The following is a 144,179-nucleotide window of genomic DNA, read 5'->3' on the forward strand; positions in this document are numbered from 1 at the left end:
ATTCTGTGAATGGAACAGGCTTTTTGTTAGTGGAAAAGCAACTCTCTCTCTATGTATTTGTGTGTGTGTGTGCATAAATTTTTAGATATATACCCACACCAATATATCTAGCATACATTTTCAAAACAGTGGTGGCAGTCATTTGAAGTCACTGTAATTTTCTTTCTGCACATACAATTTTCATAAGTGTCCAGTTGGTTAGTAACAATAATGGCTGAATTGATTAACCAAACACTGAAGAAAGATACACTGAAAGCATAACCAAGAAATACTTTTAATTTCCTGGTGATTTCTCATATTCGGGGAGGAAACTATTAACAAGAAACAGACTAACTGTCAATGGTCTATCGTATTTGGTTTTACCAAAACAGTAAATGTACAATTCCCTCACAAAAAAATCAAGGATGGGAGGAAATATTTTAATTGCAAAATAGGAAAACTGATATCTAACATTAACTTACAATGTTTTACATTCTTAAATAGTCTGGATCCAGCCCATTAAGGAAAAGTTAGTTATACCTAGCTCCCATTGAAATCAATGGAGTTAAGTTAATAATGTCTTAACCTAAGTGCAACTAACTTAATCTGGATAAAACTCATTTTTTAAACAGTTCTCATAAGAATATCTGCAAATGAAATGTTGTGAAACAATCTAACAGGTATTTTCTAACAAAAATCTGAAAAATAAAACTGGCAAAATGTACAGGAGACCTATACAGCTACCTTATCTTTAATATATCCAATATTGTTCCAATGCTGGGTTCCTCTGCTGGAAACCTTTGGTAATGGCTGGTAAATTGCCCTTACAAACGTGTGCCGCAAAAGGATTCCATAAAAATAAAATGTCCGTATCTATTATATTTACAGTCCTCCTTTAGACAATGGCATATTGTTCATATAAAAGGCCTCTAATTTTATAGAAATCTTCACAGAGACAGCCCTCCAATCCAATGCGTCCAGTTTCAGTCTGCAAGAAAACATGTTACATCCAATTACTTAGAGACTGTACAGAGATTTGCAATGATTGGCACATAAAAGCAAGCAAACACACACACATAGAGAGAGCGCTTACCCTGCGAACAGCCACCAAGTTGTTACATACGAGAACCCCTCCCACAAATTCAGCTTGAATTCCTTCTCGCAAGAGAACTTGCTTAAAATCAGACAGTCTTGGCTCATTCATGAAGACAGACTGATGTCCAAGAACCTTTTGTGAAGATGCAAAACAGAAGTTAATTGACAGATTTAGAAGGGGGAGAAGAGTGAAAGATGAAAATACAAGCATCAAAATCATTTCATATTATAAGTGGTAAGATTCAACCACAAGTAAATGAGATCATGTGCAATCTACCCATTTAACAATTATGTCCTGTGTTGGATTCACAGGACAAAACCCACTAGGAATCTGTACCCCCCAAAGACCTCAGTGCAATGCATGGAACTCCCATAAGACCATAAGCACCACAGAAGTGCCCAGTGCTTTGTACGAACAGCATAGCTGTCTACTTTTCCCTTTTCTTGCAAGGAATCCTATTCAGAATAAGGGAATTTCCCTTAAAAAAAGGGAAAAGTTGACAGCTATGCAACAGTCCTTTCCACACTTCATGGCACAATTAGAAGACTAAAGTTCTGCTTTCAGACTTGCAACTGTGTGCAGGAGAAGATGATCATTATTATTCTCATCAGTTTATTAATCGCCTTCTTAAAAACTGTGTGATTTACACATAATATAATTAAAAACAGTCAAAAACACAAAAACAGCAAATGCATTTAAAACCAGACAGAACAAGCTGGCCATTCCTGGTTTTGATAAATAGCAAGGTAGCTTATACACAATCATGCTGTTTATCATATGTTCATGAAGTAAACTGATTCTGTACTGTTTTGTGTAATTTATTTGACTTTGCAATATGAGAATTTTTTAAAAAGTCACTTCATAGTCACAAAAGAATCAAAGCTGAGTGCAAAACAGAAATCAATATATAATACAATGTATTAATAAGCAAATAAAAGCCTATTAAATTAAATTAAAAACAAGAGCATTATTGTGTTCCAAAATCAACAGTAACCAGACAAGGATTATCCTTCTGGGAGGCCTGGTGGAATAAAAAATTATTGAAAAGCTGCTGAAATCCCAAAAGTGTCAGCTTCTGTCTGATGTCAAATAGAAGTGTGTTTCATAACACTGAGGCTGCTATGCTAAAAGTCCTGCTGCACCATGTCGCCAGAGCAGAACTCAGGGCTATATAAGAATACAAGTGCCTCTCCCAATTACTGTAGTGATTGCACTGATATATAAGGGCAAGGCCATTTATCAAGACCCAGCATAAGAGCTCAATAAATAAATAAATAAATCCCTGAATTCTAACACTGAAGAACATGAGTCACTTGGTAAAGGTAAAGGGACCCCTGACAATTGCGAACGACTCTGGGGTTGCGGCGCTCATCTTGCTTTACAGGCCGAAGGAGCTGGTGTTTGTCCGCTTCCGCACACAGTTTTTCCGGGTCATGTGGCCAGCATGACTAAGCCGCTTCTGGCAAAACCAGAGAAGCACACAAAAACACCGTTTACCTTCCTGCTGGAGCGGTACCTATTTATCTACTTGAACTTTGACGTGCTTTCGAACTCCTAGGTTGGCAGGAGCTGGGACCAAACAACGGGAGCTCACCCTGTCACAGGATTTGAACCGCCGACCTTCTGATCGGCAAGTCCTAGGCTCAGTGGTTTAACCCACAGCGCCACCCACGTCCCTTAACCATACTTGGTAGTCCCACTGAAATAGATATATCTCAGTTGGTTAACTCTTAAGTGTATCTTATTTGGATATCAAGAATCTCCTCTGCATACAAGGTAACAATGCAAAGCAATATTTATGTGGGCTGTTTATATCCCACCCAACTTGCAGAGAAGTAAATAAAAGCTTTGCTTTTAGAATGGGAGGTGAAAGATGAGGAGGTGAAAGAAGTAATGATTAAGTGAGCAAAATATCTGGGTAAAATTATCCAACTATCAGCATGGGAAAGATTATGGAATAAGGAATGAAAATTTATGGCCTATTATACATTAAAGGAAAATCTTTTGAAGACATTCTACAGGTGGTATATAACTCCCAGCAAACTATCCAAAATGTACAAAACGAGATCTAATACTGGCTGGAGATGTAAACAGGCAGAAGGGACACTTCCACATGTGGTGGGGTTGCAAAAAAAAAAAAGAGAGACCTTTTGGGATATGAGGAATTGAAAAAAAAGTTTATGCAAACCTTCATAAAGAAACCAGAAGCTTTCCTTTTGGGTATTGTAGATTCAGATATCCCAAACGAAATATTCTTATGAATATTCTTATATGCTACAACTGCAGCAATAATATTAATAGCTAGAAATTGGAAAAGTGAATTAATACCAACAAAAAAAGGAATGGCAGGATAAATAATTTGAATATCTCAAATTGGCAAAAATGACAGAGAAAATTAGGAGACAGCCTAACCAAAAGTTCCAAAAGGAATTGGAAATTCATAGAGATTACTTAAAAAAACTATAAGTATAGTATGTTGAAAACAGTAGAAATGATGAAATGATAAAAGAAGCAGCTTAACAAACACACAAAACGGACCTGCTTTGAGGAAGACAGAAGTCTGTCAGAGAAGAAAAGGAATTGGGAATAAAGAATATGGTGACATAAGACAGTGTAAGAACTTATGGATTTATGGTTGTATGTATGCTTCTTGTTGTTGTTTTTTGTCATTTTATTATTTTGGTTACTTTATTGTATGTGTTCATCAAGTAAGAAAACTAATAAAAAGCATTAAAAAAAAAAAGCTTAGCTGAGGAACTAGTTTTTCTACCTCATTCGGTGGCAGGGGTTCCAAAGTAGGAATGATCTCACTTTCCTCGCATATTTCTTTGTCATCATCTCCAAAAAGACTCTTGATGGCCTTCTGCTGTGCAACAGCACTAGAATCCGACGAGGGTGCATCCACTTGCATCTCTGTATCTTCTCCATCATCTCTCAGTTCCCCTTCTTCCAAAATCACCCCTGTGTCCACTTTTGATACCCGCATGTCCAGGACTCCATCTACCCATGCCAGTTCAGCGTCTTTGGCTTTACAAAACTGAAGGGAACTGACCAGCGAGTCCTTTAACCTGACCTAATCACAAATAAATATATAAAATATATACTGAAACAGATGAACCACAGAGTCTGTTTTATATACATTAAATTCAGTATCATTACATGCTTGGAGTCAACAGGAAGCCACGCTCTTAAGAAGAGAACTTTATGGTCAGCGTATCATAGCACTTTTATAATCATGGTACTAGTGTGGGGGACAAAACAGCTCAGGGAGGAAATAAGTAAGACTTTCCAAGAACGTGGAAATAAATGGTGAAATTTGGACAAGTAGACTAGCAGTAAATCACATAACGAAACCAAAAGTTTTTGTTCCTAGTGTTATGGGCATAAGACTTTTATGCAATTTAGGCATGTATACTTTAATTATCATTTCCACCACCAAGTTATCTTGATGTTTTACAAGTTGTGTTTCTTGTTGCATATAGGCAAGATTTTTCCCCAGTCTTTGCAACTCATTTTCTTCTGTATAATGGAGTCAGGTAGACAGCTGTGTACCAACAGCAACCAGCTACTTAGAGGCTCCCAAAGAAAATACCATATAGGGGACTTTGAGAAGGGGGAAAACGGCTTGAGGTGAAAAGCTTGTGTTATCTTTGTTCTCACCAAAGGAAATGTAGCTACACAGACACAGAAACACACATACACACACACACTTCCTTATTCTTGAATAGAATACAGCAACCTTGCAGGTTTATGCAAAACCCTTTTCTAGCCCACAAAGTGTTAACTATCGTCTCTCAATAAACCAGCATGTCACAGGCAAGCATAAACAGTATTTCCGATTAGGTACTTGATTAGAAGGAATTAGTACTTCCACTGCAGGTTGGCTAGTTGTTATTCTTATTTTTATTTATTTGATTTATATACCGCCCTTCCTCAAAAGATCTCAGGGAAGTTCATAAGATTAAATTAAATACAAGCTAGGAATACAACAATAAATACAAGTTTTTATGAGGATAGTTGCCAATTATTTTTTTTTTTACCCAATTCTACAATCTTACCTGGTATATGTGAGTCTCACTGGTTGCATCTATGGTTTCATGCAATTTAGGCATGTATACTTTAATGTCCTTTCCACCAAAAGCTCTACAGGATTCTGCAAGATCTTGGCTGGCCTCAGGGGGCCCATGGACAATGATCAATTGCCGCGGCTTCATCTGATTAATTATTTTCTTAATGGAGTCCCCATCTGAGCGCCCTTCATAGTCTATGTATGTAACACGAGCTCTAAAATGCAATGTAAGGAGAAAAACAAGTTGTTGTTTTTTGTAGCTGCAAAATAATATGCAAGCAAATAATGCAAATAATATGCAAGCAAAGCATTCCCTTGAGAAAAAGTTTGGAAATGTTCACAATTCATTCTGCTAAACAGGGTTAGGGTGGCACCATTACTGAACTTTAACAGAATGATTCAACATTTCACTTCAAAGGGGGCTTCGTTTTCTTAATATGTACATGATGTTGTTAAACATATAGAATAAGCCATCAACACAATTTCTTTCATATATCTTTGAGCGTGAAAATCTAGATGGTGTGATCTGATAAGATTAGGAATGGGGAATTTTTTCCAGCCCAAGTTATCAGGCAGTCTCAGTTGGTAAAAGGTGACAGATTGCAATGAACTAACCATCACTACTCATCTGCCAATAGCGCCCTCCAGCTGCAACTAACAATAAGACACTCACTTTATTTCCATTGATTCTGTTGCTGAAATGCATTTGGTCGGAACATCTGATAAATCCTGGTCCATAGGTTCCTCTCCATTTGTAAGTCCAGATTCTAATTTGTTCTTTTCTTCTTCTGTTGCCTGAAGTTCTGGAACGAGGAAATCCTCTGGTCTAAACAAAGGATTGTTGTCAATTCTTAATTAGGGGAATGCTAAGGAAACATCTATGGTGAAGGAAGACAATATACGTAATAGCTATTCTCTAAATGAAGAGAAACAGATTTAACAACATCAAAGCTCAAGAAAGGACCACTGATACGCATCCAGAAATCTAAGGAAGAGGCTCAACAAATGTCCTTTTAAAGAAAGTTTTGCCGATTTTGGAATTATATTGAAAAATATGCATTCTTTGCAGCATATTTTAAAAGGAAGATAAGACATCTGGAGGTTCGTGGGTTTCACATCCCTGGTTGAATGCGAATGAGCAATGTGCTAGTGCCTGCTGCTCCAAAGTCCTGACTTAGCCATGCCAGGGAGGAAACAAATCAGGTAACTTAGCTTTATACACAAACCAGCACTCATTGTTTGTTTCTCTCCAAACAAGCTATGAACGGAAGCTAGGGTGGTTTGTTCTTGGCTTACTGCTTCGGTGTAGTTTTTGTGTGATTATAGTACTAGCACTTGGGAATAAAGGCAACTGGTGTATACTAGGTCAGAGCACTGGCACTGGCACATCCGGTGCCTGGGGTAAAATCCTAAGAAAACCTCAACAACTTCAATCAATCCTTAAAAAAGCTCAACAACTTTGGGGTAAAATCCTAAAAAAAGTAATCAACTATAATCCTAAAAAAAGGAAACAACTTCGGTTGGCCCTTTGGTCAGCCCTCACTTCATCAAATCTGGCCCTCTCTGAAAAAAGTTTGGACACCCCTGCTCTAGGGTTCCAGACAGGAATATTGCCCAACCCTACCTGGAAATACTGGGGAATGAACCTGATTGCAAGGCAGATGTTCTGCCAATGAGCTATGGCCCTCTGTTTGGGGGAAGCAAACCACAAGTGCTGGTTTGGACATAACATTAAGCCAGCCTCTGATTTGCTCCCCCCCGCCCCCAGCCCAGCCCGGCAAGTCAGGAGTGGAGTGGTGAATTTTGACTAGAGTAGACAGTAATGTGGAACCTATGGACCTTCAGATGTTGTTAAGACTCCAACTTCCATCAGCCCCAGCCAGAATAGCCAACAGCCAGGGATGATGGGAGTTATAGTTCAGCAACATCTGGAGAACCACAGGCATGGCACCCCTGGATTAAACCATATTAACTATGGTTTGCCATCCCTGATTTAATGTTAAGTGTGAACCAGGCAAACGTTCAATTCTCTTACTTTTAGCACAAGGAAATAATAAAGAACTTAAAGAGCCCAGACAATAAAAGATCAATTAGAGTAAAGCAAAGCAGTTCACAGCTTAATATACTCTCTTTAGATATAACAAACATTAAATATCTAAAGAGATGACCTCTCAACTTAATGACCATAATTCAGTGTTGTACATTCTTAAATACTATTAGATGCCCCTCAAACCAGTGTGTGTGTGTGTGTGTGTGTGTGTGTGTGTACACAGATAATTGCAACCTAAACAGAAAAACTGGAATCATCCAGACAATTATCGATGTTGTGAATCTAGTCAGGGATATCTGGAATTTCAACTCTGCACATAATCTTTGTTTTTCCTCTTGGTATGCCTCAGTGAGGCTCCCACCTGAAAGGCTCCCCTAAATTTAAAATGGGCACCTATTACCTTGGCGCACATTTAATTTTAAACACTAATTATTATTAACACTTATTATAATATTATCTCTTCTCTCCCACGTACTTGATAATCTCTCCATATTCATCCCATTTAATTCTCTCTTCTGGAGCTGGAAACATAGGGTAGGACTTTTTGGCCTGTTTGAAGAAGCTTCCTTTGCGGTTGCCTTCACCTTTCATCATAAGGTCATGCTTAGTTTTATGAACAGATGGTTGATCAACGTCCTCTTCAGCATCACTGTCATCGCTGGAATCAATATCTGCTCTAGAATGTGAGCCGAAAATAGAGTTTCATATAAACACAAGGCAAACAACACCAAAATATTATACTTCTATTCCAATCTTACAAAGTTTGGAGTGGTTCCAGGACTCTTGTCATCTGAAGACACCAGCTTGACAACCACTTAGTTCTAACAACACTACAGTACTGGGTGCTCATAGGCCCATATAGATCTATACCATTAAAAGAAGAGTATTGTGGAACATAATGGTTGAAGTTAACTGTTACGAGGAGTTGCTACTTATCTTGGGAAGCGTCAGTTTCAAGACGACTTATGATTCTGCCGGAAGGCATTTATGACTGTAAGTTTCACTGAGGTTACATCAAATAAGCTTAGAATTGTTTAAAGTGTTTTTTCCTTGGTGCTGTAGAAATGGCAAAGTAGCAGTATTTGAGTATTTGCTCAAAAGGCCATTTGCAACCACCACAGGTACTCACTCTTTGGACTGTTCTAACTTTTTGGCCGCCTCTTTCTTCAGTTTTTCTTTCTCCAGGTATTCCTCAAGTTCCTTCCCTTCCAGTTTCACTCTTTTCCTCAGCTAAAAGAAAAGCATGTGCAAATAAGGGGCATGTTTGCTGACATAAGTGGCAACCTTTTATCAGGAGTTCTCAACACATTTCCTAAAGAGTGGTAAACATTATAGATTCGAGTAGAAACATCAGAACACCAGAAGGCATCCTATTTGCAATGTCACATATTTGAAAAACGCAAAGTTTAATCTAATAGTTGGTCTTCAAGATGAATCTTCCACATCCACTGGCATTCATCTGTCTTGGGAGACAATGAAAAAGTGTGCCTTCTTTGTAATAAAAAAATAGCTGAACAATTAATGGAAAATCATGCACATTTCCAAACATATGTCTGGTGCACGCAAACATTACTGTCTTAAGTATCCACATGGAAAAAAATAATGCTCGAAACAGGCCTAAAAGTTCCCAAGTGTTGTCACATATTTTTATAACCTTACTAAAACACTATTTTACCATACATGATTTTACTCGTTGACTTCCGGTCGAAGATGGCGACGAGGTAAGACGCATTTGCCGGAGTTCATTTCGAATCCTCCCTAAAATCTGTGTTGTGGCACCCAGCCTTTCAAGTTCTTGCTGAAGATTGTATCAGAGTGCTGGAACCCATGCCAGGAGTTCACATTGCTGATAATTGTAAAGCCTGCATCGTAAATCAGCTTTAATGAGCAGATAATTGTATTCTCCGGCAGCCTTGGAAGCAGCCTTCGACTTACTGGTCTTCCGCCAGCTCACAGCCAGCTGTATTTCTATTTCTACCACCTTTTATTACCTTTTAAGCACTGCTATTTTAAAAGACTCATAATGATGGGCCAAGGCAAACGCCTAAGGGATTGTGACGAGGCTCTGTCCTCCCCAAGAGCCAAACAATTAAAAACCGACCCCCCCGTGTCTGGCAAACGGAGTGACCCCACTGAACACTACTATGGGGTGAAAACTCAGAACCGTTTCTACCCTCTAACGTCTCCAGAAACGACGTCAACACCAGAGGAATTATTTTTACCTCAGACATGTGCGAATGTGATAAGGAGACGCCGGAGTCGCTTCAGCACATTATGTTCACTTGCCCCTTGTTCAACAGGCCACGGGCAAATTTGTTGGGATCAATCATGCAGAAACTAGAGGGTACCCCACCAAAATTCCACCTTGCCCAAATCTTGCAGGATAAGGATACCCATACGACCCTGAAAGTGGCTAGGTTTCTGGTCGCTGTCCTTACCCAAAAGCGTTGCCAAGGAGCACTACAAGCTAATTAAGGCGCAGTATGTCATTCCATCTCATAGTATTTTATTGTTACAGTGGTGTTTTAGCGGCTGTTTTTACCCACGTGCACAAGCTGTTATTTATGTCTTGTTTTTATCTGTATGGGCCTATGGCCGTAATAAATATTATTATTATTATTATTATACTCGTTTTCTTTAAAGAAGTGAGGGGGAAAGAGTATTTCCTTCTCATCAAATGAATAAAGATGGGTATTCTTTTCATCAGTATTTTCCCTTGGTAATATAAGCAAGGGAACATAAGTTGGTCAACATAAGCAAGCAAAATTCCCGCGACGGTTAGTATGACTACAGTCTCCTCGAACAAATTTTCTTACCTCTATATCTGTAACTTTTTCAGAGGGATGATCTATTAGGAAACGTGCTAGTGTGCCAGGAGTAGTTCTATATGTTAAAATTATAGAGTTTTTAGGATCCTGGCACCATTGTATGAAGAGATCTCTTGAAAACCCACATTCCAGATCTGGTTGGCTGGCAAGGACAACTTTGGGACTAGGAACCCGCGCCAAATCTGCAAGCCCGTGACAGAGAGAGAGATGACGAAACTGAAAAGGATTGTTCCTCTTATCCTCAAAGCATCTCATCAGTTTGTCGCTCATCCATTCAACCTGTAGGTAGGAAGGGGGGGAAAGCAAGTTGTACTGAGTTGCAACACCTATGTAGCAAAGAGTGCTTAAATGGTGCTTAAATAGTACTTGCAAACATATGAAACTACCTAATATGGCATCAGACTACAGTTGTACCTTGGTTTTTGAACAGCTTAGTTCTCAAACGTTTTGCCTCCTGAATACCACAAACCCGAAAGTGACTGTTTCGGTATGCAAATTATTTTTGGAAGCCAAATGTCCAACGGGGCTTCTGACTGGCTGCAGGAGTTTCCTGCAGCCAATGAGAAGCCACGCTTTGGTTTCTGAACGTTTTAGAAGTCGAATGAACTTACGGGACGGATTCCGTTCCACTTCCAAGGTACGACTGTACTAGTCTACATGCCTTAAGCACTTTCTACTCCAACTGGCTACCCCAAGTCACAGTGTTAGAAGGACTTTCCATTTATACTATCAGCTTTTCTCCTTGATCTTAAGTTATCCAATGTGGGATAATATAAATACCTGTTCTGTATTTGCACGATTCAGGTGGTTAGCAACACAGTGTTGCTGTAAAATACTATGGACATGGGCAAAGGCTTGATATAATTACAGAAGTCAGTCTAATATTCTGCTATCAAAACCAACCTGAGATTTTGAGAATTCTACAACATTGTAGCTGACATTATTTAAAAGTGCTAAAGAGTAGACTCCTAAACCGGCATCTTTTGTCCTCCATATTTGATCAAGCAGTTGGGCAAGTTCCAAAACTCTGCCTGCAGTGTCCACAGCTATTAGGACATTTCCATCACCTCTCAGTGTTTCCAAGACATTTGCTGGAGAAAAGAAAACAATGTATTAGTTTTGTGGCAGCATTTGAATCCTAATTCATATGTATATAAATCATTTCCTTTTAATAGTCAGAGGAAAACCCTATTAGCATAAGGGTTATATTTTTATCTACACGTGGCTTCCAAATCAGATTCTAATTAAATAATGGTAACTGCTTTCTCAAAAACAATATAATTTCACATCACATTACATTAAAATTGGATAAGTTTTTAAAAAATCATATTCACAACTCCATATTCAGGAAATAGTTAAATACTCCAAATTAAATTATTTTCCGCAATCATTTTTTTTTAAAGAAAAGAAATGTTTTTACACACTTCCTAGAACTCTGTAGGGAGTCTTAGGCTTCACCAGTGGCGTAGCGTGGGTTGTCAGCACCCGGGGCAAGGCAAGTAATTTGCGCCCCCTAACCCATGGATTTGCGCCCCCTAACCCTAACCCCCAGATGTTGCGCCCGGTGCGGCCGGCCCCCCCTGCACCCCCCACGCTACGCCACTGGGCTTCACCATATGATTTATTTATTGAATGCATTTATTTAACATATATATCTATTTATTTAAAATATAACACTTGACCCACAATAGAGAACTCCCTAGAATGTCTCCAGATTAATCTTAATTCCTGAAAAAGAGGGAACTTACAAGCAGTTGATTTTAATGTAGTGCATTAAAGGCTTTCTTTGAACACACACACAAAATATGCAATTTCAAATTAAAGTTATAATCCTCTTAAGGTGTTAATTTTCTAGAAATCTATTCAACTGGGGTGTGTGCATGGGTGTGTCTGAAACTCACAATTTTATCCAGAGAACAAGACTATTTTTTCTCCTTTTTCTTATAATATTTATGAACACCACATGGAAGCTAGGTTTTAAAATTCTATTAGAAACTGAATTTTCCCAGCTGCTATGGAAAAATACATACTTAGTAGCTGTTCGTCTCTTTGTTTCCGTCGTGGCTGTACATAAGTGGCATTAAAGGAATCAGTGATAAGCAAGGAAGGCCTGCTTAGCATTTCCAGGGAACATCCATTCAAATGGCTAAAAGAGAAGTTACATCAAACAATTGCAGTGCTTTAGTTAAAGAAAGGTGATGATAAAATTATATATGTAGCAGAAATTTTCTATGACGTTAGTTTACGTAACAACCAAATTTGCTATCAGTTTAATCACAAGTACAGTGGTACCTTGATTGTCGAACGGCTTGGCTCCCGAACAAATCAGCTCCCGAACGCCGCAAACCCGGAAGTGAGTGTTTTGGTTTGCAAATGTTTTTCAGAAGCCAAACGTCCGACACGACTTCTGATTGAGTGCAGGAAGCTCCTGCAGCCAACTGGAAGCCGTGCCTTGGTTTTCGAACAGTTCCGGGAGTCAAAAAGACACCTGGAACAGATTAAGTTCAACAACCAAGGTCCCACTGTACATTTCATACAGCATGATTTATGTAGCGTACATTAAAACCTAGTTTTGCAGGCAGAATCAGTAAATTGTTACCGCAAGGAATCTAAAATAGACATTTGGTGATATCCAACTTTGCACAAGTAATTTTCTGCTTGTGCAATGGGACTTCACCTGCCCTCTCCTTCCTTCTGCAGCCCCTCCCACCCCTGCATCAATCTGCTCTGGAGGGTCCCTCAACACTGGAGAAAATTTCAAGGATGAACATGGGAGGAGAGCAAGTCCTGTTGCACAAATGGAAGTCCATTGCGCTAGCGGACAGACACCACTGGATGACACCTAATGAAAATATGGGCAGAAAAGCCAAGCAGAGAACAGGATATGGAAGGATCGGTGTAACTGACATACCTAAGTGTTTTAATCTATTTGCTTAGGGTAGAATCCAAGGAAACGCTAAATTAACATTCTGCCTCTGGAACAGAATTGAGAGCACAGGCACAGAGGCAGGGAGCAGGGTGAGGTGGGCTGTCATGTTGTGCAAGCAGAAATCATTGTGCTAACAGGATGGGTTAACTGAGTACTGTCCTTAAAAATGAACAAAACTACTATAATCAGACTGCAAATCATAGAATCATATAACTGTAGAATTGGAAGGACTTCTCCTTTCTGCACTTCTTCTTGTTTCTCATCAGCCTTCAGTGACAACAAGCAAGATGGCAATTTGAACTGAGCAAAAGTCTATGTTCCATAATTTTTAAAAGTAAGAGTATATATTGAGGGATTTGCACTCATTCTCATTTAAGGATCTCAGCACTTATGAATGTACAGTGGTACCTCAGGTTAAGAACTTAATTCGTTCTGGAGGTCCGTTCTTAACCTGAAACTGTTCTTAATCTGAGGTACCACTTTAGCTAATGGGGCCTCCTGCTGCCGCCGCACCGCCACCACGCAATTTCTGTTCTCATCCTGTTCTCATTCTTAACCTGAGGTACTATTTCTGGGTTAGTGGAGTCTGTAACCTGAAGCGTCTGTAACCTGAAGCTTCTGTAACCCGAGGTACCACTGTACTTCTTAAGCTATAATTTTATAATTTACTGGTCGCCCATTTCCTCATTTTCACTCAGGAAAAAAAAAACTCTGTTCCATATGCCTTATTCTTAGTTTCTTTTTTTAAAATCAGCTGTGAACATTCCTAAGTGTAAAAATAGCATTGTAATAAAACCCACAAAGAAAATTTAGAACATAGCAGCTTCCTATAAATAAAACCCAATCTACGACTCTCCATGTGAATCATACAAACTTGCATACGCAAATTTTGGGATTTACATCTGTACTTAGAACATGGGTAACACTATAACAGTACTATTGATAGATGTACCAACTCATTTCAAGAAATTCAATATAAGAGACTGCTCCTCTCTCATGCACTAGGGCAGTTTATTTTTAAATGGGATTTAAGGAAAGTGGTTTTGATTGTTTAGGATTTGTCTTAAAACAGATAGCTAAAAATGGCATTTGCCGCTATCTAGAGAATCTTCAAGCTTTTCCGAGCCATGTTACATTTCAAAATATTTTTAAAGCTTTGAGTCTTGAAATTAAAAGGGGGTTGTTTATTTCTCCAGTGAACTTTGATATTATAACCCATGTCCACCCAATCCTTGCCACAAACTAGGAGACACTAAAAATTCTTGTTAATGATTCAGACCTGTAAATAATCACTTATCTACAGGGACAGGAATATTTTGCAAAATAAAGATGAGCTGGTTCTTCTTTCAGGTCACTGATATTCCACATATAATGAACCCGGGCTTAATGTGTTTGCAGGCTAATAATTTCTGTAGCCTTACTTGCAATGCTCCATTAAAAAGAAGGCTGTATGGGCAAAATTATATAATGTTCATCCACTTGTGCATCAGAACTACCCATTTATTTTCTCACCCTGGCAGCCCTTCACCCCCCAAAATCAGCTCCATAAAGTCCCTCAATATTTTGGGAGTGGGGGGTTGCAAGAGGGAGAACAAGAAGCCCCGTTGCACAAGTGGATGCCCACTCACACTGCACTGGATCTCTCTCATCGTCTTTAAAAATCAGAACCATTCAAGCAACAAAATTAACCAGCAGCAGGCAATATCAATATTGTGTACATACATCTCCCTCTTGTGGTTGAAGTCAACTGCATAAACAATTTCTTCTTCCCCGTCTTTAACTATCTTCCAAATTGTTCCTCCTATCATGTGGCCTGCTGGTAATGGTGTGATGGACAAGCCATGACCTTTCCCTAAGAGAATAAAGGGCAGCATATCAGACACAGACGAATAAGGTTTGTTGTAGAACAATGTAATCTCAGGTGAAAAGTATGGCATTAATATTTGAGTTATAGTCAAATTATAGTCACATTATTGTCAAGTTAGTCACATTAAAATGGCATTTCACAAGCAACTTTACTCTGCAGTATTTCCCAAGGCCCTAATGAACTTTACAAAGCTGTCCTACATCTATGACAAAGAAAATGATTTGTGAACTATATTTTTATGGCAACTAAGCCCATGAAATGCTCTAGACCTCCTAACCTTGGAGAAGTGTACAAAGATTTTTTAAAAAGAAGTATGCAAGCAGAACGTTAAATCTGCTAAAACGGAGTATTCACTTTGACTAAAGTTATCCATTTGACATACGTACAACCATTTTCAAGGTTTATTTTTCTAAATACAAAAACATCTGGGTTTGAGCAAAATGAACAGCAAATTACAGACAGTACAATGATCATTACTTTAAAATTTTATTTTTTCACCTTTCAAATTGACAATCTGAGAAAATTTTAGTTGTTGTATTTTATCAAAAGCTGCATCCACATCATCCAAGGTAAACAAAGTGAAGTCCTCTGTATTGTGACGTGACTACCAAACAAAAGAACATGAAATTATTCTTAAGATATAACAATCATATTCAGTGAGAGTTTCAGTTTTGTTTGTAAGAATATAAAAAAGGAAGGATAAATAAGTTTCAAGGGAACTATACCTGGTAGAGATCATACATGAACATTTGGCCCATTTTGTAGACAGGAATAGTGGCATAAATAGCACAATTCAACCCCATCTTTCCGACTGCATATGGGAGTGCGCCCAAGTGTAAAGGATCAGGATGTGAAAGAAGTACTGCATCAACCTGGTGAACATATCTATAAAAGAAAAACAGGAAGGGAGAAAATCGCATGCCACTCCATCATTTGAGAAATTGCAGTTTTAGTGACATCAATGAAATATTGCACCTGCCAGAGTCTAAATCTAAACAATGGGCAGGAACACCCTGTGAACAGTGTTTTGCCAATTTCTCCCTTTGCCCCCTGAAAATCTTTACTGCAGAATTGGGGGATCTTCTGAAAAGCGGGAAAGGGTATTGAAATCAGCAAAAAATGACCTTCCCCTTTCTGCCACTATGATTCTCCACTGGATCAAAAGCCTCCCACACCATTGTTTTCATATGTTAGAATGTTTCATTAAAAAAAAGCTGTGTGGCAAAAATTAAGATACAGTGGTGCCCCGCAAGACGAATGCCCCGCAAGACGAAAAGCTCGCTAGACGAAAGAGTTTTCCGTTTTTTGAGTCGTTCTGCAAGACGAATTTCCCTATGGGCTTGCTTCGCAAGACGAAACGTCTTGCGAGTTCTTGCGAGTTTGTTTCCTTTTTCTTTAAGCCGCTAAGCCGTTAATAGCCGCTAAGCCGTTAATAGCCGCTAAGCCGCTAATAGCCGTGCTTCGCAAGACGAAAAAACCGCAAGACGAAGAGACTCGCGGAACGGATTAATTTCGTCTTGCGAGGCACCACTGTAAGGCCTTGGAACCAAATCTGTAGAAATGGGCAAGTTAACAGAGGCAAAAAGCACCTTCTTTGACCAGGCAAACACAGGTCCTACAATCTGGCCTGCAGTTGCTGTTAATGCAGAGCAATCATTGGATAATGCAAACATAAACATAAACAAGGTGGGCATTTATTATAATATACCGGTAAATTGAGCAAGTTAGATTGCAGCTGATGAAAATCTACTCTGCACTCTACTGATCCACACAGGATTATTTGTGCACTGAAGTGCTGCACATGTGCCCCAATCCAATGAGTAGAGCTCTGCATGGAGACTTTTCACATGCAGAACTCTGAGCAGAGGATTTGCTTTTGCTTTCACATGCATGGGGCCCCATAGTACAGGTGCTGGCAAGGCTTACCGGCCATGGGCTGGATCACTCCCGCAAAGATCATCCGTGGGCCGGGCCGGCGCAGCGCGACGCTGGAAATCGCACCTGGCCATGTCTGCAGCGCCGGAAATCGCTTCTGCGCATGCCCAGACACCAAAAATCGCACCTGCACAGAAGCAATTTTTGGCTTCTAGGCATGAGCAGAAGCAATTTTCGGTATCTGCACGTGCGCAGATGCGATTTCTTGCGCCACTTGGCGAGTCCCTGCGCTGTGCCGGTTTAATGCAGTGCACGGGGGACTCACCAAGTGGGCGGCTCGTGGGCTGGTAAAACAGTCTTTGTGGGCCGGATCCGGCCTATAGGCCGCATGTTGCCGACCCCTGCCATAGTAGGTCACAAGCATTGAATAGTTGTTCCATGCCCACAGATTAGTTGGTGGAGAATTTTCTCTCTCTCTAATCTTCTTCTTGTTACTGGGCTCTATCCTTCTAAACACGTTAACTACTGATGTCTCCTTATATCAGGATATAAAGCATGCAATAACTACATCTGGTTTTTAGCTTACTTGCAAAGGAATAACAGTTTAATTAAAGTCAGGTTCTAGCTTACTTCCGTAGGGAATCAATGATGTCCATAGAAAAATTCTCATCCCAGCCACAATCCAACAGAAAGCGAAATTCATCTACTTGAAGTAAATAACACAGAGCAGATTCTTCCTGCACCCCTGAAAGGGTGGTTAGCTTGATAATTGAAGTCATTTTTTCCTTCCCAAAAGAGAATAAAATGTATTATAAAGCTGAAAAGACTTTGCCATTGCCTACTTTCACACATAATGATAATTCGAACTTTATAACTGATCATGGTTTACTGTGAATAAACAGCATGCCAGTTGCATGCTGCCCAATTTCTCCTGTTTCATTCCTTTCATGGCACAAACAAGATAAACAAACCTGATATTGGTTTCCCATTACGCCCAGATCAGGGGTTGTGGCTTCTTTCCAACAGGCCATGATCTCAAGCCTAGCTTAAGCCATGGTTTGTTGCTGGCTTGGTGATTAACTTGACCAGCTTTAAAAGAGGATTAGACAAATTCATGGAGGATAAGACAATCAATGTCTACTAGTCATGATGCCCATGTTATACCTCCAATGTCAGAGGCAGCAAGTCTCCAAATACCAGCTGCTGTGGAGGGCAAGTGGGGAGAATGCTGCTGTGTTCAGGTCTTGCTTGTGGCTGTGAGAAGAGAATACTAGATAGGCCTCTGGTCTGATCCAGCATTGCTCTTCTTATAATAATTGTAGATTAGGGGATAAATCACACTCCCTAGGTTGGGTGTTATGGCAAGTCAAGGCTTCCTGGTCTGTTTATATTGCTTACACCAGGGGAGGTGTGAAGCATCAATGAAGAAGCATGTTACTTATTCACAATAAGTTCACATTAAGAAAGTCTGGTTTTTCCTTACATGTGAACATGGCATAGAGTTCTTAGCTGTATCAAGTCCTACAAATAGGAAAGATTAGAAATGTACAACTGAAGAACCCAAATTATTATGGCTAGTGGAAAAGGATGATGGAAGTTGTAGTGCAACAACAAATGGAGAGCTACAGGTTCCACACCCTGTTTAGAGAAACATGCCATCTTCAAACTGTAGTTTATGACATTGGCATGTTTTGCAAAACCATAATTCAGATTTATCAGTTTGGGATTCAGACATAATGATAGGCTGCAACCAACTGAAAATGAACCCAGAAGGGGAACTGCAATATACAAGTCCTCCCTCCATGCACACTTCACTTGCCCTATTATCATTTTTTAATTATTATTATTATTATTTGTTAGCCACCTCTAATCCAATAAAAATCAAATATGCCTTAAGTTATAAGAATACAAGAAAGTCAAACAGATGCTCAAGTTCTACAAAAGCTAAACTGAGAAGACAGGCAATACAAAGGAACCATCTAGTTCAGTCAGCCTTCCCCAACCTGGTGCTCTCCAGGTGTTTTGGACTTCTAATAAATCTTTGTGAACTGCTTTGAGGCTCCTTTTGGTTATACTGTATAAGGTGATTTAAAAATACAATCAACTAAAAACTGATTACAACTCCCATCAGTCCCACTTGACGTACAATTCTTTTACTGTGAATGCTACCAGTTAAACTGCTCCCCAACCGTTGTCATGAAAATAAGGCCACTCTCCCAATAGTATTTCTGACAAATACAAGGTTAGACGGAGCTTATTCTCTTCTCTGCCCTGGGCTCCTTTGGAAGGAAGGAAGAATAAGATACATATGTAATCAATTAAGGAAATAGCCTAGCTAAGGGTCTCCTTGGATTTGTCAGCTAGAGGATTTTTAACTGATATGGTGATGCCACCTTTTGAAAATTATTTTGTTTTTACATACCAAGTCACTTATGCATTCTGATCCTTCATATACCGTATGTGTGTATAGTAAGATCGTGTCTCTCAGAGACTTGGCTCAGACACCCAGCAAAGGGTCTGGATGCGAAAGGAGAAAGGTAACGTAGGAATCACCCCCCAAACTGCACAGAAGCGAGACCTTCATCTCACCACCTGCCCTGCAGTGGTAGCCCTTTCAAATCCTCCACCAGGAGACGGGGTCGGGAACTGATCATGCATGTTTCATCCTAAGAGTGTATGCGAAGCCACCTTTGGGGGAAGCGGAGGGAAGCCTCTTTGCTCCCTTCCCCAGACTCATTGCAACCTTACCTGCACGGCGGCCCCTTGTTAACTCCCGGCCCCCCTAAAACCTAACGGAAGCCTGGAGGAGGAAGGGGGAAAAGCGAGGGACTCTTTACTCAGCCACACTCAGCCCCTTCAGCGGCCGCCGCCATTTTGGCCCGAGAGGAAACAACCGGCGAGCGCGCCGAAAGAGGCAGAGGAGCCGCTTCCGCCGCTTCTGAAAGCGAACCAAGGAGCGGGCTGTACTATCAGAGGCGTTTACGAGGGGGGTAAACCAGAGGGGGAGCACTAGGATTAATGAAGATGCCCCCCTCCCGCCACTGATGTTCATTTGGAGTTCTAAGCAGAGTCTCGAAAAGACTCAAAGCCATAGCGAAGGAATCCCTCTGCGAGCGGCGGAGAAACTTTCGCCCGCCTACCCCTCTCGGCTCGGCGAATGGTTCATTCCGGCTTTGGTCATCGGAGGGCTCAGTGCGCGGCTCTCTAAGCGTCCTTGGTCGGTTGAGGCCCTAAGGTCGGTAGCGCGCTTGTAGGCCTTCAGGCCAGGTAAGGTCTGGGCGTATTAAGAGCGGGGTGATTCCGTGTTTTTGTTACGAAGAGACTGACTGCCATTTACACCAAGTTATGGGGGGGGGGGGGCCTGGCTTGAAATGCCGTGTCCAGTCCTGGTTGCCTCACCTCTGAATAATACCCCGTTGCTGGAAGCAGTGCCGTAGCTATAGGGGCTTTGTTTATTTCCTGACCCGGGTGAAGCCTCCAGAGGGACGCCATTGAGGCTGCCAGCCTGTGTGTGTGTACCGAACTGGGCCTTTGACCTGGGTGAAATAAAGCCTAATTTCTTTCGCTTCTGTCTGGAAGCCACAAGGAGGGCGAGTAAGTGCATGTGCAAGTGGCACGTAGGTCCTGCTTGCAGGTTTCCCGTAAAGCAGCTGGTTGGCCGCTGAGAGCAAGATTATTCAATTGGCCTTGGGTATCAAGCGAGGCTTTTCTTCAGCTGTAACAGAAATGTTTAAAATTATGCATGATAGAATGCAGTGCATAAAGAGAAGCTTTGCTCCCTTTCCATTAAAACGCTAGAATTTGTGAACATTCAGTTAAAACTGATTTGCAGTAGGAGATTAAAGCAGACTACTTAGAAGTAAGTCCCATTGTGTTAAATGAGGCTAACTCCCAGGTAAATTGGAATAGGACTGCAACCTTAATTTTTTTTTATTCTAGGATGTTTTTGTTTAACTGTTTACAAGTGGCTTAAATGTTTCAGGCATCCATAAGTTATCTGTTGATTTTATTTGATTTTTGGTTCTCTTTCTTATTAGTAAATATGGTGAATATTTTGCATCTTGTGCGAGAACACTGGGCCTTAAGTTTGGTCCCCATAGGATTTGTGTTGGGATGTTACTTTGACAGGAAGAATGATGAGAAAATGGCACTCTTCAGAAACAAAAGCAAGTTATTTCAAAGGTCAGTATTTCACTTAACTAACATGTTATTTGATGGTATATTAACACTATTTTGAAACAACAGGCCTGCTTCTTCAGCAAAGCAGCAGGAGGCGCTGCGCAGAGAGGGGGAGAATTTTTTTTCTTGTTCTCCCCCTCTAAAACAAGCTGCGTTCAAGGTGCATTCAGTCGCCTTCAGTGAAGGCAACCCGAAGCCTCCGGAGTGCAGCGGCTACCGACCCCTCTCGCTCTCCAGGCTTCAGTGAAGGCAACCCGAAGCCTCCGGAGCGCAGCGGGAGTTCCCGCTTCGCTCCGGAGGCTTCAGGTTCCTTTCGACCTGCTCTTTGGGGCTGGCGGGAGGAAGCGCTGCTTTCCCCCACCGCCAGCATCAAAGAGCAGGTCGGGGAGCAGCCGAAAGGCTGCGCACAGCCTTCCCGCTGCTCCCCGAGGTTGTGGGGCTGGTGGTGGGGGAAGCGCTGCTTTCCCGCACCGCCAGCCCCAGAGAGCAGGTCAGGGAGCAGCCGAAAGGCTGCACCCAGCCTTCCCGCTGTTCCTTGAGGTTGTGCAATTTGGTGCATATGCACAAAGCACGATTTAGTGCTTCTGTGCATGCGTGACCGCCGAAATCTGGAAGTAACCCGTTCTGGTACTTCCAGGTTTTAGCGGTCCGCAACCTGAAGCGGCTGTAACCCGAGGTATGACTGTATTTTTGTTAACTGTTTAGACACTTAGTTTACAATTGATATACAAATTTTATTAAATAAATAAATCGAAGCACCAGGCAAAGGCCTTTGGCAGTCAAGCAATTATTAGTTTGCTTTAAGTTTTTAACTGCTTCTTTTATCTTTTTAATCTTTTGTAGTATTATTTATCTATGTTTGTACTTAATCTTTAAAGTAATATTATGAAAGGAAATATATAAACATATTAAATCATATAAATAAGATTGTACACTCATGTAAAGAAAATAGGGGTTTGGATCTTAAGTGAAAGCTACACCATTATTATTACTACTTTTATTATTATATTTTGCAAGAAAATGGAGGGGATGGAGGAAAGGTTGCAGCATTTGGGACTTTCTAGTTTAGAGAATAGGCTAGTGAGAGGCAACATGATAGATGTTTATAAAATTGCATGGCATGGAGAAAGTTGATAAAGGTTTTTCTCCCTCTCTCGTAACACTAGAATGTGGAACCCATTCCCATAGTAGGCTGTGAGAGCAACCAACTTGGATGGTTTTAAAAGAAGATTAGACAAATCCATAGAGGATAGTACTATCAGTGGCTACTAACCCTGATGGCAGTGTTCAGCCTCCATGGTCAGATACAGTACTGCTTCTGAATACCTGTTGGTGAAAACTGCAGGAGGGCAGAATGCTCTTGTTCTGGGATCATTTGCAGGTTTCTCACAGGGATCTGTGAGAACAAGAAGCTGGGCTAGATGGGCAATTGGCCTGATCCAGCCGGCTCTTCTTAGGTTCAGTAGAACATAGAAGTGGCCGACACTTCTATTGCCAACCCCCAGAAATAGGTACAAATTGTACAAATGGGTGACCTGTGCTTGTGAAAAATGTTGCCCAACCACTGTTACTGAAATTATACTTTGTGACCAGCTTGTGTGCAACCATTTGCACAATATCAACTCGCAGGTTGCTTGTGCTACATTGCAGTGGATCTCCCCTATTTCAGTTAGCTAGGGTTCAGCCCCCAATCAGCTGTAAAGCTCACTGGGTAACCTTTTGCCAATCTCTGTCTCCCAGCCTAATTATTTCATAGGTTTCATTCAAAGATAAAATGGGATAGTCAGTTTTGTATAAAGTGCTTAGGGGGATGAGTCATGAACACAATTTGAGGAGATGTGAGGGGTAATGACAACTACCTAAATGCCTTTGATTAAATAAAAGGCAAAAGGGAAATCGTTTACACAAATTTGATTTGAAGGTTGTTGTGGTTTTTAATGATGTTTTTATTCATGACTTTGTGAGAAGTAGTGGACATAACAGTACAGAAATTAGATTTTGCTTTCCAAATCAGTTACAAAGCATCTAATTACTTAACAGAACGTATTTTACATTTATAAGCTATGTTCTGGAATAATTCATTCCTAATTCTGTGGTCTTCTATTTCCTTTCCACAGGGAATTGAAACCTGGAGAAGAAGTCACATGGCGATAATGTATTAAATGAGAAATGCTTCCAGATAATTAAACTTGTATCTATAAGTGTGTGATTGTGTTATCAAATGAAATGAGGAAATGAAGAAATATATGGGCACTTTCCAGCCAGTTAAAGTGCAATCCTGAAGGACTATCTCTCTGTATATGAACAAGCTTGTACCCTACTCTCAGGCACACTTCCGTTGGCCATACAATGTTGGTAGATGCTAGATACGGGCCATTTTTGGTGGTGATGCTGCAGTTGTGGAATTCCTTCTCTGGGGAGATCAGACAGGGCCCTTTTCATTCCATTAAAACAAAAAATGTCTTAACATTCCACTCAAAGAGACATTTGGCGTTTTAAAAAATGGGTGATAACCAACAAAGTCATGTTCAGAGTATTATTATTTGACTTGTTAGTTGTTTGTTTCACAGAAATTTCAAAATGACTTGCAGCATAAATAAAAATACATTGTAATGTTGATACGTTCATACAAAAACATGTGCAGTCCATTAAAAATACAGGAAATAATACCCTCTCTCCTGTGCCTCTCCCAAGAGCAGCAGAAAGCTAACAGCAAAACATCATCATCATAGTCTATCAAAAGCCTGGAAAAAGAGAAGTTTTTGCCTGACACTGAAAATAGCTGGTTAGGCCTGGGCGATGTATCAATACATTGCCTGGACCAGTATGAGGGCCAGACCGCAATGGTGGCTTCACCCAGTGGTATATCATGAATGAACCTGTCACTGCTCCTGAGTCCCTGCCACCAGTGCTCTACGCACCAAAGGAAAAACAAACAGCAGCCGGCACTGGTGGCAGAGAGACTCTGGAGCAGTGGCGGTTTCACTCAATATACCGCTGGATGAAACAGATCGTACCCTGGCCATCATACAACTGGGGAAGGAACTGCCAAAGGAAAGCACCTGGTCATGTGTCTGTGACCATTGGTTCAGCACAAAAACCCACACTCTACTAACAGAACGCTGCTTCCCTGTTTCATTGCAAAGAGTTGGGCAATTCATGTACTGTGATAGCTCCATGGGGACCCAAGCTGGCACCATAATGGCGGTGCCCTTGAAGCCCTACGGGACTGCAGCAAAAATACCGTAACTTCTCGCAACATGTGCAAAGATGGCAGCAGTTTCTGAAGGATAAAAATACCTAAAATGCTTGGACTCTGTTGCAATAACACACAAGCTTTAAAATAAAGACAGGCCTAATCTATACTGGTGAGTTATAATGTGTTATAAAAAAGTGACACCAGGGGGCGCTGTACAGCAGTCAATGGGAAATTGCTCTGGGAGCTATACAGTATACGTAACTTTTTCTTAGCGTTTTTTAGATCAGTGTAGACCCAGCATGAAGCAATAAAGAAAATTTGTAACTGAACAATAAAGTGCATAACTATTCAATGAGGCTAACATGTACAGTTAATAACAATGTAACCATATGCCATAAAGTGCCCACCCCATCCTGCAAATCACTTCTCATCAATCCTCACAAGGATCCTGACTTCTATGGATGAATACAGAATTCATTAATATTTGCAGAGAGCTCCAATTTTTTTTGATAAACTTTTGATAGGCCCTTGAAAAACCTGTGATGTAGCAGTGGCAGGTACAACTATGAAACACGCATCTAAGGCTGCAACCTGTTATTTTTCTCTCACACATCTCTGCAATAGAGCCCTTATTTTAAGGATATGTACTATTCCCTTCTTTTCCAGCCTGTCTACTGAAGGTGTGGGGAACCTGTCGCCTCCTAGGTTTTGCTGTACTACAATTCTCATCACTGGGACTGATGGGAGTTGTGGTTCAGCAACTTCTGGAGGGCAACTGTTGCAGTCTTATACAGTGCAATCCTGTTTGTGTCCACTCAGGAGTAAACCATATTAAGCCCATTAGTACTTGCTCCCTGACATTCCAGTGAATATATATACATTGAAGTAGGGATCAAAATGTTGCTACAAATGCCCTTTCGGAGTAGAACACACTGCGCTTTTGTTTTTGAAAAGCTGAAAAGGAGCTGTGCAGCTGTCAAGGAAGGAGGGAAATAGTGGATAGATATGAAAAGGGCAGCAGCTGGTGTGAGTCTAATTAGGGTTAAGAAAATAAATTATATAAAGGATAAGACTGTTGGGAACTCAAGGCTCTCCCAACCCCCAACTCGAACTGTTACTCTACTATGATCGAAATAAATTAAAAAATTGTCCAGTAGCACCTTAGAGACCAACTACAGTAAGTTTGTTCTGGGTATAAGCTTTCATCGAAGAATTGATGCTTTTGATTTATGGTGCTGGAGGAGACTCTTGAGAGTCCCGTGGACTGCAAGAAGATCAAACCTATCCATTCTTAAGGAAATCAGCCCTGAGTGCTCACTGGAAGGACAGATCCTGAAGCTGAGGCTCCAATACTTTGGCCACTTCATGAGAAGAGAAGACTCCCTGGAAATGACCCTGATGTTGGGAAAGATGGAGGGCACAAGGAGAAGGGGACGACAGAGGACGAGATGGTTGGACAGTGTTCTCGAAGCTACCAGCATGAGTTTGACCAAATGGGGTCACGAAGAGTGGGACACTACTAAACGACTAAACAACAACAACAAGTGCATGCACACTTCTACTATGATGGCGCTGACCCATCGACTGAGCAAGATCAATTTCCTGAGGGGCACGTCAGGGTTATCTCAAAGCACGGCGTCGAAAGGGAACCTCTCGTCTATACGCTTCTCTCCCACCGCACTTTTCTGTTTCCCCCCTCCCCTTTCAATCGGAACCGGAAGTGAAGGCTGCCCGGGGTAGCCGCGAGCGTTCTGTGCCCCTCGCGTACCTCTTTGGGGCGATTGTTGCGTTCATAGAGATAGGTGGCGGCGTGGGAGAGAGCGAAGCCCAGCCTATCCGAGGGGAGGGGGGGGGCGGTAGCCACAGCGATTGGCTGCAGCGGGTCACGGGGCGGAGCTTGGATTGGCTGGGCGGAGGTCATGTGGTGTGGAGGCTGCCTCTGGCGGCGGCCGTGGTGGTGGTGGTGGGAGACAAATAAACATGGAGGCCATCTTCCACGAGAGGGTAAGCGGAGCGAGAGTGGCGGCGCCGGGGGGGGCCTGTGGGGGAAGCGGGAGAGGCTTTCCTGAGGGAGCGGCCTGTCTGCGAAGAGAGGGGAGGCTCGAGGGGGAAGCCGCGTGGCTTCGGCTCTTGCCGTCCGCCTGGCCGCTCCAGGGGCTGCATTGGAAGCCGCCTGGGGAAGCCTCTCCCCCTGGACACAAGTTTATGGACCTTCGGTTGTGTGAGGGGCGAAGGGGGCCCTCGTTTTGGGACGCTTCAGTGGCACATAGTGGGGGGGGGGCAGGTTAAGCAGTTGTTTAGTCGCGTCCGACTCTTCGTGACCCCATGGACCAGTGCACGCCAGGCACTCCTGTCTTCCACTGCCTCCCGGAGTTTTGTCAAATTGATGTTGGTAGTTTCAAGAACACTGTCCAACCATCTCGTCCTCTGTCGTCCCCTTCTCCTTGTGCCCCCAATCTTTCCCAACATCAGGGTCTTTTCCAGGGAGTCTTCTCTTCTCATGAGGTGGCCAAAGTATTGGAGCCTCAGCTTCAGGAACTGTCCTTCCAGTGAGCACTCAGGGCTGATTTCCTTAAGAATGGATAGGTTTGATCTTCTTGCAGTCCAACAAAAGTAGTGCCCGTCGAAATGAATGGAAGTTGCACAGCAACAAGGCTCATGGGACTCTCAAGAGTCTCCTCCAGCACCATAATTCAAAAGCATCAATTCTTCGGCTATCAGCCTTCTTTATGGTCCAGCTCTCACTTCCATACATCACTACTGGGAAAACCATAGCTTTTACTATACGGACCTTTGTTGGCAAGGTGATGTCTCTGCTTTTTAAGATGCTGTCTAGGTTTGCCATCGCTTTTCTCCCAAGGAGTTCCCTAATCCGCAGACCCTCCAAGGGTCCCTGTTTCCCAGGGACACCCAGTCCCGGATTTACAGAAGCCGTTGCGGTTTCTGATTTGATCCCTGAATGTCCTGCTTTTCCTTAGGGCATCCCTATTTTCATCAGAGAAATGTTGGAGGGTATGGCGGAATGTCCCTATTTTCTTTGGAGAAATTTTGGAGTTATGGAGTTATACGACCCTCCAAGCCATCTGAAGGCAATCTTGTATAGGGAAGTGGGTTGTTTTTTTTTAAAAAAAGTTTAATTATGTTTTTCTATATGTTGGAAGCTGCCCAGAGTGGCTGGGGCAACCCAGTCAGATGTGTGGGGTATAAATAGTGAAACTGTCATCATGGAATGGGACGTCTCTATTTTCATCGGGAAAATGTTGGAGGGTATGAATCCATCCTAATTGCTTTTATGATCTCTGCTCTTAGTAATAGTAATAATAATAATTTTATTTATACCCCACCCATCTGGCTGGGTTGCCTCAGCCACTCTATATTTCTATACTATCGTTGTGTCCTATCGCTTGAAAGGTGGGGATGTTTAGAGAGAGAGAGAGAGATTTTCGAGATCACCCTTGTATTTGTTAGAGGAAGGGTGATCTTGAAAGTCTAAAAAAAATAACGAAGTAAACTCTTGTCCTCCTCCTTTTTCTACTGACAGGATACTAATGATCATTGGAAATGGCTAATCCCCCATTAAAAGATGTTCATATAAGTGTAAGCTGGGTGGCACAGAGGAGTGTTTTTCTTTTTATTCCTTCCTGGTGGGGCAAGTGCGGGGCAACTAACCCTGCTGCTAGTGGCAGGGAGTACAAAATAGGGAAGTGGTGGTTCAGCTTGAAGGACAAGGGTGAGTCACAATCCTAGTTTGAAGGGCGCTGCTTAGTTCAAAACATTGTCCACTCCACTGACATCTGTATAATGTATCTTTGCTGTGCCTTAGCTACTTTACTTGTACAGTATTAAATAATTTTTTTCTGTCCTAAACATATGACCAGCTTGCTATTTTGAAAACATGTGATTTTAAAAATAATTTGATAATAGTGTTGCACATGACTTTCTTTGCTTTTGGCACAACTTTTTTCATCTTTCATTTTTTCATGTTATCTACTAGTGATAAGGCAAACATGCTTGCCTCCAAGGTGCAGTCACCTTATCAACTTATAAGCAAGTGTGATATATCCTGGTCACTCCTGCATTTCACTTCTGGTACAACATAACTTGATTAGCTTGATGAGTATATTGTATTGCTTGTGTTAATTGTCTGGAAATAATTTACCACATTCATATCCTGTCCTTGCTCCAAGGAGCTCATTGTACCATTCATGGGCTAACTAATTTGATCTCTTACAACAACCTTGCAAGGTAGTTCAGACTGAAATGTTGTAACTTTTTTCAGGACTGAGGCAAATTTAAAAGAAATATATTTTTCTAGTCAGACACTCTGTGTGACACCCCATTCAGTGGAAACTGGACTAGATTCATCTTGATATTCCTTCCAGGTCTTAAACTTTATTAATATTCTTATAAATTAACTCCCCCTCCAGGGTTTGGGGTACAGTTTAATAGATTATAGCAAACATATGTGGAAAACACTTCTGTACACAATGAGGTTACTCAGTATCCCCTTCTACAGCTGTTGTCTCTTATGCCTTCCAAAAAGCAGCTCCAGAGCATTGGTCCAGCTTGACAGCGTGAGAAGCAAACTTGAGCTCCACTTTAATGATAAACAGTTCTTCAAAAAAGATTCCACTTCCATGAAAAGAAAAAACTTTCTATGAAATGTTTTCAGAAATTTAAATGCAGAGCTCATGTTCTATTTTCTGAAGTAAGAAGACATAGGGATATAGAAGCCTTTTAGCTAAATCAGTTGTGATTGCATAAAGGCACAAATATAATTATATGTCTCAAAGATACATCATCCTACACACATTCTTTCTGACAAAACATTGTGCACACCCTATTTCCTCAACTTCTAAGCTGGAATGTGATATTGTCATTGTTGTTTTGCAAAGCAGCCCTATATACAGGCTGAATGAAAATGTTCTGTCATCAACACTTTTCTTGAAGTTGGGAAGTGTTTGCTACTTCATTCTGAACTCAATAGTATAATTGAACAATTGAAGCCCAAAAGATTCAGTCAAGTCACCACTGGCTTCCTATTTGTCCCTTAGTATATTCCTGAGCCAAGTACTGTTCTCCCATCCCCAGAATTATGCCTTTTATCCACTTTCTCCCATGCAGGCGAAGAAATGGGGAAAGAGGCTCTTTAATACCTTCTTCAGCTGTGAACCACAAGAAGTTCTCTGTCCTCATTATATAAATCCCTCTGTTTGCCTGTGTAGTAGTTTGTGCATGGTGGCGAGCTGCTTGGAACTCTTAGAGAGCCTCTGTTTATGGTCACACTTGCAGTGCAATCCGATACATGTTTATCCTGAAGTAAGCCCAACCATGGTTAGTCTTGCTTGTTCTCAGGTAGATGTGCATATGATTGCAGTCTTAGTACGGGAGGTGATGATGATTACAGTGGTACCTCGGTTTACGAACTTAATCCGTTCCGGAAGTCCGTTCTTAAACCAAAGCCATTCTTAAACCGAGGCGCTCTTTCCCTAATGAGGCCTCCCACCACCAGTACCCTTCCACGGTTCGGCTTCCGTTCGTAGACCGAGGTAAAGTTGGCTAACAAGAACACTATTTCCAGCTTTGCGGAGTTCATATACCTAATAGTTCGTAAACAGGGCTGTTCTTAAACCGAGGTGAAAAGGTAAAGGACTCCTGACAGTTAAGTCCAGTTGCAAACGACTCTGGGGTTGCGGCGCTCATCTCGCTTTACTGGCCGAGGGAGCCGATGTTTGTCCGCAGGCAGTTTTTCCAGGTCATGTGGCCAGCATGACTAAGCTAATTCTGGCGAAACCAGAGAAGCGCACAGAAACGCTGTTTACTTTCCCGCCGGAGCGGTACCTATTTATCTACTTGCACTTTGATGTGCTTTTGAACTGCTAGGTTCAAAACTGCTAGGTTGGCAGGAGCAGGGGCTGAGCAACGGGAGCTCACCCCGTTATGGGGTTTTGAACCGCCGACCTGATTGGCAAGCCCTAGGCTCAGTGGTTTAGACCACAGCACCACCCGCATCCCTTAAACCGAGGCACCACTGTATTTCTTTTTTTCAGTTTTCTGTTGTGAGCAACAAAAGTGATTGAAGCATGGCAATCCCTGGAATATTTGAGTGATTGTGTTAAAGCTTCTGTTGCTTTTCCTGCTGAGGAGGATTGGGTTAGAAAGCAAGCAACTAATTTAACTATAGCCCACTATTTAGTCAAAGTAGCTTGCCACAGTTGCAAGCCATTAAAAAGATGCGGCAAAAGATGGTGGAAGGATACTTGAGTATCGTCATACCTCAGGTTGCAGACGCTTCAGGTTGTGTTTTTTTGGGTTACGGACCGCCGAAACCCGGAAGTACTGGAATGGGTTTCTTCCGGGTTTTGGCGGTCACGCATGCGCAGAAGCGCCAAATTGCAACCCGCGCGTGCGCAGATGCACCACTGCGGGTTACAAACGTGCATCCCGCACGGATCATGTTCGCAACCCAAACGTCCACTGTATAGCAGTCCCTTCTGGCACCTGATGGTCCACATGGCAGGTTTTTCCCTACAGAGGCAGGGACGAGAAGGAGCTGCAAATGGATTTGGGCTGGCTGAAAGTATTGCTTGTGTGGATAGAGGTAATGTTGCTGACCCTTCAATCTTTGATTGTAAATATGACTCAAAAGATTGCTGACCCAAAGACTTAAATATTTTTGTATCCTGTGACCATTGGCATATTTGGCATTGGGAAGTTCAATCAAGTATGACAACCACATTGAAGAAGAGAGAAAATTCCAATGCCATATATTTATGAATAGATGTGTGCCTGACAATGTTAACTGCTATTCACGTGCCTGCTGACATTAGGCAGTAGTCCTTGATGGAGTTGTACCTCAGTCTGCCTAATAGGAGACCAAATTATTAAAAATACTTTTTTCAATAGCAGTGGTAAACTTTATTATATAATACAGTTGATGTGCATATTTTGACACAGAATCCAATATGTGCAACACTGTTATGCATGGCCTAGTTTGCTAGCAGCTGCACAGTAAATATGTGGGATTGATTGGCCAAGAGAAGAAAGGCCTAAAGAGGCAATTCAGAAAAGCTCAAGTGATTGGGACTGGGCTTCTGCTGTTGCACAATTTTTGTGACATGTACCTTTGCATGGACTTTGCTGGATAATGCTTCTATAATAAAAATGGAAGTGACTTAAAAGCTCTTGAAGAAACAGTCTGTTCAACTTCGTGTCTTTAGACCTGTCCATTTCACTGTCAAGAGAGGGAGAGCATTTCTCAAAGTGACAAAACACAGAAGCCTTTTAAAAACACAACATTCCAGCTAAAGCAGTTGGTGCTGATTATTAATGGAGAATTCTTAATTCCTTAGGTGTAACTTGAGTTAATACCTCTCGGTACCTTCCAACGTAAAGCATAGTTAGTTTAAGATAACCCAAATTAGATCTTTCATGAGGTCTGTACTGTACAGGGGGAAGGCATTCAGGCCCAAACCTCATTTGAATACATGTGTTTACTGTCCTCAGGGCAATTTAAAGGGTCAGTGTGCTTATTGGCAGCCCATATTCACTGATCTTTCTTCAATTAAAAAAAACAGTCTCTAATCCTGGAACCAACATTAGCTCTCCTGGCCATTGGAAGGAGTTAGCAAAGCTAGCAGCTAGACTCAAAATCACCAAACATTGGAAGTCTGCATCAGGTCGGGTCCCTCAAGAAATGAATGGTTTAAGAGGATGTGAGGCATGGCCTTGTGTGAGCATTAACCCGACGCAGGTGTTCTAAAAGGGGTCACAAAGCAATACCATTTTGATGTTGTATAGTCTCGGTTCATACACTATAGAAATAAAAATAGCACGTTCATAGACCCTTCCGCCCATGACATATGCCTCTGTGTGGTGAGACTACCTTATTGATATGTGACTCTTACTTTCCAAATGCCCTTTCTTAGAATCTATCTTATTATGATGTCTGCAAAAGTGTACGGAGCCTTCTGTTAATTTTATTCCCACTGCAATAGCATACTCCACACAACCATAGTTCTTTGTGTCTTTATTATTTATCTTGTTTGAATGTTGTTTTTGAAAGCTCAGTAAAGACGTCCTTTAAAAAACCCCAGCATTTGAACAGTGAAACCATGGCAAGACATTGTAATGTTCATTGTGGCGTTCTTTTCTTTTCTTACATTTCCATTCGTTAGCAAGAAGGCTCCCTGTGTGCCCAGCATTGCTTGAATAACTTACTACAAGGGGAATATTTCAGTCCTGTAGAACTGTCTTCTATTGCACAGCAACTGGATGAAGAAGAGCGAATAAGGATGGCAGAAGGAGGACTTTCTAGTGAAGAGTATCAAACATTTTTACAGGTAACAGCCTTTAAAACTTTTCAGATGACCTGGCATTATTTCACCAGCTTGTTCTATGCAAATTTAATATGCTTAAAATGGGATTGGTCTACCAAATATATTTCCTGAGTACCTATTTTATTTGCCTGGGGTGGTTTGTGGTTTACTAAAAATATGTTTAAGCATGAATAAATTGTGAAGAATGGGCATAACTCATTCTCAGCTTCTGTCCCCCCCCCCCCCCGCCCCGAAGCCTTTCTAGTAATATGGATTAATCACCTTCCCCCTTTTCCATTTGTTTTTGAACAGCAGCCTTCTGGAAACATGGATGACAGTGGCTTCTTCTCTATTCAAGTAAGCATTCTCCTTGTAGTCTCCCTTCTTAAAAAAAGTAAAATGTTTACATTTTTAAAATGCAGTGTGTTTTACTGAGAGTTCAATCTATGTTCACATTTTTGAGCCTGTTTAGGAGACAGTTCAGATCCCTGTGGCTGCAACCCTACAGATAATTTTGATCTTTATATGCCACTAATTTTTCAGTAACATTTAGGCAGCCTTATAGTTATTATAGACGTTTCCTTTAAATCAGAAGTCTTCTACATACTTGGGGTTTGTGGTTTACATGTATCTTCCAAAGTGGCAAAAGCATTAAAGTGGTGAATGATTCTTTTATTACACAATTGAAATATGCAGTTATACAATTTCATTTTGTTTGGTCACGTGAGATAATTCCCTTCAATTTGTGCTCTCGGGAAATAGATCAGCCCGTGGGTCCTCTAAGGCTTATATTTAATGGAAATATTTCTTCGTTTTTCTGAATGGTGCAGCAAGAAAGTGATAATTGCAGCTCCATGTTGTGCTAGGCCTTCTGTAACAATTTTAGTGTTTACACTGATGTTTCCTGAATCAGGCATGCAAAATGTGAAAGGTGTGTTGATACACACACACGTTGAAGAAACACTTCTCTTGTTTGCATTGTAAGCTGTTTCATGGGTATCTCAGACTAAAAGATGGACTATATATTTAGTAAGTAACTAGTGCCAAGAAAATATTGAGTGAATAACTAGGGCCAGGAGCTTCAGATCCGTGTACATGACTGTGTGAGAGCTCCACACTTCACATGTATGCTACAGAAAACACCAGTGTTAAAAAGAAGAAGAAAGAAATCCTTGAAACTGGCAGACTTACAAATGCAACTTGCCACTTGCCACTTACAATTCCACTTTGCTTTAAATGGTATTCTATTTCTTACAGGGTGTCTGAGGTGAATTGTCTCTGTGATTTCCCAACTGCCTTTTTCCTAAACAGCTTTAAAAAGTGTGTGCCAAAAACTGTATTTTGAACTGAAAATGTAAAATCAGATGTATTTGACATTCTTCAAAAACGTGCAGAAAGTATTTTGGGAAGGTCTCAATAGTAATTCTGGATAGTATACCTCTTGTGCAAATATCCTGACCTGCTTAGAACATGGGTGGTTTTTGTTTTGTATCTTAGAGCATGCTAGGACAAAGTGAAATCTTTTGTAGTTATGGAGCTTGCTGAATTAGGCAAATTGCCTCTCAATAGCTTGCCAACATCCAGTTCAGGCATTCGGCATAAATGAAGTGCAAAACAAAACAAAGTGACAATTGTATAGCTGTTTATAACACCAGTTCAGGAGTGTTATGCCTTTTGAGAATTTCCTCGTCAAATTGTGTATTCGTTATTCACCCTTAAATGTGTTATATATGTGGTCTGCTGAATGTAGATTCATGAAGGTTGACTTTTGAATTTTCTCACCCCAGTGGTTTCCTTTTAATAAATCTTACATTTTTTCCAGTCCCAGCTTTGTGAAAACAATATATTTGTTTTTATAGTGGCTAAAATGGTTGCATTGCTTAGATTTTATAACTGACTGGTTTGTCTCATGAAAAGTGCTGTTTTTTGACAGGTTATAAGCAATGCCTTGAAAGTTTGGGGTTTAGAACTAATCCTCTTCAACAGCCCAGAGTATCAGAGGCTCGGGATCGACCCTATGTAAGAATTTCTTTTTAGCTCCCTGCTTCCATTATACCAAAAAAAAAAAAAAAATGCAAGAAAAAGAAACCCTATCATTTTCCTCAGAGTTCCTTTTGAAAATTAGTATATCAAGTTCTGGTTTTATCCCCTCAGCATTTTCTTTTTCATATTATTGAGGCCTTACATGTCCATTTGTCCTCTGAGCCTTCATGACATCTCAGTATCTGTGGCATCACAGAATGCTGACTTTGAATGGTACGTGGCATCATATCTGCTTTATGACATCATGGTGTGTGTCTATTAATATATATGCTTTATATATACAAAAATATCATCAAAAGAGTGCTATCTCAATTCTCTGAACCATCAAAATATTTAAATGATCAAATATCTGATTGAAATTGTAGCTGAATTTAATAAAATGCTTAAAATGATAGCAAAATGACACCAATGATAGCAAAAAAACCAACCCCTTTAAAATACGAGCTCTATTAATTCTTTGCATACATTGTGTTTTTCTTCTTTTAGAAATGAAAGATCTTTTATTTGTAACTATAAGGAACACTGGTTTACAGTTCGAAAATTAGGAAAACAGGTGACATTCTATTTTTTTTCTTGTTTAAAAATTAGCGTCAAGCTTGGGTGTCAGAAGAATGTTGCTTTTAGGGCCAAGTATTATAATTGCGTATTTGACAGCCTAAGACTGTAGTTGAATAACATTCACAGCTGTTTACTTGCATCACAGAACAACCATGTAGTTTGGCATAAATGTGCATAATATGAAGGTCGCCATCCCAGCAATGTTCCAGCCTTTGGGCCACAGTTCTTTAAGTCTCCTTTCAAATCAATTGCATGACGGCATCTTCCAATACTGGGAGGAGTGGGGAGATGATTGTATTGTTGATTTCTTTAAGAAAGCATGCAAAGAACTAAATGAAATGAGATAGAGTTTTAAAATAAATAAATTAAGCGACCTACATTTTTTAAAAAACAAACACCTTATCCTGTGAGGAGATGGGGCTAGTGTTTGCCACTTAAAAATAAGAGAGAATAAAAATAAGATAATCTGGCATGTTGAAGAGCTGTTGCTCATGCTCCACGTCACGAGTTATATAAAATAAGATGCTCCAAATAGTTGTGGCAGCTACATTCCACGAGGCAGTTACAGTCATAATGTGTTCTCTGTGGTGAGAACATCAAATTTTTTTAGGGGGGGGGTTTACAAATTTTTATACCTTGAGTGTTCATGAACACAGGTCTTTCTCAGCAGAAGCATGAGATATTTGGACTGCCTTCAATAAATGAACAAAGCCTGCACGTTTAGTTGGGCATTTATGTAAAACTGTATCCTGCTTTTCATAAAATGGTTTCCCATCAGTTAAAAATTTGATGGCAGGTGCTGTACACCAACAAACGCCCTGTCTTCAGTCTGTCAGACAAAAAAGGCAAGATGAACAAATGAGGGGAGCAATCAGTTCAAAAGTGCCAGAACACAGTGTTGGGGTTGCTAAAAATGAACTCCTACAACACATTTAGTCACCTGTTGACATCTCCTACTCTAGTTGGTAGGTGCCTGTTGTGCTGCTCATTTCTTCTGAGGTCTAGGTGAACAGCCAAATCATGCTACATAGAATCAGAATTGCAGAGTTGGAAGACACGCCAAAGTGTCATCTAGTTGTAACCCCTGCAGTGCAGGAATCTCAGCTAAAGCATCCTTGACAGATCGCATGAGCGCTTTGGCTGACGTAATCAAAACTCGAAAATGTATGGTGAACTGTGCCCAAGCTAGGAGATGGAGCATTTCAAAGAATGAGGCATGACAGTTTCCGGAACATTAAGAGTATTGGAGATGTAAAAATGCACCCTGTATCAGTTCAGTCAAAGGATGTTCTAGGTTGAACGTTTAGTTGTGGCAATGAAATTTAATGTTAAATTAATTGCTAATAGGTTATACCTTGGAAATACACAAATCCCACAGCTTTCGTAGATGCTATTTTGTGACTGGTGTCCAGTTTTCTCTGCCTTTTTATAGGCTGTTAAGAAATTATGTATATAACACACAAGGCAATATTAGCCCCTATAAATAACAACACTTCAAACCTTCTTTTCTCACACTGCTCTAAGCCAAAATATTTGAATAAGATATGCAGAGAGGACTATTACCAGGAAAACATCTTGATATGGTGCTTTAGAAGTAAAGCAAAGTTGTGGTTTGATGTTAAGAGAAGAAGCAGGACCAAGCCTCAGGCTCTCATGCTTCGTCTTTGCTTGCATATCAGGTTTAGCAATATTTGATTCGGATTTCTGACTGACCAAAGATTTGCTAATGGGTTGATGGGTTCAAACAAAATGGCACGCCGTGATTGACAGGTTCTGATCTCTGTGCTTCTACCTGCTCATTCTTCCAATTCAAAACCAGTTTTTGGCACTAAGGCTGAATGCCCCCAAAATCTATTCAGTAAAGCTGACACCTCTGTGATATTAAAGCATTGCAGCTGATTTCTCTGTGGGTTGTCTATTCAGTACATTAGTCCCCTAACCTACAGATTGATCAGTGTTCCTAGACAGAAGCAACCAGAGTTGTTGTATGGTACAGTGGTACCTCTGATTACAAACTTAATTTGTTTTGGAGGTCCGCTCTTAACCTGAAACCGTTCTTAACCCGAGGTACTACTTCCAGGTTAGCGGAGTCTATAACCTGAATTGTTTGTAACCCAAGGTGCTTGTAACCCGAGTTACCACTGTATTTCTGATGCAGTGGTTGCTAATTGTTAACGTAGTTTCTCTCTGGCCTTAGAAACTTCTGCATCAGAAACAGCATTGTGCACAGTTCTCTCCCATGCATGGCTGGCACTTCCTTTGAGCCCAGCCTAGATCTGCCCCCCGACTAAATGCTCCCACTAAATGCTCTCACTGCAGGTCACCCATAAACTTTGGAGGCGACTGGAGCTTTGACCAATTCAGAAGTTATTTGCAAGCATCAGTTTAGCTTTATTCAGATAATTAATTTTCAGCTTCTTTATTAGGCTATAGTGGCAGCCCTACTGAAATTTCAGATGAAGCAGGCAATAAGCAGTACTCAGTTCATTCACTCATGCTTGAAAGTTATGTGTACTCATAGCAATTACATATAGAGCAGGTAGGCGTTTGCCATGTACAAAAATAAATGAACTAAATCACATGTTAACTACTTTTATTTGAAATCTTTTTTCTAAAATTACAGTGGTTCAACTTGAATTCTCTCTTGACGGGTCCAGAACTAATATCTGATACTTATCTTGCACTTTTCCTGGCCCAGTTACAACAGGAAGGTAATGCTAACTTTGAAATATTGAGCCCTGTTATTTGAAAGCAAGAGTAAAATTCAAAGGCCAACCAATGATGTTCATGCAAGAAGTCTGTCTTCCTCAATTTTATGAATAAAACAATGACATCCACTAAGTGTACTAGTTATAATGAAGGGAAGACAGAATGCAAAATACTGGCAAATGACAGTTTTATTCTCTTCCCTATTCCCCCTCCTCTTTTTTTTTTCTTTGTAATGTTTCTTGATAAGTTATGGTCTCTCATATTTTGGCTACTTGCTTTTACTTTCTTCAGGCTATTCAATATTTGTGGTAAAGGGTGACCTTCCAGATTGTGAGGCTGACCAGTTACTGCAAATGGTTCGGGTGCAGCAGATGCAGCGGCCAAAATTGATTGGGGAAGAGACACTGCAATCAAGAGATCAGAGGTAAGGTAAATAAAAACTTGTATTTTAATCAGTGTTGAGCGTTGGCTGTGAGTAACATTGAACTCTGAAAGTAAGCAAGGAAATACAGTAAGAGATAACAACTACCCTTTTGTAGCAGGAGTGAGAGTAATTCGAAACATCTTTCTCTCTGCCTGCTTTTATCTGCAAAACACTTTTGTGTAGGCTAGAGATGAACTCTTAGCTTCCTTGTCCCTGAGTGTTCACTTGCCACTTCTTCCAACTTCATGGCTGTTGTCCTCCACAATACTAAATAGGACGTATATTTCCCTATGCCACCTTATCAGTGGGAAGGTTGTATAAGAACAATAAAAGGTACAGGCAGCCCCCCATTGACGTGTGTTCAATATGTGTCTGACCATGTATATGTGCATCGCACCAAACCCAGAAGTAACCCAGAAACGTAATAAAAGATGCCCCTAAGAAGGCGGAATGGGGGCAGAGTAGGTAGTGGGGGCAGAATGGGGTGTTTGCAGGCTTTTTGAATTACATGGAAGTGTGCTATGACACAGAACACAAGCCCCACGCAAATCGGGGGTTGCCTATATATCAAATTTGGAATTACAAGTTTTACATTATGTCTGTATAGTGCATTGCTGGGGGTGAGGGAAACTTCATTTATATAGAAACTCTAAAGAGCATGCTTCCCTAGGTTTATAGCTATCCATTTGAATGCAAATCTACCAAGGATTCCAAGCAAAGAGGGCTGTTCCAAAGAGCCCACCCATGATAATATTCACCATCTTTCCTCCTGCCACACCTCTGTTGAAAGGCATCCTCAATTATTAGATTCATACTAACCATATTCCGTATCTTAAGTCAGCAAAGCATTTTGAGCTCCGCTTACCTGTTTAGCAGGTTTCCAGAATGGCAAAACAACACTTGTCTTTGACTACATAAATGCCGTCAGTTGTGACTCATAAAGAAATGAATGCTGTCACTATGATGGAGAAAACCTAACTCAGTTAACCAAAGTGTAGTGCAGTTTAATAGGTGTGTGGCAACACTGCCTAACTTGGTGGAGGGAGTGCCTGCCTCTTCCAGAATTATTGACGTGAAGAAAACCCCATTCCCTGTTATCCTCAATTGTTATGTTCCGGGCTAGAGCTGGGAATGCAGCTTGAGAGTTATTTTGATACTTAGCATGCTTTTATTCAGAATAGCTCCATCAGATTCTTCATGTTGTTTTCTACTCTTCCTACTGTTGTATGTGCTATTGGGGGGGGAGGGGAATAGATAAGTTTGAATCTTTTTTTAAAAAAGATCTTAAATGTTTTTCCCACTGCTTTGAAAATGTGGTAGAACTTGAAATCATTGACGTTAGAGTGAAGCCATTTTTAACTTTGTAATCCTTGCAGGGTACAAAAAACAGACCTCGAACCAGCTGTAGATGTTAATCCTCCCTTTGATGGTACAGGCATGTTAGATGAAGATGAAGAGAATTTCCAAAAAGCACTTGCTCTCAGCAGACAGGAAATAGATATGGAGGATGAAGAAGCAGATCTCCGTAGGGCCATTCAACTTAGTATGCAAGGTAAAATGCTCTTTTAGATTGCCGCCCCTGGAATGCCCCCTCCCTGTAGACCCAGCTGTCACCATCCTTTTTAAAATAATTTAATCAACAAGCAAGACTTTTTTATTCTCTGAAGACTTTCAGTGGGTGATTGGTGGTGGTTTTTATTTTTTTATACTGCTAATTTTTTTAGGAGGAATTTGGATTATAAACCACTGAAAAACTGTAAATAGAAGAGTAGAAAATTAAAATCATTTTAAATTTAATCTGCTGTATCCCAGTAATGGTGTATGTGCATGTTTTAATTTTAGGAGGTGGCCTTAGAAGTGGTTTCCCAGATTCTTGCACACAAAATGTGCCACATTCATCTGCTACAAGCCACTCTGAATCTCTTACATCAGAAGAGCTGCGGCGGAGAAGACAGGCCTATTTTGAAAAGTAATGTAGACACTGCAAAGTGGGATTTGTTCGTAGCAGTCCCAGAAGTATTTCATTACTTGGCCATTGCATTAAGTAATACCAGTGTTTTACTGGTATCTCTAACTCCCTCTCCTGGGCCTCATCACATTTGATTGATTTATGATCAGTTAATTTATTCAAGACTATTTTCACATCAGTGGTTGTCTAGTAAATGCTTCCTCAATTCTGTAGATGTCTCGATTACTTTGTAAAAACATTCGGGTGGGTAGCTGTGTTCGTCTGCTGCAGCAAAAATAACAGTGTGTTGCTTTTGATTCATTTTATTCTTGGTTGTGGCACAGGATTGGGCTAGGTTTTTCCATCCTGCCTAATAAATATTTTAGAATTGGGTAGATATTTCTTTTAAAAATGTATATAATTGACTATCAAAAAAAAGCACTGCTACAGCTCATCACTCTTTGTTAGGTCAGTACTTTACAATCTAAACACAAATACTGTTCCATTACTGAAAAGGAAAATGAAGCAAACTAAGGGTTTGCATCTGATGTCACACAAGCAGAATTCTGTTCCAAAAGGTCCCCCAAAGCCCTGGGGCAGATTTGGAGGGGGGGAAGCAGGGGGAGGATGGGAAGAAGATGTCCTGTTGCACAAGCAGAGGTCTGCGAATGGGAAATCTGTTCCACTCAGGCAACAGCAGCATTGAATGAAACTCTTAAAGCCAAGATGGGAAGGCAATGACCAACGCAGGTAGCAGACCTTTATAACATTGCCAAGGGCAGATCTTGCTGTGAGTGTTATTTAAACTGGTATGTATGTGAATGAATATTTACCCTTACTTTACAACATCACAGAACTTGTTTAGTCAAAATTAGAACTGCATATTTAGATTCCACTTTTAAAACTATTATTGACTGTTCTAGACAGCAGCAGTTGCATCAGCAAGTTCAGAACCCAGGTTTCCATGATGCACCAGTTACAAATTCAAATACACTGGTCACCGATCCAGGTATTACTTTCCTTCTATCATATTACCATATATGTGTTACCTTATGTTCTGCCTACTGTTTTCTACATGATGTTTTCAGATGTCAAGGAAAAAACAATTATCTGACTTTTAGAAGACATCTGAAGGCAGCCCTGTTTAGGGAAGTTTTTAATGTTTGATGTTTTATCGTGTTTTTACTATTCTGCTGGGAAGCGCCCAGAGTGGCCAGATGGGTGGGGTATAATAATAATAATAATAATAATAATAATAATAAAATAATAATAATCCTTTCTAACTTGGTGGGTCATCATTTCAGTCTTGACTTGGGAAGATTTGGTATGGCTATCTGTATAGTTTAGCAAGTGAATGAATGATACGGTGCATGTTTGTGTATTTTCTACTAACTGCCTAGCCTCGTGTTTTAGTCAATCAAGAGGCAATCTAGAGCAATGACTAACTCATCATTAGCTGTGACTGCAGGTGCATCTATAAAGAATGCAAAAAGGAGAAACTAGTTATCAGAAGTGCCAACTGTGAATATTTGCTGTAGCTCAACACATTTCAGAACTGAAGTTCTTCAGGAACAATCTAGAGAGAATCAAAACTGTAAAAGACAACTATTGATGTGTAAACAAAATACTATTCAAACTGTTTGAAATCTTAGAGATATATACAGTTGTACCACGGATGTCGAAGGGAATCCGTCCCGGGAGTCCGTTCAACTTCCAAAATGTTCGGCAACCAAGGCGCGGCTTCCGATTGGGAACCCGCATAACCCGCCTTCGTAAACTGGAACACTCACTTCCGGGTTTGCGGCGTTCTGGAGCCAAAACGTTCGACTCGCAAGGGGTATGACTGTAGTTACCGAAAAAAGCCATCATTTAAGAGCAGTGTAACAAAACAATACAAATTGTTAGAACTACATTAACAGGCTCTTCAGTTCTGACATACATTGATTACTAGTTGGCACTTTGGATAACTAGTTTCTCCTCTTACTTTTTTTTTTGGGGGGGGGGGTTTGCAGCCATAAAACATAATGGGGTTGCTGACAGTATACTAACACCAGTGAGGGCCCAGAGTACCCCAGCCATACATGCTGTTTAATCTCCAGAGCAAGCAAGTCTGATTTCTTTCTTCATGCCACATTATAGGGAAGAAACTGATATGGAGCACTATTTCTTGGAATTCTCCATATTCTATTTGTTGGATCAAGACAAGTGCAAGTCGTTATTGATCTTCTTGTTACATGCTCAGTAGCCAGGATAACTCTTCCACCCCCACTCTCTAGCAGATGGGTGCATGCTGAAAAATTAAAAAAAACAAAACTACACTGCTATTAAGAACTGAGCATTTTATCAGGGAAAAGGTATAATGAAGTCAGTAAAATCTAAAAAGAGAAACGACATATACATTTCCCCTTTTTATAGCTGTATTTTAGAACCTAATGCATTTTATCTTCTATTTTGCCAGGAGGTGATATGAGTGAAGAGGATATGCTTCAGGCAGCTATGAATATGTCCTTGGAAACTGTTAGAAACAGCTTGAACACAGAAGAAAAGAAATGACAAAAATTCCTAGTTTTATTTTATCGAAACACTAAATCCTGTATTGATCCTATGCGGGTGGTATAAAGGTAGGGTTCATTTCACTGATGTACCAAAGCAGGATATAGCCCTAAAACCTATGGGGCTGAGGATCAGAATTAAAAGTCAATTGCATATAATAAAAGTAAAGTCTTCTCACCTCAAGGTTTTAGTTCCCCATGCCACTAGTTCTAATCAAGATTGTAGATTTGCTGCACGTGAGCAAAAGGATTATCAGTTTGTTCTAAAATCTCAACTCACCTTCCTGATCCATAGATGTTCAGGGTAAGTTAGTGATTCCTTCAAATAGTTGTATGGGGTAGCAGCCCTGTTCAGTTGTGATGGCGTATTCATGCGGGTTTCTGCACAGCAAAATCAACTGTACCCAGTTACACAGAGGTCCAGTCCTGAGGCTTTTCTGTTGGGATGCTAGCCAGCATTGGGTGACACCTGCAGCTTCATCGGCTCACGTACATGCCTTAAGGCATTCCAAACACCTCTGTATTTTGGATATTTTAAGCCTATATAAATATAATTTGCCTTTCACTTCTGAAAGATATTTCTGTTACACAGTTTTTTAAAAGGGGAAAGTTGGCTTGTATTCTCAGTCCTTCTTACGCAAACTATTTTAATAGACGAAATTAAATAAAGTTATTTTACCAGTATAAGAAAAGATGCAAAAAAAAGGTCTGGTTCCAGAACTGAATTTTGATTGTTTTAAGGACTGCAAGAGATACAAACTAACAAGCCCATCTTGCATCTTTTTCAACTGTAAATATTTTTCCTTTTTTTTTGGAGGAGGAAAGGGAACGTTTTCATTTATTATACTCTTTCTGCTAAATTTTGGGCAGTTCTGCCCTCAATGCACTGTTTTAGCACTCTGATTCCCTGAACATTGGTTGAATAGCTGAAGTAACAAGTTGTGGAGCATATTTCAGAACCGGTTACTTTAATTCCTATTCTGTTGCATGGGAATTGTTTTCTGATCCCTCGTTTTATCCTTTCTCCCCGTTCCTGTGCTTCTATACAAGTGTTAGACTGGATAAGCAAAAGAAACTGCCTTACATTGAGTTAAACCATTGGTCTATTTAGTCCAGTTACCATCCCCTCTGACTGGCAGTGGGTTCTTCAAGGACTCAAGCAGAGGTCTTTTCCATCCCTGCTACCTGAGTTTCTTTTAACTGGAAAAACCTGGGGTTAAACCTGGGACTTTCTGCATGCAAAGCATGTACTCTGCCACTAAGCTAAGGCCTTCCCAGAATTCCAGGCTTCTTTTTTAGGAGTAAAGAAGATGAGGAAACATTTTAATGCCATGACTTCAGTGCCACCTGTATACCTGCTTTCTGAAATGAACCCTGCATGGTTACCTATGTGTTAAGAATGGATATTCATAAATGAATGTGTGTGGGTGTGTGCTCTATCAGATGTTAATGAATGTCCTCTACCTGTAAGATTTTTGCCGCTTTTCATGAATGGCCTTTGTTCATGCACCTTACAGTTTTTTTTCTATCGTCGTGTCTGTTACTGAGGAAAATGGGGGAGCAAACTTAGAGCTATTTTTTTTATTCTGTTAGTTGAGGTATACAAGAGTACTACGGGAGGATGACCACATTTGGCATTCTGTATTACAAAAAAACAGTTTTAACATTTTTATTTTTATTTTGTAAATGGTGCTTTAAGCATATATTATGTTTACATATGTATCTTATGGCTATGGTCTTGGGATGTTTACAGTGTTCAGACTGTATACTCTGCTTAAACCATAGGCATTTGCCAGGTATACCAAGAAAAATATTGCAAAACCTATTGTTAATTTCTTTTGATAATGTTTTCAAAATTAATTATATTATTGCACCATCTTGAAGTGTCATCCTTAGCTACTGAATGATAGATAACTGTATGCAAATATATGGTACGACAAAGGAATACATTACAAAGAAGAACACTTGGATTTTGATAATGTTTGTTTACAACAGTGAGCTTTAGATGCTTGGCTAGTTATAGAAGCTGAATCCCATTTATCTTACTTGCATGCTTCATGTTTTGTTGATCTCTCTAAAAACCATTGCATAAGTATGGATAATGGGATTTGGCCCTGAGGGTAAGCATTGCTTTTAAGAATGCATCTAGCTTTACCATTTCCATAAAATTAAGGCAACACTGTTTTGCGCTACACAATTTACTTGATTTATTAACAGGAGGAAATTAGCTTGCCAAACTTAATGCACAGTCATTGTTTTTAAAACTTCTGCACCATTAGTTACATAAAGCTGTCTGCATTGATTTTTTGTTTTTGCTTTTTAAGGTATTACTTGAATACAAATATGCGAATGGATTCATATAAAACATGAAATCATACCAGTCTGTAAAAATGATGATTTTTTTTTCCTTTGTACTTTTCCAATAAATCGTGTTCTTTTGAACAAGTTGAATCTGTTGGAATTTAGGGCCACTTTTTTCAAGATACTTTTACTTGAGTGCATATATCCCAAGAACAAAATATACATGGACCACATCAGTTATGGAAGGTGTGCAGAGGTTTCTAAATCTACCTTTCCATTTAGAATACACCAAAGATGGAGGTCTGTTGTTGCATAATTTATAGAGTACAGCTGTGGTTCAAACTTACACACACCTTAAAAATGGATGCTGTACATGTATTTGTGTAGCCTTTAGTTATTTTGAAACACAAGACTTCTTTATATGGAAACAAGACTCCCAAAAACTAGCTTTAAAATGCTTTTGAAAGGCATGGTAGCAGCCCCTGACCTTGATATGCTGCTCCTAAGGGTTATATTAATGGAAAGCCTTGAGCCTTGTTCATTTTAGTTTAAAAATCTTACATGAACTCTCTCCATGAGTTTGGACTGCAGTTTATGAACAAAACCTGTTGTCCAGTAATGTCAGTGTCAGAACTTACCTGAAGCATGGGAAACATTGAATGTATCTTCTGTTCATTTCATAGCCTAATTTCCATATTAGGGGAATGCAGAATCCAGTTCTGGCAGGAAGGTAAACAAATTTCTTTCAAAGCTTCTAATGTTAAGCTGATATGTATTGGATACTTGTCTTCACATTCCAGCCAGGTTCTGCGTTAACTTTACTAGGCTTTTTGATTCAGCCATCTTTTCTCTTAATCCTGCTGAGCACCACCAGCACATTCATTATCTTCAAAACCAGAATTAAGTCAGCAGAGTGTGTGTTGGGGTGTGCGTATGCAACTTCTGTAACTAAATAAGTTGATAACGTGTGCAGCGTTCCTCGACAACCCTGTTGAAGACAGTCTCATTTTGAGAGAGGGAGCAGGTGGCACTGTGATCTAAAGCACAGAGCCTCTTGGGCTTGCCAGTCAGATCAGAAGGTCCGCAGTTTGAATCCTTGCGACAGTGGTGAGCTGCTGTTGCTCTGTCTCAGCTTCTGCCAACCTAGCACAGTGGTACCTCAGGTTAAGAAATTAATTCGTTCTGGAGGTCCGTTCTTAACCTGAAACTGTTCTTAACCTGAAGCACCACTTTAGCTAATGGGGCCTCCTGCTGCCGCCGCTGCACGATTTCTGATCTTATCCTGAAGCAAAGTTCTTAAGCCAAGGTACTATTTCTGGGTTAGCGGAGTCTGTAACCTGAAGCGCCTGCAACCCAAGATACCACTATAGTTTGAAAGCACACCAGTGCAAGTAGATAAATAGGTACCGCTGTGGTGGGAAGGTAAACAGCGTTTTTGTGTGCTTTGACTTCCGTCACAGTGTTCTGTTGCGCCAGAAGTGGTTTAGTCATGCTGGCTACATGACCCGGAAAGCTGTCTATGGACAAACGCTGGCTCCCTTGACCTGAAGCAAGATGAAGCGCCACATCCCAAAGTCGCCTTTCACTGGACTTATCCGTCCAGGGGTCCGTTACCTTTACCTCATTTGAGATGACCCAGCTGATGGTCCTGGTTGGAAAAATACTAAATATTGGATACTGAGCCCGCGACTGGGAAAGAAATCTTGCTTTAACATTGTCTGAATAAGATTAGGGCACAGAATGTTGGAGTGAAATAAACTTCATTTGACACTGAATCAGTACACCTTTCGGAGTAAACGTGCTCCGGATCGTTTACCCCGCCTCCCGCCCTTGCCTTGCCACCCTCCGAACCGACTGGAGCTCGGCGAAATCCGGGCTGCCTGCGCTTCTCCCGCTCGCGGCTTGAGGGCGCCGCCGCTTTATCCTCCCGTATCCCGGCTGACCTTGCTCTCCAGGCCACGTCCCTGGGCGTCCGGAGGGGCGCGCTAGCGGCTGCCGCTCTATGGTGCAGCTGGGAGGTGTCATGGCGGCCGTCGAGGTGGCAGCCCAAGCTGGAGGCCCCACGGCGGACTGAAGAAAGGAGCCCGGGCTGGAGGGGAAGCGCGAGGTGCTTCATGGCGGCCCCGGAGCTCTGAGGGAGGCCCAGCAGCTGGCTTCCCTTCTCTGGGCTGCTCCCCGAGGCAGGCGGGCGTGGGGAAGCGGCGCTGAGGGGAACCGGCGGCGGCAGCTGCTCTTGGCGGCGGCGCCTTGTTTTCCCCCTTCGACAGCTGAGCGGCAGCGGTGATGGCGTCGTGGCTGGGCGGCCTGGGAGCGGGGCTGGGGCAGTCCCTGGTGGGCCAGGTGGGAGGCAGCCTGTCCACCCTGACCGGTCAGATCTCCAGCTTCACCAAGGATATGCTGCTGGAAGGCGGCGCGGAGGAGATGGGAGGTAAGGAAGGTGGGTGGGTGGGAGGGAGGGAGGGGAAGGTGGCAGCACTCAGGGGTCCCCAGCATAGAGAAGACAAAAGGAAAGACACGGGGGGGGGGGAATCAAAAGTGTCCTGAATACCGGAGGGGAGTAGCTCTGATGCTGGGAGTTGTCTATAAATGCCAAATGTGCTCTTGGGATGGGGAAGGGTGGAGTTAAAATCCTAGAATCGTAGAGTTGGAAAGGGCCCCCCAAAAGTCATCTCGTGCGACCCACTGCAATGCAGGAATCTCAGTTAAAGCATCCACGGCAGAATGACCGAGTTAAGGGTATCAATATGTACTTTATTTTTATTTTTTGGCAAAGGGTGTTTAAGGAGAAATCACTGGGTTAAAGCTGACCAAAAGTCCACAGGTAGTATTGTCAATTGATTTAGCATGGGGCGGAAGGTTCGCAGGCCAGGAAGGACTTGCTCACGAATTTGTTGACAGCTGCCCCAGTTATTGTCGATAGGAAGGGGGCAAGGTGAGTGTAAAATGGAAGAATGGTATAAAGAGGTGTGGGATATAGCTATTAATGGTAAATTGACATGCGCTATTAAGGTAAGATGGGGAATGTGCAGGAGAAATGATTTCGAGGAGATGTGGAAGGTGTTTGTAGGTTTTGTACTGTTAAAACGGAAAGGGGTCAGACCATCACAAGTGGTGTTGAAATTTTGGGAGGTTGGGTGGTTACAGTGGAATGGTCTCGGGGTGGAGTGCACATCTTTATTTTTATTTTATTTATTAGTATTACTTTGTCAAAAAAAATTATTTTAAAAAAAAATGACAGTTAAGGTTAGATGACAGTTCCTGGGATTCACATTTGGGGAAGAGTGCTGCCATGCTCAGTTCCCACTTTCGGGTTTCCCACGGGTATCTGGTTGGCCTGTGTGAGAACAGGATGCTAGACTAGATGGGCCTTTGGTCTGATTCATCAGGGCTTTTCTCATGTGGAGGCAAGGTAGCAGAGTCAGATCGAGAGCTTATGAAAGGGCAGGGAGGATTGTTTTGAGTTGGAGCTACAAATGTTGAAATAAAATATCTTGCCCATCCCATCCAAAAATACACAAGGCCACAAACAATGTAAACAAATTGTAACAATAACAAATACAAAACAAGCAAACTGTTAAAAGTGCCTTTTCTTGAAAAAAAAGGATGCTTTGGACAAAAAGTAGCAGAAGAATCAATTTTCATAAAACAGTATATTGAAAGGAAAAGTCTTGACTGCTCACCAGAAAGCACACAGGAATGGGACCTGGTGAAGTTCTTTTGGTATGATGTTGCACTGTTTTGGCACCTCCACAGAAACACGAACTTGCACCCAACAGGTTAGATATTGGGGGTTGGGGGAAATGGCATTATTGTGATAGGGGAGGACAGTATTGGTCAAAAATACAATGAGGATATTTCAGAAAACTTTTAAAACTGGGACCGTTCATGAAGAACATCACAAAACAGCAGTCAACCATGGAGATCATAAAGGAAGGAACAGTGTGGGACACCTGGCAGAAAACAATAAGAAATGCCTTGGATATTGTGCTGTTTGCTGGTGTAATGACAACTGCCTAAGGCAAATTACATTTTTAATGACAGGTGGAATTTGTGGATCAAGTGAGGATAATGTATAGGTCACTGGCAAAAAAAATTCTGTATTTCTGGCAGAGCTTTGTCCCTTTTAGCATTCGGTTTTCAATTGTTCGTTCTGTATATATTGCTATACCTGGGCAATCTTAGAAAGCACACCACTAATATAAACTTCATAGGAAGGTATATTATGAATCACAAACATGTAATACAAACATGCTTTCCATAAAAGGTTTGTACCAATTTTTAATATTGTGATGGTTAGTAACATGCAACTTGAATGTAGTTTTCTTTTTTGGTTGATTTAATCTCCAGTTGGCTTTGTTTCATTTAGAATAGTGTGTTTTAGAAAATTTTAGCAACTTTTTTCATTTCACTACTAAGCAATTTAAATTGTCAAGAGCTTTGGAGAACAGGTGGCATATGAGAAAGGAGGACAGCAAAAATAATTTTGGTCTCATAACTATTTCACATCATTATTTTTATGTCTATCTTTATACACTCAATTGCAAAAGAAAGATGATGTCACATAAGACATTTTTCACTGTGTACACTCAGAAGGCAAAGTTCAGCCGTCGTGTTAAAGGTCTATATACTGTGACTGTGCTATCAAGTATCCAATAATAGTGGGATTCCGGAGATTATCCATTATTCCAACAGGGTGTTGTGAAAAAAGCAAAGTATTTCAGTTGCGTAGAACTTTTAGAACATAATATTTGTAGGCAGTTTCTGGAAGATACATTTGAATTTAAAACATGTAGTGACTTCATTGAATATCAAGTTTTTAAGTAAGTTTTCAAGCATCTGTATCTATGTCCTTTTTACCTGCCAGTGACATAGGAGTTTAAAGGTTGAGAACGTATTTACTAAATGCACCAATAAAATATTCCAGCACTATCCCTACTTGCATTATGTTTTATTATAAACAAACAGTCACTATATTATAAGGGAAGCAAAATCTTTTCTAAGGATCAGAATTTCATATTCCGAGGAGAATACGGTTTACACATAATCTCTGAGATTTATGTAGGTAAGAAACAATTATAGTGGAGTCAACCTTCCTGTGTTGTTGTTTTTTGAAAAAGTGGTTAAATATAAAAAATATGGTCAGTCCATTATATGTTTGTTTCCATTTTAAATCCAACACACATGAATTCTAAAATGTTGTGTTGTTATTTTTAATTGACTCTCAGGCACTAATACAGTACTGATGTAGTAGTAGTTCAGTCTAAGAAATCCTTTTAAATAATCTACCTTCAATTGACACTTTTTAATTTTATATTGCCACTAAACCTATCCACATACATATACTGTTGTGATAACTGATTTCATTTGTATTCCCTTCTCCATTCCTTTCAGGTTCTGCAGCAGACTTTCCTGTATCCAGCTCCAGTCTGCGGGATGTAGAAAATATTCATGGAACACTGAGATCAGAGGTAAAAAATTAATCTGTAAAATCACACTGAAAAAAATAAGACCTGTTCTTAAGCTTGGGCTTCTTGGCATATTTTCAGTACAGTAGAATGTTGGTTTAATTGAATTTAGCATTCTTTTCTTTGACGATTCAGTTTACTTGTTTTCCCCTCTAGAATGAGAGGCTGAAGAAGGCTTATAATGATCTGGAAGAAAAGCATGAAGCAGCAGAGCTTCAAATAAAGCAACAGTCCATAGAATACCGGAATCAGCTACAGCAGAAAGAGGTATAAAGTGACACAGAAATTGTTGTTCAGCAAGGGTGTGTACATTGATTGATTGATTAGATTTCTAAGTTTTCACCCTAAGGGTTGGTGACATGATTCAAGGATTTTGTGTGTATGTGTGCACTACTGTTTCTTTTATTGAAATATAATATTAATGGCTTTTTGTCTGAGAGCCAGTGTGGTGTAGTGGTTAAGAGCGGTAGACTCCTAATCTGGGGAACTGGGTTCGCGTCTCCGCTCCTCCACATGCAGCTGCTGGGTGACCTTGGGCCAGTCACACTTCTTTGAAGTCTCTCAGCCCCACTCACCTCACAGAGTGTTTGTTGTGGGGGAGGAAGGGAAAGGAGAATGTTAGCCGCTTTGAGACTCCTTAAAGGGAGTGAAAGGCGGGATATCAAATCCAAACTCTTCTCTTCTTCTTCTTCTTAAGCTGCACTGGCTACCCACAATTTGCTTACCCAGTCGAATTTTTGTCACTAAACAAATAGGGATAATTGTATCAGCTCTTCATATACTTCTTGAATTGTTTCAGTGCGGTTGGTGGAATTTCAATGAAGGACTAAAACACAGAAATACGTTATGAATGTCATTTTATGTTTGCCCAAATCCCAGAGTGGTTTTCCTTCTCCAGGAGACAGTAGCATAGCATAAACCCTTATCTTAATCCAGAATGCTGTTCCCACGATAGCAGATATATATGTAAACACACATTCTCTCTTTTAAGGCGGAAGAATTACCCTTCATTCTACAGCCATCCACATGGATGCATTGTCTTATGAGCATGATGGATGGGGATGAATCCTTCTGTTCCTCCCCCACAGATACAAGATTGCTGTCCAGATAAGCATATGAACAGGATCTGTGTGAAAAATGTGCTTGTGCAATACCTGTAGTATATCAAGTAGAAAATTCCAGAATTAATTACAGCCATACCTTGGGTTGCGAACGTGATCCATGCCGGAGGCACATTCGCAACCCGCAGCGCCCCGTCTGCGCACACACGTGACGTGATTCGGTGCTTCTGCGCATGCCGTCATTTTGTGGTTTTGCGTGAGCACCGAAACCTGGAAGTAACCCATTCCAGTACGCAATCTGAAACGTGCAACCCGCAGCGTTCGTAACCCAAGGTATGACTGTACTTGAAAGCCGCAGTGTAGAGCTGCTGGTCAAGAAATACTTTGTATGACCAATTTGATACCACTTGTAACCACTGAGTTACATGAGAAAGTTCTTTCCTACTTTATTACATGTACAATCTCTGAAGTCTTCTGCTCAGATGGGAATACTTTTATCAGGTGATAGGTAAATTCTGAGATTATTTGTTCCTTCGTGCTGAATCTTACTTGTAACTGCGTCCTGTCTTTTTAGGTGGAGATCAGCCATCTTAAAGCCAGGCAGAATACACTACAGGAGCAACTGCGGAAGGTGCAGTCAGCTGCTCAGTCAGCACAGTTAGGAGCTGCTGCCTCTCCATCAACCACTCCATCAGCTTCCTTTGTCCCTATGGTTAGACATAGTTCTTCTGGTTTTCAAGGAGATGACATGGACTTTGGAGATGTAATCTGGTCCCAACAAGAAATAAACAGACTATCAAATGAAGTTTCTAGACTCGAATCAGAAGTGGACCATTGGAAACAGATTGCACAGGTGGATCGCTTTCCTGTGTTACAAGTGTTCTGAATTTATAACACTTTTTGAGTTAACTGCTAATAAAGCCCATGCTACAGTCTCTACTGGGGTGGAAGATTTGTCAGGAATTAGATAACTATTCTGGGCTTTTCCGTTAAATGAGATATTGTTGACTTCCTTATTTCTAAAACTGGGTAATCCTTATTAATATATATTATTACATGAATGGCACAAGCATGGTGACAGTGTCCAACTTTCTCTTACAAACCATGGAGTGCAAAGCTCTGCAAGATTGTGGTAGAGCTACGTTTACCCTTGAATGCTTGGGTTGTAAAGCTTTGAAAAGCACACACTTGCTTCATTCAAGCTCTCAGGTGTTGTGGTTTGATGTTTGTGACATGTCAAAGTGGATAGAGATGTACTGTATGTCAACTTTGAATCCTACGTATGCATCTTTGTTCTTTTGACAAAAGGGATCCAAAGCAGATCAGTTGTATGTATTTATTGGAGACATTTTTTTAAAGAAATATAATTCTTAATCTTATATAAATATAATTCTTAATCTTATGGTTGGGTTTAATTCAGCTCAGTCATACTCTGATTATCATAGAATGTTAGAGTTGGAAGGGACCCCAAAGGTCACCTGGTTCAACCCCTTGCAATGCAGGAATCTCAGCTAAAGCATCCGTGACAGATGGCCACCCAGCATTAGACCCATTTAAATCAATGGACGGCTAACTTAAAGACAACTCTAAAATTTTAAAATCTAATAAACTTATGACTGATTTCTGTGTTGCTTCTACTACACACAATTTTTCAAACATTTTGTAGGTGGTATCCGTTGGTAACATTCTTCTTGCACAATGGACTCCCTCTTGTACAAATGACACTTTCCTTCCCTCCCCTACTCCATGGAGCCCTCCATATGTGCCTGGTGGGATTTCTAATAATAATAATAATAATAATAATAATAATAATAATATATTTATACCCTTCCAGCCACTCTGGGTGGCTTCCAACAAAATATTAAAAATACAATAAGACATTAAAACATTAAAAACTTCCCTAAACAGGGCTGCCTTCGGATGTCTTCTAAAAGTGAGGTAGTTGTTTATTTCCCTGACATCTGAGGGCATTCTACAGGGTGGGCTTACGCAAATAGGATTTCCCATTTCAAACATTTAGTGGGTCCCCATTCTCCATCTGCAGCCTCCCACATTCTCCCAAACTCTGCTGCGGATCCCATACGTTTTAGCTGAACATCTTTCAGCATTTTCAAAACTAAAAGTTTTCTCCCTGTTATTTAGTTTTCCAAACCAGAAGGAGCAAATAATACAGATCAGAATGAAATCGGCAAGCTGCAAAATATTATCAAGGTAAGACTATATTTTAATAAATTAGTTCTCCTCTTGCTTTACATTTTCTGTTAATCCTCTTTCAGTTTGTAAACATTCACATAAAACAAGATATTCACATCCTTAACTATAGACAAACTACGATTAAAGATGAGGATGACTATAAATACTGATAGGTTTGTGGTGGAGAAATTATCTGAGTGAATTAAAACAAGATGTTGTGTTGTTTTTTACAAGTAAACTCTGTTGTTATATTGTATATATAGATAACAATATAGATATAAAATGTGTACCATGCCCAAGTCTTCACAAGTCTTGCATGAACTATTGCTCACATTAAAAATACAAGACATAATCTGCATCCTATATCTTAGACAGATGATATAACTTTCTTTAAAATGCACATTTTAGGAGCTAAAACAGAACTTGAGTCAAGAAATAGATGAGCATCAACATGAGCTTTCAGTATTACAGGATGCACATCGTCATAAATTAGCAGAAATAAGCCGACGTCATCGAGAAGAACTGGGTGAATACGAGGAACGAATAGAAGAACTTGAGGATCAATTACAGAAAGGTCTTGTTTATTGGTTTGATGGGAGTTTTAAAATGAATTGTTGGTTATTGTCATTGATTCTAGCTCTTGAGAGAACCAGATATGTATGGCATTCAAGAATACTCTTTATGGTTGCACTGTGTATGACAATTTGCACAGTTATTGGCCTTGGTGCATTTAAATAGGTTGTAAGAACCAATCAAAAGTTCAGAAGAAATTATAATGATGGCTTCCTGGGTATCCTACACTGACTTTTCTGTCTAGATACCTAACCAAGTCTGTGATGGTTTAGGGATCAGTTTTGCCGAGAGGTGGAAAACTTGTTCTCACACACTCCTTATTCAATGTGACATTTAACTCTGGATGCAGCTGGGCGTGATGCTGGCCATAGAGAATGTAAGATAAAATAATAATGTGCAGCCTGATTCTATTCATGTTTACTTGGAAGTAAGTCCCACAAAGTTTAGTGTGGTTTACTCCTCCATCAGCATGCCTTGGCTTACTGTCTTAGATTCCAACCATACAGTAATATACTCATGACAGGATGGAATAAGTTCAGCATCTGTACTAGCTAAATGCCATTTTTATACACACATGCTTTTTAGCATCTGTATTAGGGAAAAGTCATTTTTAAAGTTACCTACATCCAAATCTGTACATTCAGCAGCCACAGAATTCACATAATGACTAGTTTCACAGACACAGTGCAGTTCATCTATAAACACACCCTTTGAACAAACACACCCTTTCTACCTAGCAGGCTCCAAAAGCGTTGGAAGTAGATCCTGGAAATTCCTGTTTCAGCCATCTTTAGGGACTTGATCTAACATGTTGGTAAAGCACAAGCGTCTCAGTCTTTTTAAAAGTGATTTAATAAGAACCTTGTCATTGTCTTATGCTTTGCCTGTCAGCGTCAGCGCCAATTTTTACTATTCATGCATAAAACCAACAGCTTGGGACTAACTCGACTGCTTCCATATGTAGAGCTGGTACTTCTATAGGTGCCACATAATATTAATTCTGCACTTGTGAGAAATAGATCTTTTAGGAATCAGAATAACTGCTCAATTGTAATTGAGCTATGAATGCCAAACAGCGTTAATTAAACCTTTGATTTTTATAATTTATTTTTGACAACATATCTGCTGGAGAAAAAACTGATTTTTCACAGGTTGAAAATACCTGCTATTCCAAAATTATTGTGTTGGATCCAGAGTTATATATATATATAATGGGGCTCATGGAAGGAGTCTTCCCTGCCCCCCCTCCACAGCAGCCCCCTGAAATTGTTCCACTGATGGTCAGTGGGCTATTGGGTTTTCCCGAGCCCCCTAGACCACAGCTTACCTCTTTCTGCATGGCCCTTCCAGCCCCTGATGAAGCATTTTCTGGTGCCTGGTGGTGTGGGAAGGAAAGGCAGACAAGTTTTGTGTTTTCATTTACACTGATCTCCTCTCCGATACCTTTACTTGATATTTCTTGCTGCTTTCCTTATAGAATCTATATAAAAATTTAAATCTCTTAAATCCTACACCAATCTTTAACAATTTCAATTAATCGCTTCACCTCCCTCCCCCACAGCCCAGTACTTCCCTCCACCCGTGTGCAATCTTCTTTACCTACTATTATTTTTGTTATTGTTGTGTTATTCACTTTATTTGTTATTCCATCCTTAATATATTATTATCCTATCTCCTTGCGCCTTATAAACTTTTGCATATTAATTTTTAAGCTCCAGCACCGACTTTTTTCATATATTCCTTAACGCATTCCCACTCTTTATTAATTTTTACTTAATTGGTTTTGCTACATATGCTTTTATTTTGGAGTTGACTGTTTATTTTGGAATTGTTTGTTGTAAAGAATGTATATTATGTGAATAAAATAATAAAGGATGTGCAAAAGAAAAAGAAAATAAAAGATAGGCAGACAAGTTGACTTTTGTCAGCCCCATTATGCATTTTGACTCTGGACCCAACCCATTATTACTATTTCTTTGGCACTTAGATCTTGTGACCGCTATGAGAAAATGCCCATAGAAAAAAGAAATATCTGGGAAAATGCCCATAGAAAAAAGAAATATCTGGGAGATGTTACAGTTGCATTTTTTTTCTACTTTATAGTTGATGCAGCTGCTGACACTTCTTCTGACTGTGACCCACAGAACATTGTGGCTGAATCGACAGCATCGCAGCTGAAGGACTTGCAGGATAAAGTCAAAAGTTTAAGTCAACAACTGTCAGCAGCAGCAGAAGAGAAAAATAGTCTCTTGAAAGAACTTGAATTGGTGAAAATGGAGAAGAGTCAACTAATGCAGGAATATGAAAGACTCAAATCTGATTCCCATAAATTCCAGGCATCTCTTCTTGAAGAACAGACTGATTTAAAAACACAGGTGGAAGTCCAGAAGTCTGCAGTAGAATCGCTACAAGCAGAAGTGCTCCGACTACAGCAAGCACTTCTTGGTATGAAGCCACTGTAATGTTGTCTCTAATCTTATCATGTGTATATAGTTTTAGGACAATCTTGAAATGCACTTCAAAGAGACATATGAAGAAAGCGCTTCTTTATGTGAGGATGGGGGTGGGATTTGGCCATTTTCTCTTCCAGTAGTGTCCTCTCATTTAATGCTACCCCAAAATTCCCCTTGACCCTCAGGAATAAGGCTGCTGCCTGGGAAGGAAAGCTGAGGAGTCTGGTTCCTGGCCTAAGTGTATGAAAATGAATGCTTCTAAGAATATACATATTAGAGATGTGTATGTTGTTATACTGAAATTCATTTGGCTGCCTTGGTTTCTAGCTTATTTCTGAGTGGCTGTCATGAATGATAGAAAATAAATAAACAGTAATTACGCAATTATTTTTAATGCTAGCTTTTTTTTATTTAACTTAGTAGTATGTAAAATTCCAAAATTGTATCTTTGTGATTATAACCTTAGGTGTTGCCTTTGTATTCTTGTATACTTTCCTCTTAAAATGATTGCTGTTATTTTTTATTGTTTTTACAGATGCGGAAAATGAAATAACAAGACTAAAAAAATCAGATCAGGTAAACAAATTACTAAATTCTCATGCTTTTACAAATAACCTTGCATAGTATGAATGTGCTCCAACAGCCACACATGCCCCATGTTGCTCAGTTCTGTGTTAATGCCACTGAGAAACAGGTAAATGTGAACCCAAATGTATGTGAATACCAGGAGGTTGCTGCAGTTTCTCCCATCTCTGTCAGCACATAGTAGTATACTATAACCTCAATGGTACACTGAAGGAGAGAGTATATTAGCACAGTATCTTCAGACCTTACCAAACAATAAATTGACGGGACAAGGCAAGTTAGTAAGCATTTATGTTCATGCTTTCCCTAATTTAAGGTTTGCATCCCCTTAAAGGGGGGCATCTCATGCTTCCAGAATGTTTTAATTTTTGTAATTCCATAAATTCAGAAATATGTTTATTTCCTACAGCTGTGCATGAATTGCAAATACACTTAAATCTTTTAATGTAATAAAAGTGGTTTATGCAATATGAAATATGTGACCAGGCATGGGGTTGTTTCCTAAGCTTCTGTTACAAACTGGACAGGAATAACAGAAATGGTGCCCTCTCTTTTCAGTTGAATAGCTTTGTCTTCCCATTTGGCTAATTTAGTACTTTCAGTCATTAATGTGAATATTGTGTTTTCAATAAATAATTTCAAACCCTCTTTAAAAAGACAAAAAACCCCAACTGATTGATACTCATGAATATTCTCAAATTAATTTTATCCTATTAAATGTAGGGTCTTTTTTCTGTCTAAATTAAGGAAGGGCTTCAAACAAAACTGGAAAGCTTACAACCAACGTGTGAAAGTGATGCATATGTATCGACTCAAGGACAGAACTTAGAGTTAAATCAGTTAAGACAAGACTTGGAAAGGAAAGAACATGAATTTAATGAAAGTATTGCTGAAAAAGAAACATTAATAGCAGAACTAGAAGAATTGGACAAGCAGAACCAAGAAGCTACCCAGGTAATATATTGAATAAACTAAAGAGGTTGGGTGGGTAAGGATATTTATTGTCTGTACTGAAATCTAAAACTATTGGCTGAATCACTTTTATCAGTATTACTCGTCAGTGAATTTGCTTTGTTGTGAAGAGAAATAATGCAGGTTTTCAGAGAATGTTGGATGGAATATATTCGAAATGTTAACATTCCCTGTTAACATGATCAGAGTAGGCCTATAAAAATTAATGGTTATGACTAACTTAGGTTCATTCATTTCAGCGGATCTACTCTTGAGTAAAAGTTAGTTGAATACAACCCTAACTGGTGTTGACATTAATGCTTAATTCAATAACATAATTTCTCTAGTATTTTGAAAAACTAATGATGAAGTGATGGTGATTTTTCCACTCTTCAGGGTGCTTTACGGGTCTGTTTATTTACCATGTATGGGCTTTCTCTACTTTTTAAACATTTGTTTGTGTTTTTATTTTAGCATATGATTATTTTAAAAGAGCAGCTAGCCAAGCAGAATGCAGAAACCGCTAATACTGTCAACCAGCTAAAAATGGACACAGAGTCTGAAAAAAGAAAAACATCGAAGCTAGAAGCTGAGAAGCTGGAAATGAGCAAGGAGCTAGAAGGCCAGAGAGAGAAATTGGATCAGTGTACATTTGCACTTAATGATTTGCACATGACTAAACAACACCTGGAAAACAAAGTAAAAGAGCTAAAAGAACAGCTAAAAACATCCCAGCACTGTAGCTCCAAAAATAAGCAGGAAATAGTAGAATTAAAGAAAAATCTAACACAAAGAGAAGAAGAAATTTCTGTACTCCAAAATAAGTTAAGCAAGATAAGTCCAGAATCTAGCGGGGGAAGTCAAGACTCTAACAGTGGTTTTCACGTTCAATCAGCCAAAGAAAGGGAAGCGGAGATTTCAAAGCTGAATGAGCAAATTTCAGAAAATAAACAAATAAATACAGACTTGGAGAAATGTATTTCAAAGCTTCAGATGGAAAAGGAAAAGCTTCAGATGGCTTGTGAAGAACTGAAACAGCAGTTACAGGAAGCTAGTAGTGAGAAGAGTAAGATCGCTTTTGAAAAAGATACCACGGTGGAAGCTTTGAAACTAGAAAAAAGGCGGCTAGAAAATGAACTAAGCCAAACTGAAAGCCAGTTGTTGGAACAGGCTCATAAATATGAGCAAACCATTGAGGAGCTGTCTAACGCACGTAACATGAATACCACGGTGTTACAGTTTGAACACGAGCGCTTAGTTAAACTCAACCAAGAGAGAGACTTTGAGATAGCAGAACTCAAGAGGAGCATTGAACAGATGGAAGCTGACCATGAGGAAACCAAAGAGATGTTAACGACTAGCTTAGCCGGGCAAAAACAACTGACAGAGCTCATAAAAGAGAAAGAAGTGTTTGTTGAAAAATTTAAAACCAGGGCTTCTGAACTAGAGCAGAAGCATGAAGATTATATTAAGGACTCCAAAAGATTTGACATTTTAAAACAAAGTTTAGAAGAAAAGGAGAAAAGCCTTTCAACCATGAAAGAAGAGAACAATCATTTGAAAGAAGAAATTGAACGCGTGAAAGACCAGCAGAGTAGGTCGTCCTCTTTGGCTGAGCCCAAAACCCTAGATATTATCACTGAACTTGAAGCAGAAGTAACACAATTAACCGTGCATAAAAATAATCTTGAAGACGAGGTAAAAATTAACAAAAGAACGGTTGAGGATCAGAATCAGAAAATGGCCCAACTTCAGCATTCCCTGCAGGAGTACAAAAAGGAGACTGAGGAGTCCAAATTTCAGTGTGAACAAATGAGCATCGCACACAAACAGGTGTGCTTGGAAAAGGATGAGGAAATCAAAAGCTTGCAGCGGACAATAGAACAAATTAAAAACCAGTTGCATAATCAGAGAACAGTCATTCAGCCAGATCCTCCTGATCTCTTTCAAGAAACCAAAGTGCAGACACTTAATGGTGAAAATGGGAATGAGAAGCATGACTTATCTAAAGCTGAAATTGAAAGGCTGGTGAAAGGCATCAAGGAGAGAGAAATGGAGATCAAACTTCTGAATGAAAAGAATGTCTTGCTAAGTAGACAAATTGATCAGCTATCCAAAGATGAAGTTGGCAAGCTCACGCAAATCATCCAAGAGAAAAACTTAGAGATACAAGCTCTCCATGCAAGGGTTTCATCTCCATCTTATGGGCAGGATATTATTTACCTTCAGCAGCAATTACAGGCCTATGCCATGGAAAGGGAGCAAGTGCTGGCAGTTCTTAGTGAGAAGACTAGGGAAAACAGTCAGTTAAGAACAGAATATCACAAGATGATGGACATTGTAGCAGCTAAGGAAGCAGCTCTGAAAAAGCTTCAGGAAGAAAATCAAAAACTAGCCAATGAATTTGAAAACAGCAGCCAAGATATGTCCCGAGAAACTATTAAGAACTTGTCCCGGATAATTCGAGAGAAAGATATTGAGATTGATGCTTTAAGTCAAAAATGCCAAACTTTATTGACCGTCCTCCAGACATCCAGCATGGATGGAGGCAATGAGTTAGGAGGGATTAACAGCAATCAGTTCGAGGAGCTTTTACAGGAACGTGATAATTTGAAACAGCAAGTGAAGAAAATGGAAGAGTGGAAGAAACAAGTAATGACCACTGTCCAAAATATGCAACATGAGTCTGCTCATCTCCAAGAGGAACTGCAAAGACTTCAAACACAGATCTCCATGGATAGTGAGAACAATTCTCAGCTGCAGATAGAGTATAATGGCTTGATTCAAGGCTATGAACAAAATGAGAGAAAGCTGAAAACATTTAGTCAAGAATTAGCACAAGTTCAGCATAGCATAGGAGAGCTGAACAACACCAGGGATTTTATTCTGGGGAAACTTGATATGGTAACACCTCCTCTGCCAGTAAAGTCTACCACCGCTTCACAGTCATCGGAGACTTCCAGCAGTGCTGCTTCTCAGATGTTTACTAGTGACTCCAAACCACTAAATGAGGAACTGGAGCGCATGAGTAAAGCACTGGAAGAAAAAGATTCAACTATCCGAATTCTGCAGGAGAATAATCAGAGGCTGTCGGATGCTATGGCTGCATCATCGGAGATGGAAAGAAAGGGTCAAGAGGGGTCTGAATTTGAGATAAAGCACTTGAAGGAGAAGTGTGATGTCCTTCAGAAGTCACTTAGGGAAAAAGACCTGCTAATAAAATCAAAAAGTGATCAGTTGCTTTCTCTCAGTGAAAACCTTAGTAATAAAGAGAACGAAAATGAACTGCTGAAGCAAGGTATAACTAACCTAAAGGAGAGAACTCTGATTTTAGAAATGGACATCCATAAATTGAAAGAAGAAAATGATAGAATAGTGGCAAAATGCAAGGAGAAAGAAACCGAGTTCAGAGCGCTACAGGAGACTAACCTGCAGTTCTCAATGATGTTGAAGGAAAAGGAATTTGAGTCTAGTTCCATGAAGGAGAAGGCTTTTACGTTTGAAAAACTGTTGAAAGAGAAAGAGCAGGTACGTGATGAGTTGAATTTTTGCTTATTTTGTTCAAGGTCAAAGGGAGAAAGGTGTGATTGCTATTAAGTCATGCAATGCTTATTTTTGTTATCTGGCACAGGGTCCCAATTGCATATGCAGAATTCCAGGAAGGATGTCAATAAGTTTCTAGACATTCTTGCTTAAGAAATGTCTATACTTTTGCAGAGGCTGAAAACTAAGGAACATATTCAGGTCTCCTGAGGAAAAGACCAGTATCAGTTTTTAAATGTCCATATATTTTAGAATGTAAAGTTTGTAAATGAGGAAGATGCAAATTCTAGTGAACATCTGATTTGCAATGCAATCTTATGCAAGTGTACTCAGATGTAAGTCAGTAGTGTTCAGTAGGGGCTTGTGCATAGATAAGTATTTGTGGGGTTCCCAGTCTTAGTTTAATTCTCAAATTTATTACTGTACATCCACATTTATATCCTTTCAAGTCCCCTGGCACATTGCTGCACCTTTAACATTAAAAGAAGATAGATCTTTAAAATGCAATAGCCTCTCTTTATTTTTATTTTTGGAAGGGGAAAGCAGGAGAGCTGAACCAGCTGTTAAATGAAGCAAAATCAATGCAGGAGAAGGCCGTTGCTTTTCAGCAAGAGAGAGATAAAGTCATGTTAGCACTGAAGCAGAAACAAATGGAGACTACTGCTCTACAGAATGAGGTATGCAAGAGTTACCAGTCTTTGGGGGCTTGTGGGCATATTTGCAAACTAAACAAACTGTCAGGGATGTCACAACTACCCCTAATCCAAGTACACACAGCAACCTGGTCTGTAGGTTGCAATATAATGCTCCTTGCAGGTTTATTTGAGGGTGGGGAGGCAGGGGACTCTGGGCACCAGGGAAAGTCTCTGTAGAAACATGTGGCACCATCGAAGGATGAAAATTGAGTGAATGAAAGAGTGGGTAGCTGACGGTGAATAAGAAAAGCTGAAGCAATGTGCCCTCAATTAATTACACAGATACAGCATTTACGTGATAAGGAGCAGCGTCTGAATCAAGAATTGGAGAGATTGCGCAATCACCTTTTAGAAAGGGAAGACACTTCCACACGGGAAGCTTTAGCAGCTGAGGATCGGGAATCTAAGCTTAAAAAGAAAGTCCAGGTTTTGGAAGAAAAGCTGCAGTTTTCATCAACTGCAGTGGAGAATGCCAGGTAATAACTTTGCTTCCTTTAGCCTTATCGGTACCCAGAATCCTAGTCAGCAGCTAGTTTTGTTGAAATGTTTTGTCCAGACATCCTATTGAGATGGGCGATGATGTGAGAGCACCCTTGTATGGTTTTGTCCAGAAGTCCTGATGGCACTTGTGTCTCTTCCTTTGCTCTCTTTCAGAAAGTAATTAAAGTGTCAGTATACTACAGCCATCATGCTCAGACTTTTAACTGCAACACAGGGCCCGCTCATACATTTTTATCATTCTTATTGTTCCCTCCTTCCTGCCTGCCTGCCTGCCTTCCCTCCTTCTCTAAAGGCAAAAGGGAATGCTGGTGGTTTCACTTGTTTTACCTGCCCAGAGTAAGTTATAATTAGGTTAATTGCCTGAAAAGGGGAGGGGGGGGGAGAAATGGTTTGCAAGGGAATTTGAACTAGGGTTGGGTGAAAGTCCTGAAATTTTCAACTAGATCAGGGGTAGTCAACCTTTTTATACCTACCGCCCACTAATGCATCTTTCTTGATGGTAATATTTCCTTACCGCCCACCAGTGCTCGATGGAAGGAGGATTCAGCTTGTGCCCTAGAACCCCCTACCACCCACCTAGAATCCTAAAACGCCCACTAGTGGGCGGTAGGGACCAGGTTGACAACCCCTGAACTAGATGGTGCATCAATAATAGGATAATTCATTCCTTAACGCATGTGGTAGAGAGAGGTGTTTTATTCTTTAGGGTGGGAGCTGAAGGGCCTTGTTTGATCTATACATGCAGTAAAGCACAAGAAAGGCTTTAAGTGCAGGAGGCTTTCGGATTAGACAGAGAACATGAAAGAGGTTTTATAAAATGGTGTCAAGAAAATAGAGAGCAAAAGGGGATTTTCCTTCCTAACACTGGAACTTGCGGCCTGACAATGAAAGTGATTGGCTGATGGATCAGGATGGATCAAAGAAAGCAACAGATCTCATTTATGGAATACTTGCAGATGGTTACTGGCTAGATGATTTGAAAAGCAGCTAAGTGGAACCTCTGTCTTAAGAGGTGAATTGCATCTGACTGCCGGTTGTTGAGGAGCAATAGGAAGAGAGGACCGTTGTCCCCATACCTGGAAGTTCTCAGCTGGCCACTGAAAGAGGCAGGATGCTAGCCTTTAATGTCCCTCTTGGTTTGATGCAGCTGAGCTGTTATGGACTTCTCAACTTCCTCATTCAAATGGCAGAAACATACAAGTGGGGAAGCACTTGCTTTCTCACTGGCCCTTTAAAATTTTTGTACCTTTATTTGTATTTTCCATAAAGTATGCAATCAAAACAATCCAAGAAAAGAAAAACACTTTCTTCTTTAGAACCCAACTTAGTATTTCGTATAATTTATTTAATATCTGACTATAAAAACTGACATTTCTGTTGAGTGATGTCACTTTAATCCCTCTTTTCCCCTGGGTTATATTAAATCTGAGGAGAATGAAATACCTATATATAACTAGAATTGCTTCCAGAAGAGAGTAGTTTGTTTTTCTAACAACAGTCTAACAACAAAATTTGATTAACTTTTTAAAACCTTTTTTGAAAGAAAGAAGAAAAGTATAAACTCTTCTTCCTGCAAAGAATATCTGCAGGAACTGATTTCATGATTATATTTTGAAGCCGAGGTGACAACTGCCAAATATCCAGACCCCTGAAAGATCCAGGGGCAGCAGAAATTAAGGTTTTTTGGTGTGTGTTTTTAAAATAACCTGGTTGATTTTACATATTTTACTTCAAGCCACGAGGCTAGCATGCAGGTGGAATCCTTGCAAGAACAGTTGAACTTTGTTACCAGGCAGAGAGATGAAACTGTCATGCAGCTAACAATTTCTCAGGACCAAGTGAAACAGTATGCTGTGTCCCTGGCCAACCTGCAGATGGTGCTAGAGCAGTTTCAGCAGGGTAAGTTAACTCCTCCAGAAATAAGAGTGCATTCATACTAGCTTATTTAAAAAATATACTTAATAGTATTTTGGTGATAAAACTGAGCTATTCTCCCAGATACAGTGGTGCCTCGCAAGACGAAATTAATCCGTTCCGCGAGTCTCTTCGTCTTGCGGTTTTTTCATCTTGCGAAGCACGGCTATTAGCGGCTTAGCGGCTATTAGCGGCTTTAAGAAAAAGGAAACAAACTCGCAAGAACTCGCAAGACGTTTCGTCTTGCGAAGCAAGCCCATAGGGAAATTCGTCTTGCGAAGCGACTCAAAAAATGCAAAACCCTTTCGTCTAGCGAGTTTTTCATCTTGCGAGGCATTCGTCTTGCGGGGCACCACTGTATCTGCTCTTCATAATTAGGTTTCTGTTTTTTAAAACACACACACATATATATCTAAAAGTAAAAGCGTACATATTTTATTTTTAGAAGAGAAAGCTATGTATTCAGCTGAGCTACAGAAACACCAAAGGCAGACTGAAGAATGGAAGAAAAAAGTAGAGCAACTAGAAGATAAAGTAGTTTCGTTGCAGGTAATGTTGAAATGGTTCTATAATGCAGCCTCGTTTCTTGGCAAACAACCACAGCAGCAGCGGACAGATGCGAAAGGGTGGAAGGCAGCAGAAATAAGATACTAGATTATTGCTGTAGAAAGGTATGAGGAAATATTGGGGGAAAGGATTTGAGAGAGGAATAGAATCTGCCTGATCATGTCGTTGAATATTTTCTGCAAGCCAAGACCAACCAAAATTCTTCCCATAGGTGAGGAACATGATTTTTGGAAAGGTGTATGCCTTGAGAGTTTGCAAATAGGTGGTAGACCTGCAGTAAATCAAACTGCAGTCACAATTTTATATAAATCAAGGGTCATGCAGTGAGGTGAAGTGAACTATTTAAGGCCATCCCAGCAGGTGTAGAATACAAGACCCAGAGTCCTTAGTAAGATGCCAAAAATTACGTTCCGCTCTATTAATCACATATGGTAAGAATTCACCCATTTTGGTGGCATCGCTCAAGGAATATAATGCTTAAAGGAAACTTTAAAAAGTTTGACCTAAGTTATACTGGTATGTATGTGTTTAATCCATTTGGCTAGCCTGATTTTAAACTCTGTTGTGCTGTATTGATGGCATAGTTATCGCAGTATATGGTTGCTATGGATGATCTACCTCATCTTACAGGAAAACCTGGAGGAAGCAAATGCAGCATTAGAATCTGCATCAAGGCTAGCAGAGCAGCTGGATCTTAAAGAGGATCAAATTGAGGACCTTAAAAAACAAGGTAACAGAACTCGGTCGCAATGCACCAAAACCGGAAGATATCTGTGTTGGCCGATAAGAAAAAATTATAAAATCCATTTTGGTGGCAGTGCCTTTTACTAAGCTGACAAAAATGTCACAAAACAGTGTGCAAGCTTTCGAGACCTCCAAAATTCTTCATCAGACTAGATTGTAAACAGGAGGCCTTGGTGAAAACTGAAGCCTGCATAACACCAACAGAGCCTCATTTGAATGTCTGCTTCCTTCTCTCACATTCCATTAACACTGCAGCTCCACCGGTGCATTGGACTGTGCAGCATGCAATGGAGCTTCTTCATCTTTTGTCCCCTTCAACCTCCCTTGCATTCTCAAAATCAACTCTAGAGGGTTAAGAGACCCTCTGGAGCAGATTCGGGGTGGGGGGAAAGGAAATGTCAATCTTCTTGTACCAGTGGAACCCCACTGGTACAGCACTGGATGCAGCCCTTAGACTTTTGCCAAATGCAGACAAGTGGTTTCACCCCCCTCCTCACCAGTTTTTATTCTGCATCTCTGGAGTTACTAAAGCCAGCTGCTTACTGGGTCTCTCTCCGTCGTAAGGTAAAACACACAGGATCCTGGGCAAGTGGGAGAAAGAACAAATACAAGCTAGGCAAAAGTAGATCAATTTTTGGTGGTGTACTAGATGGTGGGGGACTGGGGGACAACAGAAGCCAGATTGAGTAGGTTTACCCAGCAGTTGGAGTTCCAAATGCAGCTCTATATCATATAGATATACATATACATAATAAAAAAATTCCTTCCAGTAGCACCTTAGAGACCAACTAAGTTTGTCATTGGTGTGAGCTTTCATGTGCATGCACACTTATCTGAAGAAGTGTGCGTGCATATGAAAGCTCATACCAATAACAAACTTAGTTGGTCTCTAAGGTGCTACTGGAAGGAATTTTTTTATTTTGTTTCGACTACGGCAGACCAACACGGCTACCTACCTGTAATTATATACATATACATACACAAACACTTATACATATAAATATACATATACGTATGTAGCCATTTTTGTGTGCACCTGAACATAAATGTTACTCTTAACTACTCAACAGAAAAGTTTGCCAGAAATTCAACAATATTGCAAGGGTGAACTTTTAGCTATTTGGTGATTCAATCTAGGAAAACACCAGTGGAGTTTTCCACTGCAGCCTCCTGTGCCCCCTAGATATCTGCTTTTGCAGGCCAAGGGTGCCTTTGAAATGACATGGGATTGAGACCCCAGGAGTTGGAATGGTAGGCAGCATGGAGATCACCGCACAAGTGCCTTTCCAATCACACAAGGTTTTGGATCTATATTATCCTATATTCCTCATGTTAAGAGATTTCAAAGTTCCCACTTTTAAATCAGTCATTTAACTAAATTGCAAGTGGTTCAACTAATACCTGCCTAGAAGGTGGAAGGTTCCCCAATGGGACCAACATTCCCAGAGAGAAAAAAGTGCCATTGTCAGAATGAGCATACTGGAGCAATGTGTAATTGTAGAGAAGGGATGGTGAACTGCTGCCTTGGGGTATTCACATGCTGTGTTGTGTGTTCGAACAGGGAAGAGAGACTGACAGCCTGCCATGGCTTCACCTGATTTGCGGTCTCTGGTTTGGCTCTCATTTTTCCAGTTTCCCTGGATGGGCGGGGTATAAATAATAAAATATTATTATTATATTTTTTCTTAGCTATATTCACTTGAACATGTGCAGTCCTTGATAACAACAGTGGACTATATTCCAGAGATGTTATAATTGTATTGGCTGTAGCCCCCCTCCACAGCTAAACAGCAGTGGAATACCATGGGCCTTTTTTTTGAATGAACTATGAGCAGAATCGAAATAGGAGATATATGGGGATAATAATAAATGGCCTACCTTACAGAGTTGCAAAGATTACTGAGCTAATGTGCACAAAAATGTTTTCAGCATCTTCAAGCCTAATGTAGAAGCCATTTCATGGATCACTGCCTTGCCAAAGAAGGGCAGTGCCAAAGAATTCTCCAACTGCCGCACAATTGCACTCATTTCACACGATAGTAAGGTTATGCTTAAAATTCTACAAGGCAGGCTTAAGCAGTATGTGGACCAAGAACTCCCAGAAGTGCAAGCTGGATTTCGAAGGGGCAGAGGAACCAGAGACCAAATTGCAAATATGCGCTGGATTATGGAGAAAGCTAGAGAGTTCCAGAAAGACATCTACTTCTGCTTCATTGACTATGCAAAAGCCTTTGACTGTGTCGACCACAGCAAACTATGGCAAGTTCTTAAAGAAATGGGAGTGCCTGATCACCTCATCTGTCTCCTGAGAAATCTCTGTGTGGGACAAGAAGCTACAGTTAGAACTGGATATGGAACAACTGATTGGTTCAAAATTGGGAAAGGAGTACGACAAGGCTGTATATTGTCTCCCTGTTTATTTAACTTTTATGCAGAATTCATCATGCAAAAGCCTGGGCTGGATGAATCCCAAGCCGAATTAAGATTGCCAGAAGAAATATCAAAAACCTCACATATGCAGATGACACAACCTTGATGGCAGAAAGTGAGGAGGAATTAAAAAATCTTTTAATGAGGGTGAAAGAGGAGAGCACAAAATATGGTCTGAAGCTCAACATCAAAAATACGAAGATCATGGCCACTGGTCCCATCACCTTCTGGCAAATAGAAGGGAAAGAAATGGAGGCAGTGAGAGATTTTACTTTCTTGGGCTCCATGATCACCTCAGATGGTGACAGCTGCCACGAAATTAAAAGACGCCTGCTTCTTGGGAGAAAAGCAATGACAAACCTAGACAGCATCTTAAAAAGCAGAGACATCACCTTGCCGACAAAGGTCTGTATAGTTAAAGCTATGGTTTTCCCAGTAGTGATGTATGGAAGTGAGAACTGGACCATAAAGAAGGCTGATTGCCAAAAAATTGATGCTATTGAATTGTGGTGCTGGAGGAGACTCTTGAGAGTCCCATGGACTGCAAGAAGATCAAACCTATCCATTCTGAAGGAAAACAGCCCTGAGTGCTCACTGGATGGACAGATCCTGAAGCTGAGGCTCCAATACTTTGGCCACCTCATGAGAAGAGAAGACTCCCTGGAAAAGACCCTGATGTTGGGAAAGATTGGGGGCACAAGGAGAAGGGGACGACAGAGGACGAGATGGTTGGACAGTGTTCTCAAAGCTACCGGCATGAGTTTGACCAAACTGCAGGAGGCAATAATAATAATAATAATTTATTATTTGTACCCCGCCCATCTGGCTGGGTTTCCCCAGCCACTCTGGGCGGCTTCCATAGAAACCAAAAATACAGTAAATATCACAGATTAAAAACTTCCCTGAACAGGGCTGCCTTAAGATGTCTTCTAAATGTCAGGTAGTTATTTATCGCTTTGACATCTGATGGGAGGGCGTTCCACAGGGCGGGCGCCACTACCGAGAAGGCCCTCTGCCTGGTTCCCTGTAGCTTTGCTTCTCGCAGTGAGGGAACCGCCAGAAGACCCTCGGCGCTGGACCTCAGCGTCTGGGCAGAACGATGGGGGTGGAGACGCTCCTTCAGGTATACTGGGCCGAGGCCGTTTAGGGCTTTAAAGGTCAACACCAGCACTTTGAATTGTGCTCGGAAACGTACTGGGAGCCAATGTAGGTCTTTCAAGCCCGGTGTTATGTGGTCTCGGCGGCCGCCCCCAGTCACCAGTCTAGCTGCCGCATTCTGGATTAGTTGTAGTTTCCGAGTCACCTTCAAAGGTAGCCCCACGTAGAGCGCATTGCAGTAGTCCAAGCGGGAGATAACTAGAGCATGCACCACTCTGGCGAGACAGTCCGCGGGCAGGTAGGGTCTCAGCCTGCGTACCAGGTGGAGTTGGTAGACAGCTGCCCTGGATACAGAATTGACCTGCGCCTCCATGGACAGCTGTGAGTCCAAAATGACTCCCAGGCTGCGCACCTGGTCCTTCAGGGGCACAGTTACCCTATTCAGGACCAGGGAGTCCTCCACACCAGCCCGCCCCCTGTCCCCCGAAAACAATACTTCTGTCTTGTCAGGATTCAACTTCAATCCATTAGCCGCCATCCATCCTCCAACCGCCTCCAGGCACTCACACAGGACCTTCACCGCCTTCACTGGTTCTGATTTGAAAGAGAGGTAGAGCTGGGTATCATCTGCATATTGATGGACACCCAGTCCAAATCCCCTGATGATCTCTCCCAGTGGCTTCATATAGATGTTAAAAAGCATGGGGGAGAGGACGGAACCCTGAGGCACCCCACAAGTGAGGGCCCAGGGGTCTGAACACTCATCCCCCACCACCACTTTCTGAACACGGCCCAGGAGGAAGGAGCGAAACTACTGTATAACAGTGCCCCCAGCTCCCAGCCCCTCTAGACGGTCCAGAAAGATGTTATGGTCGATTGTATCAAAGGCCGCTGAGAGATTCAGCAGAACCAGGAAACAACTCTCACCTTTGTCCCTAGCTCGCCGGAGATCATCAACCAGCGCGACCAAGGCAGTTTCAGTCCCATGGTGAGGCCTGAATCCCGATTGGAAGGGATCCAAATGGTCCGCATCCTCCAGGCGTGCCTGGAGTTGTTCAGCAACCACGCGCTCAATCACCTTGCCCAAGAATGGAAGATTTGAGACTGGGCGATAGTTGGCCATACTGGCCGGGTCTAAAGATGGTTTTTTAAGAAGCGGTTTAATGACCGCCTCTTTAAGCGGATCTGGGAATGTTCCCTCACAGAGGGAAGCATTCACCACTCTGCAGAGCCCATCGCCCAGCCCTTCCCTGCTTGCTTTTATTAGCCAGGATGGGCAAGGATCAAGGAGACAGGTGGTTGGTTTCACGCATCCAAGCAGCCTGTCCACATCCTCGGGGGTAACGGATTGAAATTGATTCCATGCAACTTGACCAGACAGAGCTCTAGCACTCTCCCGCCCCGGCCCTGCTCCCACGGTGGTGTCTAGCTCCTTCCGAATATGAGTGATTTTATCTGCAAAAAACTTTGCAAAATCGTTGCAGGAGATCTTGGGGTCTTTACAAGGCCCCGGTGGTAAAGGTGGTTCCGTTAAATTGCGAACCACCTGAAAGAGTCTCCTGCTACTATTTTCTGCAGATGCAATAGAGGCGGTGAAGAAAGTCTTCTTCCCCGTCGCTATCGCCACTTGGTAGGCTTGACGTTGAGCTCTAACCTGTGTCCGATCAGATTCGGAGTGAGTTTTCTGCCACCGACGCTCTAGCCGTCTCAGTGATTGTTTCATCGCCCTCAGCTCCAAAGAAAACCACGGGGCTGTCCGGGCTCCATGCAATCGGAGAGGGCACTTCGGAGCCAGACAGTCGATAGCCCTGGTTAACTCCGCATTCCAGCGGGCCACCAGGGAATCAGCTGAAAGGCCATCAACATGGGCTAAAGCATCCCCTACCACTCTCTGGAAACCATTTGGATCCATTAAGTGGCGGGGGCGGACCATCCGAATTGGTCCCACCTCCCTGCAGAGGGGAAGGGTCGCGGAGAAGTCCAGTTGCACCAGGAAGTGATCTGACCATGGCACTTCTTTTGTTTCACTTTTACTTAGTGTCAGATCACCCACGTCACTAGAGGTGAACACCAGGTCTAAGGCATGTCCATGACTATGAGTTGGGCCAAACTTATTCAGGGACAGCCCCATGGAGGCAGTGGAAGACAGGAGTGCCTGGCACGCTCTAGTCCATGGGGTCACAAAGAGTCGGACACGACTAAACAACAACAGAAGCCATTTTGGCATATAAGCTATATGTGTGTGTTTTGTTGTTGTTTGGTTGTTTAGTCGTGTGTGCTATGTTACTAAGTATTGTGGAGCCACAGTGAAGTTAAATGCTGTTTTTCCCCGGAGAGGGCTCATGAATTTGCTTTTCCAAAAACAATTAGAGTCTCTGATTTGCTTACAAATTCACTCACGTGCCAACAATAATGTAAATTGTAAAATTAAGGTGCCCTCCTTCCCCGCTGTGCCTTGTACGCATAAATCCAATCTACAGAATCTCATGTTGGGTTTGCTTACAATGTAAGCTTCCTTGGCCGGGGGGGCGGGGGGGGCGGTAAGAACGCCAAAGTTTTGATTAAATGTTTTTGTAATGTATTTTCTTTAACACTCAACTTGGCCAGACAGTAGAAGGATTTGCCAGGAGAAACCTTTTTTCTTTCTTTTTTAACAAAGAAAGCGGTAATTGTTTTTGCCTTGTGACAGAATTTGAAATGATATATAAGCCAGTTTAAGATTAATGGTTTCTTGATAGGACAGGCCAATGGTATTAATAGGGACTTCTTTTTTAGCAAAACATAGTTAAGGCTCTTTTTGTGGGAAAATTATTTATAACTTAGTCGTGCCTTCTCATAATAGGTGCTGGAGAATATAATCAGCCAATCCAAACATACTGCCAAACCCTATGGATCCTTCATCATGCAAATCTATAATTGTGTCTCCCTTCTGGCCTTTGAGGCTTTCATGTTATGGGGAGTTACTTTTTTATTTTAATGTGATGCTCCATTAACCATTGGATTTGCAAAAATAGTCCTTGGAGTTCTGTCAGGTCCCTGCGGCCTGCTCTTTTGAATGTATCTGAGTAACAAGGCACGACCTAAGGGTAGTAGCACTTGTGCACATTTCTGGAGACTGGTTCACACAAGGTAGTCCCCATGCAAATCACATCAGTCCTGTGAGCAAGGCTGTGCAAAAATGCTGCTGCAGTATCTGTTAAGCTGGCTGAGAGTGTTAAGCAATTGATCTTTGTTTCAGTTTTTGGCCTACCTTATTCTTGATGGTTCAGGGCTGATGACCTTTACAGATGCTCCAAATTTTGTATTTTTAATCAGTGTTGAGATGGTTGAGATGCTGAATTTGGAATGTCTTCAGGAGAGAATATCCTCCAGGTCACACCAGTCTTCTCTTTGCTGCATTGTCTGGTTGTTTTCTTTGTTCTTTGTTGGGGGGGGGGGGCTGGGAGAAAAATGTAACTGTAATTTTTAAAGACTTTTAAAAATCATGCTTCCCAGTTAGGCAAGGAGTCTCAAAAGATATAAAAGCTCTTAGAGGATTCATCTTATGTTTGAAGTGGTGTTTTTTTTTAACAGACTAAAAGACTTCACCTTCCTCATCTATTGAGGGTGTAAAGAAATTTGGCCATGGCAAATCAGCAGCCACATTGCAATAAAACTATTATATTTACCCCTTGATTATATAAACATTGCCCTAAATTCCAGCTGTGTGACTGCAGTCTGGATTTTTACAGCTGAAGTAGGATAATGTCACGTAAAGAGCACACTGCATCCTGCAACCAAATATCAAAGTGCTACATGTTTATTCCTCCTTTTTACCTTTTGAAATGCCCTGCTGGAATTGGCACACACAACTTCTTGCAGTAATCAGATAGTGAACTAAATTGGCTGGCTGGTCAAATATTCAGTAAAATAACTTTGTCGGTAGCAGCTTTTTTTATACCATTATGATGCCGTTTGTTAACAAGGGCAGGATTGAAGATTACCAGTGCCATAGCCCTGCAGCAACTGGGGGCAAATACTGGCAAAACAGTTCCTATGATCCATTTGCTATATACCAGCAGGCATCTTCCAACAGGAACCCAAAGTGTCACCCAGGGTAAAAGTTGCTGCCTAGTACTACACATCACTCCATCTTACTGCAGGGATCTGCAAGGAATAGACTGAGTAGCTTTTGAAAGAACTGAAAGTATCGTTTGAATTAAAATAAACCAAGTCCTTCTCCAAGCAAGTCTTTAAATTATGGAGAGTCGGGGGAAGCCAAAACACTTTTTTTGTGCTGATAAACATAAAAGTTTTAAACATACAACTCGATTATCTGCCTGAGCAATGAACCAAATCTTTTGATCAGTCCAATATCCAGGTGCTGTTCTGTACCCATATGGTAGGAGGAGACTACTGTTAATTTAAGTTTAGAATTCAAAAGCCACAAGAAGAGTGTCACCCATTAACCTTCGAGGCTGAATAACTATGTGTATAATAACTAGTTCCCAACATCTCCTATCTTTATCATTCTTTTGTCAGCACCTTGCATTACCCTATTGTGAATGAGAAATAGGACACTGGGAAGGGTTATGCAGATAAGCACTGAGGATTCTCAGTGGTGCTACTGCGTTCTGTAAGAAAGTAAAAGGTCTTCAGTCTAAAGTGAGGCAAAGAATCTGAGATTATCCAGTGGCATACTTGAGCGTATGCCATTACCTTATACCAGATAAGTAAATGTTTCGTTCTTTGTAAATTTGTTCCTTTCAGAGAAAAGTAAAGCACTGCATTGGGCAGGGGCAAAACTACCCCAATGATGATGGAAGAAAACAGCACAGCAATAGGGGAAGGGGAAATTCTCTTCCTAATCTGCCTGTCAGCAGCTGCCATCTGTCAGAAGGGAAGAGCATTATTTATTTGGACGCTTCTATCCTTCTTAGCATTCTTGGTCAGTTTGAGTTGAACAGGAGCTAGAACTAGGTTTGACTATGCTTGTAGCAGTGGCTTCAGATGGATGAGAGGGCTGGGGATAGAAGATTTCTGCATCTCTTACTTTTCACTCTAGCATTCTTTCTTTTTTTAATGGGTGTCAATGTAGTAGGTAGAAGAAGTTGCAGATGGAGACCATCTTTACCATTTGTGGAATGAAGGGGGGTAAGGATTGGGGAGGGTTGAAGAATTTTTTTCCGGGTAGCTAGCTTAGCAGTAATAGTCAACATTTTGGGAATTGTGCCACAAGGAGAGTCATACAGACAAGAGAGAATGTCTGCAGAAGGAAGGATGGAGAACAAAGTAGATCAGGACCTCTTGGTAGATCTCTGAGTGATTTGATAGATTAGCAAGGATTTCTGACTCTCAGTTGTTTAGCAGTTGGGAACAGCAGGCACATTTCCCTCTTTAAATAACGATGCTGAAATGAAGAAAACTAGGGGTAACCAGGAGCAGACTTTTATGTGAAAGGAAGGACTATGAGCTCAGTTCAGTCTGGGTACCGAAAACAAATTCCTATGCTCAGAATGTTCTTGGGGGCACTCTGTTCTAACTCTGTGCCTCTTGTACCTGGCTTTGCCTGCTAGATCTTGAGTTTCTGTTAAAAAAAAGAGGATATTTTACAGGCCTAAAGTCTGCCTACCCCTGCTCTAATGCACACTAACAGTATGAATTCAGGATGGTGGTGCGTATTGAGTTGGGTTGGGGATGGGATTGGAGCTCTCCTTCCCTCCTCCCCAACCATCAGACATGACGAATGCTAGTATAAAAAAAAAGGAGACTGAATTCAAAAGATCTTATTTATACAAGAAAACATATAATGTCCTGTTGAACAGTGGCCAGATACATTCCCAGACACAGATTTGTTGGCCCAAGCTGCTGAAGGCTTTTTAAATGGATTGTTTTGGCAGGACAAATTATATTAATGGAAAAACATAAGAAAGACCAGATGCAGGTTTTTGAATTTCCATAAATGGTTAACAGATTACAGGAGAACACTGTAAATATCTCATCTACAGAAGCCCATGCTGAAAGTTGGCTCTATTCTGTCCTGCATCATATTATATTCAGAAACAGATATTATGGCAAAATTAGGCAGTAGTGGAGAAAAGGTGCTTGGATTTCACAGCTAAGGCAGGGATTCAGCCTAACCATTAATCGTAGATGTATAATATCAAACTGAATACTGTATTATATCATTTATAAAAGCAATAATTTATCAAGAAATCTTTATCTTTCTTTTTTTGTTTCATTTATATTCATTCTTACTTCCAAACAACTTGAGGTACTGGGCATGATTCTCCCGCCTTCTTTTATCGTCGCAGCATCCCTGTGATGTAGGTTGGGCTGAAAGAGAGTAGGTGGTCCCAGGTCATTCAAACACTTCATAGCCAAATAGAGATTTAAACTTGAATCTCCGCAGTCCTAGTCTGATACACTAGTCTGGTTTTACTTTTGTAGTTGTATTTATATCAAAGAAAAGACAGAGGGGTGATTGAGTACTTCATTTCAATCTGACTATCCTAACATTAGCTAAAATTGGCCTTGCCTATTTTTTTATTCTTTAATTGCACATCCGGTGGGTAGTATCCTAGTAACTCATTCCATCAGCACAAGACTTTCCACTTGTGTAACAGAACTTGCCCTCATGCTCCCTAAAACTGTTCTGGGGTTTCTCACAACCTTCCAGAGCGGGTTTGGGGAGGATACAGTTTGCATGTGAAGGTGGGGGAGTTCCATTGCGCAAGCAGACATTGTTGGGGTGAGTTAGTTGAGACACCAATCAGTTCATTTTAAAGCTTCATTCTTATATAGTGGCCCAAAGAGTTTATTAAATACTGCCAAATGGTTGTTGATCCTTATAATCTTATCTTCTCAAATGGTGAATCTTGAATCATAGGTGTAAATGTAGTTTGTAAAAGAAACTTTCAAAAATAAATATCTTTTTTTAAAAAAGATATGTAGTCCACCAGACCTATTTAAACAAAAATTCAACATGTACTCACAATGAGTGTTTGGATTATCAAATCCTAGCTTATTCAACCAGGATATGCAAAATTTCTGTGCACCCACGCACAGTCCCGTTGGGTGAGAGGGAAGCTAGGTAGGAAGCTGCAGTTCTCCACAGCTTCTCATGCAGTCTGATATGGGAGCTATGTTAAACCAATTTGCAGAAGTCAATTTTAAACCATGGTTTTGTACACTAGCTTGTTTGGACGCCATTAGCCATAGTTCCCAGTTTGGACTTAATGTGAAGCTATTGTTCATTGTGGCTTCCTGGCTTATTTCCTGCTTGTATGAATAGAGGAACAAAGGGGCTGTGCGTGGAGCTCAAATATATACTGGTTTATTAAGCCCAGATTTATCTTACTTAACACTCTCTGTAAACTGCTTTGAGGGTTGTTGTTTTTAAAAAACGGAACAGTGTATAATTTTTGTGAAATAAATAAAATAAGGTTGCATGGAATATGTCCTTAGCTATGTGTTTTAGATTTGTCCTGCTGCCCCTGACTTCTTCCACTCAGTGGCTCAGTTCGCATGTTGCATTAAATCACAGTGAGTGTCTAACTGTGGGTTAAAATGGACAAGCATCATGCTGATGTTCAGAACTCCTGCTTCGCTTTTCCCCATTCCTGGCCATGCTGCCCTGTGAGCAACAACTCCCAAACCTTGGTTTGTTGTTAGCATGGCCAAGAGCCAGGGAGCAGCAGAGTAGAAGCCTTTGAGTAGTGTGTACCAGCACACCGCTCATTTTGCATTAAGCCATAGTTAAAATCATTTGAAGTGACTTGGGAACACAGCCTATGTCAGGGTAATGTGACAGGTATTTTAACACAAATTGAAAAGTAAAGCTTTTTCCACATGTATCGCCCTTCTCTGAAACAACTCTTGCCTAGTATTTGCTCTGTGCCAATTTATAATCCTTTTCATTGGGTAGAAATTTGGACAGATTGCTTCAAACTGTAAAAAGCAAAAAGGCATCATTATAATCCTTGCCTTGCTTTTATTGTATCAGCAAAAGCTAGGGAACATGATCTATTGTAAAATCCCAGTTTTTGCCATTTTAGGATGGAAAAATAGGACCGGGATAGAGTTTTGACCCATAATTTTTCAGCAGAATGGATAAAAGGGAAGCTAAACTCACATTTGCACAGCACATATTTTTGAGAAACTCTTCCACTAGGACCTCTAATGAGTACATCAGTTTTGTGTATAAAATTATTATAGCAAAAGTTTTTTTCGCCTGTAGGTGAACTCAAACAAGAAATGTTAGAAGATGCACAGAATAAGCTAATGAACCTCATAAACAGCACAGAAGGAAAAGTGGACAAGTGAGTGATTTTTAAGTGTTTTTAATTTGAAAGTTAAGTTATTTGGAGAAGTACAAGCTTGGCACGGTAAAATAATGACTGTGGTGGCATCTGATATGGTTTAAAACAGGCTTGGTGGTTATTCAATTAAGCTCAGTTCATTAAGTTCAATGGGTCTAATGTGAGTAAATGTTAGTTTAATGTTATCCCCCTTTTTATTAAGGCTGTGACATTCAATTGACTTACTACTGAATAATTGATTAAAGATAATTCAGATTATTTTTTAAAAGGTCCCCAATTGGCAAGGAGCTGTATCAGTGCTTCCGAAGCCGGGAGAGACCATGAACCAGAAACTCAAAAAGTTTGCTTTTTGTTGCCTCTCACACATTGCCTCAGCAGCTGTTGGAGTCGGGTCTGCTCTGCTCCACCTCCCTTCCTCCTTCCTTCGTCAGTCCCATATTCCTGCCTGCCTCCCTCTGCTCACTGCTTTCCCTTCTGCCTCCTCCCTCCCTCCCTTTTTCTTTCTCCTGCAACTCTCCCTGGCTCTCTCCATCTTTCTTCCCTCTGAGCCCTGCTGAACACTCCACTCACACTTCTAATAGCAACACCTGGCTAATTGGGGAGGGGCCCCTGCAGGAGGGCTGTTGCGACGTCCCATGTCAGTGACCAGATTCCTCCACCGGGGCACCCAGAGGAGTCTGCATGCCTTGTCCAGCCACCCAGAGCAGCGGAGGATTGACCTGGGAAGGCACAGATAGTGGGTGGGTGCCTAGCCACTCGGAACCAGAGTTGAGAGACATGAGCTTTGCACACACACACACCTGGCCTGCACACACACACACACACACACACACGCACACACACACACCTGGCCTACACCCTTGGTGGGGGCAAACCTAACCAACCCTAAGTACACCCTGAGAATAAAGAGAGATATTCAGTTCAGCCTTGTTCCATATGGTCAGCATAGGACTATATATTAGTTTTCACCCCCTTTCCAAAATAAAGGTTTTAATCTAGGTTTCTGGTTGATGTTTACTACAGTCACACAAGGATTCCGTGCCACCACAGTTTGTGAAAACTGTTTCTACGGAACTATATCCCATAAGGTTCCTGACCTGTAAATTTCCTTGGGATTTAGCTCCTAGCACAAGATGGCCTCATTTCAACTTCAGCTGATGATTAATGAATTAAATATCTGGGCAGTACTTACCTTTTCCTCACACGCATGCTTAACTTGACTTACCTTTTCGCACAGGTGTTTAACTTGCCTGTCCGCTTCATGCCTTTACCTTTTCCTTTGTCACTGGGGCTGAGATGGTTCTTCAACTGGGCTCCCCTCATGTTCTTTGTACAGATGAATCATCATGATGATAGTGTGCCATAAGCAAAGCTTTGGAGTGCAAAAGGTGCTCCACCCTCACTTTTCTCTGTTACTAGCAATGCCAAGCGATGTTTTGACTGCTTTTGTGTCCCCTTTGGTAGAGTCTTGATGAGGAATCTCTTCATTGGACATTTCCACACCCCAAAGAATAAACGTCATGAAGTGCTAAGGCTGATGGGAAGTATCCTGGGAATAAAAAAGGAAGAATTAGAACAGGTAGTTCTGATACGTCTCATTGCTATTTTCCTCCTCTCCTGCAATATCAATACACCAGCATGCTTTCTTCTTTTGCTGGGCTAGGCACAAGGGACAACCAGTCATCTACCATTCTGGAATGGAACAAGCTGTATATTTTCCAAACATGTTACGATGTTTACCATTATTTTAATAATATAAAATCCATCCAGACACGTAAATGTTCACCAAAGGTCTGCATCCGTTGATGTTGATTGTGTGGCTTAAATTCTTACATATGTATCCAGATTGTCTGTTTGAAACGAGCTTTCTCAGTGTATATAATTTTTGTTCTGGCTGAATTTTTTACACAAGTAAATTTCATAAACAAACTTTGGTTGGTTTGTTCTTTAATAAAATTGAAGTAAAGATTCTGTTTGATTCTAAGTGTTAGAAGTAGGTGTGGATTGTAACCTTTTCTTTTTGTTTTAATTTGCTCTCTAGTTGCTGTCAGAAGATCAAAAAGGTGTTACTCGATGGGTGACTGGGTGGTTTGGTGGAGGAGGTGCTGGATCAAAGAGTGTCCCCAACACACCTCTGAGACCAACCCATCACTCAATTTTCAACAGTGTAAGTATTTTCCATTGTCTGCTTTTGTATAGAAAATGCAGGACTTCCATATTATAACTGCTGTCAACCTAGGTCATTGTTACACTTGCAGAATTATTGAAGGTGTTTGCATTTTAAAACCAGTGTCAAATAACTCGATTGTGTTAAAATTAGAACCCTATTCATACTAGGATAGTTGTGCACCATCTTGAACAGATGAGCCAGGTATATATCATTTATTTCCAGAAATGCTGTTTGTATTGAGTTAATTTGTCTCCACCTGTTCAGTCTTTCTCAGAGCTATTTGTGAAGTTCCTTGAGACTGAATCCCGTCCAACTCTTCCCCCACCAAAACTCTCTGTTCATGACATGAAACCTTTAGCATCAACAGGAATCAGCAAAGCCACTGTTAGTCCTTCTAGCAACATTGCAGGTAGTGTGTTTTTATATTCCTAATACACAAAATGTCTGAGTGTTGACTTGTTGATTGTTGTCTTTCCAAGTTTATATTTATTTGGATGCACAGTGTAAGGAGGATGAAAAATAAAATTAGAAAAATTTTCTCCTTGCCAAGGTTCCAGCTGGGGACAGCAAAGCGATAACCATTGTGTGACCTGAAAGCCACTGTTCTACCTATTTTTTTACTGCAAGGCCATGAATTTTAACCTGGATTTCCAGGTTGCAATGTAGCAACAAATAAATACTGTACAGTGGTGCCTCAGGTTACATATGCTTCAGGTTACAGTCTCCGCTAACCCAGAAATAGTGCTTCAGGTTAAGAACTTTGCTTCAGGATGAGAACAGAAATCGTGCTCTGGCAGCACGGCGGCAGCAGGAGGCCCCATTAGCTAAAGTGGTGCTTCAGGTTAAGAACAGTTTCAGGTTAAGTACGGACCTCCGGAACGAATTAAGTACTTAACCTGAGGTACCACTGTACAATGCTGATGGATGAGTTAAATAGGCCTTGCAGAATATGGTTTTTGATATAACTTTGAAACTAAACTTTAGTCATTGTGAATGTTTGGTTTCAGATTGTTGCAGTAAAGCTGGAGAATTTCCAGTCTGAAAGCTTATCTTTGAAAGTTTACATTTTTAAATAAATTTATGTTTTATATGCCTTTTGTCCTCGTTGCTTGAAGGTGCCATATTTGGTTTGGCAGTCACCCAGTTTTCTTGTCTGGACGAAATGTTCACAGGGACTTTGTCCACACAGGAACAGGATTATTGTCCTATAGAACCAGACACCCATCCTATATCCCTGAATTGTTTGGGTTTTTAAGATTTCTTTTATATATTAAGAATAGGTTATCAGACATAAATACATTCTTTCAAGGTTTCACTCAGTGAGCAAAAGATTTATCTGTGACCTTGATGTTAACTCCTGACAGACTTTTTTCTTCTTCTTCTTTTAGAAGAAAAACTACATTTCTGTTCACAGGCTTGTAGTTAAATCTTTACAAGGTCTCATTCACACAAAATGGTCTTGCAACTGCGTTGTGAATTCTCCAGGTGGAAATCTTTGTGTGTGCAGAATCTTGCCACACTGATCTGATTATTCACTACACAACTGATAATTTATTTACCTTTTGGTGGGGGTTGCTTTTCCAGAGACCATTGCACTTACGATTTGCGTGATTGTCACGAGGGTGTGTCTGCAGTGTTCAAAGTAACTAATAGCTTGTTGGGTGGCAGCAGTAATCGGCTCCCCCTGGGGAAAGAAGTGGTCCTCCTAGCTTTGAAAGAGGCTGTGGTGAGAGGGCCCTGGAAAGAGGGAAGGGGGAAATAATTCATTAGGTCAGATCTACTTTTGGGATTGGAACACTGCCTTGGTCACCCAGTTGGATGACCTGCACCTGGAGATGGATGGGGGTATGGTCTCATTATGTTAGGGTGTTTTTCCAAGAATGACACTTTTTAGGCCATGACTTTTCTGTAAGAATGATTTTTTAAATACTACTACTACTACTAATAATAATTTTACTACTGCGCTTTCTGTCAGATCCAACAGGCTCAGGAACCACCAGAAGACCAGATGCAAATCCATTCCTTGCACCCCGGTCAGCAGCAGTCCCTCTCATCACCCCAACGAATCTTGGAACTGGCGGATCAGGGCATCTGCTTATGAAACCCATTTCTGATGCTCTGCCTACTTTCACACCTTTGCCAGTAGCACCTGATGCTAGTGCTGGGGCAGTACTAAAAGACCTGCTAAAGCAATAGAGAATTTTGGGTCCAAGGATGGCAATGATAGAAGCACTTTAAGGAGAAAAGGAAAAAAACCTGAGTTTATATAATATACCGCAAAGAGGCCTTTTGTAAAAAGTTGTTTGTTTGTTCATTTTCAATTGCTTGTAAGTTGCTTTGTGTGTCTTTCTCTTTGCGCCTTAAAAAGTGAAGTTTGGAACTAATCCAGCAATATTTGGATGTTGTAACCATCACAGGAAAAACAGCCCTTCCTATATTAGTTTGCCGAGTTAATTTTCAAATTGAAAAAGCTGATCTACATGTGAAATAACAGGTTAGCATTGGAGAACTTAACAAATCAGCTCAAGGCTTTCCAACCATGTATTCTGTTTCTTTCTTTGACAAATGAGGTGTTACATAGAGTGCCTTTATATAAAAAGGACACAACTTCTCTAGAAAGGGCTGCAAGCACATTAGGAATCCAGCTCGGTGTCAGGATGCAGACAGCATCCAGGATGCATCTGGTCCATTTAAGTATCACTTCGCTGATTCCAGCCAACGCCTTCTGGAGCCTGGAATGATGGGGAAACAAATGCAATCTGCTGTTTGTTTTGAGGGAGCCTGGGGCCATATGTTCCCAGTCCTTGAACTGATGAACAGATACTGAGCCCAGTCGTGGCATTTCAGTCTGGAAAAGCCTTCCCTTCATAAAGCGGGAGGAAACTTGCTTTGAATTATCCAGTGTTGTATTGATCTAGAATGTGTTCATGTGGTCAAGTATCCTCTCTTGAGCCAGAATGGGTTGTACTGCAACACGATCTTCTGAAAGCATAAAGTACAAGTAGGAGGTTTCCAAACTAAATGGCATCAGCTGACCAAGTCAATTTTTTAGGAATGCTGGAGATAACAGGATCATAATTGTGTTGACCAAAAATTCAGCATAATCCAAAGCCAATTTATTTGAATATGGAGGATGGGCTGGTATCTGTGAAAGAAGTTGCTTCCGTTAAAGTTCTCTGAGAATTCATAGTTGCGGGTTTTTGTTTTGTGTGCAAGAACATTAACACCCCATAAATGTTATTAATGGGTAACACCTCAGTTGGCGTTTCTTAGCTCCTAGTAGCTACTTGGAACAATGAAAACTCAAAACTAACCAGCAATAAGGAGTTTGTGGACATTTTTCCTTTATTTTTTGTTGCATATCAGCATTTAGTGACTGACCACTAATAAGCAACCTGATATTCCCTATGTATATTCATGGTGTGTGTGGTTGAAATATGCAATACTTTAATGGTTCAAAATGTATATTTAAGAAATGCTTGCTTATACTTACAGAATTGATTGAAAATTCCAAGTATGAACGTATGTATAAAGCTTAAAAGGAAGATGCTTATTCCAAATATGTATAAATAAGTCTACGTAAGAACTAGTAGAATTCTGTAAATTTTGCTGCACAGTCTTGCACAGTTTATATTGAGTGTGTCAGTGTATTGACACATGTAATGAAAGGGGTTCCTGCCACCTTGGAAAAATAAGTTGAGACACAACATCTGTTTAAAGTGTCAGGTTTTTTTCTATAAAACTTGAGTTTTCTGCCATTGTTAATAATATAATTTGTATTGAAAGGTATTTTGTGTAAGTTCTATATTAGAACTCACAGCCTTTTCTCCTGTGTATCTTAGTTTTTGCCCTGCAGTTTGAACTGTAAGTATAGGCTGAATCACGGATATTTAGTTGCCTGGAAGCTGCCAAATCAATGAATCACAAAGCCTTTTGTTTATATTTATTGATAGCATTCTAAATCCATATAGGTGAATCTCTGGCAAGGTTTCATGAGTTTATATTCATAATGAAGTGTTACATTTTGGCATTTCATATCCCCAACATTCTTCATTGACTCTGTTTTTGTAGATTGGGGTTTTTGCAAATAAGGCAAACATAGGTTAGGGATTGGAAGTGTATGAACTTTTAATCTATAAACTTCCAAATGGTTTCTTCGCACATCTTAATGTTGAGTTTATAGGCCACTTGAAACATTGCTTTCATTGAAAAACCAACTTTATAGAATGGCTATAATTTTTCCAATGGACTATAAAGAAAACTTAAAATATGTGTTGTGTGCCTTCTTTCTGTCGCATACGTTTTATATCTGTGTGGTTGCTTTAGCATACAGTTCTTAAAACTACTTACTGTTAATGATGCAACAAATGAAACTAAGCAGACATAAGAACAGAGGAAGTTTCACATCACGGTGGATTTTGCATTTGTATGTCAGTACTTCTTGCCATAGTTGTGTGATTTCATGTTCATGCAGTGCAATGTACTGAACTGGGCACAAAATTCAACATTTTGGTAATGTCAGCTTTCCTTTTTATTAAGTTTTTTGTCATCATTACAAAACCAGACAATAGCTCAGAATGTGATGAGAATGTGGGATCGTTCTCCTCAATTATTAAACGAATCAGAATGTATTATAATGGAAGTTTCATAATTTATGCAGGTTGGAAAAACCACGGTTCCTTGACATGGGGAAGAGGTCAGTTGGTACTTGATGCTTGATAGCAGGAGGGAAAGATAAAGGGGTTGGGGGAATAGAAGATGAGTTTGGGACATAACTGTTGACCAACAGATACAGAATTATATTTGCCTTGTTCAAAGCAGGCATCCTCTTGTTGCATTATAATGTAGTTTGCAAAGGAATTATTTTTTTAAAATACCTATTTGAAAAATCATGAAAATCAAGAAGGTGGCTTCAACAAAGGGCCAAACAGTGGCTATGAAGTCGAACAGTGTTAAGATTTTCATCCACCCAAATTGTTCAAAAACCAGGTGCTCTTTAGTGTAGTAAAACCTCTTCAGCAACACAGTTCTGGACTGGAGGGCTCAAGAGGAACAAAAGGTGCTTGTGAATTGCCTATCATCCCAACCTTTCACAGATAAAAATATGAATTCCTTGTGTATTTTCAACACCCCTGTTCCCACACTGATGATTGTACCTGTGTATCTGCTGCATGTTGCATGTTGCATACTGCACTCTGCAGTAGCTCCCTGATTTAAAAGCAGAGGGCATCTGGTACAAAAAGCATTCCTTTTTTTAAAAAAAACAAAACAATAAGTTTTTATTGTTATGATAATTCATCATTAATACACATATATTACAAATATACAAGCATACAAACATACATTTCATACAATCCTTAAAAGTGTTCAAACATACTTACACTCAGTCCCACAAATAATTCCTTTTCCCATCACCATCCACCACCCTCACCCCACCTTGGTGTTGGATTTCCAATCTACTCAATTGCAATTTCTTTCCACTTCTATTACTTTCTTTCACACACCTTTAACCTAATTTCATACTTCTTTTTCTATTACACATTGTTATCCATCTTATTTAGTATTTCAGTATTTGAAACGGAACTTGTTTATTCTAATAGGAGTTCTGATTTTTCAATAATGGTTTTGCAAGTATCTTGTAAACACCTTCCAGTCTATCTTCTCTTTTGAGATCCTTCCAATTTCTCCTATTGTTTTGGATATATTGTAGTACTCCAATAATTTGGCTAGCCACTCTATTTTTGTCAGTACAATACCGCTTTTCCAATTTTTTGCAATCAATAGCTTTGCGGCTACTGTTGCGTATAAATATAAGGTCTTGTCTTCTTCCTTTAGGCTTCCTGGTACTATTCCCAATAGAAAACCTTCTGGTGTTTTCCTAAATGAATATCTGAACATTTTTTTCATTTCGTTATATATTGTTTCCCAAAATTGTTTGATGTTTAAACAATTCCACCATATATGTATCATAGTAGCTTTTCCAGTGTTGCATCGCCAGCAGACATCGCTACAATTTTTATTCATTTTTGCTATTCTTTCAGGTGTTAAATACCATCTATGTTGTATTTTGAGGTAATTTTCTTTCAATATATAACACATAGTGAATTTCATATCTTCTTTCCACAATTTTCCCCATTGTTCAAACATAATATTTTTCCCAATATTTTGCGCCCATTTAATCATGGATGCTTTAACCAATTCATCCTTTGTTTCCCACTCTAAGATCAGATTATACAATTTAGATATATATTTTTATTTTTCTTGTATTAATTTTGATATTTCTTTTTCAAATCCTAACTTTTTGTCTTTCACTAATCTATACTTAATTTGAATATATTGGAACCAATCACTAATATGAGCTTTAATTTCTGTATAATCCTTTAATTCCAATTCTCCGTTTTCTTCCTTTAATACAATTTTATAGGTAGCCCAATTTTCTTTCATATTTAATTTTTTCACTGCGACAATTTCTGCCGGCGATACCCACCAGGGAGTTTTCGTTTCTAGGAGTCTTTTATATTTCTCCCATATTTTATATATAGACTTTCTGACTATATGCCCTAGGAAGCCTTTATGTCCTTTGACTTTTTCATCTATTAGATAGGCATGCCATCCAAATCTCGTCTCTACTCCCTCTAAATCCAATACATCCGAGTCATCTAATTTGATCCATTCTTTTAGCCAGGTCAGACCCACCGCATCATGATATAACTCCATGTCAGGGAGACCAAATCCTCCTCTCTCCTTCTTATCTATCATTATTTTGTGTTTTATTCTTGGCTTTTCCCCTGACCATACGAATTTAGCCAAATCTCTTTTCCAATTATTAAAACATTTATCTCCTCCTAGTATTGGGATACTTTGAAATAAAAACATCATCCTTGGTAATTGTCGATTTGCAAGCCCCCTCCACAGAGGCTGGCCCCTCTCACTGTCCTCGGAGCTTGCTGACATCCTCTGGCTGACATCCCGGACAGACCAGGGAGATTTTGATAGGCGACATTTTCCCAAGCGTGGGGAAATGCACACCCCCCCTCCTCCTGCTTCTTCCGCAGGGGAAAGAAAAGTAGTCAGAAATCTATTTACATGATGTTTATTTCTGACATTACAGCACTAAAGGAAAGCACGTCCTTTCAGTTCAGTTCTTCTAGCACGTCTGACAAACTTCCTGTACATGCGCACACAGAAGGTTTCAAATTACACTCTTCACAGAGACTTATCCAGCCTGTGAACTTCCTGGGAAATTCTTCTTTCTCACAGATAGGCGCATCATGTGATGTCAACAATCTGGCTGTCTGCAGCTGTGATGTTTTCCATATACTGACAGTAATATGTTTATCTTTATTACCGATATTTTCCCTAGTAAGGAAAGATTTAATTTCCCCCATACTTGCAAATCATTTTTTATTTCATTCCATGTTTTCCCATAGTTCTCATTACTTAAATCTATAGTGTTTGTTGTTAAATTTATTCCAAGATACCTTATTTTCTTTTTAATTTCCAATCCTGTAATTTCTTGTAATTTCACTTTATCTTTTTCTTCCATATTTTTCACTAATATTTTGGTTTTCCCATAGTTTAATTTGAATCCTGCTAATCTGCCATATTCGTTTATACATTGCAATATTCTAGGTGTACATTGTAGGGGATTTTCTGTTGTGATCATAACATCATCTGCAAAGGCTCTTAACTTGTATCTTTTTTCACCAACTGCTATTCCTCTTATTTGGTTGTCCTGCCTTATATTCTTTAATAGAACCTCTAATACTACTATAAATAACATTGGGGATAGGGGGCATCTTGTACCTTTAAAGATGTTGATTTCTTCTCCAAACTCTCCATTAATAATATTTTTTGCTTTCTATTGGTTATATATTGCATTTATATCTTTTTGGAATTTTTCACCTAGACACAATTCTTTTAATAGTTTTTTCATAAATTCCCATGAGATTTTATCGAAAGCCTTCTGCATCGATTGAAATCAGGGCTGCTTGTTTATCTCTTCTTGCTTGTAGATATTCCATTATGTCTGTTATATTTCTAATATTATTCTTTATTTGTCTACCTTCCACAAATCCAGCCTGATTTTTATGTACTATTTTTCATATAATTTTTTTCAACCTGTTAGCCAATAATCCTGCATAAATTTTATAATCCGAATTTAACAATGATATGGGTCTATAATTTGAGACAGATTCCAAATCTGTACCTTGTTTTGGCAGGAGCGTTATATACGCTTGAGTCCAAGAGTCTGGAATATTCCCCTTCTCTACTGCTTCCTCTATTACTTCTTTTAGTGGGTCGATTAATTCATTTAACATTTCTTTGTAGTATTCTGCTGGTATGCTGTCTGGACCTGTGGATTTCCCTATTTTTAATTTTTGAATTGATTCCTTAATTTCTACGGTTGATATTGGTTCATTTAATAATTTATGGTCTTCTTCTGCTATCTCTATTAATTTATTTTTCTTTATATATTCCTCTATTTCTTCTATTGGCACTTCATCTTTTTGATATAAATTTTTGTAATATTTTTCAAATTCTTTTTAAATTTCTGTCATATCCCTTATTGTCCTCTCTTCTACTTTTATTTTATTTATTAATTTTTCATTTCTTTGTTTCTTTAATTGCCAGGCAAGGATCTTGCCTGGTTTATTTGCCCATTCAAAATTTTTATATTTCCAAAATTTGATTTGTTGTTCTACCTCCTGTTCTATAATTTTATTCTACTCTCAGTAGTTTAATTTCTTGATTTAATCTCTCTTTATTTTTGCTTGCATAGGCCAATTTTTCCTTCCTTTTAATTTCTTCTAAAAGCTCCCTTTTCTTTTTTTCTTTATTCTTATATGCTATTGAGTTTTGTTGTATGAAATATCCCCTAACAACTGCCTTCCCAGCATCCCACACTGTTTTAACATCTGTCACTTTCCTCCAATTATTTTCAAAATATTCCTTCATCAACTTTCTGGCTCCTTGTATTACTTTTTGGTTTTTTAATAAGAAAACATTCATTCTCCAACTCCCCCCCCTTTCTCCTCTCTTCCTTTAAGAGTTAATGATACTGGATTGTGATCTGTAAGTGTTTTTGGTAATATTTTGGCATTCTCTGCTTCAATTGTCATATCCTTAGTAATCCATATACTGTCGATTCGACTATACGAATTTTTTGGTTCTGAGAAATATCTGAACTCCTTTTCGACAGGATATTTATATCTCCATATATCCACTAAATCAAAAATCTTTACCATTTCCACAAAGCTTTTTGGCAGCTTCCCTTCATTTCCCTCCCTCTTCTTCTGCGATCTATCCAGTTCTGGTTCCATTGCTCCATTTATATCCCCTAACACAATAATTCTCATATCTATATATTCCATTAATAATGATCTTACTTTAACATAGAATTCTGATTTTCTTTTATTTGATCCATAGATTCCCGCTACCACAATTGGTTCCCCCTCTAGTGATATTTTGACTATTACAATCCTCCCCTTTTTATCTTCATATAACAATTCTGGTTCATATTAGCTTTTAACATACATTACAACCCCCCTCTTTTTTCTTACATCAGATGTGATGAATTCTTCCCCAAACTTTGGTTTTACCAATAGTCTTTTATGCTTAGTATTGATGTGGGTTTCTTGTAAACAAGCAAGGTCCCACTTCTGCCTCTCTAAGATACGTTCTATTTTCTGCCTCTTCCTCCTATTATTTACACCATTTACGTTCCAAGATAACAATTTACCGTATTTTTTGCTCTATAAGACTCACTTTTTCCCTCCTAAAAAGTAAGGGGAAATGTGTGTGCGTCTTATGGAGTGAATGCAGGCTGCGCAGCTATCCCAGAAGCCAGAACAGCAAGAGGGATTGCTGCTTTCACTGCACAGCGATCCCTCTTGCTGTTCTGGCTTCTGAAATTCAGAATATTTTTTTTCTTGTTTTCCTCCTCCAAAAACTAGGCACGTCTTGTGGTCTGGTGCGTCTTATAGAGCGAAAAATACGGTAAATTTCATTCTTTATTAGTTAAAAAATTATAAAGTTAGTGGAAAGAGTTTAAATTATCTGCAGTGGTAAAGGAGAAGGGTTTTGTAATAGTTATTGGTCTGATTATTTACCACTGGCGTAGTTCTTTATCCTTCCACCCTTTGCTGAGCTCTTTCTTCTTCTTCCGCCTCATCCGATAGCTCTCCCTTTCTTCCTTCCTCATTTCTTACTTCGCTTTGTCCTCCTCCTAATTCTCCTCGATACGTCCTCCAAAACATATCTGCTTCCTCAAATGTCTCAAATCGTCTTCTTTTTCCTTTGAAGTTGAAGGAAATCCCCACTGGGTATTCCCATCTGAAGGATATTGATTTGGCCTTTAGTGCTTTTGTTAGAAATTGGAATTGCTGTCTTTTTTTTATCAGCCTGGGTGGGACCTCCTGTAAAATTATTATTTCCTTTCCATCTATGGTTAATTTGTTCTTACTCTTTGCTTGGAGGATTTTATCTTTCATCCAATTCGATGTGAATACAATGATGCAGTCTGCCGGCCATTTGTTCATTTTTACTTTCCTTGAGTTCACTCTGAAGATTTTCTCTGTCTGTTCTATTATGTCTTTTTCCTGTAAATGTAGCCACTTTGCTAAGGTTTCAGTCATCTTCCAAATATCTTCCTTCTCCTCTTCTGGAACATTTCTGAATCTCAAGGTCTTCTCTTTAATCTGCATCTGTATCATTGCTAGCGCATCCCCAGTAGCTTCCTGGATTGCTTTTTGTTCCTCCATCTCCTTTTTCGATTTGTCCATTTCTTTTCTTTGTTCCCTTTGTTGTTTGCTAATTTTCTTCACCATCTCTTCCATTTGTTGATTTTTATTCTTAATTTCTTGTACTTTCTTATCTGTCTCCTTCATTCCTTCTAAGGCTTCTGTTAATTTTTCCTTTATTTCTTCATTTTCTTTTTCATTATTTTTCATTGTGTTTTCTAATTTTTCTAATTTCCCATCAATTGTATTGATTTTTTCTTCCAACTCTCTTCTCAATCCTCCCACGTCCAATTTCAAACTAATAATAAGCTCCCTCAAATCCATTTCTTCAAGGCCTGAGTTTCTTCTTAATTGTTGCTGTTGACTTCCAGTTCCAGTCGTCTGTTTTTTAATTGCATGAGACATTTTGCGTTCTCTTTTTCAACCACCAGATGTCCTTCTATTGTTTCAATTTTCCTTTATTACTGCTTTTCCTACTTTGTCCACTGGGTGTCACTGTGTTCTTATTTACTCAGCTTGCCAGCTTCTGCCCTCCTTTAATCCTCTCTTTCACTATTTTGTCTTCGTCACTTCCTCCTTCTTCCTTCTTCCTCCTTCTTGATGATTACTCAGCGTCTTCAGACCCTCAACGCCATCTTATCTTATCTGTTAAATTCCCCTCCTTTCCCCCACAGCGTTCCTTATTCCTTTGTCCTTATCTTTCCTTCAAGGACATTCAGTTTCAAAGCAGCTGCTTTACTCCGCCCAGCTCCAACAACAGGCAGCCTGCACCGCTTTGCACTTTGTAGTAAGTCCGTTTCAGATAGTGTGCTTTTCAAATAGTTTAATTGCAATCTGAGTGATTTCTTTACACTCTCTCCATATTTTTTTCTGTTCTTCTGTCTTCCCTTTACTTTTGTGGTAGCATTACTTCTCCTTCGCTATTTTTACTCTTTATCTTGTTTTGGGTTTACTTGCTCCGTGAGGGATTTCCCCCCCTGAGTTCCCTTTTCCCCCCTTGTCTTATTTCCTTTTAGGTTATATTGCTGCTGCTACCACTTTACGTTTATTTTAATATAGAAATAGAGATTTTACCATCTTGTCGCTGCTTCAGGCTTTTCACCGGTCTGTTTGATGTTCTTCTCTGTGCCTGGATTCCCCCCCCCCCACCTCAGCCATTTTTTTCTTTTGGCGAGGGGTGCCAGGACTCCAAAAAGACACTGCCGAAGTTCCTTTGACTTGAGCTTCCTTCCAAGCCTTTTCAGGGGTCGTTTAGCCAAACGTTGCCCCTCACAGTACCGGTGTACGCCCCGACCTACTTACTGCAGTCAGAGCTCACACTGTTGCAGCTGTTGTAAAAGCGGAAGTGCATTCCTGTTCTATGATATCTATACCAAAATAAATCACGAGTTGTAGCATAAGAAATTATAGTCTGTGCGCTACTTGGTGCCTCGACAACACAATCCTTTTTTCCTTACTCAGATGTAAGCCCCATTAAGTTCAGTGGGGCCCAGGTAGTTGTAAGATTTCAACCTTAGGCTCAATGGCTGTGCATTTATGCATATATAGATTAGAGACACTATGTATGTATCTGTTCTCTTCCCAGATTTAATATCTAGCAGCTTTCATGCACAAGCTTATGCAAGGTGCACATACACTCTCCAAAAGGCAAAAATGCTGTTGTAGTCCAAGCACCTGCTTAGCTGCAGAAGTTGCCAGAAGGAGGCGTACAAGCCAAGGAACCACCTAACCATCTTAGGGACTCCACTCCAGATTTGTTTAGGGTTTACTCCTTAGCTTTTTCTTCTCCCAGAAGGCAGCAGAGTTTTAAGATCCGTTTTCCTTCTCCTAGATGGACTAGCTTTGCAGGTTGATGAGCCACATCTGCCCCTCTTTCCTTCTACATCACATGCAGAACCCACCTTCTTGACCATTGAACCCACTATTGGTCTCGTCCACTCAATCTGCAGAAGCCTGTCTTCATCGCATGCAGGGGAACATCTCTAACTCACAGAGGGTTTGAGACCCATTGGCTCACTTCACCTGCTTTAGCTGGCCACTGAAAGCCATTTCCCGAGATGTGGCCGCTATCGCATGCTTCTAGGAGCCACAGGTGAGAGTTCCATGCAGGGTGGGGGCCAAAGGTGAACAAACAATCCCAGAAGGTGCATAGCGTGTCGCTCACCAGTGGTACTACCCCTCCCCTGATACAGTGGTGCCCCTCAAGACGAATGCCTCGCAAGACGGAAAACCTGCTAGACGAAAGGGTTTTCCGTTTTGGAGGTGCTTCGCAAAACGAATTTCCTATGTGCTTGCTTCGCAAGACGAAAATGTCTTGCGAGTTCCTGCGGGTTTTTTTTCCTTTTTCCCAAGCCGCTAAACCGCTTGTCAGCTGATCGGCTAAGCCGCTTAACAGCTGATCGCTAAGCCGCTTATCAGATGATCCGCTAAGGCCGCTAAGCCGCTAATACTGTAGCGCTAATCCGCTAAACCGCTAATGGGCTTGCTTCGCAAGACGAAAAACCCGCAAGACGAAGAGACTCGCGGAACGGATTCTTTTCGTCTTGCGAGGCACCACTGTATCCCATACACCCCAGAAAGGTATCATAGAGCAAGCAAAGAAGTGGTGAGAATCTGTATCTTTCAAAAAGTACTGCAAAACAGAATTTAGATTGCATTTTAGTGGCGGAAATGACTGGCAGAATCCGAGACCAGGGAGAAGAGTTGGTGGAAGAAGATTGGAAGAAATTTAAAGACTATTTACTGAAATACTGCAAAATTAATGAATGCTAGAATGATGTCAGAATGAAGTTAAGTGGCTTTAGCAGCAATGTTATAAAGGTGTATGTAAAGATGGATTGTTAATAGGTGAGAATCTAAAGCTATAATTTATTAAGTTAAAAGATTAAGACAAAAACAAAGAGGGAAAGGAATTGCTGAATTAACCAATTGAACTGGAACACAAAAAAGGGAGGTGAGAGGAGGTCAGGGAAACAAGGAAATGAAATGTAAGGTATGGAAAGATTGATTTGTTTTTAAGTGCTTTTTATCTTTTTTCTGTATTTTGTATTCTGTATTTTTTCTCTTTTTTCTTTTATTTTTTCTCTTTTTATCTATGTAATCTATTGTCTTTGAAATCTTAATAAATATCATTAAAAAAAAAATAGATTGCATTTTAGCAGTCAAAGTTCAACCAGTGTGGGAACAGTGGATTAATTTGATATTGTATACTTAATATTAGCTATAAACCTTCATAATAGGATGGACTAGAAGTATTTAAAGTTTATTCAATCAGACTGCAAACGCGAACGGGACTTGGCTTGCCGTTTATGCAGAGTCAGTATAGTCTCTTATCTGAAAATCCATTCAATTTGCACTTATCTCTGAACTTCATGTAGTTTCTGGAATAATGAGTTTTAAAAGGATATGGGTACATTGCCAACATTACGATAAACAATATTAAAAAAAACCAAATAGTGATTTAAAACAACACTATATCATACTGCAGACAGCAGTTAAAACAAACAATGTAGAAACGTCATAAAACTATTGGCCCAAAGCCTGTTGTTGTTTTTTTAAAAGTATTTACATGTTTCTTGAATGCAGGTAAAGGTTTTCAGTGGTACCTCGGGTTACATACGCTTCAGGTTACATATGCTTCAGGTTACACACTCCGCTAACCCAAAAATAGTACCTCGGGTTAAGAACTTTGCTTCAGGATGAGAACAGAAATCGTGCTCCGGAGGCGCGGCAGCAGCAGGAGGCCCCATTAGCTAAAGTGGTGTTTCAGTTTAAGAAAAGTTTCAGGTTAAGAACAGACCTCCGGAACGAATTAAGTACTTAACCCAAGGTACCACTGTATTAATAGTTAAACTAGTCAGGCAAGTTTATGAGACAATGGCCACCTAAGGACCACCATTAGTCTAAAAAGAGAAGCGACGGTGCCTTCTGGGCAAATGAGTGGAACTTTTGCCCTCTAACAAGCTATTACTTAGAAAGGCAATAGGCAGTGCTAGAAGCAGGCAGCAACTAAAGACAGACCCATTTCTGCTTGATTCCAAGGCTGTGATTCTGGGAGAGGCAAGACCTTCTAGGTCTGGATGTTAATGCTGTGAGCCCCCCACCCCACCCCAAATCTTAGGCACAAGTTGTATATTTGTGTAGGTAAACCATATATCATAAAGACACCATGGTCTCCGCTGTCTCTCATTCCAAGGAAGGCAAACCCCAGGAAAGCGCCCAGAACCCCTCGGAGACTAGGGTGGCATGCAACAATACATAGAAAGCAGCCATATACTGTCTGTCTAGTGCAGTATTGCCTATATACCTTGTGAAACATGGACCACTTATAAACACCATCTCCAACTCAAAAGATTCCATCAACAGTGTCTCCAAAAAAAAAATTACACATCACTTGGGAAGACAGGAAACTAATGCTAGTATACTGGAAGAAGCAAAGGTCACCAGTGTCGAAGCAATGATTCTTCAACATCAACTTCGTTGGACTGGTCATGTTGTTCGGATGCCTGATTATCGTCTTCCAAAGCAACTACAGTGGTACCTCAGGTTACATACGCTTCAGGTTACATACGCTTCAAGTTACAGACTCTGTTAACCCAGAAATAGTACCTCGGGTTAAGAACTTTGCTTTAGGATAAGAACAGAAATCGTGCTCTGTCAGCGTGGCAGCAGCAGGAGGCCCCATTAGCTAAAGTGGTGCTTCAGGTTATTTTCAGGTTAAGAATGGACCTCCAGAACAAATTAAGTACTTAACCCGAGGTATCACTGTACTCTATTCTGTACTTAAAAATGGAAATTGTAATGGTGGGGGTCAACAAAAGAGGTTTAAAGACTCTCTCAAGGCAAATCTTTAAAAATGTAGTATAAACACCAACAACTGGGAAACACTGGCCTGCGAGTGCTCCAATTGGAGAACAGCCTTTACCAAAGGTGTTGTGGGCTTTGAAGATGCTCAAACTCAGAACACAAGGGAGAAACGTGCTAAGAGGAAGACACACTTGGCAAACCCTCACTGTGATCAACTCCCACTCGGAAACCTATGTCCCCACTGTGGAAGGACGTGTGGATCCAGAATTGGCCTCCACAGTCACTTACGGACTCACTTTTAAAACCATGTTTATGGAAGACAATCTTACTCGGCCAAAGAAGAAGAAGAAGAAGAAGAATTTATTTGTATTTATTTACTATATTTATTTTGCTATTACATTTTAATTCTACCTTTCTTCCAAGGAACTCAAGGAAGGAACTCATTCTTTGCCCATCAGATGGTTGAAGCTCTCTTTGGTATATTTGGTCGGCAACAAATTGTTTAGGAAGGGATAAGATAATGAGACATAAGCAAGATTGTTCTTGAGGAAGGCTTTCTGTCTGCCCCATGCCAGTACTGCTGCTCCTCCTGTGGCACGCTCCTCAGTAACATTTGCAGCGGGAAAGGCTTCTCTTCAAACTGTGAGTGGTTTTTTTTAATCCTGGCAGGCTCCTCAGGAGTGTTGTGAGGAGTCTAGCCAGTTGGTGAGCTCTCTAATCTAAAACAGCTGTCCCCAGACTGAGGCCTCCCATTTGCATTGTTTAACATACTTAGAAAATGAAGTGTTCATTTTTAACATTCCTCCTCCAATTGGTTTAATGCTGAATTACAGAAGAGAACTAAGCAAAACCAGGTGCTTTTGCTGTATTCTCTCCAGTGTCTAAGGAGGAGCAGATCTCTCCTTCTCCCTTCACTCTTCTCCCCTCCTTCCTTCCCTCCCTCCCTCCTCCTCCTTCCTTCCTTCCCTCTTTCTCTCTCTCTCTCCTTCTGCTTCTCTATGATTTTGGGTCTTTCATTCTGTGGAATATAAATGATGGCAGGACTAACGTTCTGGCAAAAGGTTTAATGTGCAAAACTATTTTTCAGCTATTCAGCTGTGCACACGTTATTTTCCCCGCTCAACTTTTTTCTTCAGTTTTGGACATGACAGGATTAAAAAGGTAGGTCCTATGCACTCTCTTTCTCTCCCTCTCTCCCTCTCTTAGTGTTTACTGAATGCAAACCTTGCTTAATAGCTGATGTCTCTTCTCCTGTCACATTTTCTAAAACTGTATGTAAACTAACAGGAGGGAGAGCGGGGAAACAGACTATTCTGTAGCATGATGTATACATAGCATCTACCAATTTCCTTTGCACACTTTTCTCTTTTTGCCCTTGATAACTGCAGTAACTCATAGAAAGTGTGGATCTTAAAGGGGGTTTCCCCCCTGTGCAAACGTATAAAAAAAATATTGATTTCATCGTTCACTATTATTTAACTGCTATTGCATCTGGTGGCTAAGCCAGCCTCTCCAGCTGATAAATGTGACAGATCTCTTGAGAATAGCTGTCTGGAAGAAGTGATAGGGACTGTAAATAGAACTCTTACAAAAGTAAACCTGGAAACATGACACTGAAGAGATATACAGAAATTCGGGGATTTGTTGTTGATGAGGAAGATTATATCACTCTCCCTGTAAATGGTGCTTTACAGAGGAGGCCGAACAAAAAAAGTCAGGTCTCTACCCCAAGGAGCTTGCAATGTAAATTTTGAATGGGAAAAAATGACAGAGGGAGGAAGAGGAAGGCAAGAGGTGAATAATATGCACAAGGTCAGTTACATGCAGCTAGGAATTAATCTTGCTGTTGTCTGGTGACTCTGAAACCTCTTTCTTCCTCCACCCTCAAAAGTGTCGATGAGCAGAGCTTTATGTGTAGCACTTTCAGTACAGAGGAACAGAGCTCCTTCAGGGCCATTTAAGCAAGAAAGGTCTAACTCTGAATGCCAGTTGCACCAGCAAAGGAGGGCTTTTGCTTTCATGCGCTGCTTGCAGGTTCCATGGGTGCATCTGGTTGGCCATGGTGGCAAACTGGGCTAGATGGAACTTGTGTCTGACCCAGCAGTCATCTTCCTATGTTATATTTGCAAGTGTGCTTGTTCTAACGTGTGGATGTAACCAACATGCGGTCACAAACAGGTGTGCCATATACTGGTATATTCATCAGGGATCCAGGATTGCCCAGTTATTTGTACACTCTCATTGGCAAGCCCAGGTTTGCTGCTTTGTAATATCAGCAACAACTTAATTTCCTTCTACTTGTGCTACAGAATGAATCTGCACTTGGGTGTGCATTTTTGAAGTTGGACTACCTCTCTGGAAAGTTTCCAGGAGTTCAGCATTGAATGACAGATGACATAGCACTAGGCAGTGTCTCTGGAGAACAATTCTAGTTTTCTATGACTGAAAGGCCTGCCAAGCAAGCAAACATCTGCCTGCACAGGATTACCAATGGAGGGATTTGCTTGTTTTTTGTGTGCTTTGTTTCTGAATCATGTTCTGAAGGGCTTGAGAAGTTGCTGTCAGAATTAAAAACAGCATTGTTTGCCTCCTCTGTAATATGCAGAGAGAACAAAATATGCTGTTAGCATCCACTTGTGCTTTGGGAGTTGAAAACTCTGGGAGCGGCAATGAGGAAAGTTTTCTTTGAAGCACTGGCCTTCCTAGAAAATGTTTTAAATCAAATCCCCCACAAACAGTTAAATAGACATAGAAGCTATATATTAATAAAGGTGCAATCAACCAAAAAGTTGTTTTGCACAAGCTCCATTAAACTACCACACTCTCTCATACATCAAATTTAAATGGGGCTTGTACTAAAATTATGATGGATTATTTCAGCTAATGTAAACAAGTTGCTTTCTTGGAAAGTAGATCACACAAATACGGTATGAACTAAAGTTCAAGAAACTTATGTTGAGAGACTGAGAGATTATATGACAGCAAATCTACAGAAATCATAATGTTCACATTTTAAACATTTGATTTCCAAGGAATAGGGAAGGCTGTATTTTAAGTATTCAAAAATAGTCAGCACTCTTATACCACTTTAAAAGTCATGGCTTCTTCCAAAGAATCCTGGGGACTGCAGCCTGTTAAGAGTGCTGAGAAGTGTTAGGAGAGCTCTTACAGAGTTACAATTCCCAGCACCCTAATGATCAATTGTAATAATGAGCTGTACTTTGAAGAGTTGGCATCCAGCACCTAAACACAGGACAGATATGAACCCGGTGATTCTCAAACTGTGTGCCATCTGAAAGTGTGCTATAAAATTAGGGGTTCTTTTAAGTATAGACTTCGCATGAAAGGCAGCATGAGGTCTCACTAACTCTACTGGAAGACCAAAAAGACAAAACAACAAACAGAGGACAGCAACTCCCTGCTAGCTGCGGGATCACACAGCTCAAATTCTCTACAGATGGGCAACCTGTAGCCCCTGTGGATGGTTTTGTAGTACATTCCCCATCATCTCGTTCTATCTGGGACTAATGGGAGCTGGAGTCCAACAATGTCTTGGAGGGCCAGTTTCCCCACAGTTTCTGCCTAGACCCAACAACCAGGAGATGACCCTTAAAGATACAGCAACTCTATTCTAAAGAACTGTTCAATAGGCCACAGGCTCCTCCTGAATGCTTCTTTCATAGGCGGCTGTATATTACTTGACTCAGTGAATGTTTCACTGCCCTGCTCTGCTATTCTTTTGTTGGAAGTGGGTAATTTAGCCAGAGTGGCCAATTTTGCTGTGTTGTGCAATCACACCTGATGCAGAGAAAGACAGCATTACTTACTCTCAGAGGAAGTGGACATTACGGTCAGGACAGACCCTTGTAGGCAAAAGCCAAGAGTCTCGTTCAGCGGAGAGCAGCCTCAAATGCAGCAGGACTGGCTTGCCACATATTAAAGTCAACAAAGTGATCTCCTCTGGATGCAATGGTGGCTGAGTGCAGTGGGGTCATATCAGAAAACAGGTGGGTTACACATATCACTGACCTGCATAATCATGAGGTTTATGTTCGTATTGCAGGATAATTACCATTTTCATGGTGGCTGCCTGCCTCTTAAGTCGTGGGAAGACGCAGGTAAGATATGTCACAAATATTTCAATGTTTTATACAAAGAGATTTCATGACCGTGAACTGCCAAAGAGGAAGACCAGGACACAGTGCAATATTGGATTTGTGTTACACTGTTGGCTTGGGTCAAGACAGAACCAGAGCCTGACATTTGCATTAGACTTATTCTCTCATTCAGCTTGGTGGTGGTGCGTATAATAATAATAATAACAACAGTGTTATATGGCCTTTGTAAGAACAAAAATCAATAGCTGCATCAATAAGTAGAAGTTATGGTAAACTGACTTAGAAAAACCATGTAAAAACTAGTAAGAACCCAGCATTGCTATGCAGAACTTGACTTCAGCTCAACATCTTCTCCACACCCTTATAGATCAGTGATTGAACACATCTCCAGGTTAAAGGACCAGGAAGTGGCTCATGGGATAGGCCTCACTGTTTCTGGGACCATGGAGAACTGCTGTCAGCCAGAGTAGACCAGTGGTGGTAGACTGTGGCCCTTTACAGGCTGTTGGACTCCAACTCCCATCATCCCCAGCCAACATGGTCAGTGATGAGGGATTGTGGGAGCTGTAGTCCATCAACATCTGGAGGGCCACAAGTTCCCTACCCTTCAAGTACAAAATCTTGGATTTGATAGACCAATAGTTTGATCTGGTGTAATCAGTTCCTTATGTCAGCCTACCCAAATCCTAACCAGGTTCATAACAGATTCATAAGAATCGTGCCCTAAAGCCAATCACCTAATAGGCAGTGTAGTTAGGGCAGAGGTAATATATACTTCTACCAGATATGGTGATCAGGTGAAAAAGAGGGCAGGATTCTGGCACCTAAACAGTTTTGTAGACAAGGGAGTTTCAGCTGCTCCTTTCCACTTTTGCCAGATGGCGGCAAATATGTATTTCCTACAGGCGCATCTTCAGGACAGAATTCCCTACAACATGAGCTGTGACAAGAGACATATGTTGACAGAGAGATTCTTGATAAAACTATTGTCCCTAGAATACAGAAGGCAGAAGCAAATGGCCATTGTTTAATTTAGCTTTAAAATATATAGGAAAACACACTTTAGGCCAGAATTCTAAGGTGTGCAGTGAAACCCAAACAGTAGAGAGTTTGTTGTTTTTTAAAAAAATGAAAGGAGGTCCAGGCCCAGAGGCCTACCATTTGATGAGAATGAAAAACAATAATATGTGACCACTTTTATTTATTTATTTATTTTTAAGATGGTCTTATTTTTTTTTAGCTGTTAATAATATTTTAAAATGTTTTTATGTGCGATGGTTTGTCTCCAGTCAGTGACATTGGCCTATTAGCGCAAGGAGGTCCACTTGTATGACAGAAGTCTCCTTCCGTCTCATCTGCCTATGTGCCCCCCTATGTGGCAGCGTTGGAGGTTGGCCCCCAGAATAGTTTGGGGAGGCACAGGGGGGATAATAGCAAGGGGACTTTCTATTGCTACAACCCTTTATTTTCAACTGTATTGTTTTGCCGCTTTGTTGTTTGCTGCCCTGGGCTCCTCTCAGAGGAACTGCAGGGTAATAGTAGTAGTAATAATAATAATAATAATAATAATAATAATAATAATAGAACCCTGGTAGCATAGCTGTCTCTGGGATGCTAGGAGCACAGTCTCTCTCTTTTTGGCTCTGAGGAACTGCAATATGAAACTGAGGAGATGGGGGTAGAGATGGAGATTCTGAGGAGAACTATAAACAGGACAGAGAGACTGAGGAGATTACAGAGAGGGAATAAAGGACCCATACTGGCAGAAACAGTAGCAACAGTTTATGCCTTTTGCCATCACATAGAAGCTCCAAGGCCAAGGTGTGTGACAGAATTTGAGGCCTAGCCCTAAAGCTAGCAATAAGTTTGTGAGATTCTGAATGCTGGACTCTGCTTTTATTCTGTTGCTTAGAAGCGTTTTAAAAATTGTATACTTGCCCGAGCTGTTCCTCTTCATCCCTCACCTCTTTCCTCCTTCCTGTTAAATTCTAGCTGTTGCCTTTCAATTTAAATAATTTGCTCACTAGTTGCTTCACCTACCTATGGTGGACATTTACACATAGCAAAAAAATTAGGATAAAATAGGACACATGTTTTCCTAAACATTCCACATGCTACTTTATATGTATAAGATGAAAATTTAGAAATAATTGCTGCAGTTTAATTAGAAATGCATCTGATGTGCATATGTCTGCAGCTCAGTTGGTAAAGCATGAGACTCATAATCCCAGGGTTGTGGGTTCAAGCCCCACATTGGGTGAAAGATGCCAGCATTGCAGAGGGCTGGACTAGTTTCTTAGGGGTGCTGGGAAATGTAGCTCTGTGAGGGGTAAACTAGAGTTCCTAGGATTATTTGGGGGAAATCATGTGCTTTAAATGTACAGTACATTATCAGCCTTGGACATCAAATATAATAATAATAATAATAATAATAATAATAATACATTATTTGGACCCCGCTCATCTGGCTGGGTCTCCCCAGCCACTCTGGGCGGCTTCCAACAAAGATTAAAAATACATTAAAATGTCACACATTAAAAACTTCCCTGAACAGGGCTGCCTTCAGATGTCTTCTAAATGTCAGGTAGTCTTTGACATCTGATGGGAGGGCGTTCCACAGGGCGGGCACCACTACCAAGAAGAAGGCCCTCTGTCTGGTTCCCTGTAGCCTCACTTCTCGCAGTGAGGGAACCGCCAGAAGGCCCTCGGCGCTGGAGCTCAGCGTCCGGGCAGAACGATGGGGGGTGGAGACGCTCCTTCAGATATACTGGGCCGAGGCCGTTTAGGGCTTTAAAGGTCAGCACCAACACTTTGAATTGTGCTCGGAAACGTATATATGATGTCTTCCAGTATTATTAAATTTATATGCTGCCCATCTCCTAAAGGTCCCTAGGGCAGCAACAGAGCACTGTCCTCTTGATAGTCCCTCAAAAAAACCACATGTGCATGGCACAGCTAAGCAAGCTAAGATGCTGGGACAACACTTAACACACCCCTTGTTATCCTCATCAAGCAGGGTGTTGATGAACACAACCTTCATTGCATTGTCAGGAAATTCTCACACGTATTCATGGATCACTCTGGCCCATGAACGCTGTGAACCCAGTTTCCTTGGAACTTGGCAGGCAGGCTGAAGAGTCTTGACCGGTGGGACAGCTGGCTGAGCTGCTTGCACAAGCTGTCCTCTCAGGGTGGCAATCTCCTGGGCAAAGGCTTGGAGGGCTCAGTAGACACCGATGATCGCAGCTGCTCCCGCCGCCCCCCCAGCACCTTCATCCATTCCGGCACCTTGAGAAGGTGTGGGTTGGATCAAACTGTCCTGGATGTGGGGCTTGGATTCCATTTTCTACTATAGACTTTATTGCTCAGTTCAGTATGTTATGGAAGCAAGGCAAGGATCACTGGTGCATGGCATGGCAACCTAAGATGTTGATTCAGCCGTAGACACACCTCTTGTATTCCTGTTGCAAAGGAGCAGAGCAGGCATGGCATTAGCTCAGCAATACACTGGTTCCCTCCATGGTATTGGATTCCTAACCCATGGACATGGACCCATGTCGAGCAGATTGATTTATTGCTCAGATAAGCCTGAGGTCCAGCACACTTCTGCTGCGCAGGCCTCTGCATTCCAAAGTCCACATTCTGATGCTTCTGAGCAAAGCAGAGTTCAGCACCGGTAAGAGAAAGACTGCAAAAAACTCCAGAGCATTCTTCAGTGTGCTTAAATAAAGTCCACTCAGGAGCTTAGCAGCTAAAAGCAGTTTTATTTACAGCAGACTATCCAATATCTATCACAGTGAACAGCATCGTGAAAACACGTCCTCTCTCCTCAAAAGCGAAAGTAGAGAGAAAGAACAAAGGCTTGAGGCTCTCGGAAATGACGAACCTCCCCCCTCCCAACAGTAGGCAGTGCGTACACTCTGAGCTGTATAACCCTGTAAGCTCAGGTTCTCCTCACACCCCCTCTCGCCCTGCGCTACTGTGGGGAAAGTAAGTACAGAACTTACCCCCAACTCCAAACCACCACAAAACTCCCCATGACGCTGGAAGCTTAAAGGTTTGGTAAATCCATCAGCCAGGTTACTGTGACTGGCACAGTACCTCAGCCGTATCAAACCTGACTGAACACTCTGACACACATTTTGGAAACGTATGTCCAGATGCTTGGTTCTGGCCTTAAATTGCGCAGATTCAGCCAATTTCAAACAGGGTTGATTGTCTTCCCAAACCGTGATGGGCAAGCTACAATCCCCATAGATCTCTTGCACCAAGCATCTATAGAACTCTAGTTCCCGGCACAAATCTGACAGTGCACTGAATTCAGCCTCAGTAGAAGACAGCGCAATGAGACTTTGCTTCCGGGACTTCCACCCAACTAGTGACTTCCCAAACTTTACCACCAACCCAGACACAGACTTGCGGTCCTGCGAATTCGCCCAGTCACTGTCCGCATAGCATGTGAGCTTCGCCTCACCTTCAGCTGGCAGCTTAAGACAGAAGTCTTTGGTATGCTGCAGGTAGCGCAGTACCCGCTTGATACCGTGCCAAGCACTCACACTGGGCTTTGACGCTTCCCTACTTAGCAGGTTGGTAGCAAAGGCAATGTCTGGTCTGCTCCATTGGGACAGATACAACAGACTACCTAGAGCTGACTGAAAGAGCTCAGCATTCTCAAACTCAGCACTTTCTGCTTGCTGGCTATCTTTCACGAAGTTCGTCTCCATGGGTGTCCGAACTCCTGCACAATCGGACATTCTGAACTTCTCAAGCAACTGCTCAATCTTGCCTTTCTGACTGAGCAAGAAGCTACCATCCTCAGTTCTCGCTATCTGCACGCCTAGGTAGATCTTTACTGCACCCAGGTTCTTGAGCTGAAACCATTTCCCAAGCTCTTTGGCAAACTTCTGCACCTGTTTGTCTGCCTTTCCAACATGGATGATGTCATCAACGTAAAATAACACCAGTTCCTGTGAGTCTCCTGATCCTCTAAGGAACAGGCAACTGTCAGCAAGACTCTTCCTGAAACCTAGCTTCTCCAAAGCTTCATTCAGGCACAAGTTCCAATTCCTGGCCAACTGCTTCAGGCCGTAAATTGACTTGTGAAGTTTCCACACAGTACCTTGCTCATTGCCCTCAAACCCTAGAGGAGGAAGCATGTACAGATCCTCCTGGAGGTCTGAGTTCAAGTAAGCAACATCCACATCAAAGTGATGCACCAGCAAACCTCTTTGTGCAGCAATGGCCAAGACCAAGCGTACAGATTCACTCCTACAGGTGGGAGCATAAATTTCCATATAATGCAACCCCCTGCGCTGCGTGAATCCTCTCGCCACTAATCTGGCCTTATACTGCGGTTCTCCTGTCGCTGTGGGCTTAAGACGGTAAACCCAGCGGCTACCCACTGTCTGTTCACCCACCGGCAACTTCGTGAGGGAGAACACACCTAGAGACTCCATTGAGTTCATCTCCTTCTGCATCGCCTCATGCCATTTCCTGGCTTCTTCCTGAGGCAGTTTCTGAACATCCTCAAAACACTCGGGTTCACACTGTGCCATTCCGACCCACACACTAGTGATGGCAAACCTTTCAGGAGGTTTCCCCTTGGTTGTCCGCGTTGAACGGCGCAACACTACTTCAGGAACCCCCTCTGACCCACTAGGGCCAGCCAGAATGTCCTTGGCATCAGAGAGCTCCCCCTCTGACTTACTGCGCCTTCTGGACTTCTCAGCCGAACCTGTGGGAGAAGATGGAGCACTGCGTTGCTCAATCTTCACAGCCTTGGGAGAAGTTCTCCCCTCTGCCTGCACTGGGTCTCGACTCTGAGCCTCAGTAGCAGGTTCAACCTCTTCCTCTCCTTCATCAGCAGAGTCTAGCAGACTCTCTGACAGGATGTCAGGGTTCCCATGTATCCTTGCCCAGCCACTCTGCTCACAGAATTCAGCACTGTTGCTGAGCAGAATCCTGGACTGATTCCCTGACGGATAAGCAAACCTCCACCCCTTGGTCCCTGGCTCATACCCACAAAAAATCATCTTTTGGGACTTGGGTTCACCTTTCTTGCGTTTGGCCTTTGGTATGAGGACCCAAGCCTCACAGCCAAAAACGCGGAAGTAGTGCACTTTCGGTTTCTTTCCATGCAGCAAGAAATACGGTGTGTCACCTACCACTGAATTGAACGACCTGTTCAGAATAAAGTTGGCCATTCGCCAAGCCTCCCCCCAAAAGCGCTGTGGGAGCCCGGCATCAAACAAAAGAGCTGCGGACATCTCCCCTAGAGTCCTGTTTCTGCGTTCCGCGAGCCCATTCTGTTGGGGACTGTGTGGAGAAGTCAACCTGTGTTGAATCCCCTTTTTGCGGAAGAAACTTTGCAGTGCAGACCTGGTGAACTCCCCACTGCGATCGCTCTGAAAGTTTTGCACCCGTGTGGAAAACCGCAGTTCCACAGCCGCAATCCAGTCTTTGATTAGCGGCGCAGCTTCATCTTTGCGTCGAAGCGTGAAGGACCAGGAGTTCCTCGTATAGTCATCAATCAGAACCAGCGCAAATTTGGCTCCGCCCATACTGCTCACAGAAAACGGACCACACAAATCTGCATGAATTAACTGAAAAGCCCTAGTGGTCACCCTCTCAGACCTTGGGTATGTGCACGTTTTCACCTTTGCGGACTTGCACACTCTGCAATCTAGAAACTTAGCACATGATTTCATTTTGCACCCTTGCGTATACTCTGGGATCTTCATCACTGACCCCCAGGACACGTGTGCCATGCGTCTGTGCCAGAGGTGAGCACACGCATCATGAACTGGAACATTGGCACACTGTGCTTGAGCCTCCTCCGTGTCATCTGGACCTGCAAAAGAAGCATCTATCACAAACAACCTGTCTTTACATTCAACACTGACTAGGTGCTGTCCATTCTTAGAAATAGAACACTTATTGTTCTCAAAACACACTCTGTAGTTCTCAGCAAGAAGTGCACTGACAGACAGCAACGCGCAGGACAGTCCTGGAACAACAAAAGCCTGGATTGAATCCTGCAAGAAAGAACAAAACAGTGAGCCAGTCTGCGTGAGTGGGTGTCGAGTCCCATCTGCTAAACAGACAGTCTTCCCAGAAGTTACAGAGGTGCAGTTCTCCAGGAATCCTGCAGATGGCACTAGGTGATGCGACGTTCCACTGTCTATGACAAAAGCCAGCACAGCATCCTGTTGACAACTCTTGACTACAGCCATAGAGGCTGCCAAATGTTTACGTTCAGTGTCTCTGCCAGCTGCCTTCGGCTTGCCTTTCCCACGCTTTGAAGAAGAGCCCTTTATCTGGTTGCTACGGGAGACGGCCTTCGGCTGTGCCTGTGCCTCCACTGGACATTCTCTCACCAGATAGGAGGGGGAGCCACAGCGATAACAGCGGTGACGCGTAGCAACAGCTCTCACAGCTCCCTCTTCAGCCATTCCTTTGTTCCCAGCACCCCCACCTTTGGGTGCACAGCCTGGGCCTGCACGCTCCCCAGCACTCTGGTTGTAGGCCTCAACATCACACGGCCCCTCGGAGACAAAGCAGCTACTCCCAGTTGTAACTTCAGGAACATGGCCAGCAGCCCCCTCTGGGCTCTCGGCTTCCTCCCTGCTCTCGGCTTTCTCCCGGCCCTGGGCTCCTGCTGAGTTCTCACACAGACTCCTCAGCACCTGCCAGGCGGCCTGAGCCGACTCAACGCCCTCCAGGTGGGGCAACAGCATAGCGTCCACGCTTGCTCTCAACATGCAGAGCTCCCTTTGCATTCTCTGCTCTCTATCTTCCAGCAAAGCAGCCTCCAGGTCTGCTCCGCCATCTTCAGCAGCAACTGGCATGGGTGGGGCCGGCTCCTTCTGGGCTATACTCCAGAACCCTGTGGCCAAAAACCACCCCCTGACTCTTCTAACCCAGATATCCCAGGACTGGGTTGTGAGCTTTTCAAACGGGACATCATAAAAGTCCTGGAGCTCAGCCATCTCCTCCCCCAGTGCTCCCATTGGGGCTTTGAAGTACTCACGCGTACCAGCCAGCTTCAACGGAGAGGCCTCCAGTGGCTCTTTGCAGCACACAGCATTGCAGCCAGCTTCTCTGCTTTTCTCCCAGGCAAAGCCTCAAAGCAGGACTTTTTTCCTTCCAGCAGCAAAACAGCAGCTTCTCAGGTTTCTCGTCCTTTTTTAGCACACAGCACTTCAAAGCAGGCTTCCTCTAATTGCAGTAACTGCCCACCCATAACCTGTTGAGCAGATTGATTTATTGCTCAGATAAGCCTGAGGTCCGGCACACTTCTGCTGCGCAGGCCTCTGCATTCCAAAGTCCACATTCTGATGCTTCTGAGCAAAGCAGAGTTCAGCACCGGTAAGAGAAAGACTGCAAAAAACTCCAGAGCATTCTTCAGTGTGCTTAAATAAAGTCCACTCAGGAGCTTAGCAGCTAAAAGCAGTTTTATTTACAGCAGACTATCCAATATCTATCACAGCGAACAGCATCGTGAAAACACGTCCTCTCTCCTCAAAAGCGAAAGTAGAGAGAAAGAACAAAGGCTTGAGGCTCTCGGAAATGACGAACCTCCCCCCCTCCCAACAGTAGGCAGTGCGTACACTCTGAGCTGTTTAACCCTGTAAGCTCAGGTTCTCCTCACACTCCCCTGGACTACACAGATGGCACTCAGGGCCTAGCTGCGATCTGGCCCTACCATCTGGGTTCCTCTCTAAGATCATCATCAAGCATCATATTGAACTCCTCACATTGTTCACCCCAGTGAGCCCAGCCTCTCCATGATGTCACCATGGGGCTGATAACATTATCCCCCTTCACCCCCTCTCAGCCTTTGGATTTGGGCTTATGTGGAAAGCAATCAGTTCAGGGGCCTGAACATCAACTTCCGAGGACCAATCATCAGGGACACAGCCCTTCTAGTGATCAGGTATTGCAGGCAGCTGTGGTGCTATCTAAAGTCTAAGATGTGTTGCACTTCAAGTTATTCTTCCAACTTGATGTTCACTGGGGGGGGGGGGAGCTGCTGTCAGATCGGTATGGGTGTGGTGGAGGGGGCAGGGATAATAAGGGTGGAGTTTCATGGAGAGCCAGAGAAGTAACCAGAATGTGACTAGGTTGATTTGTTCTTCAACGACATAGGACCCAAATCTGAGGCCTTCTAACTTGTGGCTTCACGCTCAGGTGGTCTTTTCCAGGTGGTTAGTGCATGTCAGCAGCTTTCATGTAAGTGGCCTTGGCTCCTTCTTGTAGCAGCTGGCCTTGGCTCGAGTTCTTGTAGCAGCTGTTGTATAGCTTGCAATTCTTGGACAAAGTCAGTAGCTGAAGCAACCAATAAAGTATGAGTGAAAGGTGCATGGGTGGAATCCATAGCTGGTAAGGAATGGAGTCTATTGAGTAGAGTTCTAGAAGCAGTTGTATACAAATTTGGGAGTCCAGTACAAGGGATCAAAATGAGCCATCTTGTTAAAGGTGTCGACCACCACTAAAATTGTAATGTGGTGCTGAGGTTTGGGTAGTTCAGTGATGAAGTCCATAGAAACCATTTCCCATGGTCTAGTAGGTGTAGAGGGTAGTTACAGGTGGCAGGCCGGCCCACTAGCAGGTGTCACACAATTTTTGTACATCATTGCACATATTTTTTTACATGGTGGTTTATTTTGGAGGTCTTTAAGCAGAGGCTTGACAACCATATGTCAGGAGTGCTCTGATGGTGTTTCCTGCTTGGCAGGGGGTTGGACTCGATGGCCCTTGTGGTCTCTTCCAACTCTATGATTCTATGATTCTATGATTTTTGGCCACCAGAATTTTCGAGCAACTGTGTGCAGGATTTCATGTTGTCTGAAGTGTCCTGTAGTGGGATTATCATGGCATTGCTTGAGCATTTGGGCTGTAAATTCTCATGGTGGCACATAGATTACTTTAGGATGAAAGAATAGTCCACACTGAACAGAGTAGTCGGTGGAGCTGTCAACATTAGGGGAAGTTAATTCTTGCATTTTTTCCCCTCAACAAAGGGATCTTTGTTGCTCCTTTAAAAAGGTAAAGGACCCCTAACAGTTAAGTCCAGTCTGGGGTTGCGGCGCTCATCTCACTTTACTGGCTGAGAGAGCCGGTGTTTGTCTGTAGACGGTTTTTCTGGGTCATGTGGCCAGCATGACTAAGCTACTTCTGGCAAAGCCAGAGCAGTGCACAGAAACGCCATGTACCTTCCTGCCAGAGCAGTATCTATTTATCTACTTGCACTTTTTGGCGTGCTTTCGAACTGCTAGGTTGGCAGGAGCTGTCCATTATCAATTGCTGTGGATGAAGGGTTCAGTTCAGGCTCCCACTCTGCTCTGGTGCTGTTGTATTCCGGCTTGCAGAAGAAGGCATCCTCTCATCAACTTTGAGTGCTGAGTATGTTGGCGATCTTGAAATGGAACCAGGTGAAAAACTGTGACTCGTGGAACTGTCGTTGATTTAGTGGCTAGGCAATCCCTAATTTGTGGTGGTCCATCTGGATCTCTATAGTGTGTTGCTGCACCTTGAAAGTGTCTTTGATGTCTTTGCACCAGATGGTGTGGTTCTGTTTGGGCAGGGTTAATTTTGGGGAGTAGTACATGTAGGGACAAGCTGCTCCTCCCATCTCTTCAGCCTGCAGCAGAACCACCCTAGTAGCCACATCAGAGGCATCAGGTTCCACAGCAAAGATATGGGACAGATCTGAGTGGTATACGATCAGTTCAGAAACAAAAGGTTCCTTTAGGTGTTCAAAGGCTTTCTGTGTGTCTGCTGTCCACTGAAAGGACTTCTTTCCCTTAAGACAGTCTGTGAGTGCGGTGGTGGTTTTCAAACCTCCAGTAATCATTAGCAAAGCCAAAGAAGCTTTGCAAGTTTTTGTTTGGCTTTGGGGGACTGCCAGGTTAGCATGCCATGTGTTTGCTATGGGTCCATCTCTACCTCTTGGTGGGAGATACAGGTATCCAAGGAAGTTGATGCTGGAGAGGTCAAACTTGCACTTTTCCAGCTTGACATGGAGATTTTCCTGTTGTTAACCACTGGAGCTGGGGTGACTCCCAGCAGATAAGGATTTTGTCTGGTTAAATCACTACGAACCTGTCAAGAAAGTATCTGAATATGTCGCTCATGAGGTGTTAGAAGATAGCAGGGGCATTGCAGCAGCCCAATGGGATGACAGTGTATTCATAATGTCCATATTGGGTTTGTAAAGCAGTCTTCCATTCATCCCCTTCTTGTAGCCCACTCTATGATCCAGCTTAGTGAAGATATTGACGGTGCATGGCCTTTGATCAGTGAACAGAGGTAGTGATTAGGGATGGTAATCCTGTTTAGTGCACAGCAGTTGTTACTCCTGATTTCTTCTTCGAACAGGATCGGGGCTCCAGCAGGAGATATGGAAGACAGGATGGATCCTCACTTGAGGTTGGTATCAATGAATTCTCCCAGTGCTTCAATGGTACCATAATAGGGACAGTGAGATGGGAGCTGATACTCCTCTTTTTTGCAGAACACGCCTCTGTCAGCTGAGTATTTGGTGGGAATCTTCCACTTTGCTGCCTTCACACACATGAATGGATCATGCTATGAACTGATCCCAGTTTCCTTGGAACTTGACCAGTGGGCAGACGAGTCTTGACTGGTGGGGCAGCTGGCTGAGCTGCTTGCACAAGCTGTCCTCTCAGGGTGGCAATCTCCTGGGCAAAGGCTTGGAGGGCTCAGTAGACACCGATGATTGCAGCTGCTTCCACCGCCCCCCCAGCACTTTCATCCATTCCAGCAGCTTGAGAAGGTGTGGGTTGGATCAAACTGTCCTGGATGTGGGACTTGGACTCGGATCTCATTTCCTACTATAGATTTCATTACTCAGACCAGTATGTTCTGGAAGCAAGGACCACGGCATGCATGGCTTTAGCATAGCAAGCGGGATGCAGCTCTGGGCTGAGCAAGCAAACGCCTGAGGAACTGTACCTGAGTTGTCTGTCTGTGCCAGTGCTAGCATCTCTGTGCCCTAGGTGACAGAGGAGGCAGCAGGGCCACCTAAAAATCAGACTGGGCATCAGCCACCTCCTCAGTGGGCAGGGGCATATCAGTAGAGGCTGATGCAGGCTGAAGCTCTGGTGGCACCAGGGGCAGTGCTGGTGGCAGAGTAGTTGAGGCTGGTACTTATGAGCTAGGTGACAACCTGCTGAGATCCCTCACCTGTAGACTCCTCCCCACAATGCACAGATGGAAGTCAGGGGCCACACCACAGTCTGTCCTAACCGGTTCCTTCCCCAGAGTCATTGTCAGGCACCATTTTGAACTCCTCCCACTGCTCATCCCAAGTGGCCCAGCCTCTCCAGGATGTAAATAAGGGGCTCATTCCTTTTCGTCTTTCACTTAAGGGTGAAGACATACCCAACAAGTTTAGAGCAGCGAGTCCACTCTGGAAACTCTCCTTCCGTGGAGGTTTTTAAGCAGAGGTTGGATGGCCATCTGTCATGGATGCTTTAGCTGAGTTACCTGCATTTCAGGGGGTTGGACTAAATGACCCCCCCCCCCGGCTTCCCTTCCAACTCTACAATTCTATGAAACAACCTCAAAGTATTCCATCATCAAGCTTAGTTCCCCCCCACTAAGGCTAAGCTCTAAAAACCCTTGCAAGTCTGAAGCAGAAGCTGATGCTGATATATGGCCCCCATCAATAATCCCCCTCTCTATTTCTCAGAGCAATCCTGCAATTAAAAACAATTGGTTTTACTAGTGGAGAGCACTAATAGTACAAGCACACTAATGAACTGATGAATTCATGAATGTTTGTGCAGTGTTTTGTTAACTAAAAAAGGCAAGCAGCCCACCTGAAGCCCGTAGGGAAGAGGAAACCTGAGGGTTTATCTTCAGTTGTGAGGCCAGGAGGAAGCAAGGCTCACTTTAAGAATAAGAATAAAATGCACCTAATTCTTCTGACTCCACTCACATTCCCAGAGTGTCTTCTATAAGGTTGATATCCATAGATATAGATGACAGGTATCTCATATAACGTCTGTACCTTGCCATAAAGTCGAGGGATAAGTTGAGAGTTCAATGTTATAGGTTTTTTTGGGGGGGGGATACTTCTTCAGGCATTATCAATTGCTCTGGATGAAGGGTTCAGTTCAGGCTCCCACTCTGCTCTGGTGCTGTTGTATTCCAGCTTGCAGAAGAAGGCATCCTCTCATCAACTTTGAGTGCTGAGTTAAAAATGAAGGGGAAAGATGCACAGTAAAGTTCAAAGGCCTGTTTCTAGACAACAGTCATGTTTAAATTGCAAGAAAAGCACCACCACTTAGGTTGGGTTAAGTGCATCATTTTTGCTTTGTTTTATCCTGCTGCATTACTAAAGATACAAACATTACCAAAGAATATTTACATTACATTATGTCTGAAAAACAAGGAAAAGGTGGGCAACTTCTCCCATCCTTTCTAAATGGCTCCCCTGGCTATACAGTGGTACCTCGGGTTTAGTACTTAATTCGTTCCGGAGGTCTGTTCTTAACCTGAAACTATTCTTAACCTGAAGCACCACTTTAGCTAATGGGGCCTCGTGCTGCTGCTGCGCCGCCGGAGCACAATTTCTGTTCTCATCCTGAAGCAAAGTTCTTAACCTGAAGCACTATTTCTGGGTTAGTGGAGTCTGTAACCTGAAGCATATGTAACCTGAAGCGTATGTAACCTGAGGTACCACTGTAGTCAACAAAAGAGAGATGTACAGTAAATAAAAACGTTGCAATTTTAATTCTTTTTGATAGGTTGGCTATGTATCCTTGCAAGTCCCTTCCACGAAACGAATGCATTTATGCTTCCAGACAATGGAATTATTAAGTTTCATGTGCTTTAAACAAGCTTGCATCCTGAATGGCAGATTGCTGTATTTATAGAGAGTTGAACGCTGCTAGTGGCAAACATTGGAACAATGTGGGAAAGTGATGGGAGAGAGGGTAGTTTCCTGAAGACCTCGTGTTCACCCAGCAAGATCCTCTAATGGTCTGCCAGAAGATGCATGATGGAATTTGGAGAAACTAAAGCCAATTATTTAGTTGAGCCACCTGGTCTTTTGAACTACAGTAGTTTTTACCAAACTCATTTTTAGCTTTTTTTTTTAAAGAAACCTTTAAAAATGTATTTAAATTTGTTGTTGCTTTTCTTTCCTTCCTTGTCTCTTTCTCTCTTTGAAAAGAATATCAGAATATTGAAAACTTCAAAATCCAGCTTGTGCAATGGGATGGGGTGGGGGACATAGGTACAAAATACAACTGTGTATGTACTATACCTTTAAAGCACCCCCCTGGCAAGAAACTTCAACTGTTGTTTGTTATGGGTGCTGGGAATTGTAGTTCTGTGAGGGGTAAACTACAGCTCTGAGGATTATGGGTGGGTATGCTTTGAGTGTCCTTTAAGGATATGGTGTGATAATTTTGCAGTAGTTTTACATTTAGGGCTCTTCCACACTTCACTTGTCCTGTGCATTTATTTATTATTTATTACTTATTTATTAATTTTTTTTGTTCCGCAGCTTTCCTGGAGAAAACACACACTTTACCACTGAATGGGGACAAATGGCAACCCACACAAAACCTGATTGCCATTTGGTTCAATTCACTGTTCAGCTGTGGGTTTTCTTGGGTGAAAGCGGCAGGCCACATGGCAGTGTGGATGAGCCCTTAGTTTAATAATTGCACATTTAATGACAAGAGTAAATCTAGCCCTGACCCAAAAGAATGGAACTGTGATATTATCTCTATTGTGCACATTCTCTAGTAGTAGAATGCTTTGGGTTTAGGATCACAGCCAATTAGGAGTTTAATCATGGCACTTGTGGGTTCTTTCATTCGCCTACGGTATCTTATAGTGGTACCTGAATTTGTGTGTCTGCTGCAAATTTCGCAACTCAGCACCAAAGTGTGGAAGGGAGAATCCTAATTCATTCTGATCTGTGTTTATCCAGGTTTCCATTGACTGAGTGTCCTTTTCTTTTCTCTTTTTAGCAACAATGCTCAAATGGGTTTGAGATGGACCGTACCTCGGGCCAGTGCTTAGGTAGGATTTTATTGCATCAATTCCTTTGAACTAGGACTCAACTGACTCTTCATTATGTACAGTGCCTTTGTCTGATCGTAGCATATTGGTTATGGTTCTGTCCTTCAGTATGTCTGCTTCAGGGTGTTCCTCCAGAGGGTAGGACCCAAACCAATGGGTTAAATTACAAAGGGATTTCAACTAAATGTTAGGAATAACTTATTGGTGGCATGACCTGTTTTCCTTTGTTAGAGGTGTTTAAGCAGAGGCCTCTATCAGGGATACTTTAACATCAGATTTCCCGCATTAGCAGGGGGTTAAACTAAATGACCTTCAGAGTCACTAACAACTTTATGATTCTAAATGACTATAGTTAGGGATGATGTCATTAATACGTGGTGACAATAGCCAGGCTGCTGGATTTTGAACGTATAATCTAGGTTCAAATCCATACTTGCCAGTTGAATCCATGTATTCATTTGGTGGTATTTAGTATGACCACCAAATCTTTAGTTAGGAACATAGGAAACTGTTATATACTGAGTCAAATCACTAGTCCATATTGTCCACACTGATTGGCAGCGGTTTTCAGACAGGGAGCCTTCCCAACTCTAGCTAGAGATGGTGGAGATTGGACTAGGGACCTTTTGCATGCAAAATAGATGCTCTCCCACTGAACCCTCCCCAAAATTCATTCATTTGTTAGCTCTCTGGCAGAGGAGACAAAACAGGAAGAGGGTCTCCAAAATGGTGTCTGCAGTCTAATCTTATTAATCAGTTTGTATCTGTCTGAAGTCAATTCATTACGACACATGAAATAACTTTCAAATGTTGGTGAGAGCTAAGAGGAGATCTGAAACAAATCCTCAGAGTTTAATATCCTGTAACCATGTTTATGCAAGCAAGAGTGTAAAAGAAGCTTGCAGTTCCAGATTAAGAGCCAAGTTTCACAGCTGCCAAATCAAACCATCAGTGTCGGGGGTGGTGGTGGGGAACCACAAGCCTGAAATTTGCATCCCAATGTTCTTTTACAAATGTGTTAGTGGAAAAAGGCTACAGGAGTTTGCAATTAGCAATGAAACCGTAGTAGAGAAGGCAATAAGAATGGGATCTTTTACATTTTCACTAGAAACGTAAGAGTAGGATAAGATAAAATCATGTGGGTTAGATGAGGCTTTTTGAGTAGTCTAGTTTATGCCAGACCTCCCTGTTGGCCTGTGTTGATCTTGCCAATGCAGGTCTACATTTTATTGCACCATTAGATGGTTCTTAGCAGCTGTGTGACGGGGTGTTAAAAATGGGGATCTGGGAAATTGCATTACTGCTTCACCTTGTGCACAAACCATTATCAATCGGCATGACATGGCAAGACCAAGGTAATATCAATGAGCCTTCCATTGTTTTAGTTAATGAAATGTATGTATGTATGTTGAGTTGTTTCCAGAGTGCCCTTTAGTGAAGAGAAGGGACCCTTCCAGGACTGAGATCCAGTGGAGGCTCCCACTTGAGAACATATGGGGAGGCATCTTTTGGCCCATTACCCTCTGCAGCCCCCTCTTCTGGGCAGCTTTCCCCATAATGTTCAATTCCCCGCTGCTGTGGAACTGCTCTGTTGTTAGCTGTGAGCCAGCAATAAATCACACAGTGCAAGTTGGAGTTAACTCTTTATTAGCAAAGCCACAACCTGCAAAAGAGTGTCAGGTCTAATGAACGCATAGCGACTCGTCTCTGGTAGGTCTTGCCCCCATGAAGCAGTTGCAAGACTGCAGGTTCCCACAGCCTCCCCACGGCTGCCTAAGTCCTCTCCTCTCCAGGGTTTCCCCCAAGCAATTTGAGACTGTGCTTGCATGAAGATAACATCTCCTCTGCCCTGTTCATGCCTCTCCTGGTTCTGGGAGACCAGGGAGGAGAGAAACCTGTTGCAGCAGGAGGGAGAGCTACACATGACTCTTCACCAGCCTGACTCATTTCTGCTCTTGGCCTCTGTCATTCCACTCTACTGCTTCAGCTTCTGCCTCTGATTTTGGGCTTCTCTTTGCCACAGACTCCAAGCTCACGAAACCATGTTACCTCCTCAGCTTCTGACACCTCCTCTTCCCAGTCTTCTCCCTCTGACCACTAGCACTTTCTGGGCTCTGAGCCCTCTTCCCTTGGTGGCTCCCCACCTGGTTCCTCCCACCATTCCTCTGCAGCCAACCAATCCATGGCATCTGTGGTGTTTTTAGTGTGGGCTCAAGCACGAGCACATAAGAGGTTTTCGGGGGGGGGGGGGTGACATTCTGAAAGCTTGTGAGGACACATATCCTCTTCCCCCCGGTGCAGCTTGAACTCCCATCTCCTGCTTGCCAGATCCATGCCTCATACAGTTGGCCAATGGATGCTGTTGCTGTTGCTGTCAGTATGGTGCGGTGGCTGCCCTTCTTGTGACCTGCCCTGCCCCTTGGCTGCTTAACAATGACTGCTCCCCACATCAAATGGGTGGCGCCTTTTGCGTGGTTGTGTGCAGCCCCCAGCACCCCAGTGCGACTCCTGGTAGTTCAGGCTGGCTTCATCCTCCCCAGGCTGGATACCTGGAGGTCTCCGTCTACCTCAGCCAGTCACCCAGTCCTGCCTGGGGAGGCATTGCCAGGGGATTGGCCAGGTAAGGGGGGGACTGTCCTGCCCACACAACAGAAGGTGAATCTTACCTGTGAAGCGGCAGTCGGCTCCAGAGCTTCTCCCACCCTCCCCTCCCTCAGTAAAGTCTTCTTTTGCAGGTTAACCTCTTCTCCACAGGTATGCAGGTGCTGCTATGTCAGGGTCGCTGTTGAATAGCCAGAAAGGAATTTTCCTGCATTGGCAGGTTTTGCCTTCCCTGTAGCAAAACGTCACAACTTTGGTGGTTTCAGGCCTTGGATGGAATCCTTTAATCTATCTTTTAAATGGGGGGGGGGGGTTTTGAAGCGGTGAACCACCCTTGTGGCGGTGATCCCAGGGTTCCCCTTTGAAGGGGTATTGAGGGGAGGCATTGGCCATACCCCGAGAGGTTGTCATTGCTCTCCCCTGCAATGGCGGCAAACCGGGGGGGGGGGCTCTCTGCTTGAACATATGTTCTCCAGAGCCAGCCCAATCCCCACACATTCTGGATAACCCTGATGTCTCCCAGATCCCCGGTTGGGGACTGAGAAGGATAAACACCCAATGCCTGAGCCAAGGTCTCCCTACATCCGAAACTTAATAAAGCTGCGGCCAATTTTAATCCCATAGCACGTTGTCTTGACTCATTACTATGCTCGGGGGTCGCCTGGGGTTGGGGGGGACTCCAACTGTCCACGCAAAAGGTTCTTTCCCACTCATGGTTGGTCTTGAACCTTTGAACCCAGGAGGACTGTGCAGAGCCCTATCCAAGTGAAGGTTCCTTCTACCTTTTTGTGGAGCCTAATGGAGTTCTAGAGGAATGCCTGAGGACTGGCCATGGTGGGGCTGTTGCAAGCTCTGCCTCTGCAGCTGATGGGATGGGAGGCACTATAGGATAATATTGCCTGTGGTGTGTATATGAAGGTGCTGGGTGCGTGTGATGTCACTCTCACAAAACCATTGGCTCCCTCTGTGTGGGCGTTGTCATCAACATAGTCCTGGAGGTTTCTAGGGTCACTCCTGGGTTGAGTACACAGTGGATGTGGCTGATGTTCTGCTAGTGTGTAGCAGCAGCACATTTCTCTCCTGTAATAGGGGGAAAGTATTAAAAATGCCTTTCTACCCCCCCCCTCCAAAGTTAGCGGTGGCTTAATTTAAAAAATAATACTAGTATTATTGAGTTTTCCTGCACTTCTGTAACAAAAAAGGCACTTATATTGAAATGTTTATAAATGATGAATGATGATTTGATTAAATGTACAGACCTTAATTGTTGACTGATCTAAATAGCAAATGATTGATTTGCTAAATAAACCTTTAACTGGCAGAGAGATACATTTTTTCCCCCTTCTGCATCCTTTCAGATGTTGATGAATGTCGGACTATTGTCGAGGCCTGTAGAGGAGATATGGTGTGCGTTAACCAGAATGGTGGCTATCTCTGTATACCACGAACAAATCCCGTTTATCGATCGCCATATCTGAATCCTTACCCTAATGCGTATCCTCCACCACCTCCAGCCCCAGCACCTGCTCCCAATTATCCAGCTGCTGCACGAGCTCCAGTCATTTGCCGGTTTGGTTACCAAATGAGCGAAGGCAACCAGTGTGTGGGTAAGTAGCAAAATGTCTTATAGATCCCTGCATAATATTTATTTTATTTTATTCTTTTATTTTAACGGATGGCTGTGTTATTATTATAATCTGAAATATTTGTCCTGCTATTTTTATTAATGCACTAGTTTTATCCCAGTTTATTCACATTTTATCTATCTATCTATCTATCTATCTATCTATCAGGGCAAAAAAGAGATTAAATCCTGACAAATTGAAGATATGATAATAAAAAATATAGAGATAAAAAAATTAACTGTTACAAACTGACATAAATACACTGCTTATATAAAAATAATTTTATGAAATCTAATGGCAATTATTAAAAAAACCTATACATCTACTTCAAAAGCAAAAAATAAACACAGTGGTACCTCGGGTTACATACGCTTCAGGTTACATTCGCTTCAGGTTACAGACTCCACTAACCCAGAAATAGTACCTCGGGTTAAGAACTTTGCTTCAGGATGAGAACAGAAATCGTGCTCTGGCGCCGCAGCAGCAGCAGGAGGCCCCATTAGCTAAAGTGGTGCTTCAGGTTAAGAACAGTTTCAGATTAAGAACAGACCTCCGGAACGAATTAAGTACTTAACCCGAGGTACCACTGTAAATCCAAATGGAATAAGGAGAGAGCTTTTAATTATCATTTATCTGTCTGTGTGTTTATATACCAACCAAATGTATTTATGCTAGTTAATTACAGTTAATCATTTTATCTCAGTTTTTCTGTCATGTCTATTTATTTATCAAGCGCTGTTATTATTTATTAGATTTCTTACCTACCCTTTACCATAAAAGGTAAATCAATTAAAAAGATTTACAATCGAGAGACTAGGGTAGCTCCTAAAAGCATGAGCTAAGAATATACTGATGTAAAAGTCCATGTATTAAGTCAGAAGCTAGTCTGTTTTGTTTTTTAAGAGGCCCAAATCCTCAGTGTATGTGCGGTTGAGAAGATATTCAGAGTGGCAGATAATGAGAAGACCATCCTTCTTCCATGTATAACCTTGTGGAGGCCTCGTTTATTTTGCCAACGCTCATGCCTTTTATGGTCAAATTGATCATGGTGAAGCTATTTTTTATATTAAAAAAACCCTACCCCAAATATTAGGTGTGTAGGTTTGTAGTGCTTCTTCTTCTTTGGCGATCACTCATAGCTTGAAAAGTCTAGGTGATGAATATACAACATTTCTGTTATGATCCATGTTACGCACCATCTCTTGTTATAGCTAAGCAGCTGTGTGCTTGGCAGTAGCAGCTGTTCCCAGGGACTAGAACAACAACAAATACAGCTCTGATCATCTTTACATCCACTTGCAATGCCGGCACAGGTCATGATAATATACCAGTATGGAGGTCTTTTCCCAACAGGATGCTTCCTTATTTTGTCCAAGCATCAACCCATATGGTTTAAGTTAAAAGTAATTCCTGGTGAAGTTCAGTCTGTTTGGATAAGGACGTCACACTGGGGTCATCCCATTAGTATACATAGAATCAAAAGTTGTAAAACTAATAAGATTCCAGGGGATCAGAGTGAGAGGAAAAGCTTGGCTGTGCTCTTTTTTGGAAACTCTGTTTTTGTCTCATGCCAGCTACTTTCAGTAATTCAGTCCATCATCATCCTCTATGTACAATGGTCCAAACATATTTGTCTGCTGCCTTTGCCAACCTGATGCCCTCCAGATGTTTTGGTTTACAGTTCCCATCAGCTCTGCTGGTTGGGGATGATGACAGTTGTTCTTCAAAACATCTGGAGTGGGGCAGCAGGTTGGTGAAGACGAATCTAGATTGTCAGATGAAACACACAACAGACATTATGGCTTATCAGTTCTATTTATGTTCCAACATTTCATAGTAATTGATGGTGAGATTTCCCCCCCCTCTTCAGCTCATATGAGGTATCTAATTTAATACGATATCTTTGGAGGGCTTTCAAAAACTCATTTTTATTAAAACATTTTATGGGCTAGTGTCTAGTACATTGCATGTCAACATTGACATACTATGTGGTACATTATATTCACTTCTTCATACAATGAATATCCACAAAAGCATTTAGTGCATTCATTGTGGGAATGTGGCTTAGTGGGAAGACTGTCCATTGATTTAAGAGGTTGAGAGAGTGAGCAAGGATGCAGTAGCCCACTTCTTGCCCTGCTATTCCATATGGTTCATTCACTCACCATTCTCTCCAGCTTACATCCCACTGAATGTGGCAAATAAAGGTGGTCAAGAGGACCATTGGAGCAGAAGGGCAGGAGTTCACTACCCCCAACACATACTCCCTCGTTGGCTCTGAGCTCTTAAAGTGATAAGCAAAGTCTCCTGGATAGGACCTGGGAACCCTACTTTCTTCCTGCATTGTGAAGGTTCTTCATTTACTGAGAACTAGGGGTTGACAAAATCAGTCAATCTGGCTTTCTCTCAGTTTCTCTTTTTTATTTTAAGTTCAGTTTGTAACATTTTTACATTTGTTTGCAAATTTTAAATTCAATTTGTAACATTTCTACATTGGTTTGCAAATTTTATGTTTGTCAGCGTGTTGTTGTTTTGTTGTTGTTTTTTGTACACAGTGATTGGAGAAACTGCATTACAAAATTCGTGGAAGTGTGAATTCTGAAGGATAGGTGCATTTTGGTCCGTATATTCTATTGGCAACTGTGAATTAGAAAAGTCCACATTAAAATGTACACTGTACCAAATTTCTCCTCTATCCCTCCTCTGCACTCACGGACATATGAAACTGCCTTATCCTGAGTCTCAGAATCAGTCCATCTGCCCCAGTACTGTTCACTATTCACAGCAAGGACTCCCCGAGATCCAGGCAGTGGTTATTCCCAACTCTGCATCTTGAAATCCATTTATTCCGGGGTCATCAGAAATGGCCATGGCTGCAGGCTTGTAGGGTAGGCATTTCTTCACATCTAGTTCTCAAGCTAAATCGCTTATTTGAGACTGAGAAGGGGTTTTCACTTATCAGATTGGCTAGTGACCAAGGGTGTGTCTCTTCCACTGTAGATTACGATTTGCCCAATTTGCTGAAGCCATCAAGATTGTTCTAAGTATTCCTACATTTGGCAGACATTTCTGGCATGCCTTAGGGTTGTGGACTGGAAAGCTTTCTTTCTTGTCCTGTGATTATAGGATTCTAGTGCGATTGCTACACACTGAACTTCTGGTTTCTTAGTGCGAAAGAACTGAAGGTGGTCTTCAACAATTTAGCTGTGATTCCTGCATTGCGGTTCCAGTACTGGCTTAGAGAGACCACTATATGCATTTAAGAATTAAATTATTGCCTTGCTAGAGGAGGCAAATGGTGTATCTCATCTAGCAGCAGCAGCAATTTTGAAGTTGTTGGCATCTGTCTATCTCGGGAGACAATGAAGGAGTGAAGTCAAACCATTGGAGAGTTACAGCACCTGTTGTGGCTGTAGAGACCAATATGGAAGAGACATATTTTACTGCAGCTAGGGCAGATGAAGGCGTCCAGTTGTGCTGATGCAGGTGCACCATGCTGTTTCTTCTCTTTGAGCTCATTCCAGAGGTTATTCCTCTTCCGGTCACTGCTGTGGATACACAACCTCTCTGTCTGTCTCCAGGCACTATGGTCATCTGCATGGGATTCCCATACAGCGGGGTTGATGTTGCCAGCCATCATGTCTCGTTTGCAGACATCTTAGAGTTGGTCTGCCAATGGGCCTGGTGCCTGAATCCAGCTCTCCATAGAGCACATCCTTGGGGATCCTGCCATCTTCCATTCTGTGGAAATGACCCAACTCCTAGATGGGCTACCTTCTCAGGTTCCTGAGCCCCATCTGCCCTTCATTTCCTTCAACAACACATGCAGAAACTGCCTTCTTGATCATGGGACCCACTATTGTTTTTGTTTTTAAAATGATATTTATTGAAAAAAGAGTTGTTTTTTTTAAAATTACACAAAGGAAAAAACAAGACAGAAAAAGAAAAAGAAAAAGAAAAAAAATAAAACCATCATTCTCCAATTCTCCACTTTCAATACCTTCTTTCCTTGACCTCCTCCTCCTCCCTTTTCCTGTTTTATAATAATCACAGCAAATCCTTTCCATAATTCATAGTATTCTGTCATCACATTACCTTGATCTATTTTCATCTTTTCTTATAGAAAACCTTAAAGTTTAAAACTTAAATCTTAATTTTTACCAACTTCTCCTAAACCATAACATTCTTACCTAGTTCTTTAGACATTTTTATAAGAGCCAAATAGTTTCATTTCAACATTTTCCTAACATTCATCAATTTTATAAAACAGTCCTAATGATAAGAATAAAAGAAAAAAGCAATCCAGTCTTCATCCAACATCCCTTCCTCCTGGTCCCGGGTTTTGTCAGTCCTTTTTATCCTATTAATCTAGCACAATAACCTGGCAATCTTATATCCGAGGCCCTCAAGTCTCTTCCATGTCCCTTTCGTACCTCTTCTTTATATTTCCCTTTTATTCGTGGGAACTCCAGCTTGGTAGTGTTTTTGACCCTTTTCAGCAAGACGATCCCTTTTCCATAGTCCAGGATAGGCTCGATGTAGTATTTACAAGCATGCTCCGGATTCCCTTCAAAGTTGAGAGCCCCCACAGCTCCAAACATCTGACGGCCCCTTTCCAGACTTGAAAAGTCCAAATCTCCCTGTAAAGGGGGGTCTATCCAACCCCCCATTTCCAAACCAAACCAGATTTTATCTTTCCAAGTCTGATTTTTTTCCAAGTTCATTTATCAAATCCAAGAGTTTATATTCCTGCTGGGCCGCAGCTCCCTCCGTCTCTGGCGCCCAAGATTCAGCAAGGTCCTCTTCTTTCAGTTGTTCTGTCATGGCACTCTCCTGTTTTGATTCCTGGGTGGGCTCCGTATAGTTTCCCACTACCTGTTCAAAGGTTCTGGCCGCATTAGTCATGAAATCCGTCTTCTGACTTAACTGATCCAATAGGGCATTTATTTTACAGAAAGCACTCAACAGTGCTTCTGAAGACATTGTCCTACAAGGTCACAAATCCTTTCCCACAGTTGTAATCAGTGACAGCTGCAAGTTCCCAGGAATTAGTTACAATTTCACAGTTCCCCACTAGGGGGGAAAACTTCTGGTTGTTCTTTTTCTTGAAAACAATAGCAACAAAGTTTCTTTTTTAAGATATTTTGTCCATATTTGTTCTTTTAAAAGACGAAGGGAAACAATGGAGTCACAATGTTTCTCTTCTTTTAACTATCTGTCAAAGACATTTGTTTCTGGTCAATGAGCTTCAAACGTCAATTCTGACACCCCGCTCCAGGGTCAGGACGGTGGAAAATTACTTTGCTTTAGATTCACTTCTGCAGGTTTAAGCAGCTCAGAAAAGGTCCCCCTTCTTCCCCTGCTACCGAAGGGGGGTTCAGCAATTTTAAATGATGAAAGTTGATCCTTTAAAAGTGATTTTTAAGGCTCTAGTTTGCGTTGTCTTTGCTTTGTTCTGACTACGAGGAAACGGAAGGGTGACTTCCTGTTTAAACCTTCCCGTTTCAGTACCAAATTAGGGTTAATTTTTAAGTCCAAATTCCTTTTTATTTCGCCAGTTCTTATTTGAAGTCCAAATATTCAATGTTCCAGTACTCACGGTTCGTTGTTTTAAATGCCAAATTGTCCCAGGAAAAAGGCAGCGCTCTCCGGCAACGACTATGCGGCTTCGCTCCGCAGAAAAAGCAATTGACTCACAGCACCGCGCCACTTCCCCCTCTTCACTTCGGAGCCCGTTTGTGGGTTCCTTTGTGGGTTGGGGGGGCGCTAAGGGTGCCCGCCGAGTCCCACAGTCACAGGCTTCATCTGCCTGTGATTTCCAGAAGGGTCCCCGCTACGCCGCAGCGGAAAAGACCCGTTTCATGCGGAGCTAGTCCCTCCAATTCAGAGGGAGTCCGCCATTGCCGGTGGCGCCACCCCGGAAGTCCATGGGACCCACTATTGGTCTTGTTCGCTCAATCTGCCAGAACTTGTCTTCACATGCAGGAGATAGACAAGACTCACCAAGGGTTTATGACCTATCGGCTACCCTCACCTGGTTTAGCCGACCAGTCAAAGCTGTTGCCCTGGGTGTGGCTACTGTTACATACTGGCAGCTTCTAGGAGCAACAAATGAGAGCTGAGTGCATGGTAGGGACCAGTGGTGATGAACTACCCCAGAAGGAGCATGATGCTTCCCCCAGCAGAGATAGTGCCTCTCCCCATACACCCCGTATGCCCCATACTTTGGAGTAACTCACATGGTTTATACAAGTGCTGAATTGACATGAATCATGTTACTAAGAGGAGCTCTGCCATTTGCATGTTTGACATATTTGAAACATGAGTGAAGGATTAAAAAAAATGCTTAAACAACATGGATTAGGGCATTGCAGCCCAAGCAAGCAAGCTAGACATATCTACGTGTACGGGGGAATACCACCATAGACACAACTGCTATGAAGCTGCTTGGATCCAGGTGGGAGTAAATTGCATTCCTGAAGCAAAGCATAAAGCACTAAATCTAGGCCAACGTTTTTGATCTGGCTGTGACCCCTTTTAACTTATTCCATTTCTGACTGTTTTTCTTGTAAGCTCTTAGAATGCTCAGCCATAATAATGACCCTTTTGTTCAGTATCCCTCCTTGGCACACCGTGACTGAAGCAAAGCCTCACGTTCTTTCATTACACATTCATAAGCTAAGCTGAAAGTCGCTTCCAATTTCCCTTCACCCCACCCCTGCCATTTCCTGCTTCACAATGATTTTCGTAATCCTCGTTCAGAATTGTTAGAAAGAAACGCAATGGGTAGACTTTTCAAAAAAAGAAGAAGCAGCTTTCCTGCTAAAATGTTTAATGCAGAGTGGCTGCATGAAAAAGCAAAGATATGAAAACATGGAAATGGGTAAGGAAAGGGGGGGGAATCATTTGTAACAGAAGGGGAAACCTAGGAACAGTGATAAAAGGAAAACAAAGAGAAAATCCCATGCTCTCCTCTTCCTCAGCTGGTAGGAAGTTCAGACAGTAGCCTTCTATGGGATTTGCTTCCTTGTCAGAAGAGATGACTGTATTTTTGTAATACTTTTCTATTTGCAAAATCATAGCATGAGCCTAGAGATCAATGTATGTGCACCCAGAGAAACAGTCTAGTTTCAAAGCTGCATCAGTTTCCAAAAGCAGCAACATACCCTGGGAGCCCACGAGGCCCCTCTGCTTGCTAGGGAGATGCATTTGGATAGCTGATAACCCCAAGGTTGCAGGTTCAACCTCCATATGGGACAGCTTGGACTACTGCAACGCGCTCTACGTGGGGCTACCTATGAAGGTGACCTGGAAACTGCAATTAATCCAGAATGTGGCAGCTAGACCGGTGACTGGGAGTGGCTGCCGGGACCACATAACACCGGTTCTGAGAGATCTGCATTGGCTCCCAGTCTGTTTCCAAGCGCTATTCAAAGTGTTGGTGCTGACCTTTAAAGCCCTAAATGGCCTCGGCCCGGTATACCTGAAGAAGCATCTCCACCCCCATCATTCAGCCCGGACACTGAGGTCCAGCGCCGAGGGCCTTCTGGCGGTTCCCTCATTGTGAGAAGTGAGGCTACAGGGAACCAGGCAGAGGGCCTTCTCGTAGTGGCGCCCGCCCTGTGGAACGCCCTCCCATCAGATGTCAAAGAGATAAACAACTACCTGACATTCAGAAGACATCTTAAGGCAGCCCTGTTCAGGGAAGTTTTTAATATTTAATGCTGTACTGTTTTTAGCACTTGATTGGGAGCTGCCCAGAGTGGCTGGGGAAACTCAGCCAGATGGGTGGGGTATAAATAATAAATTATTATTATTATTATTATTATTATTATTATTATTATAGCTGCATATTCCTGCATTGTAAAGGGTTGAACTAGATGGTCCTCAGGGTCTCTTCTGACTCTACAATTCTGTGATTCTATGACTTGGTTATCTATTGCTGAGTACATTAAAAAAAACCAAACCTCTTTTCTTCACTGCCCTTCCCCGCAAAGCAGGTTGGATATGACATATAGCTAGTAGCCCCCAGCCATCAGTGGTCATTGGATATTAATGAGCAGATGATGCTGTGGTTGTTTCATCTCCCAGCAGTGGGGGATTCTAAGGTATGCATTGCTGGGGAAGGGCTGTAGCTCAGTGGTAAAACATCTGCTTTTGCATGAAGGAGATCCCTGGTTTATTCTCTAGCATCTTCAGATATTGCTGGGAATATCCTGTTTGAAACCCTGGAGAAGCACTTCTGGTCAGTGTAAACAGTGCTGAGCTAAATGGATCAATAGCCTACTTTGGTATAAGGCAACTTATTAAGTTCCTATACTTGCCACATTTCGGGAAGAAGAGTTCTTTGCCTTTCAGAATTCCATGTGAGACAGAAATGGAACTGGTCTAGTATCTCCTGGCATGAAACAGCACTGATGGAAAATGTTTCACCTGGTGAACATCTGTCTGCCATGCAACTATTTCCCCATATGTAAAAAGGTAGCAGCTATAACCCTTCTATTGTTATTTCCTTTGGGAAGGTCTGAGTGCAGGGAAATGGAAAATAAGAAATGGAGCAGCAGTACAGTTTTAAATTTAGGGAGATGGGAAAGTTGTAGAAACAGGAGACTGAAACTCATCCTTATCAGCATTCTGCATCTCATATTAAGTGCATTCTCCTTATGTCTTTTCCCAGGCAAAAAATCTTTTATTTTTCAATTCCATTTTTGGCATTATGAAGCTCTCCAGTAAATTAGCAGGCCAAAACTTTTAATCTTCATATGTTTTTTTTTATATTGCTATTTATTTCAGAGTACAAATAAAATAAAATTGGGATGTTTCAATGGCTAGGGGGAAAACATATCAAGTAGATGGAAAGATTTTACTTTATATTGGAATAACGATATAGGCAGAAAAGTGGTGCTAGAGATAATATAAATAAATATATAGATATCCCCCCAAGGTCATATTAAAACAATATTCTTTCCTTCCCTCTCCCTCTTTGGCTCCTGTTCCTTGGAATAGGTTTGTAAATCTGTTTTGGCTGGTGTCTCTTGGAATAAGTTATGATGAAATTATTTTTGTTGTTTGCTTGTTTATCTGTGCTCAGCCTATGTTTCTTAGAATAGGTTTGCAATATTTTGTTTCCAAAAAATGTGGGAATAAAACAAATAATTGAATTGTTAATATGATTGTGAATTCATATTTTAGCTATTCTTTGTTCTGTAGAGGTCTTTTTGCTCTTAAAAAGTTTTTGTTTTTTTTAAAAGAAGAGATTGGTAGAAATCCCTTGACTTTTAGGGGCATACATAAAGCAGCAGCACAGGTGTGTATGTGTGTGTATACGTGGCTTCATATTGTCTCTCTTCAGCCAGTGTATGTAACCTCCTAAAAATAAAAAATGAAAACCCCAAAAAGAGGTGATCTGTTTCAGTATGGGATATCTTGATACATCTCTCATAACTTTTGAAAATAAATTTATTCTCCTTACCACATAAATTGTGGGTAACAGTTTTACCTAGGAACCAGATAAAATACTTTGAAGTCCAATTTTGGTTTGTGCGGACAGCTGTTTGGTCATGAAAACAACTAAGGAGTGAGCAGCTTTCATGCTTTCATGTTTCCATGCGCTTGTCTTGATACAATTGGCTCTCAGCCTCCTCCTGCCAGGCAAAATCCACACTACAATTGGAAGACAGGCAGGGCCTGACTACGTGAACAAAGGGACTTCTAAATTCCATAAGGCAAAACTGTGTCCCATATCCTCTCAAGCAGTGGGTCTAGTAAGAAAATAGCTATCAAGAGTATTGGCCAGAGAGGCCATGGATTGTATGGACCAGGGCCAGTTTGGAAGATTTTGCTCACACTGTTTCGGTTTGCAGAGTTGAATTATTTATTGCATTTTTATCCAGACCTTCCTTCAGGGAGGTCAGGGAGTGTACAGAGTGTCTCTCTCACTCATATTAACTTCTTAAGAACCCTGAGAGTTATATTAGACAGAGACGTGGCTAAGTGGAGATTTGATTTCAGATATCTGAATCTGTCCGGTACTGTACAGTACAGTACAGTACATATCATTGATCTGGTTTGCTGGATGTAGTTACAACACTTGGGCTCGTGTGTGTGTGTGCACAGCATGTTTTGCTAAACCATAGTTAAGAAAATTACAGTTTGTCTGGGTGCAGATATAATGAGTAAACATGGTTAGTTAGAACTGAAAGCCAAAGCTTTCAGTCTTCTGCTTGCATTTGTGCCAGAAGGGAGGGTGGAGCCCACAAAACCAAGAGAAATTCATATAACACTAAAACATAGTTCATCACTGTGTCTGACCAGCTTTCTTTATTAGTTGCTTATTCTCCACACTGTTCACTGTCCTTGCTTTCTTTCTGTTCAAGCTTTTCTTTTTCTCCTAATTTCAGCATTGCCAAGTCCATTAAATTCAGCATGTGTCTGTTAGTTCAGTCTGTTCTGATAGTAATTTAACATAGCATGGGAACCATTTTACATGCTGGGTAAAAGAATGCAAGGAATGAACAAATGATCTTGGCCCATTAGCAAGTTTTCTTTACAAGTCACTAAATGATTGGGGGGGGGGGGATCTCTCTATTCCACAGAGGGCATCTGCACATGTACTTATTGCCTTGGGAAACATGGGTAGTTGTACATTAGGGTAATGGCCATTTTCTCACAGATTTTTGCACTTTTCACTGGTAGAAAAAGTGGTGCCCAGAGTGGCTGGAGCAACCCAGTCAGATGGGCGGGGTACAAATAATAAAGTTGTTATTATTATTACATGTAGCAGTGTATTTGCACAATCCTAAATAATCATTAGCTTACAGAGCATATGGACGGACATTCAAGAAAATACTGAAATGCTTTATTATGCACACAGGTTTGAAGAACACGAGTGCACAATTCTGTCTCCCTCCCAGCCATGATGTAAAGTGGAGTGGGGGCCCTCCACAAGTTGCTGCTCCCATCATCGCTTACCAAAAGCGATGTTGGCTGGGGCTGATGGGAGTTAGAGTCTAGAGAGTCACAACTTCCCCACCTGAGTTTGTCTTGTTGGATAAATCTGAGTTTTCTCTCTTTCTTCAATTTAATTATAGCCATGTTCTCTGGTGATCAGAACAATTGAAGCAACCCACTCTTGTGGTCACATGAACAAGCTGTGCTGGAATTATCTTTATTTACTTATTTATTTATTTACCCCGTTCTTCAGCTGAAATGACTCCCAGAGCAGCTTGCAATGATCAGTAATAAGACGGTTCCTGCCCTCAGGCTTGCAATCTAAAGATATTTAAAGAGAAGCCTGTGCTTCAGTTTCTTCACCAGTTAAGCCCTTATATGAGGCCTGGTTCTCCTCCTTAGCATCTCATGCTAAGCGCTTTTTCTTCCCAGGCCAAAATCCTTTACAGTGGTACCTCAGGTTACAGACGCTTCAGGTTACAGACTCCGCTAACCCAGACATAGTACCTTGGGTTAAGAACTTTGCTTCAGGATGAGAACAGAAATCGTGCAGCGGCAGCGGGAGGCCCCATTAGCTAAAGTGGTACCTCAGGTTAAGAACAGTTTTAGGTGAAGAACAGACCTCCAGAACGAATTAAGTTCTTAGCCTGAGGTACCATTGTATTTTGTTCATGCGGAGGAAACTGTTATGGTGTTGCAGTTGTTCAGTATGGCAAGTATAAAATATAGCATGTTCATGTCTGGTAGTGTCACAGCATCTCACCGTACTGTATTATGTAGGGGATCCGTGTGGCAAGCCACTCTACCATTAGAACTGCAGCCCGGAGCAGCCATCAATGTGGAACATGTTTCAGCTGGGTTCCATAGTGCTGTTTAAATGTCAAAGCAGCCCTCAGATTTCTGGAAAACTGTGTTGCCTGCAGGTCCTGTGTAGCGTCTAGAGATGGCAGCGTTCACACTGACACATAAAATTGATTGCTATTCTTGGCTCCTGCCTTATATTTCTTGGTTCAGCTTTGTTTGTTTCTCTTCGGTTTGGTTCCAAACCTAAAACTGGCTGCAGTTCTATGCCATAATCAAGATGTTTGGCCAAAATATATAGAAAATATGAATTGGCTCTTCAACATTTGCACATTGGCCAGATAATTTGAGTGCACTGCCAGACTCCATAGACAGAGACAAGTTTGAGGTTGATGCTGTTCTCTGTGTCTTGTCGCTAGAACAGATAAATTATTAGTTCTGCATTTCAGAAGCATAAATGCTGCCTATTAGAGAGTCAGGATTGCCTTCGATTTCTTGCCACGCTCAGCAGCAAACCCAGGTTGTCACTATGTAATGTGTGAAATACTGGTTTATTCAGTGAATTTTACAGAACCTTGTGAGAAGACAAACTGGAGCTACATAAGAATAGTGATTCTTAATAGAAGGTCCATCAGCACTTCATACAGGAGTAAACAGTCAAAATGCCTCTTGTCTCCTAATTCATACTTTCCTGGAGTGTCCTCACAGTCTAAGTATTAGATGCTTTATGTCATTTTCATTAGAGATGACTTTTGATGGCTTGGCTAAGCAAGAAAACTGGATTTTATGGTTTGCATTGAATTTCATATATATATATATATATATATATATATATATATATATATCACTCATGTTTTGCTTGTGCATACAGATATATGGAATGGTTGTCAAATTTTCCCTGTCCTAGGATTCCCCCCCCCCTCATATATTGGTAACATATTTTGGCTAGGCTGGTCCTCAAACTAGATTAGGATTGACTTGTCCATTTTCCTTTGCTGCCACTCTTCCCCGTCTTGGAAAGAAGTCATGTAACATTTCTAGAAACACTAGTTCATTGGCCAGGCATCAGATGCTCTGCTCCAGATGCCTTCTGGTTATTTCTTTCATTTGATTCGTTACTTCTAGCCATAGGTCTGAGAGGTTTTTTTCTTTTGCCCCACTGCTTCCCCCAGGAAAACCTGCTGTTTACTGCTTAATCAGGACAAACATCAATCTGCAGAAAACTCAATTGATATTTGCTCAGATTCAGCAGTAAATTGTGGGAGTTCCCAGGGAAAGTGTTGGGACAAAAGAAGAACCTGTCTGACCCATGCCTGGAAATCATGGACCAAACAGGAGTGCCCCGAGTGCAGTCGCTGAACCAAATCAAGTCTACTGTGACAATTTGGCCTTTAACTATCTGTGGTTTTTTAGATGTGGATGGGTTGTTTTAATGTATGCCCCACCCCCATGGTTTTATGTGGGTTTTTGTTGTTGTTTGGTTGTAAATTGCTCTGGGTTGCCTTGGCAAGACAAAGCAACTAACAATTTTAATTAATAATTGCAATAATAATATTGTTAGACATTTGTAGGTAAAATTGCTGAGCTCTTTGTGACTTGGATACTGTGCAATTAGTACAGAGACTAAACTAGAAGTGTCATCAGTTGTTTTTTGTGGATTTGCTTTTGCTTTTGATCTTTGTCCTTGCTGGTTAGTGATTACTATTGGACCAACTATTGTCCTGTGTCCCATTTACCATCCTTTGACAGCGTGATAAGAATGGCTGGACATGTTCAGGCATTCCAAGATGATACAAAAATTATTTTATCAATTCCAGCCCACCTTTCAGCTGGACCACAAGTTTGAAGGAAGCAAGTACACAGTCGGTTTAGGATGTGCTCATCAGTGTTTAGTATGAGCATCACTGATTGTGTAACTGCACTGATATGTGCATAAAATCCAGTTTTACACATTCTGTTGGCTGGATTAGAAAAGTGTTTTTGCGAAGCATGCCTTGTAGTAAACACAGTTTGTTGGATTGTGTTAAGAATATGCAGTAGGTTGAAGATGCAATGTGTTCAGGCACCGTCCAGTAAATAGCAAAGTGACTCCTGCACAGATGGACCTACCCATGCAAGCCCCAGCTGCAAGGCTCAATGGGCCATTATATTTTAGAATTGAAGTGAACAGCTGTAAAAAGAAGCAACCTGTCTCCCCACCTCCAGCTAACGCTTCATGCACATCACTGATGAGGAATGTAGTAGTGCAAGCTAGAAGGGTAAGAACAGTCCTCTGACATGACAAAGAACACCAAACACACATTAAAAAATCCAACACTTAACTCTCACTAATGTGACTTGTATTTGTATCCTGAAAATGCTTTTAAAGGGCTTGGTGAGTTATCTGCATGTGGTGGTGGGTAGAAGAACTACTTCTCTGTTGATTGATTTGTTTTGGACACCTCTGCTGCTTCTGCTACAGTATAATAGATCACGACTTTTTTCTGGGTCATCTTCAGGAAATGGTAGGAACAATGGGACTAGCATTGACGGGCTGCACTTTGTCCTTTCCAGGCATTCTTGGAGAATTTGGCTGAGGAATTTTAAACCAGCGCCCCCCTCCCCCAAGGGCTTTGTCTTGCAGAGTGCCACAGGTGTTCATTTTATTCTCCCGGCATTCAACATCTGTATCAAAACAGCTGAGAAAGATCATTTGAACATTTGGAATGTGGTGTTATTACTATGCTGATGACGCCCAGCAATATAGGTTTGGTTTTTGTTTTTAACTGACCCAGAAGAAGCAGCGGCTTCTCTTAGACAGCGTCTGAAGTTGAACTAACTTAATGCCAGACTAGACAGAACTGCCAGTTGGCAATCTTGCCTTCTGAGGATAATAACCAGTCTCTTTCTTGGTCAGACCAATGAAGCATTACAGGGGTCATGCCATATCATCAGCTGACTGGTACTGGTCTATTGAGGCAAAAAGATTTCCTTGGTTGGGGTGGCTGATTTCTTGGTAGTTTACTTACCCCAAATGGATTTATGAGCTGGGTGGCTCATAAGCTAAATCCCCTCATGAAATCCCACAGGTCACTGTGCCAAAACCTATAGTATCACACAGGAAGAAGAAAAATTTCAATTATGGGGGTTAGGATCATGTCCTTTTCGTGTGTGGTCAGCTTTGTGAAACTCCTTGATCAGGGAATTTTATGAATGGAGGACTTCTCTGCAACTGGTAAAAGTAATGCCCTTTAGAATGGTGTTATGTTTAAGTGGTTGCTTCAAAATGGTGGACCTCCCTCAGGAAATACAATTGGTGCCATCCTTGGACTCAACTATACAGCCTCAAATAAAACGTTTTAATTGTCTTTTAAGTGTAATATACAATTTGACACAAGATGACGATGGTGACCCTTATGGAAAATTCAATCTTTTTTTTTAAAAAAAGCATTTTCAGAACGGTTTTTGTATGTGTCTAGATCCTACCCTTATGCCTTGAAAACATTTTTCCCCTCCCGGATTGGTTTTAATTGAGAGGGTAGATCGGTGTTTTTAGTGGTCTGTTTTAGTCTTTGTGCTGGATTGTTTGCTAAAAGAGATTATTGGTTTTGTTATTACTGCATTGTGTATTGTTGTGATATTGTAGATGCTTTTAGCTGTTTTATCCTATATTAGAGCCATAGGAAGCTGCCTTGTACTGACTCAGACTATTGGCCTGTCTAGCTCAGCATAGCAGTGGCTCTTCGGGGTTTGAAACAGAGGCTCTTTCCCAGCCCTTCTTGGAGATGCCTGTGATTGAACCTCTTTGCACAAAAGAAGAACATAAGGAGAGCATGGTGGATCAGGGTAAAGGCTAATCTAATCCAGCATCCTGTTCTCTTGGAGCCAGCCAGATGCCTGTGGGAAGTCGGCAAGCAGGACATGAGTGCAACAGCCCTGTTTCCACCTGCAATTCCCAGCACACTGCCTCTGATAGTGGAGGTAGAACATAGTCATCATAGCATTGTCCTCCATGAAATTGTCTCGTCCTCTTTTAAAGCCAACCAGACTGGTGGCCATCACTGCCCCCTGTGGGAACAAGTTCATAGTTGATAACTATGCACTGTTATTCTCTCTCTCATAAAACCAGAACTCAAGGACATCCTATGTTGGATGACTCAGGACACAGTTGTCCACAGCTACTATGCAGATGTGGGTCCAGTTGCTGCAAATCACAAGTAGGGAAGATGCTGCTGAACTCAGGTCCTGCTTTTATGCTTCTGGTTGGCCACTGTGGGAACAGGATGCTGGACTAGATGGGCCACTGGTCTGATCCAGCAGGCTCTTATGCTTCTATATTGTGTTTTATATCTTAACTTTCATGCTGTGAACCGCTATGGTTTTAGCTGAAGGGGTGGGGGCAATATGCATGTGTTATAAATAAATGAGTATATTTATAGCTAATATCCAAGATCTTTGTTTTATAATTTACTCCAAAGCTTTGATGATTAATGACACATGATGATGGATCAAATGTGTTTTCCATATGAGCTGTGAAGAAGAATCCATAGAAGACTGACAGTGGTGCAAGTTCTGAAAATGGGAGGCAGAGCTTCTAAAAGAGTTTAGTAAACCTTCCTTAGGAATCTCCCTCCAGTGTGATCATTTGTAACTGGCCTGTACACACATCAATGAGATCTGCCCTCCTCTCCCCATGTTTGACAGTCAAGTATTTGATGCTTTATTGACTCTGAAGTACTTGTTGATGGGATCATATTAGTGTTGAAATTGTTTATGCAAAAAGTTGTTTTCTGACTCACCCGAAGGCAGCTTGACATTTCCCCCTGGCTACATTTCCCATCATTATGTGGATTAGCTGTGACCCAAAGCCTAATTGCATTTTCTCTCTTGCTTCAGAACATTCTGTATGATTAACCCATGAAGGTCAAAGGATTTTGTCGTTGTTCACTCATATCAATATTGCTGCACATCACCTCAATCTCTGAGCAGTGTGAGATTGCAGGGGTTACGGGTGCTTACACAGGGTTTTTGGTTTGCTTGGAATAAGGGACAGTGGAGACTTTGGTGTGTTCGGAATATATGGTTAATTTACACATGCATACAACCTGAGCCTATGATAGAGGGGCTCACAGTATTAATACAGTGGTACCTCGGGTTACATACGCTTCAGGTTACATACGCTTCAGGTTACACACTCCGCTAACCCAGAAATAATGCTTCAGGTTAAGAACTTTGGGATGAGAACAGAAATCGTGCTCCGGCGGCGAGGCGGCAGCAGGAGGCCCCATTAGCTAAAGTGGTGCTTCAGGTTAAGAACAGTTTCAGGTTAAGTACAAACCTCCGGAACAAATTAAGTACTTAACCCGAGGTACCACTGTACCCCAAGAAGGTCTTGCTTATCCTATAGCCACAGCCTTGGATTCAAACAGAAATCAAGCATTTTCTCCCTTTCAGGCTTCTGCCTGCAGCCTGCCTCAAGCCCTGCTCTCTCTCTAGCATTCATCTCTGACTTTAGTCTTTCTAACAACCAGCCAGTTGAAGGAGAGGGGAGGGCCCCTATCTGCTCTCTGGCACAGAGCCACTTCCTTTGTTACCTTAACATACTTAGGCCGTTACCAAGAAGCTGGATTGCTCCCATCTTCCCTGAGGAACTTGCAATCTGAAAATTGCTGAAGAGAGAGGTGAGAATGATCAGAGGAAGAAAATGGCACCTGCAAAGCTCTGTGCCTTTGGGAGTGCTGCCGATCATCTGACTGTCAGCATTGGCAAACCCCGAAATCAGTTGAAGCCCATGCTGCTGCCACATGGTATTTTGCACTCTCTCAGCAAAAGGTTAACATGGCTACTCTCAGTGCTATTTTTCTAGAAAAAGAGGTGCCAGAACTCACCATTAACATCTCCCTTGTTCTCTTATAATGGCAATGGCTCCCACCTGAGAGGTGCCAGAACTCAGTTCTGGTGAGTTCCCACTGAAAAGAGGCCCTGACTACTCTAATGGAAAGGGCTCAGAACCCCCTCTTTTGCACACATGCTGGTTTTTCTCTTTACTTTGCAGCCTCCGTGCATTTCATCAAAGTAAAAGCAACAACACCAGGGACAAGCAACTCAACATCACATGCCATTGGGCTCTCTTACATATTTTTTTCATTTATTTTTATATCCTACTTGGCATATAGTGGTTAAGAGTTTCAAGCTGACACATTTCCCAGTATTTCCCCCCCCCCCAAAAAAAAAACTTTTGTTCAATTTTTTTAAATCCCACCCTTCATCCCAAAGGGATCTTGGAGCAGCTAAAAATGTAAGATAACACAATAAAACATTGACACATTATAATAATAAATCTTTATTGCGGTCCAAAGACCCATAAACACATTATAAACATTGATCAGACTGAAAGGAACAGCAATTAATCCCTTCAATGCAGAAACCTCATGCATAATTATGCCCCAAAGACAGGGACAAATATGTAAATCTTAACATTCCGCTTGAACGTGGCCAAAATGGGAGGCTGACTGATTTCACTGGGTGTGTGGGAGTTCAGTAAACAGGGTGCCACCACTGAGAGCACCCTGATCTATATCACTGTCCTTCTTGCCACTCCCACTTACAGGTCTCTCTCCCTGATCACAATGTTCAGCTCAGAAGGCACTGGGGAATAAATGCTAAATTGGAGTTTAAAACATTATTTGAGCTGGGATTAAATGCATTTCCAGTTGGCAATACTACTTGGAACATGCCAAAAAAAAAAGAATAAGAAGGCTTTGTGATGTGTAAGTTAGAAAGGAATACTGCATCGCTTTGGTGCATTAATGGTAATGAGGACACAGCTGTTACATTCTTTAAGCCAATAATTCTCAAAGATTTTTTCTCCAGGACTGGCTTTCATCCACTACAACTTATTTGTTTAAAAAGAAGCCCCAAAGCCACATTACTTAGAGAAGAATTACCTTAGCTTTATGGAGATTTCACTAGGAGCACATCTGGCTGACGAACAGACCCCAAAATTGAATGAAATTTTAAAAGCAATTTATTTTCTCCTGGATAAGTCATCTAGCTTCCACAAGGCCAAAGATCACAATGCCTTGGCCAGGCAAGAATAGGCAGTCTTCTTTTTTCTCAGAGCCCATCAAGACTTCCCCAGAGGGAGGTGGCAAAATTGGTGGATTACAGACATCAGTGAGAAATTTACCCTTTCAAACAAAGCTCTTCCCAATTCCCATTTTTTTCAGGTTAGGCCAGAGTTACTGACAATGTCTGAGGATCTTGTGTTAGCCAGATGCCAAAGGCTAAAATTCTATCATTTAATATTAAGTGGTAAAAGTGTATTAGGTGCTCAAAGATTGATAGATGATGATGATCTATAGATATAGATAGATAGATAGATAGATAGATGACAGATAGATAGATGATAGATAGATAGATAGAAATATATATGGATAGATGATAGATAGACTGTGAGCCAAGAGCTTACAATCTGAGTGAGTTTATCAGAAGAAGAGCCTGATGGATCAGGTTCATGGCTCATCTAGCTCAGCATCCTGTTTTCACAGATGCCTGTGGGAAACCTGCAAGCAGGATCTGACACAAGAGCACTCTCCTAACCTGCAGTTTCCAGCAGCTGGTATTCAGAAGCGTATCTTCTCAAAAAGAATATTGCAGATCTGGAAAAGATGCAGAAAGGGACAAACATTATAATGGGGATGTGGCACCTTTAAAAAAAGAGAGAGAAACTGGTGCTAGGATTGTTGTTAATGTGTTTTGATGATATGTTTATCAATAAGTTTGATAGACTGGTTTACTTAAGGTCACTGAAACCCCCACTTCATAGAACAGATTCCTCATGAAGGGAGCTTTATGTATAATCCCTTGTAGTAAAGGTATCATGGAAACATGTTAGGAACATAAATTCAAGCAGCTCCCTTTTTTAAAAAAATGTGTGCATTTTTCTGTGGTTGGTTAGAGTACCCTTGAGTGTTTAAGGATTTTAAAGGGTATTTTTTTTAAGGGTGTACTCTGATGCACCAGCACAATGCATGCCATATGCTACACTACAGCCATAATAACATGGTAGCATCCCGGAGGGCATGGCAACACAGCCAGTATCCACCAATCATGGCCAGTGTGACAATGTCATGGAGATGATGTGGTGAAATTGTAGAGAAGTTGTGGAAATTCCCCCATGCCAGCCAACACCCACTGAAGTGTCTGAACCGTCTTCAGAGGTAGCCCTACGTATAACATGTTGCAATAATCTAACCTAGAGGTTTCCAAAGCATAGACAAGAGAAATATGTTATCCCTGTCCAGACAGGGGTACAACTGGGCCAGCAGTTGTGAAATGCTCAGCGTGGTTTTCTTTGCTTCATTGACACAGTTCATTCCTCTGAAACAAGCTTCAGTGATCTGAAGGTTTAACTCTGAATAATGGATAGGCAGAGCAATGCAACCTTAAAAAGCATCATAAGGATGAAGAGAGGTGCAAGATTTTAAGAGCAGTGGAAACAATTTTGAAGCGCCCTCAGCTGCATCCAATATTTTGCTGGCCTTCCGAAAAGCCTTGGAGCGAAAGCTTTAATGACTCAGTTCAACTGTACCGTCAAGAAGTTCACGCATTAGTGGGAATGTAAACTAATCACTATTTGGCGAAATCTACTAGCTCAGTTCCCCTCTTCTCATTTCTCCACGTTTCCCAAAGAAGTATAGCAACATGTATAGAACATAATGATGATAAGAGCCTTGCTGGGTCAAACCAAGGACCTATCCAGTCTAGCAATCTATCTATCTAGCAATCCAGTGGTTTGCCAGATGCCCCTGGGGAAGCTTACTAATGGGGGGAGAATCAACAGTCTTCCTAATATGCATGATTAGGTTAATATTACCCACAAATTAGTTTAATCCCCCATTAAGGAGGCAGTTTTTAAAGTTTTGTTCTCATCTGCCTATTTAATTTATAATGTTTGGTGAAAAAGAAAAAGTAGCTCATATTACTTTAAAATGATGATTCTAAAAAAGGTTCGGAATCTCGTATCTGATATGAAGTTCTCTTGAAACCCCTTTGCCACTATATTTTGGGACACTGACAAAATAAAGTTCTTTCTTGTAGATTTTTCTGCAGTGAAATAACACACTTTCTCTTAGTCCCCCCTCCTTCCTCTCAAGATAATTGCATTTGGTAAGGAGTGCTTAACAATGCTACATTCCTAAAGTACAAAGCACAGCCAAAATGCAAATCACTGTTGTGTTTGGGCAGTGTTATTTTTTCAAGGACAGCCTGATAGGTTGGGAACCATCCAAGACCAAATCTCTCAACACCTGTTTAAAGGCAAATTTCAGTGTCCAAACTATTAGGTTCAACAGATTGATATGCATATATTCTGTCCTTTATTTTCTGGGGGGACGCAGGGGTATGCGCACCCCTAAACATTTTGTGAAACTTTGTACTTTTGTCCATTTACTGTATGTATTTTTCCCAATTTGAACTATAAAATGGCGATTTTCTTGAGTCAAACTGAGAATACTCCTAAACATATTTTTTTTAGGAGAAAAAACACTGCATATATTAATGTGCTTAATTCTGTAATTAAAATCTGTGTGACTTCCAAGTGTAAACCGTAACTCTGACAGGATCATGTCTATTTGCATGCTAAAATGAGGCACAGTATTGGAAGACACAGGTTAATATTTTAATGGCAAGTGGGATGACAATTTTAGTATATCAGAAAGGCTGACTATGTAAAAGAGGATGAATTTAGCACCTGCAAAAAAAAAAACAACACAAAAAAACCACCAGTTGATTCCAGTTGTAGCCAAAGAGATGTAGGCAGAAATTTAGAAGACAATCTTCTTTGCAAAAACAAAGTTATCAAGGGGAGACTTAAAATGTCCATCTTCAAGGATTTTTTACCAGAGACCAAATCAGGATGTCAACTTTTTGTTCTTTGCTGGGGTGTGGGGTGACTTCCAAAAGGAGATTATACTGTCTTCTCTATATTCCACTGGTTTCTGGCAGCCCTTATTCCTGATCAGAGATTCACTGCTGGGGTCCCACATGCAAACACTTACATGTAACTCAAGATCTATTCTGTAAGGCCTGATTCTAGAGTGATACTGGAGAATGAAAAGAAAGTTACCTGTGCAGAACTTAAATACCGCCAACGACGAAATTGGCTCACCAGTTCTTATGTGTGCAGCACCATTGGCACTTCACCATAGCCCATTCATAGCCTATTCATTAGTCCTTTTAAACAACACTGGAGGTGAAAAGCAGTAGAGACGTGTTAAGCATTGTTTCTGCCATATATTTCAGTGATGTTCACAGCAAAAGGACCTGGCAGGAAATCAGTGAGTTGCACAAAACTAAGCAGCTTATTCCCATATTTATATAACGTAATGTGCAAGAGAGTGGGGAAGGGATGTTTGCACAATGCCCTCCATTCCATTTGCTGTTGCTTGCAATTTTCCAAGGAACAAAAAGGTGCCAAAGAATGTCCTTGGAGCACTTGTATGTATAGATCTTGAGTTATACATAAGTGTTTGCACGTGGAACCCCAGCAATCTGTCACTTAAAGCTTGGCTGAATTAAACCATTTTGGACAGGCACCCAAAACCCAGGCAGGCAAGGGGTGCCAGGCAGGCAAGAGGTTTCACAAATAAGGCACCATTACAGAAGAGGCCCTGTTTTGTTGTCCTAACCTTGCAGGGGCACTCAGAGAAGGATGTCCAAAGATTATAGATGTGAATGGGCAGGTTTATATGGGAGCAGTCAGCCATTTAGGTAAGATTAGAGAATCTAAAGGAGTACCATGAGCAAGGAAAAAGGGGGGGGGGGGAGAACATGTCCCTGCACCAAGGAGGACAGTGACATTAATTTCCCCAGTGAAGATTCACCCTCCACAGAAAGTTTGCTATGCACTGCCATTTGCTGCAAACTGCGGGGAGGGGGGGGAGTAACGTGTTTGACCCCAACGGGTGTATAGGATGTGAAATTAAGGCTGGATAAATGTGTCGATTTTGGTTTCTCATTTTTCCAATCTTAGGTTGAGTTCTCCACATTTCCACATCAGTTTGCAAAACCTTAAGACCTCAAGAAAATTTGTCAGCGTTATAATACAAATATCTCCTAATATATACATCTTTGAATGACATTCAAAAAATAGTTATGCTTATGGAAGCCAGCACAATGAATCTTACTAGCACAATAGGACCTTTCTTCCTCTCCCCTGCCCACGTGCCCCTCCCAATTGGCTCTGGAGGGTCAGAAGAAGCCCCAAAACAGCATAAAGTGGCAGGAGGGGAGGTGGTTCCATCTGACTAGCAGAAATGCTTGCACTAATGGATCGTTCATCACAGTGCAACATTGAATCCTACCCATAGGATGCCATTTTGCCTAATATACAATTTTTTTGCAATCAATTTTCTCTCATTTCATGCATTTTTTGAAGTTATTTTCACTCATTTTTGCATTTTATGCACATTTCCCCAATGTATGCATTTTTGTACATGTTACTTGGTTGAAGAACTGTGTTGCTAAACTCGGAAGTCAAGTGTAAATTTTGCAGGATGGTTTCATTTCAGTTCACATATAGCTTCTGAAATTTAGTGGATTTTGCTTTTAAATATAAGCAGAATCAAATTTCTCCCCCATCCCTAATTGTAATCTTATTGAGCATTTATTCTGTGTGGTGTTTGTATCAAATGGGGGGAGGCAGTTTGCTGTGCCAAATCCACTCTAATTGCCAAATCCGAATTTTCTAGTGTACCATCCCACCCACAAAAGAACCGTCTGAAAGCATCCTTAGGTTTCAACTTAATGCAGTTACCTGGCTGTAAACTCCGCTGAACACAATGGGAATTGTTTGTAGGCATGTGTAAGACAGTGCTGTCAGTCCCATTGAACTCTGAGGACTTACTTCTAAGAAACCTGCTACATCATGCTGCAAGTATGCTTAGGAATACAGCCCTAGTGCTCTGGAGATCAGGCAAACGAAAGATCTGATTGAAGAAGGCGTTTTTATTATGGGTTACAAATTCCCAATTGGTGTGTGTTCAGAAAGCAACTAGTAGATGTAGCATGATATCAAAGAAACTGGAAATAACTTTTGTCATTGAATCAGCTCTATAGGAGACAGAGCATCTGTTGGGCGGACATGTTTCTCACGAACTGTCAATGATTCTCCTGCACTCAGTACCTTGGCATAGAGAGTACAATACTGAATTTTCTTCAGTGCCTCAGAGACTGTGGTTAAAGCTGCTCCAAATGTATTTGGCATTCTTCTTCCTTGCTTTCTCAGATGGATCTTTTATATATTTGATTATAGGAATGGGACTCTGCAGTTGTGACAAATGCTTTTGTTTCTGAATAATCATGTAATGCTTGATTATTCTCTGAATTGCAGATGTTGATGAATGTGCTTCTGAATCACACCAGTGCAACCCCACCCAAATCTGCATCAACACTGAGGGAGGGTATACTTGCTCCTGCACAGAAGGATACTGGCTTTTAGAAGGCCAATGTTTAGGTATGTAATACTTTAGGAGAAAATATCTTTAAAACAAAAAAAAAACAGTTTGTGATTTCTGCATGATGGATTGAGGGGAAATGTATGTCTAGACCACGTAAATAAAGGGGACTAAAGATGCTATTATTCAAAGGGATGGCAGGTCTCAGAGAGAGTGTCCCATGAGGTGTTAAGCAGTCATGTCTGACCCAATGCAATGTTTGAATGCAAGACACCTCTACACATTTCAGCAAAGGGACGTGGGTGGCGCTATAGTCTGAAACACTGAGCCTCTTGGGCTTGCCAATCGGAAAGCTGGCAGTTCGAATCTGTGCAATGGGGTGAGCTCCCACTGCTCTGTCCTAGCTTCTGCCAACCTAGCAGTTCGAAAGCATACCAGTGCTAGTAGATAAATAGGTACCGCTGTGGCAGGAAGGTAAATGGCTTTTCTGTGTGCTCTGGTTTCTCTCACGGTCCTCTGTGCACCAGTAGCGGTTTCATTATGCTGGTCACATGACCCGGAAAGCTGTCTGTGAACAAATGCCAGCTACCTCGGCCTGAAAGCGAGATGAGTGCTGCACCCCATAGTCACCTTTGACTGGACTTAACCGTCCAGGGGTCCTTTACCTTTACCTACATAGCAAACAGTGTCTTGCATCCAAACAAAGTATTGGGTTTGCTATGAGTCAATCATATCTCTAAAGCATAAGTGAGTGTATCATTTGGGCTGGCCAGATGCACACGGTGTTTGAGAAACCATCATTTTGATGTTTCTTCCTATTCCTTGGGCTCCAGTATGACATCTTTTCAATAAGTGAACCAAATGTAAAA

At 41.5% G+C, this 144,179-nt stretch overlaps 4 protein-coding genes and 1 long non-coding RNA gene across 10 annotated transcripts in view; 4 read left to right on the forward strand and 1 right to left on the reverse strand.

Annotated features, from left to right (window-relative positions):
- Positions 1 to 247: 247 nt before the first annotated feature.
- On the reverse strand, positions 248 to 19,960 carry CPSF2 (cleavage and polyadenylation specific factor 2). 3 transcript variants are annotated; one of them, XM_081023887.1, is made up of 15 exons: positions 19,442 to 19,960; positions 17,324 to 17,478; positions 15,544 to 15,703; positions 15,317 to 15,422; positions 14,674 to 14,803; positions 12,053 to 12,168; positions 10,926 to 11,113; positions 10,011 to 10,301; positions 8,324 to 8,424; positions 7,670 to 7,870; positions 5,818 to 5,970; positions 5,134 to 5,359; positions 3,846 to 4,148; positions 1,073 to 1,207; positions 248 to 967 (listed from the first exon to the last, which is right to left on the reverse strand). In XM_081023887.1, exons 2-15 carry the CDS (start codon positions 17,470 to 17,472, stop codon positions 875 to 877), a joined length of 2,352 nt encoding a protein of 783 aa, XP_080880013.1. In that variant the 5' UTR covers positions 17,473 to 17,478; positions 19,442 to 19,960; the 3' UTR covers positions 248 to 874. The 3 variants fall into 3 exon arrangements, with proteins under 3 accessions (XP_080880013.1, XP_080880014.1, XP_080880015.1); XM_081023888.1 differs by having other exon boundaries at positions 19,437 to 19,960; XM_081023889.1 differs by lacking the exon at positions 19,442 to 19,960 and adding an exon at positions 19,116 to 19,210.
- Positions 19,961 to 25,949: 5,989 nt separating this feature from the next.
- ATXN3 (ataxin 3) lies at positions 25,950 to 45,074 on the forward strand. 3 transcript variants are annotated; one of them, XM_080991832.1, is made up of 11 exons: positions 25,950 to 26,075; positions 32,249 to 32,413; positions 32,702 to 32,746; positions 34,323 to 34,408; positions 34,919 to 34,985; positions 37,614 to 37,701; positions 37,991 to 38,123; positions 39,500 to 39,675; positions 39,966 to 40,092; positions 40,995 to 41,080; positions 42,530 to 45,074. In XM_080991832.1, exons 1-11 carry the CDS (start codon positions 26,052 to 26,054, stop codon positions 42,622 to 42,624), a joined length of 1,092 nt encoding a protein of 363 aa, XP_080847958.1. In that variant the 5' UTR covers positions 25,950 to 26,051; the 3' UTR covers positions 42,625 to 45,074. The 3 variants fall into 3 exon arrangements, with proteins under 3 accessions (XP_080847958.1, XP_080847956.1, XP_080847957.1); XM_080991830.1 differs by having other exon boundaries at positions 25,972 to 26,075; positions 32,253 to 32,413; XM_080991831.1 differs by having other exon boundaries at positions 25,972 to 26,075; positions 32,253 to 32,413; positions 32,705 to 32,746.
- LOC308470525 lies at positions 34,992 to 37,566 on the forward strand. Its single transcript, XR_013982463.1, has 2 exons — positions 34,992 to 36,299; positions 36,432 to 37,566. It is a non-coding gene; the product is annotated as an uncharacterized lncRNA (long non-coding RNA).
- Positions 45,075 to 46,919: 1,845 nt separating the features above from the next.
- TRIP11 (thyroid hormone receptor interactor 11) lies at positions 46,920 to 84,437 on the forward strand. The gene is made up of 20 exons (XM_081003486.1): positions 46,920 to 47,352; positions 50,316 to 50,392; positions 50,546 to 50,656; positions 52,025 to 52,303; positions 53,593 to 53,661; positions 54,052 to 54,217; positions 56,320 to 56,661; positions 57,205 to 57,245; positions 58,002 to 58,208; positions 58,680 to 61,733; positions 62,285 to 62,425; positions 62,726 to 62,919; positions 64,680 to 64,843; positions 65,304 to 65,407; positions 66,056 to 66,155; positions 77,916 to 77,997; positions 79,462 to 79,576; positions 80,039 to 80,164; positions 80,432 to 80,576; positions 82,143 to 84,437. Exons 1-20 carry the CDS (start codon positions 47,208 to 47,210, stop codon positions 82,361 to 82,363), a joined length of 5,883 nt encoding a protein of 1,960 aa, XP_080859612.1. The 5' UTR covers positions 46,920 to 47,207; the 3' UTR covers positions 82,364 to 84,437.
- An 11,670-nt stretch (positions 84,438 to 96,107) lies between these two features.
- The window catches only part of FBLN5 (fibulin 5), a 63,292-nt gene continuing 15,220 nt past the window's right edge, over positions 96,108 to 144,179 (forward strand). Inside the window, exons 1-6 of one of the 2 annotated variants that reach the window (XM_080985563.1) lie at positions 96,108 to 96,876; positions 99,779 to 99,833; positions 111,213 to 111,263; positions 114,845 to 114,896; positions 118,856 to 119,104; positions 143,247 to 143,369. In XM_080985563.1, coding sequence (XP_080841689.1) covers positions 96,782 to 96,876; positions 99,779 to 99,833; positions 111,213 to 111,263; positions 114,845 to 114,896; positions 118,856 to 119,104; positions 143,247 to 143,369 — 625 coding nt within the window. In that variant the 5' untranslated portion in view covers positions 96,108 to 96,781. The remainder of the gene's footprint in view (positions 96,877 to 99,778; positions 99,834 to 111,212; positions 111,264 to 114,844; positions 114,897 to 118,855; positions 119,105 to 143,246; positions 143,370 to 144,179) is intronic. The other variant, XM_080985564.1, reaches the window with a different exon arrangement.

This window comes from Podarcis pityusensis (genome assembly GCF_964106645.2).
Source record: "Podarcis pityusensis genome assembly, chromosome: 1".
NCBI lineage: Eukaryota > Metazoa > Chordata > Lepidosauria > Squamata > Lacertidae > Podarcis > Podarcis pityusensis.

Bases quoted from the DNA above. Each gene is read 5' to 3' on its own strand.
- CPSF2 (XM_081023887.1), bottom strand. From the start codon at position 17,472: ATGACTTCAATTATCAAGCTAACCACCCTTTCAGGGGTGCAGGAAGAA. The intron at 4,149-5,133 runs GTAAGATTGTAG...ATTTGTGATTAG, and splicing joins GTGAGACTCACATATACCAG to GTCAGGTTAAAGGACTCGCT. The intron at 968-1,072 runs GTAAGCGCTCTC...GTTTTCTTGCAG, and splicing joins ACTTGGTGGCTGTTCGCAGG to ACTGAAACTGGACGCATTGG.
- ATXN3 (XM_080991830.1), top strand. From the start codon at position 25,991: ATGTGGTGTGGAGGCTGCCTCTGGCGGCGGCCGTGGTGGTGGTGGTGG. The intron at 32,414-32,701 runs GTAACAGCCTTT...GTTTTTGAACAG, and splicing joins AGTATCAAACATTTTTACAG to CAGCCTTCTGGAAACATGGA. The intron at 34,409-34,918 runs GTAAGAATTTCT...TTCTTCTTTTAG, and splicing joins AGGCTCGGGATCGACCCTAT to AAATGAAAGATCTTTTATTT.
- TRIP11 (XM_081003486.1), top strand. From the start codon at position 47,208: ATGGCGTCGTGGCTGGGCGGCCTGGGAGCGGGGCTGGGGCAGTCCCTG. The intron at 53,662-54,051 runs GTAAGACTATAT...TGCACATTTTAG, and splicing joins AGCTGCAAAATATTATCAAG to GAGCTAAAACAGAACTTGAG. The intron at 65,408-66,055 runs GTAATGTTGAAA...CTCATCTTACAG, and splicing joins ATAAAGTAGTTTCGTTGCAG to GAAAACCTGGAGGAAGCAAA.